We start from the raw sequence: 144179 nt of genomic DNA, 5'->3' as shown, positions 1-144179 counted from the left end.
TGACAGTCAGTTCTATGTCTTGTTTGCTGCCAAAATGTCTGGGATCATTCCACTAATTTGCTAGGGGGACAGGGAGACAGGCAGCAGCTATGGGCTGACTTACTGGACATTATGGAAATTCTGTACACTTGTGGGGTATGATTCTGCATATAGCCTACTACCACTCCCAGGATTCGAACCATGGCTGTGTGTACAAAAAATATAACAGTTCACGTTGCAGTTGAGTGTGCTGTTTGGATCTGGTTGGCTGTCTTTTCAGTGTTTTCTGTCTAAGTCTCTCTCAGTTGTATTATTTGATCTCTTGGGATTACAACAGTCATATACAGACATTCCTAAACAATTTATTTATGTAGTACAGTGTAGGTAACAGTGCTTACTGCAACAGTACTGTTAAGTGACTGCAACTCTACATTATCACATGATACCAGAGTGAACACATGCAGTCCAGCAGTTAGACCTTAATTGTCAGGCTATTATGCTTTTATTTACATACAACCTATATGAGACTCTTCCTGCCCTATTCTCTGGTGTAGGCAGTACATACCTTAAACAGTACAGGTTTTATACAGGCAATTAACCTACTACTACTTTTAGATTTATTTCCTGTGACAGTACATGCAAGAGTATTACTAACCTGCCTTGCGTTGCAACTGCTGCAGTCTACAGCCATGGGCGTTTTGGTTCATAGCCCGCTCACCTGCCGCTGTGAAAAACATAAGAGGAATATTTAGTCATACCTATCCATAATATACATTAGCTGGCAATTATTAGCACATAGGTTTGTACTAAGCTAACTGCTCTTGTGAGTCATTTTAAGCCTAGCCTAGCCAATTATCCAGAGAAACCCCTCCTTGTGTTTGTGTTTTTTGCAAGGAAAACACCTTAACCATTAAGCCACCCTCCGAACCCCATTAGACAGATAGTGGACTAATACTTACACACGGCTGGGACTTTCCCTCTCCTCCTAGCCTCTTGGATCCACTGATCCAAGAGATGTCCCTTTCTTCACTCCAGGTCAACATAGCAATAGCTGACCTGCTCACCAGTTTGGGGTATGCCAGTGACACTGGTGAGGTCACGGGCGAGACAGTCCCAGGCTTCCACTTTGTATTGGGAACCCTGGTACTGGGCCTGCAGCAGTCTCTGCTCATGGTCTTTCACAAGGAGTCCTGCCATGACTCTGGACTCCTGGATGCCCCAGTGCTGCGCCCAAAAGCACACACCATCTCCCATTTCAGACATAGTGCCTACAAGGGGAAGCTACAATCAGTTATGAGATGTATTCCCACCTGTTGGGTTTAAATAGGGCTGGTTTCCCACACTTTGCCATGACCTGTTGGTTTTGAAAAGGCTAAGCCATGGGCAGACTTGCTTACTTAAAGTTGGCATTGCTTAAAGGGTATACCAATGGGCAGACTGAGTTAGCTGGCCTACACATTGCTTACACCTAATAAGCTGGACTGTGCAATGCTTAGTGTTACTTAATATTTAGGTTGCATTATATTTGCATTGCGGCATTGATTTATTATTCATTACATGTTATATATGTGTTTGGTATCCATGATTCATGTGTACATACACTGTATGGGGTCCTTGTGTTTATTAGGGGATTTCAACACTTTATCACAATGACACCTCACATCTGGGCTTAATGTAGTACTCCAGTTCACATATTTATGTCCTGTAGTAGGTCATATGATATAAAACTGACTACAGATTCCTTTCACATGTTCAGTTTGTATTTCCTATAGTAAGGATCTGTTTGGTGATACCTCAATTGTATGTACTGCTGTGATGGCTTAGTGATTAACTACTGTATCTGTAGTGAATAGGATCCTTTGTTCAAGACCTGCAAAGGCTGTTCCTTTTGCTTCTGGCCAGAACAGCGACTGATGCATAGAGATTGATTAAGGCACTTTTAAGCAACTGAAAGCGGGTTTGCTCGAAGATAAGCATTGCTAACCTCCAGTTAAATATGCTTACAGAGTGTTAGCTTCAATATTGTTTAACCTGTGTGCACATTGCTTACCCCCACACAAACGGGCTTAAACCTGCTTATTACTGCTTAAATTTGCTTACTCTTGCTTACTAGTGCTAATGGTTCTTAGGAAGGTGGTGGATTTGGAAACGGTATGGATTTATCATTCATTACACATTTTACCTTCCATTTGTATCCCTGATTCCTGTGTACATATACTGTATGGGGCACTTGTGATTATCTGTGGACTTTGCAACAGTATGACAATGACACCTCACATCTGCATTTAATGCAGTACTCCAGTTCACAAATATATGTGATGTTGTAGGTTATGCAACAAAATAAATTGATCATAAAGTGATTTGACACGGAAACTGGATTGTATTTGAGTGGGACTCAAACCGGGAATAACTGCTCATAAGGTGAATGCTCTACTCACTACACTATTGCTGTACGGTTTTGTTTGCATATATCTTGCTTTTTATCCTCTTGTACCACTTAAACTGCAGTAACTGTAGCTAAGCGATGGGCAAACCTGTGCAACTACAGTTAAATTTAATTTGTTTTATAAAACAAAAATCTTTATCTTTACTGTTTTACATATTGCACTTGTAAACTTGGGGGGATGTTGCTGGGGCTATGCGAACACCTATGAGTGGTCTCGCTCATTCTTATTCATACACTGCTGTTCTTCATTGCAGGGGCGTGTATATTCTGAGACCTCTGCTCTCAGACACACCCTCTGCACTCATACACGTTCCGTGTCCATTTAGGAGCTCAGGCAGCGTGACTTCATAAATATGCATGATGCGCTGCCATCCTGCTCCTAAACAGCTGCTTCTGTGCAGGACTAAGCTAGTCCTGCATGGAAGGATAGTGAATCCAGGGAAAAGTGTAGTCTGGTTAGACCTCTGCAATAAGGACACTAACCTATTGTCTGTCCACATCTTGACACTCAGTCTTATTTTCACTGTTATGAGTGTTGCATAACAGTGGTTCTGCCTTTGCATTACTCGTACTCAGTTGGGCTTATAGCACTCATCTGCTTTTTTTCTCAATATTTCTTATAATAATGCTGTATTTTTGGTTAACCTAATTCATAAAAGCTAGATAAACTGAACAAACTGAACAAGATGTGTGCTGGGTCCTGCTTTAAATAGAATAGTTTTGGTTGGACACTGAATCTGTTAATTTCAATCCTTTTATATCATTTGCTGTACTTTCTTTCTTGCACTTATATGGCTCAAACTAGTTACTGCTGTTGTAGTGTTAATGATTTTACTGACTGGACCATCTTACCATATGAATTGATTGCTTTTTCTTTATACCATGCCTTGTTACATCACACCGATTGGGGGCATAGGCACCGGAACCATAGGGTAAGGGGGAGGGGGGTGCCCCCCCCCACTTTTACAGCTGCAGAGGGAGGAGGAACTAACAGAGGACTCATGCATGCTTTGCACGCTAACATGAAGAATTTGAAAACAAAAGTGCATGGAAATATGCTTTTAAACACAACTGCCAGAGTCAACCATGATAAGAAGATGTTTTTAGCTGCTCCATTCAGCTGCTTTTAGTTTTTATGGTGCTCCATTCAGCTGCTTTTAGTTCGTGTATGTGTAGTTGTTATGGTGCTAGCTTTTGTGTATGTAGTTATTATGGTGCTAGTGTGTGTTTGTAGTTATGGTGCTAGTGTGTGTGTGTGTGTATAGTTATTATGGTACTTGTGTGTGTTTAGTTATTATGGTGCTAGTGTGTGTTTAATTATTATGGTGCTAGTGTGTGTTTAGTTATTATGGTGCTAATGTGTGTGTGTGTGTGTGTGTGTGTGTGTGTGTGTGTGTGTGTGTGTGTGTGTGTGTGTGTGTGTGCATGTGTGCATATGTAGTTATTAGGGCTGGCTTTTGGTTAACTGGTGCCCTAGGCAAAACGTCTTCACAGCACCCCCTCAATATCACTTGGTGCCACCATCCTGGTATACCTGCACTATCCAGATTACTGAAAAAACACCCCTGCTAGAGTGGCACCCTAGGCAGCCGTCTATGCCTAAGGCAAGTTAGTTATTATGGTGCTAGTGTGTGCATGTATAGTTATTATGGTGCTAGTGTGTGTGTAGCTATTATGGTGCTTGTGTGTGTTTAGCTATTATGGTGCTAGTGTGTGTTTAATTATTATGGTGCTAGTGTGTGTTTAGTTATTATGGTGCTAATGTGTGTGTGTGTGTGTGTGTGTGTGTGTGTGTGTGTGTGTGTGTGTGTGTGTGTGTGTGTGTAAGGGCCCAGTTACTTATGGCTGGTGGTTAAAATTACCCAGGCTCAAACCTTGTACCTTAGCTACAAGTGCCTGCATTTTCTACCCATACCACCACTTGTGATTCAGGGACTTGACTTAATCCTCAACTGTCTATATTTTCACAGAATATTTGGCTCAAAATTTGTGGCTGTCTTGCAAATCAGTGAGAATGGAATTCACTAAATAATGATAGCCTTTTAAGCTTCAGTCTTCCTATCTTTTTAGGAAACACATGGTGACACAAAACACTATTTTAGCAACTTTCTAAGATTATACAAGCAATTTTTAAAATGTGTTCCTAGTTTTGAGCATTTAGGCCCCTCCCCCTTCAAATAAATTTTGGCTTTTTCCAGATTTCTTCTGCTGTGAAATTGAACAATTCAGTTGTCAAGTGGGTGGTGCAGTGGTAGCATTGTTGCCTCACAGCAAGAAGTTCTCTGGTCCAGTTGTCAGCTGCAGTGCCGTCTGTGTGAAGTTTGTATATCTTCCTTGTATTTGTATGGGTTTCTTCGTATATTGCAAAGGCATATGACTAATGCATTTCTCCCTGAGCCTCTGCTGAAAACTGGCTGCATTCCAAGTCAGACTTTCCTGGTAAACAAATGTAAAATAAATTACAAGAAGCTGAGTGCTTCAGGGGAAGAGAAGTTTAATGCTGCTTATTCCAAGAATGTTTGCATTGTTAGTATCACAACAGGAGGTAACCTTTCTTCTGATGCAGAAGGCTGTGGGTTCTATTCCTACAGTATAGACGTAGATTGCTGATACTGTACTGTGTTGTACTTTAAAGGGAGTGGATGCTGCAGCCCTGTGAATGTCCTCCTTTGGAGGAGTTACCGAGTAACTATGAACCTGTTATCAGTTTGCCATCCGTTCCCTATTGCAATATTACTAGCTTATCATTTTTTAATGTAACATAGGCAATTTATTCTTCAAGAGCAACAGACACTTTATTTATAGATGAAACAATGAAATATAAAGTTGTTTCCTAGCAGCATCCTCTTCATTAGTTAGAGATCCCTTTAATGTGGAATTATTTAGATGACTTACTTCTGCAGAGATTTTCTATATTTACTGATATTGGTGGATTGTAATGACAGAAGTTTGAATGGCCTTTTATGGTTGAAATTTTCTGAAATGCATAGTTTTGTCATTATTGGTTCATACAGTTTGTTTCATTGCTTGCTACAAGACTGTTCAAAACTACAAATGTAAAACACATTCTAAAAACTGATACTGTATTATACAAGGAATATAATTTAATGCAATCAGGAAGGTGAATCAAAGAATACATACATGTATGCATGGCCCTAAAAATGTGTTTGAAAACAGCCCACAGGAAAGTGTGAAAGGCTCAAAATCATGGGCAAATTTTAAGCTTTACTCTTGTTATTAAAACACCACGGTGGTGGTGCTGTGGTAGCATTGTCACTTCACAATAAGACGCTGTCCAGTTCGAATCTCAGCTAGAGCGTCTTCTGTGTGGAGACATGCGTGAATGGGCGTACCTTCATTGAAGGTTGTGCATCAGGGCTGGTAACTCAGCACGTAAAAATCAACTACCAATCATTAGCGGACCGGAGTTCTGCTGTGGCGACCCCTAACTGGGAAAAGCTGAAAGACACAACAACAACTCTTGTTACCAAAGCAATGGATGAAGGTAAAACAGCTCACACCACATTACCTTGACCTGGCCAAGCCTTTTGACACAATCCCGTACTCAGGTGTAGTACAAAAGATGAATAATGTAGGAACAAACACTTACATCACTAGCTGGATTGCCAGCTTGCTCACAGGATGCAGGAAATCAAAATAGGGGAAGAGACAAGTTACCAATGGAGTCACCCAGGGTTCAGTGCTGAGACATTTTTGTTTGGCATATACGTCTCAAAAGTAAAAGGAAATACCAAATGCCTTTGGTAGGCAACGTTTGAGATAACTGCAAGCTAGGAGCAGTTATTGAATCCCCAAATGAATTAACCAACATGCAGGAAGGTTTGTCCCAAATAATAACTGGTGTCAAAATCATGGCAATGCCCTCTGAGAACTAACCCATTTGTTTGGCATTTGGGAACTTGTGTGTACAGTGACCTACCTTTTGACCAACATGTGCCCAGAGTCATAAGAAAGTCTTTCTATATTGCACAGCTTATAAATAAACTGATTGTGACAAGATCTAGAGATGTTGTTGTCCCCCTTTGCAAAGCCCTCATTAGGTCAGTCATTTTGTATAGTGCCCGCTTTAGCATGTATTTGTCCAGCCCCCTGCAACAGTTGTAATACTTTCAGAGATACCTTACTAAAAGGATACAAGTCCTAAACAGGTCTATATCATATGAGTGAATCGCACAAATTGTGAACGCTCATAATATCGAACATACCAGACCTCAAACTTCCTGTTGTGGGGGGCTGTGCTCCCCACACCACCCGCTAAATATATATTCCAACTCTGAGATTACACTACAGTGAGGAAAGGGAAAATATCCCATTCCTGATTGTACCGTGATCTCAGAAAAAGCACTTCAAGGTCCGGTACGTTCAATATCATTAATGTTCTCAATTTGTGCGATTCGCTCATGTGATATAGATCCTCCTAAACAATAGGTCTTGCATGAACCATCTCAAAGGTTTATTACTACACTCAGTATCCTACAGAGTGCTAACAGGTGATGTGCCTGGCATACAAGGCATCCTTCGACCTAATACAGATGGACCTAATGAACATCAGCAAGTCAAATGGCATCAGAAATACTCAGTCAAGTTATCTAAACTAAATGTTGTGGAGAGATGGATATATATCACAGAGGCTACCACTGTTCCAGAACAGACTATCCATAAAAATAAAACAAATCTCATCCGCCCATATTCAAATACAACTTGGATCTAAGGATAGGTAATAGAAAATGTACTCCAGGATTGCCCCTCATGCCACTAATGGATAGAGGCAGTTCCTAAATGCTGCATCCCTTACATGGGTCACATCAAATTATCTATGGTATGATCACAGTTATTCTCACTAGGGCTAATATACAATTATCAGCCATGGGATATGTAAGAACAATCAGAAAATGTTAATTTGAGCACCAAAAGGAAATTGGATAAGCTGAAAATGTCCTCCAAGTGAACCTGTGTTGTGGTAATAAATAGTTATAAAAATTGCCATTTTTAGATCACTAAGTGCCCCTCTCACCCCCCCCCCCCCCACACACAATCTTCATCAGCTTCCGGCACCTATGATTGGGGGTCATAGTGTAGTGCTTATTATACTGAGGGAAATTAATACAGCTAGCTCTGAAGTGTTACCATAACACACCACACTGTTAAGCATATCTGCTCTCTCCTACTCCTCCCTACCTGTCCTAGGCCTGTGCACCATATACTCACGTACAACATCTTTGAAGCTTGTAGTGCTGTAAATGTGCAAGATGCAACCATTATGTACCTTGTTGCTAGATAAGTGGCCCCAATGACACAAGCAAGGGTTGCAGGTTGTTCTAATGGTTAAGGTCTTTACCTCACAGACAAGAGATACAGGGTTTGATACTCATTAAGAGAAATTTGGTTGGATTAAGGTAATCCACAATAACAGCTAGCCTAATACTTACCAACAAACTATAAGGCACTTCATTGCATGCATAGTTATGTGTCTGTTGGGCATGTTTTCTGTTGGACCATCCACTTCTGTTGCACTTTTTGTTATGGCCACTACAACAACAGGGTCTATATTAGAACAACGAAGTTTCAAAACTTCGAGTGTTCTAATATCAATCCCTAGTCATCGAAAATTTAAAACATCGAACATACAGAACAGTGAATTTTTTCCTAGGGAAAAAATTCGCTGTTCCAAAACACATACCCACAACACAAGCACACCAAACAAACAGCAATCCACACACATACACCTAAACTCTTACACCTAACCCTACACTAAACTATACATACGCCACTAACTATCCACTTACCTTAACCCATACCCTAACCCTAAGGTCCGTTACTATCGCATAGTCACCTCACCCGCGCCCTAACCCTAACTCATCTACCCGCCCTAACCCTCACTTCCACACAATCGCACACTTACCTGACCCGCGCCCTAACCCTAACTCACCTAACCCACCCTAACCCTCACATCCACACAATCGCACACTTACCTGAACCCGACCCGTAACTTTCCACCACAGCACAAAAATACTGAAGCATCAGAAATGGACAACCAAATTCTTTCCCTAGGAAAAAAATTTGTTTTTCTGTTTCTTTGATATTTTCATTCGCTGAAAATGGGTCGATATTAGAACACTCAAAATTTTGAAACTTCACTGTTCTAATATAGACCCTTACCAACACTATGTGGGCCCTAATTCATATCTAAGCAGCTCAGGGCCATGTAGCACTACATTCTCGAGCTGTAAGTCACCTGTCTATGGATCCCAAATGTGGTCTAAAATAAAACTATCGATCAGTTCTCCACAAGCTATAAAAATAGCTTTAATGCCTGTTAGCATTATTGTTACCTTAAGCCTGAAAACAATAAAATGTATGTGTATGCGAGTGTGTGTGTGTGTGTGTGTGTGTGTGTGTGTGTGTGTGTGTGTGTGTGTGTGTGTGTGTGTGTGTGAGTATGTGTATGTGTACGTGTATAAGTGATTTTTTTCATTCTGTTCAAATATTATTGCATACAAAAGGCATTAAAATAATTTTGAGGGTTACAATTCAAGATTCAGTTGTTTAGCCTCCTCTTTTTGTTTTGAAGCCAGGAACACAATTTCAGGAATGAATATAAATAATTTGGTGTGCTTCTTTCTGAAAACTTCATGAGAATTTATTCAGTCATTTTAAAGACACAATCCTTTATTAACACTGAGAAAACGTTTTTGGATTAGTGTCAGCCTTCTTGATAATGGTCTTTGATAAAGGTGTTTAAGATAAAGATAGATAAAATAGTGCCAACAGCTCAAGATATGGGTGAGGGGAGTAAGATGCAAGACGCAAATACTGGCTCTGATCTTGTTCTTTGCAGCCAAACTGCAAAGATGCAAGGTTAAGAGCAAGTAATCAGAAAATGAGTGAAAGAATCATGCTTTAGTCAATTCACAACTCACAGATCAGAAGTTGAAGTTAGAACTTACCTTCCTCACTCCAAATGCTAAACTGTATGTATTGTTTCATCCTAGTGATGAAGACACCCACTTTATATGCCATGCCTAGGTTTTATTTCCTCTGTAGAATTGATAGTTAAGTATACCCACCTCCACGAATCCTGTGTCTCATTTGTTTGTGTCTTGGCTTTTCCCGGTTAGGAGTCGCCACAGCGAAACTCCGGTCTGCTAATGATTGGCAGTTGATTTTTACGTACCGGCTTGCCAGGCCTGATGCACAACCTTCAACAAAGGTACACCCATTCATGCATTTCTCCACACAGAAGACACTCTAGCTGAGAATCGAACCAGACAGTGTCTTACTGTGAGGCGACAACACTACCGCAGCACCACCACCGCGGGTCACGAATCCTGTGTCTCATAGAAATAGAAAACTGGTTTTCTGCTGACTCCTAGTTTTCTTGCTTTCTCTGAGATACAACAGACTACTTCATTTAATACTTGTTTGTTGATTTAGTTACTCAGAACAGTCATGATCCCTCAGAGTTTACAGGTAACTTAAAATAATGTTGAATCAAGCTCTAGCTTTAGACAATGGATCTTTTTTTCTATTTCGTGTTTATAGCAGTGATGTGGAGATGGTCTGAACCATGGTTAGTAACTTATTCTGTGCCTGGCCATGCAGTAATCTTTATGCTCATCAACTGCAGAAACAGTTTAGGAGATGGCCTGCCCTAGTCCTGGGGCCAAAACCATGATATATAGCCCTCACTCCAATCACACACACCCCACAACACCTTGGAAGAAGATTAGTGGAGTGGCAGCCATGAGTTCAAAGCACATTAGTAACAATGTATACTTAATCAGAGGAATGATTGTGTGTGTGTGTGTGTGTGTGTGTTTGTGTGCGTGTGTGTGTGTGTGTGTGTGTGTGTGTGTGTGTGGGGGGGGTACAGTCATTACTTTCATTCTGAATGTTGCACATTCAGGTAAGTCATTGTGTGGTTACTGAAAATAGTTACTTGAGTCAAGTCACTCATTGTGTGGAGAATGAAAAAAAAGACAAAAGCTTGGAAGCAATTCGTTTGCATTCCCTTTGTGCTATGAGCTGCTTATCTACACCCTGCCTGGTTTCCATTGCAATTGCTTGATGAGTATTGAACTCCATTATTGCCTGCCGAATTGCCAATATTTCACATTCTGGGTAGGTTAGGGTCCTGCTATCTGGCTGCATTATCCAGAGGATGCAGAGTTGTATCTGCCTTCAGTGCATACAGCAGTAAAATAAAATTAAAATCTCCTTGATGACCTATCCATTACTGTTCTGTGAGTATCTGATTTTTTTATGCTGACATTTTTGTCTGTGTGTGTGGTGTGTGTGTGTGTGTGTGTGTGTGTGTGTGTGTGTGTGTGTGTGTGTGTGTGTGTGTGTGTGTGTGTGTATATATATATATATATATATATATATATACACACATCTCTCTCTCTCTCTCTGTATATATATATATATATATATATATATATATGTATATATAAAAATATACATAGATGGGTCTACTTCACATGACTGAAAACTCATTTGACAGAATTTCATTTCACCAAGACCACAATACCTAATTTTCAAAATATTGAAAACTCATTTGACTGAATCTCATTATACTGAATTTTAAGCCATAGACATGATGTGGGTTTCCCATCACCTGTGACTTGCTTGTGATGAAATGAATCACTGTAACTTAAAGTGCTGACTGTCAGAATACCAATAGTCATGTAGTAAGTAGTGTTGTAGTGTTTCTAAATGTGGGTGTGTCTCTTTATATTTTTATGGAAAGTATGTAAAGTAATATGGTGGATATTTTGTGTGTTCCCAGCAGTAATGGCAGCGTGAAGAGTACTGTAAGGCAAGTAAAAGGTATATACCTTTTTTACCCACTGTAGTGCAATCCTGGAGTTAGTTTATATAGTTAGTGGGGTTGGGGCACAGCCCCCACATTGGGGGGGGAGGTGTGGGGGATATAGTGGTCTCAGTGAAATGAAATTCTGTCAAATGAGTTTTCAGTCATGTGAAGTAGACCCATATAGGTCTACAATTAGATTTGCTAACTGCAGTCGATCGAGAAGTGACAAGGTCTACTTGCAGTTTTCCAAGAGGCAGTTTTGTGAACCCAAATACACTACATCGCATGTGAAGTGTAGTTTGAGTATTTGAGTTAGGAATTCTGATTGGAGATCGCAGTTCAGTGAGGAACAAGGATTTAACCCATTTCCTCACTGTAGTGCAATGTTGGAGTTGCTATATATAATTTGCAGGGGGTGTGGGGTGATTGTCCCCCTGTAAAATAGTAAAAGTAATGTGCCATTGACTCTAGGGTGTTACAGTACATTATGGTGCATACCTTAAGTGACTGACGTCACCTCCTGCTATGTCCAATACTTCAAACTACGGGAGTTGATGTATTCAGTTTCTTGCTTCCTGCTTGTTCGCTGTTGCAATTTTCAACATATTGATTTGATGTTAAGGCTGATCAATGGCTGCAGTTTCATGGTTTCAACAGTAAACCATAGATATGTATATATATATATATATATATATATATATATATATATATATATATATATATATATATATATATATATATATATATATATATCGATATGTATATATATATATATATGCATTCACATCCTCCACATTGGCTTGTTCCTCACTTGTTAATTATGAAATATTTCAGGCAGCAAGTGATTTACATAAGTACATTTTACACAACATTTTGTGTTACACATGCTTGGGTAATCAAATTTAAAACAAAGTTGCTAAGCTTTAATATTAAGGACTGCAAAGCAATCTGCTCTATTGGACTTATTTTTTTTCTTTTTCTAAGTTATAGATGCCCGTATTAAAATCAGTCACCAAATGTGTAATATACCCAATTTCAAAAGTAATGCAAAGTTCAGTTTCTATTCAGACTGACAGATGTAACTTGCCCTGATATTCTTAAATAGAACTTGTAGGGCTGTGTTATCCCTTCCTTATATATTTCACATTTGCCATGTTACTCTGGATCAATACTAGTCAAAAGTGGCAGCAGTTATTCCAGTTTGTTTGACACATTCCTCTCTTTGCTGCATTACATGCAAAATGTTAGGACCCACTTCAGCGAGTCATGTAATATGGAAACTGAATGGATAAAAAAACAGATTCACATGTACTAAGTCGAAGATGGCCACTGCTCAGAAAATTCTCTCTTGTCTGAGGTAGGGTGATCTCAGAGGTCGTATAAGTATGGGAGATGTAGGGGACTTGTACCTTGCAAAAAACAAGTTTATTAGCAAAAAGCAGTGTTCAAAATCCCTTCTACAATTCTTGGTTTTGTTATGTGTCTACTCTTGGCATTATGAGTGCTGACATTTGAACAGAGAACCAATTTCTTAGTTGAAAATGTTCAGATACTATGTGATTTACACCAGCGGCTAATCTAATTGTAGGCTTTAATCCAAGGATGATCTTAGCAACTCCCAGCCCAATCAGTTTGTGCTTCTGCAAGATCTGGTGCCTCTCAACTCTAAGTTAAGCAGCAAAGAAAAATAAAATTGTCTTCTACTTTTAAAAAACTACAGCAGTCTGTGATTTATACCACTTACTATAATGTGACTTAATGACTGTACTGTTACTACTGTTCTCAAAAAAAAAAAAAAAAAAAAAAAAAAATATGTACAAACATTGTCTTTTATAAGTATGTATATACATTTTAAAATATGTAATTACCCCATTCTCACATAATTGTACTGTAAAGAATTAATGCCTTTCTCAATACATAGATAGCACTATGTGTTTTTTATTACTTGATCTAGACTAATATGTATGCATTGTTGCTCACTGTCTGTGTCTCAGGCATTTATTGTAATTGTTTAATTTCTATAACCTTGTTTTAATCTGTGGAGCTTTTCTCCCCGGGCCTCCACTGAAAATGGAAATTATCCAGCTGGACTAGCCCGGTCAACAAATGTAAAATAAAATAAAATAAAATAAATAAAAATTTCAGCATTGGCATTCAGAAATGCTGGAGCAGAAATTAATGCTTCATTGCTCTAATACCTTATACCCAAGACGGCTTCCCTCCTTTGCCCTATCCTACCTTCTGCTTAGGGGTTATGAAGAGACAATCATGTCTGTCAACTTCTTTACTCGATAATTTTAGACATCAAAAATAATGACAGAACAAAATCTATCTAAATTCTTGCATATCTGCAGTCGTTTCTGACAACCAGATATTGCTTCCTCCTAGCTCTGTAGATAGACTAACAAGTAATTTTTGTAATATCATTAGGGAGCTAGAGTTCTGAAGTCCAGGTAATTTAACACAAAAGTCCTGCCACCGGCTCCTTTGTGTGCTATGAGAATAGATGGCAGGAATTTATCTGACACTAATTTTTCTCAAAGGCTCACAAGGACTGCTTAGGTTAATAAGGTATCTGCAAAGGTTGTAATGGGGTTTGTGCATATCTCTGAGCAGACTAAAACAGTTGCTATCACTGCAGAAGCCTTGCCCAGTGAAACAATGCCAGTGTAACGCAGAGCTGTTTCATGATATGTATGTCAGAGCAAAGTCAAAATGACTGACATCTTGAAATAGAACAAATAATGATGTGTAGTATGTTTAGGATCGGAAAGTTGAGCAGAGTTTTATTTAATACACAATACTTTAAAATGTGAATGATGAATTTACTTGAAAATATGCAGTCATGTCATGCAAATAAAATTACCTAGAAAAAAAAAAAACTCATGTTTGGACAGTTTTGTCTCCTACAGACTGATCTGACTCAACTCTAGGCCAATTAACCCAATCACTCCCTTTCACTAGGGTTAGAGTCATCCATAGATTTATAAGTGAATAATACGCTAACTTTCCAGAAGGACCATTTTGAGCCTAGCTAACCAATAACCCTAGATCAGAATCCTGCTCCATGTATCTATGAGGTGAAGACCTTAGCTATTATGACAAACCCTCCCCCAGGAGAATTTAAGGGACTCGCCAAGTTAGGTCCCCAACTTCCCTCAACATATGTTCAGTGAGCCTTCTCCTGAGAGGATGTAAAATGTGTTTTTGCACTGGTCTACTACTTACTTCTTGTAGAGACATTAACCTAGAAATTACTCCACCTCCTAGGAATGAACATGGCATACATTTTTTTTCCTCAGCTCCAGTGGAGGAAACAGTTTATTTTGTCTTCCCTGGACACATGCCCCACCCCTATTCCATGACAGACAAGCAGGTACAGCTCTACCACTCCTCCTCCTCCTCCCCCACCACGTCTGAGAGGTGCGTATGCTCCCAGTCAAATTCAGGATAGCTAGGCCATAGTCATGGCTTTACAGGGCTTTATTGATTTTTTGCTAACTGTACTGACAAGAAGGAAAGTATATTTCTTGCAAACATTCTTAAAGCTTGCGGAAAAAAGTAATCACTTGCACATGATGCTTTTAAGTATTTTTTTGTTGTTGTTTTTTCTTAATTTGTTTTGTATAACCTCTGACAAGTAACTTTAAATATGTCACTAGCTTACTTGACCTGCATTGATAAACTAGTCACATATGAAACAAAAGCTCTCTTTCAGTATAAAACCATCTGTTTTATCAGATTAAAGATACCTATTGTGTTTTAAAGACAAATCAGGCATTTGAACTCTAGGGTACCATATATGGCTGATATTGCATCTTTATATGACTATCCTTCTGAAGCTGAGCATGCAAAAGTCTTTCCAGTGTGTCATAATCCATTCAAACAGTTTCACATTTGCATTCATACTATCAAATTCTCTTGAAATGTTAAGTTCAATGTATAGGAATGGTTGCGTGCTGATATGCATGTATTGGGTTATTTAGAATGATTGTTATTAAGAAAGATTAATAATACAGCAATGCAAGAAGCAACATTCGTATGCTTGCTGTGTGTGACACAGCTCAGTGTGGATTATGTATGCATAATGGCAGCATTGCATAGTGTTGCAAGAAGTCAAGAAGGGCTGTAAAAGTTACAGCTGAACTACCAGCAGCAGCTAAGTTAAAGTGCAGACCATTCTATTGTGATCATGTATCTCAATGGGCATGCAATATGGAGGATGTGTACCCATTGCTATGTGCTTTTATACAAAAAAGTGGAATACTTCAGACATGCAGCATGTGCACTGCCTATAGGGCTAGAAGGGCACCACAACTCATTGCAATAAAGCACAGTATACGCATGATGGTGAAAGTGGAAAATAATACAGTCAGAAATGGGGAAGAACAAGGAGAGGAACACAGAGAAGGATAACATGAAGTTGGATAGGTTGAGGGGGATATTGTTTTGGAGAAAGGTGCCCATTCTCTCACTCTCTCTCTCCTTTTTTTTTTTTTTTTTTAAGGAAAGAAAGAGGGAGATGGTAATAAAGTTCAACAGCATGGAGAAAGGAGGGGGGGGGGGCACATAATCAAATACATATATGGACCAGCAAGGGAGGAGGTGAAACAAAGGGACTGAACAACAAGGTAGTGAAAAGCCTAGACAGACAGTTGACAGTCAGTGACAAGGACATTTTTAATAAATTATAACCCCCCCAATAAAACAATAAAGTAAAAAATAAATAAAAAAGAGAGAGAAAGGGTGGAGGGAGGCAAACATAAGATATTTAGAAATGTTGCTTGCCATAGGAATATGTACGTGGTCCGGGATTTTCAGTTTTGTTAATCTTGTCTTGATATTCTAGTCTTCGGTATTGTGAAATTATGGTATTTAGAAATAGACCCATTTAGATGCATAGCATGTCACAGTACTGTCAATAAACTTTATTTTACAATACATACACATTTATGATAATTTACTATTCATTGTACACCTTTGATACATGCATATATGAAGGAAAAGTATTTATGTATCATAAAATAAATCTCACTGCTATTATATTATAAAGAGCAGACTATATTTCTCTCCGATGGATAGGAGATATGCATCCAAATGTAATAATTGCAGCTACCATGATTTGATTCTTCCTGACATATTATGCTATTAATATTTTATAAACACTTATCCAGTAATAGAAAGTAATTGCTGCTTCTGGGTACTGAACCCACATACACATTTGCTGCTGTTTTCCTTACTTAATGCAAGCTGTAAGAGTTATTGGGGAAGACATGTATGCTTGATATGAAGGTTGAGGTATGCCTACTCAATATGCCATGGCTTGAAGAAATGAAAAGAAATTTCTGTCTTAAATTGGGACCTGAGTCATACTTACCCTGTTTCTCTCTGAGGTGAGTTAATATCTCCTTGTGCACCTAGTGGTTTGCAGCTCTCACCTGCAGCTGTTCAGTACAAAAAGAAAATAAATATATATGAAAGCCTAATGAGCACTTGCGTTGATTGGCTAGATCATTAATGTCATATCATAGGCAGGTTATCAGTCAATATACCTACATGGCTGAAGAGTGTTTAGGGTCTTAATTTCAGCCTCCCTTCTGCTTAGGATATCCTGTGTGCATTTCTTAAAGCCACTATAGTTGTGGGGGCATTGTTCCCCAGTGTGTGAAATACCGGTTGCACTGGAGATAGCTTTGGCTAAGCTATTCAAGCCTCAACCTTATACTGAGACCCAGTAAAATCCCCCTGCAGCAGCCTACCAAGGTTGTGCTTGCTGAGGAGTGCCATAAATATCCTGGACTCCTGAACACCCCACCTTTGTGCTTTAAATTCAATGCCATTCCCTACCTTGCCAGCCATGTCTGCAAAAAATCAGGCTAAAAAAATGTCTGAATTGACACTCATTTCAGAGCTCATGGGTAACTGGTTGTGAGGAAAGATGCACAATCTTGACAATTGCATTTGTGCAATTGAAAGAAGATGGACTCCTTGCCAGACACATTGTCACTAGTTATATCACGTAGCAGTAAAGGTGTGAAACATGGCATTGAGTTTTGTCACGTGTGTTGCTAAGTCTATGGTCACAGGTTGCAATGTTCAATAATGGAATGCTTTATGGCATGGCTTTTAATTCTTGCAGTCTGAAAGTTGAGAGAGGATGCATTGTGAAAAATGGTGATGTTAGAGGTTACACAATGTTAAAATACTGTTGTACTAGCTGGGAATCAAACTCATGGGATGAAAAATGCAAAAACTGAAAGTTAGCTTATTAATTGACATTGTTGCAGGAGTGGTATCTTTCAATCATGGAGTTTAGATATGTACTAATTTCTGAATGGAGATACACTTCAGAGAGGCCTGTATGTGTGTAGTGTTAATTAATCATGATAATGCATTCCTATGTAAATGTCTGTATTTCTGTTTGTAAATATAATTCAGATGGATACAGCTGAATGAGCTGAGTAATACAGGTTGGGGAATGTTACGTACATACTTCACAAGACATAACTGCCATAAACACATAGCTAGGATATGTTTTGAGTCATGATGATTATAACAAAATTATTGTACTGATTATACATATGTAAGTGCATTTTAAATTAAATATCATCATTATGTTTACTAAACTGGACACACATTAACTTGAGGTTATATGTGACCCACTAACGATATATACTTAATAGAAATGTTTACTTATGGATACATTGCATGCAAAAAGCATTTTTAACATTATCACTGTTTTTTTTTTTTTTACTTTTACAGTCCTAATTAAAATGTAAGAAATTAGATTCTTGTACCCTTTGTAAAAGTATCTTTTGGATGGATTTTTTTAATCTAAATTGACTGCACTTGCACCTTGTGCCACAAGATAGGTGTATTGACAGGTGTATTTTCTCTGCTCGGTACTGTCCAGAGTGTTGAGGAAAGTGTAATGTTGCCAGGTGTCTTTGTACTATATAGTATGAGGCAGCATAAACTAAAATGTCTACCTTTTTCCTTAGGTAGGGAACCATGTCTCCATGCTGCCATTTGTAAAAAAAGTACATATTGTGAAAAATTACAATGTGATTTCTGAACGGGATTCAATCAATGTTCCTTGTGCCTTACTTCTTTAAATTAACTACAGTTATAGCTTATGCCACAAAGAAAGTTACCTGACAGGTATATTTTCTTCATTGATTTCTGTCCAGAGTGCTGTCAGCTGTACAATGCTGCTACATGTGTTTGTCCTACATAAGAGAAACTAAACTAAATTTTTAACTTTTTTCCTTAGGCAGGGAACTGTGTTTGTATGTTGCCAAGAAAAGAGCAAATGGCCAGAAAAGTTTTTACAAACAACTGGAAACCGGGCTTAATTCCAAAATTTGAAGATTTTTTAAAATTTAACAAAAATACTATGTAAAATTGAAAAATAAGTTGTCAGAAGAAGATCTATAAATCATAGTAAGACCTTTAGTCATTAGGATAATGTTAAAATGCTCATAGGTTCATAGGTTCATACTTGCCTATCTGCCCTAGGGCATTTATAAGCCTAGCCAGAGTGTGCTTGGCTTTCGCCACCTATTTTAAATGAATTTTGCTATGCCCTTTTTCGAGGTTAGTATACTGTGCCTCTGTCTAACAGTGACACAGAAGTGATATCCGGGGTAAACCTACGATCTCCCATCCACTCATCAAGATTTCTCTTGAAGAGAGTCAATGAAGGACTCTGCCTAACCTGGACTGGGATTTTATTCCAGAGTGAAGGGAGCCTCTGGGTTATGAATCTGTCCCTCCAGCATGTCCTATTTATTTCAGTGCTGAGGTCCAAGTCCCTCGAGCGCATAGCTCAATGGGATTTGGATTTTCTGAGGTGCAGCATGTCCACTAATTCCGGGTTGGACATGGCTTTATACGTCAGGCACAGATCGCCTCTGAGCAGGCGGTATGCCACTGAGTAGAGCTGGAGTTTCTTTAACCGGGCTACATATGGCATCTGTTTGAGCCCTTTGATCCTCTTGGTGAGGTACTTTTGGGGTCTTTCCAGTTGCTGCAGGTGTCTGATAAGGTACATCCTAAAAGGGGCATTATACTCAATTATGGGCCTGATGAGGGATGAGTAAAGAGGCACGATGACCTCCCCTGATCTAGATGTGAATCCCTTCATGATTAGGTAGGCTATATAAAATGTTTTACTAACCACTTTGGCCACGTGGTTTTCCAATGAGAGATTGCTATCAACTTGGGTCCCCAGGTCCCTAATTACTTCTTCCATACTTAATGGATTACCACCTATGTGGTAATTTGTGGGCACTTTGTTTTTGTCGAAGGGGATGACTATGCACTTTTTGGTGTTTAGCTTGAGGCCATGGCTCTGGCACCAGTTGTCTGTTTCTATGAGGCCCTTTTGTAGGATGCTTGTGTTGGCTGGAGAATCGATTATGGTGCCTAGTTTGCAGTCATCTGCGAACTTGGTCAGCCACAGTCCTTCCGTGTTGGCCTGTATCTCCGAGACATATATACCGAACAAGAGAGGTCCCAGGACTGAGCCTTGTGGGACGCCATTTGTAACTGGTTTGGAGTCTGACATGGCTCCAGCAATTCTAACCATGTGGGTTCTGTCCTTGAGCCAGTTTTCAGCCCATCTAGTGACATAGGGGTTTATATCTAAGCTGGTGAGCTTATCTATAATGCCCGAGTGGGGTATTGTATCGAAGGCTTTTGCGAGGTCCAGGTAGGCTGTGTGGACCACCTTCCCCTCGTCAATGGCCTTGGTGACTGTTTCAAAGAAATCAACCAGGTTTAAGAGGCAGGATCTGCCCTTAACAAAGCCGAACTGGGTAGGATCCAGTGTCTGTAGGTCCCCAATATCTTTATTTATGAGGTCCATGATGATCCTTTCCATAGCTTTGCAGACCAAGCTAGTCAGGCTTATGGGGCGATAGTTTCCAGGATCCGTTGAGGTACCACCTTTGTGGAGAGGGACCACTGTTGCTGTACGCCACTCTTTGGGTACATATCCTGTAGTAAGGCTGAGATTGAACAGTAGTTTTATGTTTGGGTTTAGCTCTTCTTGGAGTTCATGTAGGATGCAGCCGGGGACACCGTCTGGTCTCATTGAGGCTGTGTTTTTTGCTTTGTAGCGGGCAGCTCTTACCTGAGCATCTGAGATGTCAGGGGGGCAGCACTCTGCTGGGATAGATATTTTCCCTTTTGGTGGGGGGGGGGGTTTGCACTGAACCTGTCAGCTAGGATGTTGGCAATGTCTGTGAGTTTGGTGTATTTTTTGTCATTTTGGACTAATTCTGAGCATATCTGGGAATTCCCAACCAGGTTCCTAACATAACTAAAGAAAGCCTTGTGATTATCCTTAGTGTCCTGTGCAATTTTTCTCTCGAAGCTGGCCTTAGATGATTTTATGAGTGCCCATAGTTTTTTGCTAATACTGATCAGAGATGCCTTTCCTTTTTGGGATTTTGCTCTATCATGTAGTAGCTTCCTCCTTCTATTGTATAGTTTGTTTATGGCTGGGGTCCACCAGACAGGACGCCTGCCTTTGGAGGATTGGGTCTTGGTTTTATTTGGGATTGCATGATCCATGCATTCCTGAAGGTGTTCATAGAATGCATTTATAAAGGATTCTGCGGTCTGGGCTGTATTTTCCACAGGCCCGGGGGCTATGAAGGATTCCACCTCGGTTTTGAGGAGTGTGAAATTTGCTTTAGAGAAGTTTTTCACTGTGGTTTTCTGGGCAGGGAGTGGGGTCGGGATGTGAATATCCAGTGAGATTAGTTTATGGTCTGATCTTACCAGTGAGGGATACACTTCTGGTCTGGAGCATAGAGCTCCCATGTTGGTGATGATCAGGTCCGGTATGTTTTCCCCTGGGAGTGGTAACAAGTTGTTCCATAGCATTTGAGTTTATAAATTCTAGGAACCTTTAGGCTAGGGTGTTGGAGCTAGAGTAATGCTCCCAGTCTATGTTTGGGTAGTTGAAGTCACCCAATATAATGGTGTTTGGAGAGACCTTCATATTTTCCAGTGTTCTCAGGAAGGTCGAGTGGGGTTCCTGGGTTTGGGAGGGTGGTCTGTAGCAGGCTAGAAACTGGAAGGCAGTTTTACCCACTGTTAGTTGCACATGGGTAGTCTCTGATGCTTTGTGCTGTGCCACCAACCTGGAGGTGTGGGTATCTTTGATGAATATTGATACTCCCCCTCCTTTTGTGGTTCGGCCCAAGTTTTGTGGCCAAAAAGTATGGTATGAGGTATAACCTGGTAGTGCTGGGGTGCTCTAGGGAGCCTTGAACCAGGTTTCTGTTACTGCATAGATATCGATTTTCTCCATGCTAAGGAGAGTTTTGAGTGCATGTATCTTGAGGTTTAGACTTCTGGCGTTGAGTAGCATTACCCTTAGTTTCTTATCCCTTGTGAGACCTATGGAGGTGGGTTTGTCTTTTGAGCCTTGCCTAAAAAAGGCACTATGGGGGTGGCAAGAGCCTTTGCCAATATCCAAAAGCCCAGGGGTGACAGGTGCAAGCCGTCCCTAGTGAAGCATCGTGGCTTGTCGAGCATGTCATCCCAGGCTGACAGGCATTGGATCCCCTTTGAATGACACCAATACTTAAGCCAATTGTTGAAATCTTGTCTTCATATTGTGGCATCATTCTTGGTGAGGGTAAGATGCTACTCAAGGTCAGGGTCATACCTGCCTGGGCTACATGCTCAGAGAGCTTCTCTGTGTCTCTTTTCATGTAGTCCAGGGAGGTACGTCTCAGGTCATTCACATCAGCATGGACAATGACTGAGTCATATTTGTACTTGCCTTGGAGTGACCTGAGTGCTTGTGTTATGTGGCGGATCCTAGCGCCCGACAGGCAGCTCACTGTGACCTTCTCCTTGTTCAGCCTGGTGAGCAGGACGTCAGTGTGCCTGATGATAGAGTCACCTATTACAAGTGTATCAGGTGTGTTGTTTAGCCTTAAGGGCTTTGACTGTTCGGCACACTGGCTTTATGAGCTATGTGTTGCACGTGTTTTATTTTGCGGTAGCGGTTGCTTGGGTGTCTGCTTTGGAGGTCTCTGCTGCTTAGGCAGATTTTTATTTAGAGCCTCCGTGTATGTTTTTGTGTGTTTATGTGTTTGGTTTGCTGTTGTGGTAGGTCTATGTGAGACTGGAATTTAGTGAGTGTGGTTTCCTTCTCCTCCTGACTGGTTACGCCAGTACTGAGTTGAGAGAGCTTAGCCTCCAGTTTGGCTATATGGTTGCATCTCTCACATGTGTTGGAATTTGTTGGGAGGAGTAGAGGGTTGTCTGTGTACATGAGGCAGTTGTAACATTGCCTCAAGATTCCTAGATTCACCAGCTGGACCGGAGAGGAGATTGACAACTGACCTTTGGACATGCTAGAATAGTATTGGGAATTCCTTTATAATTGAAAAAAAGGGCCAATGGGGAACAAGGTACTCAAGGGGAGTTTGTGAGGGTGTAGTGCTTTTAATTTTTTAGTGCTGACTTATATAATTGCTTTAGTGAGCAAGTGCCAGGCTTTAGAGTAGGAATAGGGGTTTTGCTATTGAAATACCAAAGATTCTTAGTGAGTTAATTGTCAACATTACTTTAATGATTTAATGCATTCCTAACATTGTTTAACAGTAAGTGAAGTTGAATTTCTTTCTTTCTTTGCATATATTGTAAGTATGTTAAATTAATACAATTTTTATTTAAAAAGAGAGAGAGAGAGAGCAAATGCAAAAAAAAAAAAAATACAATTTGTGAATAATTAAAATGTGATTTGTAAACAGGATTCAAACAATGTTTCTTGTGCCTTATCTCCCTTGACTTCAGCTACACTTTGTGCCACAGAGCATGTTACCTGACAAGTGTATTTTCTCATGTTTACTGTCCAGAGTGCTGTCTGCTGTGTAATTCTGCTAGGTGTGTTTGCCCTACATAAGGCAGCCTAAACAAACTTTTTCACTTTTTTCCTTAGCTAGGGTGCCATATTTGTGAACTGGCAAGTGGACAGCAAATGCAAATAAAATAAAATTAATATAAAAAAAATGATTACATATTGTGAATAATTACAATTTGATTTCTAAACAGTATTCAAACTATGCTTCATAGGTTCATAGGTTCATACCAGGCTATCTGCCCTGGGGCATTTATAAGCCTAGCCCGATTGTGTTTGGCTTACGCCACCCCTTGATTTGAGTATACTGTGTCCTTTTTAAAGTTTATTTTACTGTGCCTCTGTATAATAGTGACACAGAAGTAATCCCCGGGACAAACCTACGATCCCCCATCCACTCATCAAGATTCTTCTTGAAGAGAGTCAGTGAGGTGCTCTGCCTAACATGAATTGGAATTCTATTCCAGAGCGAAGGGAGCCTCTGGGTTATGAATCTGTCCCTCCAGCATGTTCTATTTATTTCTGTGCTGAGGTTCAAGTCCCTCGAGCGTGTGGCTCTAAGGGATTTAGATTTACTGAGGTGGAGCATGTCCATTAATTCTGGGTTGGACATAGCTTTATATGTCAGGCATAGATCGCCTCGAAGTAGGCGGTATGCAACTAAGTAGAGCTGGAGTTTTTTAAACCAAGCAGCATATGGCATCTGTTTGAGTCCCTTGATCCTCCTGGTGAGGTACTTTTGGGGTCTTTCTAATTGCTGCAGGTGTCGGGTAAGGTAAATCCCAAAGGGGGCATTGTATTCTATGATGGGCCTGATGAGGGATGAATAAAGGGGCACGATTACCTCTCTTTATCTAGATGTGAATCCTTTCATGATGAGGTGGGCTATGTAGAAAGTCTTTCTAACCACTTTGGCAATGTGGTTGTCAAAGGAGAGATTGCTATCAACTTGGGTCCCCAGATCCCTAATTACTTTCTCTGTACTTAATGGGTTACCACCTATGTGGTAATTTGTGGGCACATTGTTTTTGCCAAAGGGTATGACTATACACCTTTTGGCATTTAGCTTTAGACCATGGCTCTGGCACCAGTTATCCATCTCTGCGAGACCTTTTTGAAGGATGTTTGTGTCAACTGGAGAGTCGATTATGGCGCCCAGTTTGCAGTCATCTGTGAACTTGGTGAGCCATAGTCCTCCCACGTTGGCCTGTACCTCAGAAAAGTAAATACCGAACAAGAGAGGTCCCAGGACAGAACCTCGTGGGATGCCACTTGTGACCGGTTTTGAGTCTGACATGGCTCCAGCAACTCTGACTCTATGGGTTCTGTCTTTGAGCCAGTTTGTGACCCATCTTGTGACATAGGGGTTTATATTTAGGCTGGATAGCTTATCTATGATGCCCGAGTGGGGTATTGTGTCAAATGCCTTTGCGAGGTCCAGATAGGCTGTGTGGACTACCTTCCCTTCATCTATGGCCTTGGTGACTGTTTCAAAGAAATCGACCAGGTTCAAAAGGCAGGATCTGCACTTGAAAAAGCCAAATTGGGTAGGATCTAGTGTTTGTAGGTCCCCAATGTCTTTGTTTATGAGTTCCATGATGATCATCTCCATAGCCTTGCAGACTGGGCTGGTCAGGCTTATGGGGCGATAGTTTCCAGGGTCCGCAGAGGCGCCACCTTTGTGGAGTGGGACCACTGTTGCTGTATGCCATTCTTTGGGCACATATCCTGTAGTGAGGCTGAGATTGTACAGCAGTTTTACTTGAGGGATTAGTTCTTCTTGGAGTTCATGTAGGACGCAACCCAGGACATCATCTGGTCCCATGGAAGCAGTGTTTTTTGCTTTGGAGAGGGCAGCCTTCACCTGAGATTCAGAGATGTTTGGGAGGCTGCACTCTGCCGGGATGGATACTTGCTCTTTTGTGGGGGAGGGGGTGGAGATGTTTGCACTGAACCTGTCTGCCAGGATATTGGTGATGTCTGTGGGTTCAGTGTATTTTTTGTCATTTAGAATCAACTCAGAACAAGTCCGGGAGTTGCATCCCAGGTTCCTAACATAACTGAAAAAAGCCTTATGATTGTCTTTAGTGTCCTGTGCAATTTTTCTCTCGAAGCTGGCCTTGGAGGATTTTATAAGGGATCGTAATTTTTTGCTAGTACTGATCAGAGATGCCTTCCCTTTTAGGGATTTTGCTCTATCACGTAGTAGCTTCCTCCTTCTGTTGTACAGTTTATTTATGGCTGGGGTCCACCAGACTGGACACTTGCCTTTAGATGATTGGGTCTTGATTTTGTTTGGGATAGCATGATCCATGCATTCCTGGAGGTGTCCGTAGAATGCGTTTATATAGGATTCTGCAGTTTGGGCCATTGTTTCCACTGGCCTTGGGGCCTTGAAGGATTCCACTTCGGTTTTGAGAAGTGTGAAGTTCGCTTTTGAGAAGTTTTACACTGTGGTTTTCTGGGCTGGGGGTGGGGTCGGGATGTGGATATCCAGTGAAATTAATTTATGGTCTGATCTTACCAATGAGGGATATACTTCTGGTATGGAGCATAGAGTCTCCATGTTGGTAATGATCAGGTCTAGTATGTTTTCCCCTCTTGTGGGAGTGGTGACTAGTTGTTCCATAGAATTTCAGTTTATAAATTCCAGGAATCTTTGGGCTAAGGTGCTGGGGCTTGAGTAATGCTCCCAGTCTATGTTTGGGTAGTTGAAGTCGCCCAATATAATGGTGTTTGGAGAGATCTTTATGTTCTCCAATGTTTTCAGGAAAGCCAAGTGGGATTCCTGACTTTGAGAGGGTGGTCTGTAGGATGCTATAAACTGAAAAGCAGTCTTGCCTACTGTCAGTTGCACATGGATGGTCTCCGATACTCCGTGCAATGCCACTAACCTAGAGGTGTGGATATCCCTGATAAATATGGAAACTCCCCCTCCTTCTGTGGTTCCGTCCGGGTTTTGGGGCAGAAAAGCATGATATGAGGTATAACCTGGTAGTGCTGGGGTGCTCTCTGGAGCCTTGAACCAGGTTTCTGTCACTGCACAGATATCGATGTTCTCCATACTTAGCAGCATTACCCTTAGTTTCTTGTTCCTTGTGCTGTCTATGGAGGTGGGGTTGACTTTTAAGCCTTGCCTAAAAAAGGCACTATGGGAGTGGCAAGAGCCTTTGCCAATATCCGAAAGCCCAGGGGTGACAGGTGCAAGCCGTCCCCAGTGAAGCAACATGGCTTGTCGAGCATGTCATCCCAGGCTGATAGACACTGGATCCCCTTTGAATGACACCAAAATTTTAGCCAATTGTTAAAATCAATCATTTTGTCTTTATACTGTGGCATCATTCTAGGTGAGGGTAAGATGCTGCTTAAGGTCAGGGTCATACCAGCCTGGGCTACATGATCAGAGAGCTCTTCTATGTCTCTTTTCATGTAGTCGAGGGAGGTACGTCTCAGGTCATTCACGCCAGCATGTACAATGACTGAGTCATATTTGTATTTGCTTTGGAGTGAACTGAGTGCTTGCGTTATGTGGCGGATCCTAGCATTATTTCTCTCAATTCACTTCAATTTCACCATGAGGCATAGAGAAAGTTACTTGACAAGTGTATTTTCTCAAATGATTACTATCCAAAGTGCTGCCAGCTATGCAATGCAACCAGGAGTGTCTACCCTACATAAGGCAGCCTAAACTAAACTTTTCACTTTTTCCTTAGTTAAGGAACCATGTTTGAATGTTGCCAAGCAGACAGCAAATGCAAATAAAAATAAGTAAATAAAAAAAAATTCATATCACAAATAATTACAACGTGATCTTTAAACAGGATTCAAATAATGCTCCATGTGCCTTATTTCTCTCAGTTGACTTCAGTTATACATTGGGCCACAGAAGCAGACATCTATCAAGTACATTCTCTGCAGGAAGCACTATTCTTGATGCAGAGGACTGTACAATGATGCCAGGCATATTAGCTCTACTTAAGGCAAGCCTAAACTAAATTTTTAACTTTTTTCCTTATGCAGTGAACTGTGTTTGAGTGCTGCTGAGCAGAAAGTAAATGGCAATGGCATTAGAATAAATACATGATAGAGAAAAAAACTGAGTGTGAATTAAATGCAATCAGTGGGTATATGTAGCAATGAGCAGCACAAGAAGTTCATTCAAGTGACACATTCATCCTTCTCACATCTCAATGCAACATCAAAAATGTACTTTGTGGAGCACATTATCAGATTTGTGGTTAATGGTAATGTGAAAGCGGACACACAAACACTCATGCGTTGTTAGCAACAGTGACAAGATTTGATTTAAACAACACAATATCACAAAATGTGATTAAATATGCATTCAGACCAACCTCTGTAAAGTTATCATTTAATTGGAGTTGAACCTTGTATCAACTGTTCTTTTTCTCTAACCTAAAAGAGCACTTACACCTTGAGCCACCTAGAAAATTACCTGACAGGTGTATTTTTTCACTGATACTACCCATAATGCTGACACCTGTGCGTGCTGCTGGGCTGTTTTGCACTACATAAGGCAGCCTAAACTCATTTTTTTCACTATTTTCTTTAAACAGTGGAAGCTCATTTTGTACTGACATGCAGTGCACAAATGTAGAAGACTATATTTATCAGAGGTGTTCAAATAACTTTTTGGGATAACAACTTGAGGACACATGAAATGAATCACAGCATGTATCTAGCAATGAGAGCATCTACTACTGCATTTCACTGATGCACTCAACCTTCTCACATCTCCTTGCCACATCAGTACTGTCATGTATGTGTCGCAATATGATAGTACTGATGTGGCAAGGACATCAGTTCTATCATGTATGTGTCACAATATGATACTACTGATGTAGCAAGGACATCAGTACAATCATGTGTGTGTCACAATATGAAACTACTGATGTGGCAAGGACATCAGTACAATCGTATGTGTCACAATATGATGGTACTGATGTAGCTAGGACATCAGTACAATCATGTATGTGTCACAATATGATGGTACTGATGTAGCAAGGACATCAGTACAATCATGTATGTGTCACAATACGATAGTAATGATGTGGCAAGGACATCAGTACTATCGTATATGTGTCACAGTCTCAAGCCTTTAGTTAATGTCATAGGAATGGACAAGTGTTAAATAAAAACAAAGATCACAACACAGGAGGCTCAGATGCAAAAGTTTACTAGTGTACACCAGGAGGCAAAAAACGTACAAGTACAGAATTTTGTCTGACATGATACAGGAAGTATACAATTCTTATAGTTTCTACTTTCTAGTTTGTGCCCACCTTTCTGACGTGGTTAGTCACAGGGCACCTACATCACTATAGTTCACAATATCCTATTCATAAAGATTGCTGATGTTATATATTTTAAAAAGTTTTCCCATGGGAATAATACAGCCTTGCAAAGCACCTGGTCAGTTATAATGTCTTTCTGTAAATGTTACTTCTTCAAGGCTTCAGGCCTGCTTGAATACAATAGCTGGTTCAGTCTTGTAATATACCTCTTTGTTCTTCTTGCAACATTCTCCCAACAGCTGCGTCTTATCTCGATAACATTTACAAGGCCAATTGTCCCAAAGGAAGGAGAAGAAGATTTTCAATGCTTTATACATTTAGTTTCCTGACCCAGCAGATAATCATTAGTGAAAAACATAAGCTTGCTGAGCAGGCTACTGCCAGGGTCAGAGTTCAAATACACTGCAGTTCCAAAGCTTCAAGCAATTACATGTAAAATCATTCTTATTGCCATATTATTAATATAATAAAATGCATTATATACTATTTGCTTTTTAACTAGCACTTTATATATGTTCAAATACATATTTTTCTAACAACAAGCACATAGGAAACAGAAAAAATGTTTTAATTGTTCACAAAGCATGCACATTTACTACTGACATAATACTAAAGGGCTTATCTCTTACCTTTAGTCAATATCGACCTTACCTGAGTTTCCCAAATCAACAAATTCATGTGCCAAATGCTTGTCCAGATTTGATTTGACCTCTCTCATTAAAATGGGCTTTGAACAGGTTTGAAACCCTGCATTACTTGCACTGTTTCTGTAAGCTCAATACATTTCCCCATTATCACACAGAGATAGGACTGTAACAACTTCAGTTTCTTCACTCATTACTGTCCTGACTGCTGAGGAGAGCACAACAATGCCAGTCTTCATTGCACTGTTGATGTCAGTCCAAATAAAAAAAAAATTGTTTTTACTGTGGCAGTGAAATGCTGTTCACTGCTATCGACTGCTGCCAGCCAATGAAGCACCATGCCAAATGGCGTGCAAATGATAAAAGGAAAACAAATGATTATCCAATACTTTAAATGTACATTTCAGATGTTAAACAACCTTGTTATCTTACATCAGGAACTTATATGGATGTTAACACTCAAACAAAGGTAGTTAGTAAGGTAAGAACAATCATTTGCAGAGTATTTCCCATAGTTGTTACAGACAAAGCCATATATTAGCAAGGAGAAAAAAGTGTTTAGATATACTAAAAATGTGGCATTGTATCAAGTCACATTGAAAGTACAAAAAACATGATTTCCAAAAGTTGTCCTTTCTCATTTGTCAGTAAATGTCTGGATGATTGTGATATTATCAACAGCTGAAATACTCATGTACCCATGTACTCATACAATATTAAACAAAGAGTGCAGCAGTGAAGGTGTATCCCTGTCTTTCTTTATGGTGTCTCATTCCCTTATCTATGCTTTCTTAAGAGCAATTCTATCTCTGTTTTATTGCATATGTTATCTGTATCAATATTTAAAGTATTCCCTTGAATATGAAAAACATTTCTTACTAAGGGACAGTAATGGCGGTCATTAAAGCCAGTATTTGAATGCTAGGAATGTTGCTATCCTAAATCAGTCAAAGCACTTTCAGACTTTTTGGTAAGTTTCTTCTCCCTAACATACCCTCAATAGGTGTACATTAAAGACCACAAGGGCTTTTTTCATAGGTTCATACAAGCCTAGCCATAAAAATTCCCTGGATATTTCTTCCCACAATATTTACTTCCCTGGACCTCTGTCTAGCAGGGTGATTGATGTGATCCCCGGGGTGAATTGCCTATCTCCCATCCAATCATCAAGGTTCCATTTGAAAAGGGCCAAGGAGGCGCTCTGCTTGACATATATGGGCAATCTATTCCAGAGTATGGGGAGTCTCTGGATCAGGAATCTATCCCTACAACTTGTTTTGCTCATTGTGATGACAAGGTTTAGATCCCTGGAGTGTGTGGCTCTGAGGGATTGGGATTTCTTTAAGTGGAGCATGTCCAACAGCTCAGGGTTTGAGATGGCCTTGTATGTTAAGCAGAGATTGCCTCAGAGTAGACAATATGCCACAGAGTATAGCTGGAGTTTATTTAGACAGTCGGAAGAGTGCATCTGCTTTAGGCCTATGATTCTATTAGTGAGGTATTTCTGTGGCCTTTCCAGCTATTGCAGATGTCTTGTGAGGTACATACTAAATGGGGCGTTGTACTCTATAATGGGTCTAATGAGGGATGAGTACAGTGGGACAATGACTTCCTTTTTTCTGGATGTAAAGCCCTTAGTAATGAGGTGTGACACATAGAAGGATTTTCTGACTGTTGTGGCAATGTGGTTATCGAAGGTGAGACCACTGTCCACCTGTGTCCCTAAGTCTCTCATCACACTTTTTGGTGTTTAATGTACTGCCACCTATGTGGTAATCAATGGGTACATGTTTTTTCCCAAAGGGGATAACTATACATTTCTTGGCATTAAGTTTGACCCCATGGCTCTGGCACCAAGCATCTGTTTCTGTAAGGCCCTTTTGTAAAATATCCACATCATTTGGTGATTCAATAATGGCTCCCTGTTTGCATTCATCTGTGAACTTTGTTAGCCAGAGTCCCTTAGTGTTGGCCTGTACTTCAGAGAAGTAGATGCCAAACAAGAGCGGTTCCAGGACTGAACCCTGAGGTACTCCACTTGTCACTTGTTTGGAGCTGGATTTGGAGTCAGCTACTTTTACAGTCTGGGTTCTGTCAGTAAGCCAGTTGGCAACCCATCAAGTGACATAAGGATTTATGCCCAGCTTAGTAAGTTTATCTATGATTCCAGAGTGGGGGATGGTGTTGAAGGCCTTGGCGAGGTCCAGATAGGCTGTGTGGACCACCTTACCCTCATCCAGAGCTCTGGAGACTGATTTAAAGAAGTCAATCAGGTTCAGGAGACAAGATCGGCCCTTCACAAACCCAAGCTGGCTGAGGTCCAGTGTTTGAAGGTTGCCAGTGTCTTTGTTTTTAAGTTCCATGATAATGTGTTCCATGCCCTTACAAATCAGGCTCATCAGACTGATGGGACGGTAGCTCCCAGGATCCAAGGTGGATCGCCCCTTGTGGAGTGGGATAACTGTAGCTGTGCACCACTCAATAGGCACAAAGCCTGAGATGAGGCTATGATTAAACACGACACTTGGGTGAGGTGCCAGTTCATTTTGTAGTTCATGTAGTACACAGCCAGGGATGTCATCTGGTTCCATGGTTGCTGTATTCTTAACTTTGGAGAGTGCAGTTTCTACCTGTGTGGCCATGATTACCGGAATTTGGCAATCTTTTGGTATTGAGATGGGCCCTTTAGGGGGTGACACCGGGGTGAAGTTGGCACTAAATCGATCTGCCAGGATATTGGCAATATCCTTGGGATCAGTCTATTTAATGCCATTCTGTTGTAGCTAAGAGCAGATCTGAGCATTGCCATTTAGATTCCTGACATAACCATAGAATGCCTTGTGGTTGTCTTTGGAATCTTTGGCAATTTTATTTTCGTAACTAGCTTTGGAGGATTTTATGAGGGATCTCAGCTTCTTACTGAGGCTGGTAAGGAAATTTTTTGCATCCTGGGATTTTCCACTTTACTGCAACAGTTTCTTCCTTCTGTTGTGTAGTTTGTTTATGGCAGGGAAACACCAGATTGGCTTCATTTTTTTGGAGGAGAGCGTCTTGGTTCTATTTGGAATGGCACGATTCATGTACTAGTGGATGTGCTCATAAAGTGCCTTAGTGTAGGATTTAGCAGTCGAACTTTCAGCTCCCGTCTGCATGGGTGTCATGAAGTTTTTCACTTCTAACTTGAGTAGCATGATGTTGGCTTTGGAGAAGTTTTTTACGGTGGTTTCCTTACGGTGGAGTTGGGATGTGGATGTCAAGGGTGATTAGCTTATGGTCAGACCTGACCAATGGGGGTGACCACTGGTGTGGAGCATCTATCTCCCATGTTGCTAATGACCAGGTCTAAGATATTGGTGCCCCTGGTGGGACAATGGATTAGTTGAACCAGGGAGTTGGAATTTATGAATTCCAAAAACCGTTGGGAAAAGGTGTTGGTACCAGAGTAGTTTTCCCAGTTAATGGCAGGGTAGTTGAAATCACCCAGTATTAGGGTGTTTGCTTGGATCTTAATATTTTCCAGTATGTTTAGAAAGATGTAGTGAGAATGTTGGGATATGGTGGGGGATCTGTAGGGGTTCATATTATAACACCGAACTCTGAAAACAGCGAACGGTGTTTCATCGACACATATTCAGCGAATGCTGAAAATGTCGAAACCACAGAACAGTGTTTTCTTTCCTAGGGAAAGAAATAGATGTTCCAGCCCCCCCCCAAAAAAAAACATTAAACACTTCCAAACACAAACGCACATACCCTAACCATTAATTATACCCCCCCCAAAAAAGTAAGCAACTAAATACATATATGCACATAACCCAACCATACATCTAAAAAAAAAAAAAAAAAAAAACAGTAAACATTTTAAAACATATAAGTCAAAAAACGCTACCCAAATGTGAAATCTCCTGCATAAAAATATGAAAACAATAATACAATAAAACCAGGAGTACAAGGCAACAGAACAGTTTCCTCATAGACTAATCTCCGTACTGAACCAAAATGCACAGGAAGCAGTATACACTTCACCAGGCTGAACCAAAGCACAAAAAAGGCAGTTTTCACTTCACCGATTAAAAAATACAGTCTCATATAAATAGGCACCAGGTAATCCTCATACGATGCAAAAAATGTAGATTTATTCAACAGATGAATAAAATGGCAAGCACTTTCACTCGACTGGGCTTCTTCAAGCCAATATAAAACAACACTCTTGAAACAAACTATTTATGCTGTGAAAAGTTGACATCATTTCCTATTCCCAATGAATTAGTCAGCAATTAAAAATTAAAGAGCAAGTAGTTCTTATTCATTGCATACTCATTGTTAAACATCATAAACTTTATAAAACAAATCCAATATCTCTAAAAATATATTTAAAAACACAACTAAACTAAAAATACATAACAATATTATTAAAATACATAGATAATTCAAACCGACCAAAAATAAATAACATATTATATATAAAAACTAAATCCTAATTTGCCTGCCTTTTAGCATAGGTCTAACAGGCACTATATCGTTCAAGCTTGGCTCCTTATCTGCCCTTAACCTAACAATCCATTTAACCTCACACTGTTCAGTAAAATTGATCACATTACCCCTTCTTATTGAGGGTGAATTCACTTGTATAACAAGAAACTTAAAGACATGCTGTTCAGATGTCTCTATGACATGCTTAGAAAGGGCATTCTTATCAGATTTAATACAAATATTGTATACATGCTCTCTAACCCTGTGTCGAAGCCTTCTATCTGTCTTGTCCACATAAAAAGCTGGGCAAGTCGTACAGCGGGCTAAGTAAACTATATGCTCCGTGTTACAATTGGCCTCAGCATAGAAATGGTAACACTGTTGACTCACAGGATGTACAAAAGTTGCAGTGCTATATATAAAGCAACAAAAATTACGTTTCCTACAAGGTCTAGTAATGGATTTAAACCTGTATATATCATGATTATGTCCATTGGGGTAACATAAAATCCTATGCAGATTCATACAATTCCTGTAAACAAACCTGGGCGTATCACCCACAATGTCACGAATCACTGGATCAACAGTAAGAATGCCCCAATGCTTAAAATAGATGTTCCTAATTTCATTTACATCCTGTGTGTAATAAATAGAGACCCTAGTTTGTTTGTTTGTGTCTTTCGGCTTTTCCCGGTTAGGGGTCGCCACAGCGGAACTCCGATCTGTTAATGATTGGCAGTAGAGTTTTACGTGCTGGCTTGCCGGGCCTAACGCACAACCTTTAACGAAGGAACGCCTGTTCACACATGTTGCCACACAGAAGATGCTTTAGCTGAGTGTCGAATGGGCAACGTCTAACTTTGAGGCGACAACGCTACCGCAACACCACCACTGCAGTAAATACTGTCCTTAAATTTCATTGTCCTCTCTGCTACACTATCACTGTGTGTTATCATAACGTCCCTACTCATAAAATACAGTGCTGCCCTATCTGTCCTCAGTGCATCTACTCCACTGAAGCCCTCTCTAATCTCTTCTATACTATAGGCTCTATCAAGCAATTGGTCATGGAGATTAGTCAACTTATTTTGAAAACCAACTTCAGTAGGATTAAGGTGGGAAACCCGCATTGCCTGTCCTTTCACTATATTCCTAAATACAAAGTTAGGGTGCATACTGCCTCTGTGTAACAGAGAATTTCTATAGCATGACTTACGATAGACCCCCGTGTTCAAAAGTCCACATGGACGTCTCTCAATAAGTACATCCAGGAATGAAATTGATGCCAGTGAAGCACTCATGGTAAATTTAAGGTATGGCACCAAAGAATTAACCTGTCCTAAAGAAACATCCAGATCCTGTTTATTTGCCGTCCACACTATAAAGAGGTCATCTACAAACCATACATAAAACCTAACATGTTTCTTAAAACTCTCCATTTTAAATAAACTACACCTCTCCCAATCTGCCATCACCAGATTGGCGTAGCTGTTGGCACAAGAAGTGCCCATAGCTATGTCATCCTTCTGAATGTAGACCTTATTATTAAATGTAAAAATATTGTGGGTTAAAACTATATTCAAAAGCCCACACAGAGTGTCTATAGAAGATGCTAAAAAATTTGAATCTAATTCCAAACACCTGCATATACATTCAATGCCTTCATGATTGGGAATCATAGTAAACAATGATTGAATGTCCAGGGTAACTAACCAGTATGGTAGGTCTACAGGTAAAGTTGACATATTATCATATAGCATCAGAAGAAATTGTTTTGTATCTTTTAAAATGTGGCCATATGTATCAACAACTGGTCTAAGTCTACTTTCCAAATACAGGGAGATGGGCTCAGTAGCCCAACCTCTCCCTGCAACAATGGGTCTCATTGGTGGATTGGAGGGATGTTTATGGATTTTGGGCATACCCTGTATACTTGGAATTAATTGATTTTTAACCAGAAAGAATCCATATAACTGATCATTAATCATCCCATTGCTAACTAAACCCATTAGTGAGCTGGAGACTTCATTAATACACTTTTCTACATGGCTAGATGATATTTGATCATAGAAACGGAGATCTCTCAACATGTTCTCCATACTCTCAACATAGTCAGTATTGTTCATCACCACCACCAGTCCCCCTTTATCCACTGGTTTAATAATCACGTTACAGTCACATCTTAATGTCTTTAGAGCTGTTCTCAACTTTGGGTATAAATTACCATACCATTTCCTGTGTCTATTGTTAAAATTATTTTTGTGTAGGTCTTCCTCTACTAACTGGGAAAACACATCAATTAGCAGATGTAATCTAGGGACATATTCACTTGGTTTTCTCAAAGTCCGACTCTGATCTATATGTTCATTATTGCCAAAATCAAATTTCAGTTGGACATTGCGGGCAAAAAACTTCACATCCATAACTGAATCAGTGATATCACTTTTGACGGACGGAATAAACATCAGGCCCCTACCTAAAACTTCAATTTCATCCTTATTCAAGGGTCTATTAGAAATGTTCCAAACTAACGATTTGTGGTTTTCTCCCACATATTTTTCAAGGTTGGGCCCACATATTCCTCCTCCAACATCCTTCTCTTCTGTCTCCCCCAGTTCATGGATCTGTCCCTGCCTCCCCTCCTGAACTCTTGTATGGGGAAAGGGGCAGGTCCATCCAGTGCTGATGATTTCTGACCAGACAAACTACTGGTCTTCTTCCTAACCAAACCATCAAAAGTGACTACAGTACTGCCAAACAGGACTGGATATCTTTATCTACATCTAACTTCAACCGATCAGTGTCAGCATTATCACTAGAACATTCAACGACAGATGCTACAACCTGAGGTTGTGAAGTATCACTCATAGTACCCTCATTATGTACTAAAGCTGTGGTGACAACATTATTACAATGTGATAAAGCACTCTCTGTCACAGATGACGTGTCATTAACAACAGTCCCATTATTAATAACTTTAGTTACACTTTTTGTTTTCAACACATTCGAGACAGTTTTATCAAGTCCATTTCTTTCAAAGTCTGTCCTAAGCCAAGTAAAGACATGGCCTTCCCTGAAATCAGTACTGTCTCTACGAATCTTGCTCTGCTTCTGCTCGAGCAATTTCTTCTCAAACAAGTAGATGTTATCTAACAATTTATCAAAACCCTTGTCAACAACAGCAGATGGAAAAGTGTCATAAACAAATTGCTGCTGTTCTTTAATATGAGCTCGCAGAGCAGCTTCTTCTGGATGAAAAAAGTCATTCAGTAATGTCATGTATCGTAAACTAGTTTCAAGTGTTAATTTGTTGCCACTTATAGAGCAAATCAGGGAACAAAGTACCTGTGGTTGGCATCTTAAGTATCCGTAGTCCCCTAGGAAAGCTTTTACGACTAATACAAACTTCAAAATGCTGACGCTGAAGCTGCATCCTCTTCAATTTAAAAAAATCCACCTCTAGTTGATTCATTAAGGTGGATAAACCACTACAATTGGCTATTGATGCTGCATCATCCTTTGCACTGCGTATCACATCATAGGCTAATAACGGATTCTCTTCACCTGAGACACAGTTCACAGATCTATTCAGGTTCTGTGCACTGTTCATGAAGTTATCAGGGTTATAAGGTAACTCAACGCTCTGTGACATAGGTTCTGCCATCACTATTGGGTAGCAAGATAATAAAACATATGCACTTACCTTAACCCACACCGTAACCCTAAGGTCAGTAACTTTCGCACATTTACACAAACAGTTCCAAACACAAACACACTTACCTTAACCCTAAACCTACCCCCCAAAACAAAAGTAAACAGCTGAAAACACACACACATGTAACTCAACCATACATTTAACACAAAATAAAAAGCAGTAAACACTTTCATACATATGCACTTACCTTAACCCGCACCCTAACCCTAAGGTCAGTAACTGTTGCACAATTATGCTCGGGAGCTATACCGGACAAGGGATCACACTACACTCCAGAACAGGCAAAGCAATGAAGTGGTCAAGCGACTTCTTTCCCAGGGAAAGAATTCACTGAACAGCTGCTTTGCTGTTTTGCCTGTTCGCCCTACATGTGTTAACGAAAACACATTCGACAAAATGAGTTTTTGTCATTCTAATATGAACCCATCTGTAGCAAGCTACAATTTGGATTGCAGTCTTACCTAGTGCTAGTTGCACCTGGAGAATTTCAGATGCACTGTGTTGGGCAACTAGCCTGAAAGTGTGAATATCCTTGGTGAATATGGACACTCCTCCCCCTTTAGTGTTTCGATCTTGGTTTGGTGGCCGAAAAGTGTGGTAAGAGTTGTAGTATAATATTGCAGGGGTGCTCTCTGAAGCTTTGGACCAGGTCTCAGTTACTGCACAGAAATCGATGTTCTCCATTTTTAGGAGTACCTCGAGAGAGTGCATTTTGATGTTTACACTTCTAGCACCGAGTAGCATTACCTTCAGATTTTGCATGCTTGTATCTGTTACAGTGGTGGTTTTGTCCTTTGAACCTTGCTAAAAAAGGCACTATAGGGTTGGCAAGAGCTTTAGCCAGTAACCTGAATCTCAGGGGTGACAGGTGCAGACCATCTGTGGCAAAGCATCGTGGTTTATCGATCATGTCATCCCAAGCAGACATATACAGGATCCCATTTGAATGCCACAAGAAGCTTAGCCAATTGTTGAAGTAAATCATTTTGTCCTTATACTGTCATATCATTCTGGGCAAAGGCAGGATGCTACTCAGGGCTAAGGTTATACATGCCTGGGCCACATGATCTGAGAGCTCTTCCATGTCTCTTTTCATGTAGTCCAGGGAGGTGCATCTCAAGTCATTCACTCCAGCATGGACAATGACAGAGTTGTCTTTGTACTTGTTGTGGAGTGACTTGAGTGCATGCAATATGTGGTGGATCTTGGCACCTGACAGGCAGCTGACTGTAAGTTTCTCCTTGTTCAGCCTGGTGAGTGGGACATTCACTGGGAAAACTACTCGAGTACAAACTCCCAGGCCCAGCGCTTCCTAGAATTCATCAACTCAAATGCCCTGGATCAGCTGGTAAACTCCCCTACCAGAGGTGAAAACTTATTGGACCTGGTCATCACCAACATGGGTGACAGGTGTTCCACACCGGAGGTCAACCTGTCACTGGTTAGATCAGACCATAAACTAATCACTCTGGATGTTCACACCCCACCACCACAACCCAACTAAGGAAACCGCAGTAAAAAACTTTTCTAAAGCAAACTTCACCTTACTTAAGACAGAGGTGGTGAGTTTCACAGCCCCCATGCTAAAGGAAAATGCTGCCCAAGATTCAGAAATCTTTACAAATGCACTCTATGAGCACCTACAAGGATGCATGGATCATGCCATCCATAGCAAAACCAAGACTCACTCCTCTAAGAGAAGGAAACCAGTTTGGTGGACCTCTGCCATAAACAGGCTATACAAAAGAAGGAGGAAACTAGTTCAGAAAAAAAGCAAATCCCAAGAAGGAAAGACACCCCTGATCCATATCAGTAAGAAACTAAGGTCCCTCATGAAATCATCCAAGGCTAACTTTGAAAGAAAAATAGTCAAGGATTCAAAAGATAACCACAAAACCTTCTTTAGCTATGTTAAAAATCTAAGTGGCAACTCACAGATATGCATTGAACTACTGCAAAATAGCACAAAATATAGTGAACCTACTGATATTGCCAACATCCTGGCAGATAGATTCAGTGCAAACTTCACCCCCCTTTCACCTCTAAAAGGGCCCACAACAATACCAGAAAAGTGTAGTGTCCCAAAAATCACAGACGCACAGGTGAAAACAGCCCTTTCAAAAACCAAAAACACAGCATCAATGGGACCAGATGGTGTCCCAGGATGCATCTTGAACAAACTACAGAACAAACTAACCCCCACCTAAACATGCTGTTCAACCTCAGCCTCTCCACAGGCTACATGCCCATAGAATGTTGTACAGCAACGGTTATTCCACTCCACAAAGGAGGGGCCACAACTGACCCTGATAACTATCGCCCCATAAGCCTGACTAGCCTGGTCTGCAAGGCTATGGAGCGCATTATCATGGAACTCATTAACAAAATCATTGGGAACCTCCAAACACTTGACCCAACCTAGTTCAGCTTTGTTAAGGGCAGATCATGCCTACTAAACCTGGTTGACTTCTTCAAGACAGTCACCAAGGCCATAAATGAGGGAAAGGTGGTTCACACAGCCTACCTTGACCTCGCCAAGGCTTTTGACACCATTCCCCACTCTAGTATTACATAAAAACTCACCAGCCTGAACATAAACCCCTACGTCATGAGATGGGTTGACAACTGGCTTACAGACAGAATTCACACAGTAAGAATAGCGGGCTCCTGGTCTGACTCTAAACCAGTCACAAGTGGTGTCCCACAAGGCTTGGTCCTGGGACCCCTACTGTTCGGCATATACTTCTCAGAAGTACAGGCAAACACAGGAGGACTATGGCTAACCAAGTTCACCAATGACTGCAAACTGGGAGCCATAATTGACTCTTCAGCTGACATGGACATCCTCCAAAAGGGCCTTACTGAGACAGACACCTGGTGTCAAAGTCATGGCCTCAAGCTAAATGCCAAAAAATGCATAGTCATTCCATTTGGGAAAAACAAAACACCCACAAATTACTACATAGGTGGCAGCCCCCTTAATACAGAAGAGGTAAGACGAGATCTGGGGACCCAGGTAGATAGTAATCTCTCCTTTGGCAATCATATTGCCAGAGTAGTTCCTTCTATGTGGCCCATCTAATTACTAAAGGGTTCACATCTAGAAATAAAGAGGTTATAGTGCCCCTCTACTCGTCACTCATTAGACCCATCATAGAGTACAATGCCCCATTTGGGATGCACCTCACAAGGCACTTCCAACAGCTGGAAAGACCACAAAATACCTCACCAAGAGGATTACTGGCCTCAAACATATGTCCTATGCAGCCCAACTGAAAAAAACTCCGGCTGTACTCAGTGGCATATTGCTTACTCAGAGATGATCTCTGCCTGACTTACAAAGCCATGTCCAACTCAGAATTGATGGACATGCTCCACCTAAAGAAATCCAAATCACTGCAAGCCATGCGCTCTAGTGAGCTAAACCTTGCCACAACAATAATTAGAACATGCTGGAGGGATAGATTCCTGTCACAGAGACTCCCCATGTTTTGGAACAAAATTCCAAATTACATCAGGCAGAGCCCCTCACTAACACTCTTCAAGAGAAACCTTGACGAGTGGATGGGTAACAGAAAATACACCACTGCGATCACTTCATTGGCTCTGCTTGAAAGAGGAACAGTTAATTAATCAATGGGACAGTGAAAGCCGACACACTCTGGCTAGTCTTTTAAATGCCCTCACACAGATAGCCTAGTACCTATCTATGAACCTATGAATCAGTGTGCTTGACTATAGAGTCACCTGTGACTAAAGTGTTGGGTACATTGTCTTGCATTAGGGGCTGTTGTTGGGTGGCACACTAGTATTGTGACCTATGTGTCACTTTGGTTGTGACTATTGTTTGTGTTTCAGCTTCAGAGGTCATTGTTGCTTGGGCAGGTTGATGTTAAGTGCCTCTGCATATGTAGGTTTAGTGTTGCTATGTGTGGGTGTTGGTTTGGATTTTGAAGGGCTATGTGTTGCTTGAGGTGTAGTGCAGGTGTTAACCTTCTCCTCTTGACTGTCTAGCACAATCTTGGCTGGACAGAGCTTTGCTTTCAGTTTGGCTATGTAAGTGCATCTCTCGCAGGTTGTAGTGTTGGGTGGTAGGAGGAGAGGGTTGTCTGTGTACATGAGGCAGTTGCTGCATTGCCCCAGTATGCCCAGATTCACCAGGTGGATAGGAGAAATCACCGGAAGCTGACCCTTGGACATTCCTGTTTAGGTGCTATTTTTGTAAAGTACAAGAGCTGTTTTCCTTTACCTCTGCAAGGTACTTTGCAATTATAGGCTGTTTAGTTCAGGTTCTAGAGCAAGTGCTAGACACAGGGGTTCAGATTTTAGTGCTACTACTGAGAAACCAGCTAGTTCTAAGGAAAATTTTGAAGAGCAGATTTTCTGGCACCTAGAATAGTTTAACCATAGCCCTGCAGTGCTGCACAATGTGAAAAATGAGCAAACACACACGTTTTTAAGCCAGAAAGTTGAAAGGGATAACAATCAGCCCAAAATGGCTAATGAAATTATAATTTCAGAGGTGGAAACCACTCCTCTAGTGTTAGATAGACAGTACAATGCTCACCACTTCTACTGGTAAGCAGTAGGACTTCCCTCTACCACAGCAAGGTCTGGATAGCTCTAAACACAGAAAATAAAGTCCTGAAACCAGCAAAGCCTGGGATCTGGACTATACTAGCTAGGAAAGGCAGGAAATGAGTAAAAAAGATTGTCCCCCAGATTTACTATTCTTCCGTGCAGGACTAGCTTAGTCCTGCATGCAAGCGGCCGTTTACGAGCAGGATGGCAGCACACCATGCATATTAATGAAGGCATGCTGCCTGAGCTCCTATTCTGACAGGGAGCATGTAACAGTGCAGGGAGTGTGTCTGAGAGCAGAGCTCTCAGAATATACATGCTCCTGCAATGAAGAACAGCAGTAAGACCAAAGAAATGAGTGAGAATGCTCATAGGTGCCCACATATCCCCAGCAACATTCCTCCATGTGTACATCAGCAAGTAAATACAAATAAAATGAAGAAACACTTTTTTTAATAAAAAATCCGATTAAAGCTAACCGTAGGTGTCCATGTGTACCCATCGCTTAGGTACAGTTAATGCAGCTTGAATGGCTGAACAGGATAACAAGAAAGATATATGCAAATGAAGCAGTATAGCAATAGTGTAGTGGGCAGAGCATTTGCCTTACAAGCAGGCATTCCCAGTTTGAGTCCCTCTGCAGTACATTCCATTTTCCATAGCAAATCACGTTATGACAAATATTTTTGTTGCATAACCCACTAAATAACATATATTTGTGAACTGGAGTACTGCATTTAATGCACATGTGAGGTGTCAGTGTCATAATGTTGCAAAGTCCCAAGATAAGCACATGTGCCCCATACATAATATGTACACAGGAATCATGGATATAAATGAAAGGTCAAATGTGTAATGAATGACAACTCCATACAGCTTCCAAATCCCCCACCTTCCCAAGAACCATGAGATATAACTGTCCAAATCAGTGTAATTATAAGCGGGAGTAAGCACTAGTAAGCAAGTGTAAGCACCAATAAGCAGTAGTAAACATAGTTAAGCACTAGTAAGTGAGTTTAAGCCCGTCTGCACAGGAGTAAGCAATGCACACACAGGTTAAGCAAGTTTGAAGCTAACTCTCTGTAAGCATATGTAACCGAAGGTTAGCATTGCTTACCCTCACGCAAACCTGTGCAAACCCGCTTACAACTGCTCAAAAGTGCCTTAATCACTCTGTATCTAACGGCCCTTGTTCTCCCCAGCAAGAAAATAAACAGCTTTGCATAACTTGAACCCAGGACCCTATACACTATAGTAAACCACCAAGCCTTCACAGCAGTACAAAAGAATGAGGTATCACCAAACAAGTCCTCACTATAGTAAAATCAAACTGAACCTGTGAAAGGAATCAGTATACAGTCATATGTTCCATAACCCACTACATAACATAAATATGTGAACTGGAGTACAGCAGTAAGCCCAGAAGTGAGGTGTAATTGTAATAGAGTGTTGAAGTCCCCAAAATAAACACAAGGACCCCATACAGTGTACATACACAGGAATTATGGATACCAGACAGATATATAAGCTGTAATGAATAAGAAATCAATGCCAAAAAGAAAATATAATGCAAAGACTAATGTAAGCAATGCTAAGCATTGCATAGGCCAGCTTAGGAGGTGTAAGCAATGTGTAGGCCAGCTAACTCATTGTGTCCAGTGGCATACCCCTTTAAGCAATGCCATCCTTAGGTAAGCAGGTTTGCCCATAGCCTAGCCTTTTCAAAACTGGCGAATCACAGTAAAGTATGGGAAATCGGCCCTACTTAAACCCAACAGGTGGAAGTACATCTCATATCCGGTTGTAGCGTCCTTTTGCAGGCACCATGTCAGGAAGGGGAGAGGGAGTGCGCTTTCAGGCAAAGAACTGGTGCATCCATGAGTCCAGAGTCAAGGCAGGACTCCTTGTCAAAGACCATGAGCAGAGACTGCTACAGGGCCAGTACCAGGGTTCCCAATATAATGTGGAAGCCTGGGACCGTCTCGCCTGTGACCTCACCAGTGTCACTGGCATACCCCACACTGGTGAGCAGGTCAGGCATCACTACGCTGACCTGAAGCTGCATAAGGGGGATCTCTTAGAACATTGGATCCAAGAGGCTAGAGTGGCAGGGGATGTCCCAGATGTGTGTAAGTATCACTCCAGTACATGTGTAATAATAGCCAGCTCATGTATATTATGGATAGGTATGGCTAAATATTCCTCTTATGTCCTTTTCAGCTGCAAGTGAGTGGGCTGCAAACCAGGAGGCCCATGGAAGTCGCTTGGAGAGGTTGTGACATAAGGCAGGTCAGTAACACTCTTGCATGTACTGCCATAGGAAATAAATCTAAAAGTATTAGTACATTCATTGCCTGTATAAAACCTGTATTGTTTAATACAAGCACTGCATACACCAGAGAATATGGCAGGAAGAGTCTCATATAGTTTGTATGTAAATAAAAGTGTAATAGCCTGACAATAAAGGTCTAACTGCTGGACTGCAAGTGTATACTCTGGTATCATATGGTAATGTAGACTTACAATCACGTAATAGTTCTGTTGTATTAAGCACTGTTACCTACAATGTGCACCATAAATAGAATGTGTAGGAATGCCTGTATATGACTGCTGTAATCCCCAGAGGCCACATGCAACTGAGACGTGAACTGTTGTATTTTTCCCACACACAGCCATGGTTCGAATCCTGGCAGTGGTAGTAGTCTGCATGCAGACTCATACCCCACAACTGTACAGATATGTTCAGAATGTCCAGTAAAGTGTCCCATATATGTTGCCTGTCAACCTGAACCTCTGGGAAATCAGTGGGATGATCCCAGATGTATAAGCAGAAAACAGGAAATACAACTGATTGACACACATCAATGAGAACAAAGCTGGCACACTAACAACTCACCGAAACCTTATGAGAGTAAGAAGCCACGTATGTCCCATTTACACCCTCCACATTGCCAAGCTGTGGCCAGAGTGTGTACAGTAACAGATTGAGATGTATGTGCATAATAGTAATGTGGAATCTGGTACTGTGTGTGGTAACATTCAGGTAGTGCTAACAAACATTTCTCCCACAGGTCTGTCAGATACCAACACTGTGCCCAGAAATACAAGAATGATACCCTGTATTGGTACTGCTTACTTTGGTATTGTACGGCATTGTGACTGATGCAGTTGCTCTGAATAATAAGGTATTACTCATCACTTTCACCCACACTGCCCTACAAAATATAAATGTCTAGGAGATTCTGCATAAGAGTGTTGTAATACAAGGTCAGAATGCAAAACCACAGGAGAATTATAAGACAGAAAGCAGATAGAAGATATACAGGAATATCTATATAGCACACACAACTCTGATGGACAGTGTTTAAGTTGCAGCAGACACAGCCATGGTCTGAATCCTGAGAGTGGAATTGGGCTGCATACAAAATTATACCCCACAAGTGTACAGATAAGAGCAAAATGTCCAGTATATGAGCCCATATCTGCTGACTGTTACCCTGTACCCTTGGGAAGTCTGTGGGATGATCCCAGATGTTTATGCAGCAAACAGGGAATACAACTGATTATTGCACATCTATGAGAACAAACCTGCCACTCTAGCAACTCCCAAAACTGTTATGAGAGTAATAAGCCAAGTATGTGCTATCTACACCCCCATGTTGTTATGCTGTCACCAGAATGTGTACAGTAACAGAGTGAGATGTATGCGCATAATACAAATGTGTAATCTTGAACTTTGTGTGGCAACATTCAGGTAGTGCTAACAAACATTGCTCCTACAGGTATGTCAGATACGAACACTGTGCCGAGAAACAAAAACTTTGATAACCTGTATTGGTACTGTGAGTGTTGCAGTTGTGCTGAAAAATAAAGTATCTCTGATCACTGTCACCCACACTGTGCTACATAATATAACTGTATAGGAAAGCATGTATATGTGAGTGGTAAGTCACAAAGGTTGAAGAGGGCAATAGCCTAGATATGTCCCGGTACACATGCATGTGGTCAAGACATGGTCAGATTCTGTGCAGAAAGAGTTTGATAGCTATGTGCACAACATCAACCTGGAGTCTGGGAGTATGTGTAAAAACAGTTAGTAAGTGTTAACAAACATCCCCTCCACAGGTATACCAGGTAAGAGGTGTATACAGCAGGTAAAACCAGTTCATGTATAACGATGACGACAGCCATATCACTGTCCAAACTAAGGCTATAGGGTAGTGTAGTAATACTTATAAGGTACAGATAACAACACTGACTAGGAAAGTAATGTGGACTACAGGAATATACTAGTTAATTGACATCTTTCTCCCCCCCCCCCCCACAATATCTCCAACAGTAAACTACATACCCACCTCAACAGGTATGTAATGACTCCACTCTTCTGATTATGTTCTAGTGGTTGAGATATATTTAAATTTGTTTCCATGCATGTGCTATATTGAATTATTCTAACATTGGTGGCATGGTGCTATCAATATACCTGCATGCTGTTGTTATTACCACTGTGGTCCCATATATGCATGTGTACTGTTTGCTATGCAACTGTTCCATATCTGGTGTCTGGGTTAATGGGAATATCTATGCATGCTGTTACACCTAACCCTGGAATGTGTTGACTATTACTAACCCACATATGATGATAAAATCTAAACACTATAGCATGTTTGGGAAAGCCATTCCTAGTGGACCCACCTGAACCATTTAGAGGGGCACTCTAATACTTTTAGAGGTGACCAACCTCTTCGTAGAAGTAATAGGAACAGAAATAGGGAGCAGAAGAACGGGGGTCAGAACGATACACCTACTTCAGGTTTTTCTACTGATGCTAATACTGACCTAAATAGGGATAATGATTTTTTAGGGAACAGGAACAACCCAAGACAACGGAGGGGGAACAGGAACTGGAACCACTGAGTAGTGATGCCTGTGATGGAAATGTTGATTTCCCAAAGATTATTTTAAATAAAAAGGGTGATTTTACAATTTATAACTTTTCATCCCTTTTTTTGGAACCTGAACTCGTTGAGCTTTTAGCTTTGGGTAACACTTTTGTTCCATCCAGGAAATGTGACGTTGCTAGGGTCTTACTTGACCTTAAATGTTATGTGAGAAAGTTGAATTTGAAACTTTTATTTAATGACATGTCAAGGCCCACTGATCTCAAATTAAAGCTCTCGAGTGTGTTTAATCCACCCCTCCATGTTACTTTAAAAATTTTTGAGAGTGCATGCGAACTGGATATCAGACATATGGTGAATTCTTGTAGGACCAGTTCTAACCAGTTTAACATTTCAAAAGAGCAACTTTCTGCCCTTAATGCTTTGCATTTTTCAGGGGTTAGAATCATTAAACCATACAAGGGTGGGGGCCTAGCCATCTTTGAGCAAAGCGATTATGTTGAAAGAATGCACAGGGTCTTGGATTCTAATTCCTATAGCATTTCTTCCATTAATGAGATGAATACATGTTTAAACAGAACTAGGGGTTACTTCAGGGACCTTTTTATTAGTGGCAGAATAGATGAGGACACCCTTAAGTACATAGATATCTTGTATGCTAGGACCCCTGTGATGTTTGGTATACCCAAGGTTCACAAAAACCTTGGGGATCCACCAATGAGAGCCCTTATCGATGGCAGGTCGTCCATCACCTACCCCTGTTCTAAATATGTTGATTCGCTGCTCAGGAAATATGTGGAACTTATACCCAGTATATGTAGAGATTCATGGTCCTTTTTGTCTGATTTAAATGAAATAGCAATGGGGGAGGGCACCAATTTTTTGACCATCGACGTGGTGGATTTGTATACATCCATTCCACATCAAGAGGCCCTTGAATGGATTGAATTACTCTTGAATGAGCTTGGGGCCCCTAGAAATGAAATTAATAACATTACTGAACTACTTGATATCATCTTGACCTCTAATTTTTTTACGTTTGAGAGGGACATATACATCCAGAGACAAGGTGTGGCCATGGGCTCCCCTTGTGGAGCGGCCGTGGCCAACTTGTTTATGTCATACTGGGAAAGGAAGTTTGTTCTTACTAATCTGGAGTGGAAAGATAAACTGGTATTTTATACCCGCTTTTTGGATGACATCTTCATCCTTTTTAAAGGTGACGCTGGTGCAGCAGATTTGTTTGTCAACTTTTTGAACTCTACAACTGCTTTTCTGAGATTTACTTACCGTTTTGACTTAGAAGTGATGAACTATCTGGATGTCAAACTATCTAGGGCTAGATCATCGGGTTTACTTAAATCTGTTATTTTCAGAAAAGACACTTATGTAAATTCGTTTCTCCATTACACTAGCTCACACCCCTCTAAGCATAAAAAAGCTATAGTAAAGGGTCAGCTCGTGAGGGCAGTACGTATGTGTAGTGAAGTTGAAGACTTCATACTAGAGTGTGAGACTTTGAGAGACCTATTTACTAACCGTGGTTACCCGCAGCGCTTGGTAGATGACCTGACAGTTGAGGTGACACACAAAAGAACTAGTGGTTTTTATAAACCACTCCTTTCCACTACGTCTATAACGCCCTTTAGACAGGGGTTACAAGTTGACATTGCTGCAAACTTAAGTGTTTCAGATGTACTTCCAGTAGCCATCCCAACCAATGAGTTCCCATGCAGTTTTATCTCGACATACAACTTGAACTCTCCTGCCATTCAGGACATTTTGTTTAAGAACTGGTCTTTTATTTCCAGTAATGTGTCGATGCTTAATAAACTAGGAGATAAACCAGTTATGGTTTTTAGGAGAGGGAGAAATATTAAGGATCTTCTGCAAATGGGCTCATTTGATGACCATTGTTCTAGAATAAAGGGGTCTTTCGCTTGTGGGTCATGTAAGTTCTGTACTTATATTAAAACGGGTAGTACTTTTTATCTAACAGGTAGAAAATACTTTATTGGCCATAGAGTAAATTGTGACACTAAGTCAATTATTTACATTGCATTCTGCTCATGCTGTCCTGCCTTTTATGTCGGGAAGACCGATAGAAGGTTTAAAGATAGGATTTACCAGCATGTTTATGCTATTAAGAATAAGAAGTGCGAAAACGCATTGGCTAAACATATTGATTCCTATCCTGAGCATGCCTTTCTGTTCATGGGGATTGACCATTTACCAGTTCCTTTTAGGGGTGGTCCCACATCCATCCTACTGGAAACTCGAGAGTTAATATGGCAGCTCAAGCTGGATGCTTTTAATGCACCTGGCTTGAATGAAAGCTGCAATATAGCCCCTTACCTGAAGCTTAAGTCCTATATGAGGTGATGCCCTAGTTGTTTATTATTGAGGTTTCTGGTAAAGGGCACTTGAGTAAAGGTCCTGTGAAGTTTAAATGGTAGGACGTTAATAGGGTACTTATTGTACAGCCCTATCATTAATGTTTTATATTTTAACATTTTACACTTTAGTATTATTGGCTTTGTTATCAGCTACTTTTGTCTACAAAGCTACTTTTAATAATTTTTAATAATACTTTTTTGATATAAAAGGTTTTCTATTTAGATGTTGTATTTGCCTTTTATTCTTGTTTTCACAACTTTCCCACTTAAAATATTATATCCAAATTAAATAGTACTTAAGGTAGGCAGTTTTTATAGTATTTCGCCCCTATTTAACATTGTATATATGTTTCAAAGTTCATTATATGATGTTTATGTATGTTTATTGTTCTTTCCGCTTCCCTGACTTGTTTGTTATGTATTGCAAGTGATGACAAGTATTTAAATTGTGCTTGGTTATAATTATATTGTTTTAAAGCTTTATTCTATGTTATGTAATTAATTGACATATGTAGAAAATATATGGAGGCACAGCCTCATTTGCAAGAGGGAGTGGTATTTAAAAAGCGCTGTTTTCGCGCTTTTTTTAACCTCTGATGAAGCTACCTACTGAGAGTGGTGAAAACGCTGTTTGTATTTGTGAATAAACTTTTGCGTTAAGGTTTGATCTGGGAGCAGTTCTTTCTTTGCACTACGGAACCTTTGTTTTGCTAACCCACATATGATGATAAAATCTAAACATAATAGCATGTTTGGTAAGGCCAGTCCCAGCAGACCACCTGTCCCACCTCAGCTGGCCACGGCACTGGGCACCAGCATGTCTGGGCCCCAACCCGGGACCTCCTCGTCCATTGGTTCTACACCACCTTCGGGTGGAACCGCCTCAGGGAACGGAGCTTGCCCCCCCCCGTGAGTGGGCGCGGACAGGAAACTGTCACCTGTCACCAGGTCTGGGTCGTGGTGTGTAGCGAGTTCTGCAGGGAGGTCGGAGATCTGCTATGTCAGCTCAAGGGCCGTGTGTCGCAACAAGAGGGTCAGCCTGGCTCTGCGACTCAGCCCCCAGCACAGCCACCTTCGGGGCTGTGAAGCTGCAGTGGTGACTGCCCATGTGTGGAGTTCTCAGTCCCACTATTTCCACTAGGGGGCTCATGGGCTTCCAATTTCCCAACACTCCTCCCCATCAAGGTGTTTACCCCCACATGTGTCATATACTGTCCCTGTATGCTTCATATTTTTCTTGTCTGTAAACCTATCCAACCTACCTCCCCAAATATACCTACTATCCCTCCCCAACATCCCACTCTCACCTGAAAAAAAGGGGCAATCTGTTCCACCCCATACATAGCTGTCCATTTCACACACATGTCCACTGGACACATGTAATCTGGTCTAATTGGCATTGCAACATATTATTGTTGTCCTCACCCCTCTCTCAGGGGTTTGAGTGTCCAAATCTACCTACAAATTCAGTGTATATGTACAGCTGTTGCCACAGAAGAAATCGGCAGCTATGGATCTTCCCTACACCCTCCCTGCACATCCCTAGCTGTTTTCCCTACTGTCTTTCCCTCTTTGTACCATTTTTCACCACTATTCTTATCAACCCTATTTTCTTATCTTTTAAAGAAATTAGTGTGGGGGTAAGCTGGAGTAAACACTTTTAAGCAGCAGTAAGCAGTTTTAAGCTTGTTTGCATAGGGGTAAGCAATGCCTACACAGATTAAGCAATTTAGAAGCTAATTGAGTATAAGAAACTGTAACCAGAAGTTAGCAGTGCTTACCTCTGCGCAAACCCACACAAATCCACTTAAAGTTATTTACAACTGCCTTAACCACTCTGTATTCAACAGTCTTTGTTCTACACAGCAACAAAATGAACAGCCCTTGAACCCAGGACCCTGTACACTAAAGTCACAACACTAAACCACTACGCCATGACCACTGTGAAGACAGCTGTTGTTTCACAAATATAGCTGTCAGTACACATATTGAGTAGTATTGAGCAATTGCCTTTAGTTCCTAAATTGTGTAGTCCTTGTTATTAATATGACTGTTGCATCACATATGTTGTTTTATCATAATGTACACATAGCAGATACATACTGTGAAATACATCTGGGAGGGTATACACAACCGTAAGGTTTACACATGGCAGGGATATGGTTATATACATATAATAGGTCTATATATTTCTACATGTACATACACACGTATACTCATACATATGTCTGTATACACATCTGCATAGTGCAACATATATATAGCTATATGTACATCTCTTTGTATGTACGTATATATTTAGATATATATATATATATATATATATATATATATATATATATATATATATATATATATATATATATAGATAGATATGTGTGTATATGTATGATTCTCTATAGCTTGCACGGCATGCAAGATCATGCAAGATCAGTGCAGGAGCTCAAGCAGGCAATATGTCTGCTGTGTGATCCAGTAACAGCCTACAGGGGTGTGCACAAGCTCTCCTGCACTAATCCTGCACAGACTAAACCCTTGTATGCAAATCACCCCATTTGCAGGAGAAATCTTTGCAAATGAGGTGATTTTGAAGTCCAGGATGCTTGCAAACCTCTGTGTATGACTAGTGATATCTGCAGAAATGTACTCAGTTAGTAACTGAGTAAATTTCTGCAAAATCAAAAATGCAGCTGTGACAGCTCCAAATAAAGGCTGCATATGATGTGGTAAGCATGCCAATGGCCAAGTATAAGGCCACTGGCATTGCAAACAGTAAGAAAAATACAAAAATCAACTTTTTTTTTTTTTTTTTGCCGATCTCAGCTGTTTAAGCCTAGGGCAGTAGCGCGCAAACGGGATTGTGGGGAAAAATAACAAAATTAATGTAAATTAAGCATTCTAACTAAAATCAGTATTCAGCCATGCAAGTCAATGGCAGGCAGAAGACAACATGGCCAGTGAGTAGTGGTTGCTAAGGGGGAGGCTCAGTGTGAGACATGTAACTATGTATTAGCAGGCAATCATATGCAAATGAGAGGAAGGATAGTGAATCCCAATTTTCCCCAGCATGTAAGTCAGGTCCCAATAGTGTAAGAGTAAGAATAGCTTGGTGCAAGCCTAGGAGTTAGGTGACATCATGGGGGGGGTGTGTCAGGCATACATTAAGTGGATTATAGCCCTGTGGCTCGGGTTTGCTCCTAGCTTAGCACAGCTAAGCTAGGGGGTGTGTCTAAACCTGCCTAACACTGTTTACAATGCCTAAGCTGGCGTTCGCGCTGTGCACCGTGTTTTACAGGAATAAAAAACAGAAGTTAAACCAGGAAATAGCAGCATTGTGCACATTTCAGAACTCTGTTTGTGTGGTGCGCACTCAGGCTTAAACAGGAAGGCAATAGGAATGGAAAACAGCAGTAGGAAGGTAATAAAAGAGAACTAGCTTAGCTGGCAGGTGAAATGTATCAGATTAAGCCAATTACACAGGCAGCAGACGAGCTCAGCCCAGAACACAACTATAAACTATGCAAACATGTCCCCCTCTGTTTTTTCCCACACTCTACACCACCGGTGTATACAAGTGGGGAAATTTTAACAAATAAACCTACAAAATGAGAAGGGCTGCAGCAGGCAACATAGAACAACATGTGCAAGAGGCTGAAGGTGGTGAGGAGGTGAATGCTGTCAATCAACCCACAATGAGGAGACAGAGAAGAGTGAACAGACCCAGGGTAACCTTCCAGGGTCTACATGAGCTGGAGATAGTGGAGCGCTATAGGGTGGACAGAGACTTCCTACAGCAAATTGTTGAGCTGAGCCGGCCATACCTGACACTCCAACCTGACCGAGGGAAACCCATCCCAGTGGATACCAAGGTATGTGTAGGCCTAGGAATACTAGGCGCAGGTACCTCCCAAAGCTCAACTGAGAATATTATGGGGATCTCACAGGCATCAGCATCCAGAGTATTCCACCTGTTCCTGGATGCCATGTCAGTGAGCATATATACTTCCTCAACACCCATGAGGTGTTGGCCAGCAATATGTGTCTCTTCCACCAAATAGCAGCATACCCTGAGGTAGTAGGTGCTATAGACTGCATTCACATATGCATCAAAACACCACCTGTTGATCAGAGTATAGCCTACATCAACTGCAGGGGAATCCCATCCATCAACTGCCAGGTCGTATGTGATACCCAGGGCATTATAATGAATGTGTTTGCTGGCTGCCCTGGAAGCTATGACAATTCCCACATATGGCATCTGATGCAGCTGTACCAGAGTTTTGCCAATGGGGACATCCCTTATGGTCACCTAGTGGAGGATGCTGTTTACACACTGGAGCCCTGGCTGATGCCACCCATCAGAAATGCACACACACCTGAACAAGAATGCCATAATGAGACACACGCACAGATCAGACTTATAATAGAGCATTTGTTTGGGATGCTCAGGTCACTGTTACAGTGTCTGGACACATTGGGTGGAGCCTTGCTGTACTCACCAGCTACATGTACCAAAATTGTTATGGTGTGTGCCATGCTACACAATATGATCCTGTGGAAACAGCTGCAGCAGGAACAGCATGGGGCAGGGCCACACAGCCCCCCATCAATGCCAAGGCCTGCACAGGCACAGAGTGACTCACAGGAGGAATGACCTGAGCCTCCCCCAGTAGGCAGATGGAGGCATCATCATTATGCCAAGGCTGCGGCAAAGAGACAATGCATAGCACATACACTGAAATAGTAGGGACCCAGGGAATGACACCTCTCTCTGAATTGCACATACTGTAAAAGGGATGCCAAACATGACACTACCTGTGCCCAACCATGTATAGGGAGTGCACTATGTGCATCCAACATAGGCAGCCCTCCAACACCATCCGCAAGTCTGGCACACCCTCAAGTTAAGTCAATCAACCTACCAATTGCCAAATGGAGTAGAATCTATGGTATAGATGTGAACATGCAAGGGAATTGGGTGGCTGAATGTTATGGCAGCAGAAAGTAGATACCCATAGTGGCACCATGACATCTGTAATACATACTGGAGTCACCATAGTAGCCAGTACTACACAGGGTGACAAAACCCACTGCAGGAAATGTGCTGAACAACATGTGTGTCCATATGACTCACACATGCCAGTCAAGGCAGTTCACATACCCAACAGTCTCAGCCAGCAGGACAGGTGTAAACAAACCCAAACAGAGCCTGTGCTATGGCCCCTGAATGATATCTATGGTTAACCTCCCCCCCAGCCTACACAGACAGACTAAAGCAGGTCAGGCAGTGGGATTTTAGTTCTGAAGGGTAGGAAGTTAGTCATTAATGTGTAGGCCAATCAAATCTATGATCTGTAGTACACTGGTATGCCTCTAGTCAGCATGATAGGTAAGAATGCAGAATGAAATGGAGTACCTGACATACCAGTACAGTCATAGCAAATGTGTACAAGTGACAGGTGTGCCCCCCATCCTATGTAGTAATGTAATAACAGTCAGGTGTGCCCCCCCATTCCTGTGTAGAAATGTAGAAATAGATAGGTGTGCCTACCCCATCCTACGTAGTCATGTAATAACAGTCACATGTGCCCCCCCAATCCTGAGTAGAAAGGTAGAAATAGTCAGGTGTACACCCCCCATCCTACATAGTAATGTAATAACAGTCAGGTGTGCCCCCCAGTCCTGTGTAGAAATGTAGAAATAGTCAGGTGTGCCTTCTCCCATCCTATGTAGTAATGTAAAAACAGTCAGGTGTGCCCCCCACAATCCTGTGTAGAAATGTAGAAATAGACAGGTGTGCCTCCCCCCATCCTACGTAGTAATGTAATAACAGTCAGGTGTGCCCCCCCCCAATCCTGGGCAGAAATGTAGAAATAGTCAGGTGTGCCTCCCCCCATCCTATCTAGTAATGTAAAAACAGTCAGGTGTGCCCCCCACAATCCTGTGTAGAAATGTAGAAATAGACAAGTGTGCCTCCCCCATCCTATGTAGTAATGTAATAACAATCAGGTGTGCCCCCCCAATCCTGTGTAGAAATGTAGAAATAGTCAGGTGTGCCCTCCCATCCTACGAAGAAATGTAGTAACAGTCAGATGTGGCCAATCCTGTGTAGAAATGTAGAAATAGTCAGGTGATCCCTCCATCCTATGCAGAAACATAGGGAGAGTCAAAATGCTTGATGGATACCCTGCAGAAACAGCATTCTACCTGTCTGTGTACAACACAAAGGTTAGCACTGCAGTACAAACAACTTGGACTCGATCTACGTATTAAATACAGATGGATATACTGGGCATGCTCACACACACAGAGAAATGAAGGCAATGTCAGTCAACAACATACTGAAAGGTCATACTGGGCATGCATACACACTTAAACACATGAAGGCCACGTCTGCAAACACCAGTGGACCAGACATATCTGGCAGTCACAGTTGTTAGTGCAGACACTCGTCACTATGCACCACTCATGCCTTGCATACACAATGAATAGGAATACATACATATATCCAAGGACAACACACTATAATAAGCCAAAAGTAGATGTACATAGATGTGTGGAAGAGAGTGACTGTGACAAGGAGTCATCCATCATGAGGCCTGTCCCAACCAGCACACAGCCAAATAGCTACAACCACATGAGGTCTAAATGTCACTCACTGTAGACAATAGCCACCAGTATCTGTCAGCATTACAGAGTATGTGGTGTAAGTGCTAGCTGTTTAACATGACTGTACAAGGAAGTAGTCTTCTAGCAGCTGTATACACGTACCTGCAGAATATACCCCTGCATATGCCCACATGTGGTATGTCAACCTCTAGATGAATGGGTTATGGCCTATACACACACATTGCCCTCTGCATAGCCCTACTATGACAAGCTTGCTGAGGTCATCCACTGTGAAATACACCTTTGGGAGAGTTATAGCCCAGCAATCTCTGTGACGTGTTCCATAACTGTGTATTGCTGTAGTGTGATAAACTAGTTAGATAGGAGGTCTAATCCCAGACTTGATAACTCTGTGTGTGTGTGTGTGTATGTGTGTGTGTGTGTGTGTGTGTGTGTGTGTGTGTGTGTGTGTGTGTGTGTGTGTGTGTGTGTGTGTGTGTGTGTGTGTGTGTGTGTGTGTGTGTGTGTGTGTCTCTCTCTCTGTGTAGAGAGCAATGCTTTTTAGGGTAATCACACTCCCTACAATTCAAATGCTCAACTTTGGCAAGGCTGCTGCTGTCATCCACCTAGAAATACACCGTTGAAGTCCAGTAATCTTTGTAGCGTGTGCCAAAACTGTGTACTGCTGTAGTGTGATTTAGGACCCTGGTAGGGTTCTATTCCCACCCATGGCAGTTCTGGATGTTTTGTGTGTGTTTGAATGCCTTTGTAGGGAGCAATGCATTATAAACTATTCACACTCAGTACATTTCAAATGCCCTACTTTGGCAATCTTGCTCATGTCATTCATTGTGAAGTACACCTTTAGGGAAGAAATTCTCCAGTAATCTCTGTGCTGCGTCCTATAACAGTGCCTTACTGTTGTGTGATATAGATCTCTGTTAGGGGTTCCATACCCATACATGTTGGTTGTGGATGTTTTGTGTGTGTTTCAATGACTGTGTAGGGAGCAATACATTTTAGGCTAGTCACACTCAGTACATTTCAAATGCCTTACTTTAGCAATCCTGCTGATGTCATTCATTGTGAAATACACCTTTGAGGAATGAGCTTTCCAGTAGTCCCTGTGGTGCGTCCTATAACAGATCCATACAGGATCTTTAGTATCCCTCATCCTGCCCTGGCTGCTTTGTGTCCCTGGTCCCAGCGGATCAATGCAATCTCTCAACCTCCTCTCTGCCTTAAGAACTTGGGAATCTACCTGCCTGGTCACTAAAGACTTCCATCTCATCTGCATCCCTAAGAATCCTTTGTCCTGTGCTCTAAATCCCTCCCTACTAAGGAGTAAAATAAACTCTCAACCTGCTTTCTGCCTTAAGAACTTGGGAATCTACCTGCCTGCTCACTAAAGACTTCCATCTCATATGCATCCCTAAGAATCCTTTGTCCTGTGCTCTAAATCCCTCCCTACTAAGGAGTAAAAGAAACTCTCAACCTCCTCTCTGCCTTAAGAACTTGGGAATCTACCTGTCTGGTCACTAAAGACTTCCATCCCATCTGCATCCCTAAGAATCCTTTGTCCTGTGCTCTAAATCCCTCCCTACTAAGGAGTAAAAGAAACTCTCAACCTCCTCTCTGCCTTAAGAACTTGGGAATCTACCTGCCTGGTCACTAAAGACTTCCATCTCATCTGCATCCCTAAGAATCCTTTGTCCTGTGCTCTAAATCCCTCCCTACTAAGGAATAAAAGAAAGTACGTTGACCCCCTGATAAAACTGTGTACAGAATTGTTCTTTATGATATAAAAACAAGTAGCATATGTTATAAGTCTCCCTCCTGAGCCAGGTCCCCAGCAGCCAGTTCTAAATCTCACCTTACTTTTAACCCATCTAGCCTTGGTTCTATTAATTGACCTACTTTTTCGTCTTTATTTCTACTTTGCCAACTAGCTGTAATTCAAGCTGTTGTCCACCAGGTGGCACCCTTAACTAGGCTTCTTAAAATCCCTTTTCTCTTCACTAGTATTATATCCCTCATTACTTCTTATTTTCTCTTCATTTTTCCCCTTTTTTCTATTACTACCCCCTCTGTTAGCTATATTCCCTTTCCCCTCTCTACTATCCCCTATTAACTAATTATTGTACTAATACTTCCCACTCACCTGGAATTACCTAGAGCTCCTCTACAATCGGTAGCTTTCTGATTGTCTCTGGGATCTCATCTTTTACTTGCTCTAACCTGCTCCGTTCGCCCTGCGGTCTCCCTCCGCTCACCTGCCCTACCCCCAAATTCCACCCACCCCAAGAGGTCCTAACCTTATACCTATCAAACCACACCCCTTCTCCATTTCACCTATCACAGTCACAGTTCCATTACATAATCTTCTCTATTTTCCCACCTTTTTTTTTCCTGACCCCACCAACTTTACCACTGCACCTATAGTTATAATTTATATCTACCATGTCTATAAATAAACCCTCCACCATAATCCACTTACAAATGTTACTCATACTTACACTTCTACCTCCATTAACTCTTGCCTACCTGTTAACCTCCTATGAGCACCCAGTATATACAAACTTGCTATACCCTACTAAACAATGTACCTCTTCTTCACTAGCCTCTCACACTGAACATTTCAACATTACATCCATATCCAACTATCTATTACCTAAATACCATAGGACAGCACACATTAGATATAACTTCCCTAATTCCAGAAGGTATCCATTTCTTCTCAGTAAATACACTAATAATCGATATCCAACACTACTCCACTCCCTAAAGGATGGAGACATTCATCCAAACCCAGGCCCAAACACCTCCATTACCACTCAACTCGTTAACCCAAACCCCTCTACCATTCACCCACTTAAAAAAACTCCAAACTCACTCTTAATAGCTCACCTCAACACACGTAGCATTAATAATAAAATAACACAACTCCATACTCTCTTGTAACTCTACTCATTTGATATTATTTGTCTAACAGAAACTTGGTTAAAGCCAGTAACAAAAGACAATGAAATTTTACCACCTGGTTACAACATCATACATCTTGACCGTGTAACCAAGAAAGGTGGTGGAGAAGCTGTTCTATTCAAATCTGATTTTCAAATAACCATCTTTAACCAAAAACCTCCTCAAGACTCAAATGCTGCGATACTTATTACCAAGTTTCAGCTAAATCCAATGAAATCTATCTATATTATTTGCATCTATGTTCCTCCAGGTAATAACATCACTATAATCGAAAACATCCTTTGTTGGTTATCTCTAAACCTTCCCCAAGAAACCATAATCCTAGGCGATTTTAACATTGATTGGAATGTTTGCAATAACAACTGCCCCGCTAACCATATTAATCTCTATGGGTTTACCCAAACTATTACCTCCCCTACTAGAATAAACAAGAATAATAAGAAAGAAAGCACCTTAGATTGGATACTTATTAATAATCAACCGCAGACTTATGAAGCTGGAACCCTCCCTGATGACATAAGCGACCACTCACTAACCTACATTATCAGGCTCAAAACCAATCCACCCATTCAACCCATATTTAGGGCAATTAGAACCAAGAAAAAATTCAACTTAGATCTATTCCAAAGTGAACTTAAAGCATGTAATTGGTCCCCCTTAAAACACCTTTCTCTTGATGAAGCTGTTGATTACTTTAATACTCATTTTCTAAACATACTCAACCACCATGCTCCTACCGGCTCTATCAGGATAAGAACTAAATCTGCTCCATGGCTTACTAAGGAAACTAAGCAAAAAATCCATCTCAGAAATAAATACTGGAATAAATCACGCTTAACTAAAAACCATGCTGACCTCCAAAACTACAAACAACTGAGAAATGAAAGAAAAAAAGCTATATTGTTTGATAAAAAACTATTACCTACAATTTCAGCAGACCCACCAGAATAAACCTCAAAAGTTTTGGTCAAGTATTAATCAATTATTACATCCAAGTCAATCTATTACACCTAACCCTCAAGGCACTGACAAAGACAATCCTAAACAAACTGCTAATGCCTTTAACACCTTTTTCACCAAAGCTATTCAAACTCTTGCCTGTCAGCTCTCTCCTCAAAACATAACAACATCTAATTCTGACTCTAACCCACCTCCTCCAATTCTCTTCCAACCTGTCCCCACAGCATTTATTCTCACCCTTATCCAAAAACTGAAATCATGCACTCCTTCTGCTGACCTACTACCCTCAGAATACCTACAGATAGCAGCCAAATCTATTGCTTACCCCATCTCCATTCTCATCAATAGAACCATCACTGAAGGATATATCCCCAAACTTTGGAAAGTCTCTCATATTATTCCCCTTCATAAAGGGGGAGACTCCACTGAACTCTCCAACTATCGTCCAATAGCCCTACTCTCTCCTTTATCTAAGATCATGGAAAGATGTATCCAAAGGCAATTTCTTGACCACCTTCTCCATAATAACCTGCTTTCCAACTCCCAACATGGGTTTTGACCTTCCCATAGCACAACTACTGCCCTCCTTTCCTTTATTGACACTATCAATAACAATCGTAATCTTAACAAGCTCTCCTCTGCACTTTTCATAGACCTGTCCAAGGCTTTTGACATGGTAAATCACACTATACTCATAAACATTCTCAAATATCTGTCACTCGACCCACTAGCTATAAAATGGTTCCATTCCTACTTAAATAACAGACATCAAGCTGTGCTCTGGAGCAACGTTCTTTCTACCCATCTACCGGTTAATATTGGTGTTCCTCAAGGCTCCATACTGGGCCCTCTCCTGTTTTCTATATTCATCAATGACCTTCACCAAGTAGTTCCCCAAGCTACATATATACAATACACAGATGACTCCACACTTATATGCTCAGCCACATCTGTATCAGAACTTCACTCCCTTTCTCAAGACATATTTAACTCTGTAGAACTATGGTTTACAAAATTCTGTCTCCTATTAAACCCTAAAAAAACTAAACTTCTCCTTTTTACACCTACCAGTAAATCTCCCCCAATAGACTTCACTGTATTATCCAATGATGATACATTCATATCCCAAGATCTAACTACCAAACTACTAGGTATCACCATAGACAATAATCTAAACTTTGATGCCCATATCAACAACATTCTGAAAACTACTAATAAAAAATAGGCTCTCTTTATAGGATCAAATCCTTCCTCACTCCTGCAACTAGAATAACTATTGCCCACACCCATCTAATCTCCACCCTTCTTTATGCCTCACCCATGTTTACCAATCTGTCAAAAAATAACCTTAAGAAACTAGAAAACTCCTGTAATAGCATAGCCAGATTTGCCACAGGTAACCCATACAGAACACACCACTGTATTAATCTAAAGCATCTAGGGTGGCTTGAACTACAGCAGCAGCTGAAATTTAATCAACTGGCCATCATCCACAAAATACTTTATAAACCTGACAAAACAACCATGCTATCTAACTTTATTCACCCCTATGATAACCTGAAATCGCTAAGATCTTCACAAAAATTTCTTGTATATGTCAATAAATCAAACAATAGAGCTTGAGACTCTCTTTTTTCTAATTCTATTGGAAAAACCTGGAACCTACTTCCTTCTGAACTTACCACAGTTCCCTCTATTACTCTGTTTAAAAATAATTTAAACTCTTCCTGAAAACACATTGGATGTGCCCCTGTTCTAAACCTGACTGACCAACCTATCCCTTATTACTTGAATCAACCTACCTTCTCATCTCTAAAACTATTTAATCTTAACTACTATGCTTCTTATCTCTGAAACTATTTCATCTAACTACTATTATGCTTCCTCTCTATCATAGTCTTACTTATTACGTGATTCGCTAATAAATGTCACATGTTACTTCTAGATGTATTACTTAACTGCTTCTCCATTTCACTTTCCTTTATCTTCCTTTCTTATCTACATCTATACTATATTTTCTTTTCTTTTCTCATTTATTATTCTTTATCAACAATTAAATGTAACTTCATTTAATTATACTAAGTCTAGTCAAATATGTATAGCCTTCTTTATATGTACTTTATAAATTTGCAACCTCATATTATTTCTCTTTTCTTTACAGAAAATGCATTTACATTCTAAATATGTATTTCTGTAGATGTGAACTTTATTTGAAATGTGTGGAGCTTTTCTCCCCAGGCCTCTACTTAAAATGGACATATATCCAGCTAGACTAGCCCGGTCAACAAATGTAAAATCAAATAAATAAAATAAAATAAAATACTATAGTGTGATATAGACCTCTGTTATGGGTTGTGGATGTTTAGTGTGTGTTTCAATGTCTGTGTAGGGAGCAATGCATTATAGGCTAGTCACACTCAGTACATTTCAAATTCCCTGCTTTGGGAATCCTGCTGTCATTCATTGTGAAATACACCTTTGGGGAAAGAGCTCTCCGGTAGTCCCCATGGTGTGTCCTATAACAGATCCATGTTGTAATGTGATATAGACCTCGGTTAGGGGTACTATACCCACCCATGTGGGTTGTGGATGTTTTGTGTGTGTTTCAATGTCTCTGTAGGGAGCAATGCATTATAGGCTAGTCACACTCAGTACATTTCAAATGCCTTACTTTGGCAATCCTGATGATGCCATTTGTTGTGAAATATGCCTTTGGGGAATGAGCTCGCCAGTAATCCCCTTGGTGCATCCTATAACAGCTCCATGCTGTAGTATGATATAGACCTATGTTAAGGGTTCTATATCCACACATGTTGGCTTTGGATGTTTTGTGTGTGAGTGTGTGTGTGTGTGTGTGTGTGTGTGTGTGTGTGTGTGTGTGTGTGTGTGTGTGTGTGTGTGTGTCACTGTCTGTGCAGGGAGCAATGCATTATAGGCTAGTCACAATCACTACAATTCGAATGTCCTACATTGGCAATCCTGCTGATGTCATTCAATATGATATACACTTTTGGGAAAGGAGTACTCCAGTAATCTCTGTGGCTCATACTATAACTGCATAGTGCTGTAGTGTAATAAACTAGTTAGGTACGGGTTCTACTCCCAGATATGACAGGTGTGTGTTTGAAACTCGTACCCTGTGTGGAGGTGTGAGTGTGTGACACCTGGACCCAATGTGGAGTGGGTTTTGCAAATTTCTTATATGGTAGCCCTAGTATATATCACAATGTCCACCGTACAGGGATAACAGATGTGAAACATCTGCAAGGCTGGGGTGCAAATCCATACCCACATGTGACATCATGGCCAGGCAATCACAGTTAGCAACCCCAGTATTACCCAGAGCACACTGTCAACCCATGTCTCATACACACACACACACACACACACACACACACACACACACACACACACACACACACACACACACATGCCTAGGCAACAGCCAATATGTGGGTAGTACACTGCATATTGGCCACTGATAGTAACTATGGAGTGATTGCAGTGGGCTACAGAGGGCATGGCACCCTGTCCATTTGTCCAATAAGCATGTACATGCAGACAGTGCACCTTCCCCATGCTCCCCAATGGATATCTGCAACACCTGTGGTGCCATCACATGTGATCTACAAAGGACATACTATGCCTGAAAACAAGTCCTGTAAGGACAGATCCCACTGACACCAAGGAATGCAGTTAGCATGCTATCAATGTAGGTGCAGGGTAAACCTGCTGTCTATTACCAGTTCCCGACACAGGTGGCCAAGACTGGCACATCTGATGATAATCTGTGTACACAACATGGGCCAGACACTCCAGGTACAGTTCCACATGTCACTGTACATGCATGTGGAAGGTGTGCATATACCAGACACCATCCATGTCATGGACTAAGGAACACATACATGACAAGCGTTGGCCAAACACAGTCATACAGGTGACTGGACGGGGGGTTACAATACCCACCTGTGTGGGCAAATGCAGAAACTACAGGTCTGAGCCACAATGCAGACCATTGTCATGTGGCCTGATGCCAAGGTATACCCATCACCTAGCCTTGTATAGCCATTTGGCACAGTCAGCCACCACACACCCTGCAAAAATGCACCCATGCATGACAGTACTGGCACCCTGTGTGTTTGTGTGTGTGTGTTTTGTATGATGCGTATGATCAGATCCACACTCATTACAACTCCCATTCACATACTGAAGCATGCTATCTGATGTCAGACACCTTCCCCATACCCTTTACCCATATTACCTCCATATGACCCATGTGGTGTATGCGATACCTGCACAGTAATGTGTTGTGGCAATCTCACTAGTGATGAGTTGTAATCCTGGCCCTGCCAAGTGTGTTAGTGTGTGTGTGTGTCCCTGTGTGAGTGTGGCTGTGTTGACAGTGGTACCTGCTCATGCAGACAGGAACGTGTATGTCACCTACTATATAGCTAACATATCCCTATTGCAGATGTCACTCACCATCACTTGTTCTGAGGGCTCCACAACAGGTAACCTATGTGGCGCATCCAGTAACTGCATAGAACTGTGATAGCACTACATAGTTGTCAGGGGTTTGATACCATCTGCTGGTAAGTGTATGATACAAACATGCTTAAGTTTTACTGTCCCTCCCCTCCCTGACTTGTCTTTGCCTCTGTCTGCCTCTCTCACTCCCTCTCTGGTGGATGTGAAGACCTACACTTGCTTTGCTTAGGCAGCCGCATGTGTATTTTAAGTGATGCTCATGATCAGCTGATGGCTTCTGCATGAATTTCAGCCCTCCCCTAGCTGATTGCATGTGGAACAGCTGTGGTAACATTTCCATAGCCAATTGCATGGAAACACACTCCAATATCTAGGAACATCATGTTGGTGTTGGCCCTTTTTATTCACTGTGAGCAGGAACTAGAGCTGTTCTTTGGAAAACAGCATCTCAGATGGATTGGTGATTTACCTTTAAAAGCATACACTGTGGAAACAGGGCAACACACAGGAGGGGGATGTGCCTGACCTAACAGCAGACTTTAAGTGTTGCTATACTGCATTTGGAGTAATGTTGGTTTAACAGTGTGTGTGTGTGTGTGTGCATGTGTGTGTGTGTGTGGATATGGCTGTCCTACATGTTTTAATCCCTGCCATATCAGTTCTATGTTTATGAGGAATCCCGATCTGTAGGGTCATCTGCAGACTGGGCAGTGTGTTGTGCCTTTGGTTTCATGTATTACCCGCAGTGCATCTATCTGTGAACTGCAGAAGGTAGTGTGAGGATTGCAGTCTGTAGATGGTGAAAGCCGTGACAGTTACTGACTTCATATCCCTCATAGGACATATGTTGCAACAACCCCTGTAACAACAGTAAATGTATGGGGTTATCACAGCATGTCAATATTGGCCCTGGGTATGTGCTTCCAGCCACAACTCTGTCAACCTTTGTACATATGCCGTGCATTAAGAGGTGCATATGTGCTGTACACCATAATTAGTGTCATCATATCTGATAACAAGCCAGTGAGATATCAGACTGCTACACATGTTATGTACAGTAGGGGTTATATTTGTTGACATAACCTGGACATTATGTAGATATTTGTACAGTACTGAGGTCTATGTACTTGTGGTGAATGTCAACAGTGTGTGTATTGTTAATATGTACTTTAGCCTGTGTACAAACTGTGGTAAATGTCATTGTTTTAGGTCCTGTCCTATCTGTTGTTGCATGCTGCTCCACTGTATGTTACCTTATTGGCTTACATGTTTGTAGGGCCATACACACATGTCCCATACCACAAACAGCCATCAGACCAAACTGTGTAGCAGCCCAGTATATGTAGGGTTAGTCTGTGAGTGGCATATATGAGGATGGTGTCGAACAGATAGTTCATATACTGTAATATTATGCTAGCTTATCAATTGTGGCTGTGGCTGTGTTCACATTGGTTGTGGGTGTGCACTTTCACACAGGTGTATCTTACCCTGTGCTGTGACATGCCTGTAGAGCCTGCTATATATGCAGATACATGTGCATTCCCCCATAGGAGATGTAGGCCAGTGTTGAGGCAGTCTGCCTGTGGCCTGCACAGTGCATTGGTACATGCCTAGCAGCTTAATATACTTACCCAGTGAGATGTCATGAGCAGATACTTGCTAGATGTACTGCTGCTGGGCCTCCCTTAACAGTCATGTATGTCAGACAGAGCAGTGGGTGCTGTACAGATGTATGCCAATATCTAATGGGTAGTATGTGGCTATGGTGCCCCTGTACCAGTGGTTATGTGTCAGGCCAGACGGGTGTGTGAATGCATAACCTATGGTGGCAAATGTATACCAGTCGTTATGTGTTATACCCATCTACATGGCTGTCAACATCCATGTTGTCAGGCATGGTAAACATGTTTTGCACTAAGGGTGTTCTGTGTACACCTCTTGACTGTACAGAGTGTGTCAGAATTTCCATATATAATGGCCAATATCTCTGCTGCTGTTCACAGGAGCATTATGTGCTAGCAACGATACCTTACTATGACGTTTTTAGGATGTCTGTCAGTAGCCAATGGCACACATGTGAAAAGCTGATGTGAACTCCCACACACACCATGTCTGTGAAGACAATCCCAATTACAGTAGCAATAGTCTACTAATATACCTGCTATACATACCTGACATCCCCTTGCACTATGAAGTTTGGAATATAGGGGCTGGGGTAGGGATACACTCCTTGTCCAGGACATATGGTGAAAGTATATGTACATATAATTATCCAGATATCTATATATATATTACACATATACGTATCGACATATATAGATGGGTATGTATATGTACATAGATATAAATATACACACACAGATATATACATATACAGTGCAATATATGTCTACACATATACAGATAGTGATACATATGCACATATAAGTATGGATATCTGCAGATACATTGACAGTAGTAGGTATATCAAAATAGATATGTACGCACATATAGTTATTGATATATATATATATATATATATATATATATATATATATATATATATATATATATATACCAACATAACTAGGCATATCTGTACACATATGATGTGCATACATATATAGCTATATACACAAATATCTATATGTACATATACGCATACCTATATATACACATATGTATATATACATATGTACATACCAAGAGATGTACACATGGCCATATATTTGTAGCATTATACAGATGTGTATACAGACATATGTATGAGTATACATGTGTATTTACATGTAGACATATAACCACCTATGATATGAATACAACTCTAATCCTATCATGAGTAAATGTCACGGTTGTGTATACCCTCCCATATGTATCTCACTGTATGTATCTGCTATGTGCACATAATGATAAAACAACATATGTGATGCAACAGTCATATTAATAACAAGGACTACACAAATTAGGAACTAAAGGCAATTGTACAATACTATTCAATATGTGTATTGATAGCTAGATTGGTAAAACAACAGCTGTCTCCACAGTGGGCATGGCATAGTGGTTAAGTGCTATGACTTCTGTGTAAAGGGTACTGGGTTCCATTCCTGCATTGGCTGTTCATTTTATTGCTGGGCAGAACAAGGTCCATCAGATACAGAGTGGTTAAGGCAGTTTTGAGCAGCTTTAAGCATGTTTTCATGGGTTTGCATGAAGCTAAGTATTGCTAAGCTATGGGTAAATGTACGGGCACTTACACAGTGTAGGCAGCACTTACCAGTGTGCAGATCAGCTTAGCTGTTATACTGCAGCAATGTTAATACTTGCTAAGCATAGCTTAGCCCTGGTAACCAGGACACACAACCCAGTCTGATAACCTGTAATAAGTGCATGTAATGCCATCTACAATACATGCACCTATGTGCTGTCATTACAGTAGCAAGGGGTGTGAGTGTCATGTGTGGGACACAGACATATATGAGGCCTGTACAGCACTGTTATTCATGTGAATGTGTGATATACAGGAGTAGTAGCCTAGGGTACGTGCTGTCACACTGCCATGTAGTGTATCATGGCAGTACTACTCCTGACAGTGCTAACCCAGGCAAGACCAGAGTGCTTAATATAGTACCAACAAAAGGCACATCTGCGAGCATGGCTGGTCACCAACGGCTCCCTGTTGTATCCCTAGTGTGTGAGCTGTGTTACAGTATATACCCCTTACTGGTCTGTCAACACACTCATGCTACTGCATAGCTACCTGCCAAGGTGATGAATGTCAGTCCCTGTACAGGTGTGCAGATGGCAGGTATCCATCTGGGATATGTACAGGCAACCTACACTTGATTGACAGCCTACTATGCATGTGGCTTGTGCAAGAGATGGATATTCCTGTATCCCTGTAGTACCAATGTTGGGGTATACTATGGGTTGTATTGCAGTTGTGGCCAATGTGTGATGGTGGGTATGGCAGATTGTCATCATGGGTTTCAAGGAGTACAATATCCAGTGGGGGGATGTGGGTGCTGTGTACACTGTTATTACATGAAGGTACACCAGGTATATGTCCCATGTACCACGTTATGGTTACCACTGTCACCATCAATCATACAGGTAGCTGTTACCACAATCCAAGCCAGATATGCTTGTGATGTGTGGAGCCTACCTGTAACACATTGGAGACACAGTCAAGGTAGTTAGCAGTGATAGGCCCTGGTATCTCAGATGTGTGTCTGGCTGTTATATGTCTGTAAATGTTTGTATAAGGGTATGCCACACTATGTATCATTTAAATACACCCATTACATCCTCCATTAGCATGCTGTACATGCCGTTGGATGTTCTGCATGTACCATGTAACCTGGGACAAACGTTGTGCTGTGTGTGCAATGTAAGCCACACATGTCAGTATCATGACATAGCTAAGTAGGGGGTCTAGTACAAGTCTTGGTAAGTAACAGTGTGCGTGTATCTGGATCAGTCTACATCAGGTTGCAGGCTATACACGTCTCATCAGGTCACCTGTCCATGTGGCACAGGCAATAACCGGTATAGTAACCTGTGAAATGTGTTTGACTGTACCCCAGATATGTCACAGCCATGGTGTCAGCACAGTGACATACCCCATTGTGCAATATGACTGCAGACTATCCTCAAGCTGACACATGTACACCTACAACACACATGGATAACATTTTAGAGACCACAACCAACCAGTGTTACTAACAGCTATAAGGCATCATTGCTAGATGGCTATACTACCTGCCAAATATTCCTCACACTGTACTCCCTACAACATTTTATACTACAGGACTGTGGTACACTGTCGTACAGTCACTGTGTGCATCAGAACCATATCAGCCTGTCCCTGCATCGATAGTATGGATAACAGGGATGGGGCACAGGTATCATCATATGCACAGGGCATCCTAGTGCTGTCACATGTAGACCTACAACACAATTGGATAACATTTTAGAGACCACAACCTACCAGTGTTACTAACAGCTATTAGGCATTATTGCTGGACGGCCACACTACCTGCCAAATATGCCTCACACTGTACTCCCTGCAACATGTTACACTGCAGGGCTGTGATACACTGTTGTACAATCACCGTGTGCATCAGAACCATATCAGCCTGTCACTGCATCGATGGTATGGATGACAGGGATGGGGCACAGGTATCATCATATGCACAGGGTGTGTTGTTGGTTTTCCAGAGGCCGAGGGTGGGCCATACATTTTACACCATGCGTGTGGGTGAGGGGTGTACTCTGGGAAGCTGGCCAAGGTGATGTGATGTGTGTAGGTATGGGGTTGCCCTAGGTGTGTTTGTATAGTGTGTGGGTATGCATGCACACAGTTCTGCCATGTGGATGCCCTACACAGGTGTTTATGGACAGCTGCACACCATACCTGGCAGGGTGTGTAGTTCCCTACCTCTGATCATGGACACATGGACTGTGCCTGCCAGGGGTTTTACCAGCACATCCAGGTACAGGCATCAATGTGCTACTCTCACCTGCTGAAGACATTTGTCCGCTGGTACCAGATCCTTCCTGGGACTGGCCAGGACCACATGCATGTGGCTTGATGTAGTGTGGTGTGGACAGCACACTCCCCGCACTGCCAGGGCTGCTACTGCCACTATGGGAGCCTCTTGGAGTCCTAGCATGTCCACGTTGACTGCCAGCTGTTGGTGTTGCTGATCTACATCCACGTGGGCATCACCGCATACTCACCACATGCTGAAGCACAGACACACCACAGCTGATGAGGGCCATCATCTCATCATGCCTTCTATCCACTTGCTCGGTAGAAGCATGGATGGCAACCGACAGTTCACGGAGTTTGTTGCTTACAGATGCAAGAGTAGCCCTCTGCAGCCTATGGCCCTGTCTGGTGTAATGCTCAATATGTGCCTGTACCACCATTACAGCCTGAAACATGCTTCTGCTGGTAGCAGCTATGTCGCCTCTACCAGGGTCATGATGTCCCATGGCCCTACCATGAGCATCCTGGGACATCTACCTATGTGGCAGTCTGCTGGACATCTGGCTATGCTTGCTGTGACTGGACACAGTAGGCATGGTTACCATACTTTCCTGTGCACTGCCACTAAACGTCAGCTGTCCCTCTGCTATGGCCACTGGTGATGGGGTGCGTATAGGCACTGAAACTGTGTGAGGTGTTGGGGTGGCTAAAAGGGGGATGTCAAATGTTGGTGCAGTGTTGGCCCCTGATAACTCCACCTGTGCCTCAACATTATTATTATCATCATCATCATCAGTGTCTGTATGGACACCTACATCAGATTGCATGCAGAAGGGACCCTGACCCACCTTACCACCTATGGGGGAAACAATAAACACACTTTAAAACCTGTACAGCATTGCCTAACAGTACACTCACACACACACACACACACACACACACACACACACACACACACACACACACACACACACACACACACACAACACACACACCTCCATAATAGCTACCTGTCCATGGCTTTACAGACAGTCCCACATATATGTCCATGTGTTACCCCATCCTGCATCACACTTGTTAACATACACACATTGATACCACTCATAAACATTACAGTCCTCTAAATGCCCACACAAACAGCCACAACACAAGGCCTGTTGCTACTTTACCTGCCTGACCTGTGTGTAGTGGATTTACATGGCCTCACTGCTGTCATTCAGTATGCACTCTGTGTATGTCCGGAAATGATGTTCATGGCTCCTATATGTGTGGGCTACTATGTTGTATTCATAATACCTTCCACTGGTGTGTCATGTGTATGTAATGTGCAGTACATGCCAGATATGCTGCTCCGTCAGCCCATCATGTGACACCTGTAATATCTGGATACACTCCCTGGTGTTGACTATTACTTCCCCAATGCATCTGTAGAGCTGCATATGTGGATTGTAGGTGACCTCTCTGCTGGCTGCGATATTAAGTGTGTACCTGGAGTCTACCTTCCTTCTGGATGCCTGTTCCATGCTACAGACCATATTATACTATTTGCTGTCCTGTGATTACACACATGACAGGTATTCCCGATGTGTAATGTGGCAGTCCATGTCCATGCACTGCATGGTAACAAAGGGGGGTACAGCCATATAAACACCCCACAATCACACATGTGCATACATGGCCACACACACAAACACACACATGCTTCATATATTAATCCTAGAACTAAATACTACCACAAACTCTTAATAAACCTCCAGAAACTTGCTATTAGGCTCCTACCTAACCTCATAGTGGATGGTGACATCCACCCTAACCCAGGCCCAACCCCACCTGTTACTATCATCCCCACAAATAACACCCATACTAGCCTACGAAACTCAAATAATGCCCCCAACTCACTCCTAATGTGTCACCTAAACATTAGAAGTATAAACAAGAAAATTCACTACTTACATGCCCTCCTGGATGTCCACTTCCCTGATATACTATGCCTTACTGAGACCTGGCTCAAGCCAACTACCATTGATAATGAGATTATACCCTCAGGGTACAGTAAATTAAGACTTGATCACATCTCTAAGAAAGGAAGGGGGTAGCCATCTTGTATAAATCCACTCTGGAAGTATCCAAAACTAGTACCCCAAATGCCTTGTTTGCTAACAAGGCAGGAATACTCATCACAAAGGTCCAACTCAACAAACGCAAATATATAAGCATTGCATGTATCTATATTCCCCCAGGTGACAACACAAATACCTTGGAGGGTATCCTTCAATGGCTCTCCACTAACTACCTCCAGGAAACTGTTATTCTCGGGGATGTTACTGACTGGAATACTTACTCTTCAGACTCCCCCCCCCACCCAAATAAATTTGCATGGCTTCTCCCAGATGGGGTCTATATCATTTCATTGAAAACTCATTTCACTGAAGCTTAAATCATTGACACATATTCACTGAAAGCTCACTTCACTGAAAACCCAATTCACTGAAAGCTCACTTCACTGAAAACCCATTTCACTGAAACTCATTTCGTTGAAAGGTATATATGGCCTTTTCCCCACTGTTGTGCGATCCTGGAGTTAGTATATAAAGTAAGGGGGGTGTGGGGGGCGTAGTCCCCCACATATTGTAAATATTTTAAAGCATATAGATGGATACTTACAAGTGTAATGAAATAATTCATCCAGAAGACAACATATAACCAATTTATATGGGGACTTGCCCCCCCCCATCCCCCTTACTTTATATACTAACTCCAGGATCACACAACAGTGGGGAATAGGCTATATATACCTTTCAACGAAATGAGTTTCAATTAAATGGGTTTTCAGTCAAGTGAGCTTTCAGTGAATTGGGTTTTCAGTGAAGTGAGCTTTCAGTGAATACGTGTCAATGAATTAAGCTTCAATGAAATGAGTTTTCAACAAAATGATATAGTCCCCTCCCAGATGATATCCTCCCCAACCAGAATCAATAAGCCTAAGAAAAAGGAAAGTATCTTAGACTGGATATTAATAAACAACCTACCCCAGATGTATAAAACAGGCACTCTACCTGAGGACTTGAGTGATCACTTCCTGACCATTATAATCAGAAAAAGAAATGACATCCCTCAACAATCTTCCTTTAAAACCATTAGAAGTTGTAAGAACTTTATTCAGACTAAATTTCAGAATGAACTTAACACATGTGACTGGCCCAACCTATGGCTACTTCCAGTAGGTGAAGCAGTCTCATACTTTAACTCTATATTTATTGCTATCCTGAATAACCATGCTCTCCCACGCACTATCAGAACCAATAACAAAGTAGCACCATGGCTGTCCAATGATACAAGACAAAAAGTTATTAGCAGAAACAAAGCGTGGACCTCCTGGAGAACCACTAAATCTCCAAAAGACCACCTTATATATAAACAGCTGAGAAATGATACAAATAAGTCTATTATGCTAGACACAAAAAAATACTATTGTAATCTGCAACAAAAGCACCAAAATCAACCACAAAAATTCTTGTCAGGCATAAAGAAACTTCTCCACCCAGGCCAATCAACTACCCCTACCCCCTTAACTACCCTCCAACAACCTCCTAAAATTTTTGCTAATACCTTTAACACTTTCTTTACAGAAACCTTGTAATCCCTAGCCAGTAAGCTATCTCGCTATACCCCAAGTACCATGAACCCCACACCTGATAATAAGATCCCCTTTAAGCTTGATCCAGTATCAACATTTTTTATTAAGTCCCTACTTAAAAAACTGAAACCCACCACCCTTTCAGCAGACCTACTACCTGCAGAATATATCCAAAAAGCCGATAATGAAATAGCATACCCCATATCAATTTTAATCTATAGAACTATCCACAAAGCCTATATCCCCCACATCTGGAAAATCTCCCACATTGTTCCTCTTCATAAAGGGGGAGATTCCACCGAACTTTCAGATTATAGGCCTATAGCCATTCTGTCTCCCTTGGCTAAAATAATGGAAAAATGTATCCACAAGCAATTTCTTGCCTATCTGAATCAAAACACTGTCCTAGCCCCCTCCCAGCGTGGATTTAGACCTTGCCATAGTACAACCTCAGTCCTTCTCTCCTTCTCCCATACAATAAACCAAAACTGCAATGACAACAAGTTCTCCTCAGCCCTCTTCCTTGACTTATCCAAGGCATTTGATGTGGTAAATCACCAGCTACTCTTAAACACATTAAAATCACTCTCCATAGATAACCTAGCAATTACTGGTTTCATTCTTACCTAAGTGACAGACAACAAGCTGTACTATGGAAGAATAACCTAGCGTCCCTTTTACCAGTCACCCTTGGAATCCCACAGGGATCTATATTATGTCCCCTCCTATTCTCCATATTCATTAATGACCTGTACAAAGTCATCCCTGATGCAACTTGTATTCAGTATGCAGATGACCCAACCCTAATTAGCTCTGCCACCTCCCCCACAGATTTACAATCCTTGTCCCAAATCACTTTTAACAAAGTAGAGAACTGGCTCACTGGTCGCCGACTACTATTAAACCCAAATAAAACCAAACTATTACTCTTCTCCCCCACTCTCAAGGTCCCCTCACCACCTCTCACCATAATATCTAACAATGGTACCATAATTTCCCCAGAACCTAGAACTAAACTACTAGGAGTGATCATCAATAATAACCTCAAGTTTTATGCTTACATAGACAAAACTACTAAAACAGTTAATAAAAAAAGTAGGCTATTTATACAGGATTAAACATTCCTAACCCCATCTGCTAAACTGTTATTGCTCGTACACATCTGCTATTGACCCTTCTTTATGCCTCACCCATCTTCATAAACCTAAGGAAATCAAACCTGAATAAATTTACTAGGTGCTGCAATAACATTGCCAGATTTGCCACAGGATCAGCTTATAGAACCCATCACTGCCTTAACCTTCAGTCGTTATACTGGCTTGAATTACCCTATCAATTGCAATATAACCAACTAATAGTTGTTCAAAAAATCCTCTACCAACCAGACAGTGCACCCATACTGAAAAATATTATTACCCCCTACAGTAACCTAAAATCCCTTCGCTCTTTCAAAAAATTGCTAGTGCAAACTGTTAAAACCAACAATTCAGCTGGTGAATCACTACTGTCCAACTCTGCTGGTAAAAACTGGAACCTACTTCCTGCTGAACTCACTTAGGAAATACCTAAAAATGCAGCGGCTTTATCCCTGTACAAACCCTGACTAACCTCCACTCAAACATAATTCATAAATGAGAACCTCATTACAAAAATAAAATTCTGACTCTCTGTTTAAAATTCTGTGTATCACCCACCTACTGGAAAGATTTAAAGTTAACACTACACCATGTATGATAACCACCTTAATATATGTGTTTTCCTTTTTCAGATGAAATTTTTAACTATTTCTTTCTCAGCTACTTGCTTCCAATCTTTGCTGTGTGTATGTGAGAAAAATATATACCTGTGTGTACATATTGTTAAACAAATCTCAGTTTTGTGATAACTCACTGTAATAATTTCACTGTATTTACACTTGTTTTTGTACATTTGGAGATTTTTTCTCCCTGGGCTTCCACTGAAAATGGACCTGTATCCAGTCGGACTTTCCCGGTTAACAAATGTAAAATAAAATAAAAATAAATAAATAAATCAACCTCCCACCCCTTCACTAGAGTGACCCTGCAGGCAAACTAACTAACCACCAGGATGCACACACACACACACATACAGGAGAGGTTGCACAATGATCATACACACAGTCCTCCTATTACCCATCTGCCAACATGCAGAACATATGGTACAGAACAGCATGCAGTTCAGCTATAGTCAATCTATGCTAGCAACAGTATACATGTGTGTGATGCATGTGCTGTGTCACTAGGTGATGTCCCTTCCCCTGGATACCACTGCACCCATGTACACAGTATTGCTGTGCACCTGTTCTGCACCCCGGCATGTACTGTGCACCACAATTCACAGGTATACAACCCATCGCGGAATGTGAAGCACTGTGTCAGTTATGTCAGCTTTACTTCTCACAGCCCCTATGTTTTTCAGCAACACATACCTGGGATGATATGTGGACTGTTGTCATTGGTGAATGCCTGATGCCTGATTTACAGCTGTCAACATCAATAGACCATGTATGACTGCTGCAGAAATGCTTACACTGACAACCAGCAGAGCATACCATGGCTATGGGGGGTGTACACACTTTTATTGATTTTTACACACACATCCTTGATGTGTCATGGGACCACATCACCGCATATCTTAGTAGTACACAAGCTCGGTATGTGACATATGTCCTGTACTTTCACATGCAGTGTCTACAGATTGTGTTAGGTGTGCGGCTGCTGATGGCCTCTGCACCAATCAGTGTCCTACACTTACTAACTGCATCCATCTTGCTGTGTAGTACTTCCAATTACCACTGTCATGGCAACCACCTACTATAAATCCCTACATCATGTGGGTGTGGTCCCGTTACCTTTCCTGTGTGATAGATATCGTTCCTGTGTGTGGGCATCAGTGTTACAGACAGCAGGTAGCAATACCTCTTACAGGAGAACCAGCACACTCAGGACAGCTACATATGTGTAGGAGGTTCCAGAACTACAGACAGAGTGTGAGTAGAGTTGTGTTATGCTTTGTAAAGTACTGGTGTTACAGGGTGTGTGTGTACATACTAGTTTACCTTGGAATGCAGTCTGTCTACATAGCTCTGAACTGTGAGCCTGTCCTCTTGGTGGTCATGGGTGTGCCTATCATGTTTTGTCTGTCCACCACACAGGTCCTGTGTCAGATATTTCACTGGCAGTGTGTGTGTTGAGTGTTATCAGTACATGCCTACATCTATTTATATTTCTAACCTCAATTCCCTGACTAAGGGTATGTTGCAGACTATCCTGTAACACCAGCGACTTGCTTAGTGTATGGCAACAGTTTTCCACATGTGGGCCTGTGTTCCCACCTCTGTCCTCCACCTACATACTAAGCTTTGCACATATGACATGCTATCAGGGGTTGTTCTATAGTGGGCTGTGAGTATATCAGACTGCCATTGCTACCATCAGTCCATTGCTGCTGTATCCCCCACACATATGGTGGGGCTGGGGCCATATATGTGTGGGCTTTACCTACACAATACATGTGTGCCCTTATGTACTCCAGAGGCCAGTGTATGTAACAGTGGTATATGGCCCTGTATTATTGAGTCTAAGGGAAGGGATGCATCATAAATGACCTAGCCTGTTACAAAATGTGGGGGTATCAGGGATGAGCTGCCTTAAGGTATCTGGATGTACAGTACCGTATACTTCACCTATATTTACATGACTTACATAAATTGGGTAAATGCAGGCCTACTACATCCTGCCATACAGACTGTTTTGTTTGTTAGTGTGCTTGTGATGGTGTCAGTTATGCCTTGTTATGTAACAGTTACATCCCGTTTGGTCAAATGAAGTCTGCCACCTGCTGAACTATATACCTGCATTACTTACTGTTGATTGTTTGGTATCTTGTGGCCCAGTCTATCTTTACTATTGTACATTTTGAAGGGCTTGGCCTGGACAGCAACAGTTGTGAATCTTTCCAGACTACTGTATTAGTATAACTGTTTCAAAGTCGCATTACTCTGTTTATATGGATGCCAGTGTCTGAACAGCTATATGACATGGCATATAGAACTGTAATAGTACACAAATAAAGGTTTTCCATTTCTGCAAACCTGTGTTTGGTGTTTTTTCCTCTGACATCACTGTGGGGATATGTTGCAGGCAATGATTGCCATTTGTATGGGTGGCCCATACAGTGTCCAGTTGTTCAGGTGTTAACTGTAGGCATAGTGGCTGTTCCATATTGTGTGCCCCTTCTACATATGTATCTTACTGTACATATCTTGGCATGTGTATGTGTAGTTACATCTGCATGTATGTGTCTGTGTATATGTATCCTGGGGATGTTGATAGCTTCCACATTTTATATTTCCTATGGGAGGCAGACTGTACTGCATGATATGTTATGAATACCAGCCTGACGTCATACAGGTGGGATGTAGTACTGTTAACATCTTGTGCCCATGTCATGTCAGGTCCTGGTTATGGGATCTGCAACACTTGGTAGTGTATTGCAGGGCAGACATGTTTGGCTGTGGGGGGTATGCCTATTCGTACAAACGTATATTGTTTGGGGCCTCTCAACCCTATTAATGGTGCATGTGAACATATTTGTTTTTGTTAATCTACCATTATCTACAGATGTGTGGCACTATATATATATATATGTATATATATATATATATATATATATATATATATACATATCTGCATATCTGCTTACATATATAAATATATATATATATATATATATATATATATATATATATATATATATATAAAACTATGTCCGTATTTACCTACATAGATATATATATCAGTATACATATATGTAACTTTCTGTGTATATGTAGACAACTATGTGGAGACATATATATGTGTAGATGTAGGCATTTGCATGTATATATGTTCATGTATATTTATATATATTTCTAAACAGATATATATATATATATATATATATATATATATATATCTACATATATATATATATATATATATATATATATATATATATATATATATATATCTACATATATAGTTGTATCTGTTTAGATATAATATATTTACACACACACATACATCTAAATGTTGGTATGCATTCTCTGTACTGTTTCATCACTGGGCTGGATGATATGTTTCTGAAAACACCAGTGTTATGTATAGCTGGCATGGCTTAGTGGTAAATCAATTTGTTTATGATGTGCAGGGTCCTGGGTTTGATCCTTGCAGAGTCTATTAATTTTATTGCTGGGCAGAACATGGGTCATTGGATACAGAGTGATTAAGGCACTTTAAAGCAGTTGAAAGTGGATTTGCATGTGTTTCGCAGAAGTAAGCACTGCTAACTTCCGGTTACAGTTTCTTATACTCAGTTTCTAAATTGCACAATCTGTGTAGGCAGTGCTTACCCCCACGCAAACAGGCTTAGACCCACTTACTGCTGCTTAAAAGTGCTTACTCCCGCTTACCCCCATGCTAATTTCTTTAAAAGAAAAGAAAAAAAGGGTTGATAGGAAAGTGGTGAAAAGGGGGCACAAAGAGGGAAAGACAGTATGGAAAATAGCTAGGAATGTGCAGGAAGGGAGTAGGGAAGGTCCATAGCTGCCCATTTCTTCTACAGTAACAGGTGTGCATATACACTGATTTTTGAGGTACATTTGAACTCTCACACCCCTGGGAGAGGGGTGAAGACAACAATAATAAGTTGTGATGTCAATTAGACTGGATTAAATATGTCCAGTGGATATGTTGTGAGAAATGGACAGCTATGTATGGGGAGAGATTTTTTTGTGGGAGCAGACTGCTCTTTTTTTATTTTTTCAGGTAAAGCTCAGATGTTGGGGAGGGGTAGTAGGTATATTTGGGGAGGTAGGTTGGGGAGGTTAACAGACAAGACACATGAGACACATTCAGGGGCAGTATATGACACATGTGGGTGGTAAACACCTTGATAGGGAGGAGCGTTGTGATATCGGAAGCCCACAAGCCCCCTTAGTGGTAACAGTGGTTGTGCTGGGGGCTGAGCTGCGGAGCCAGGCTGACTCTCTAATCATGACCCGTGGCCCTCGAGCTGGCATAGAAGATCACCAAACTGCTCGCTGATCGCTCTACGCACCATGACCCTGACCTGGCAATAGGTGACAGGTGCCTGTCCACTCCCATTCCCGGGGGGAGCAAGCCCCATCTTCTGAGGTGGTTCCACCTGAAGGTGGTGCAGGACCACCAAACAGGTAGGTCCAAGGTTGGGCCCCAGACATGCTGGAGCCTGGTGCCTCTGCCAGCTGAGGTGGGACAGGTGGGTCCACTGGGACTGGCCTTACCAAGGTTGCTATTGTGTTTAGATTTCATCATATATGGGTTAGTAATAGTCAACACATAAAAACAAAAATCAGAAGTATACATTCCAGGGTCAGGTATAACAGCAGGCATAGATATTCCCATTAACCCAGACACCAGATATGGAACAGTTCCATAGCAAACAAAACACATGCATGTATGTGACCACAGTGGCAATAAGAACAGCATGCAGGTATGTTGATGCGACCATGCCAACAATGTTGGAATAATTCAATATGGCACATGCATGGGAACCATTAAAATATTTATAAAACAATTGGACATTATCAGAGTCAGTACATACCAGTTGGGGTGGGTATGTTGATTATTGTTGAAGATAAGGTAGGGGAGAGAAAGATGTCAATTAACAAGTAGTATATTCCTGTAGTCCACATTACTTTCCTAGTTAGTGCTGTTATCTGTACCTTACAAGTCTTACTACACTGCCCTATAGCCTTATTTTGGACAGTGATATGGCTGTTGTCATCATTACACATAAACCGGTTTTACCTGCAGTATACACCTCTTACCTGGTATACCTGTGGAGGGAATGTTTCTTAACACTGACTAACTGTTTGTACACATACGCCCTGATTCTGGGTTGATGCTTTGCATTATGTTATCCAACACTTTCTGCACAGACTCTGGCCATGTGTTGACCATATGCTGGTGTGCCTTGACATATACAAGCTTTCCTACACAGTTATATTATGTAGCACAGTGTGGGCAACAGTGACCAGTGATACTTTATTATTCAAAGAAACTGCAACACTCATAATCCCCTACAATACCAGGGTGGACAGTTCCAGTGCAGGTTATATTGGTCTGTATTTCCCAGCACAGTGTTCATATCCAATGTACCTGTGGGATCAATGTTTGTTAGCATTACCTGACTGTTGCCACACAAAGTTCCAGATTACACATTAGTATTATGCACATACATCTCACTCTGCTACTGTACACACTCTGGTCACAGCTTGATAACATGGGAGTGTAGATAGGACATACTTGAAATATTATTCTCCTAACAGTTTTGGGGGTTGCTACAGTGACAGGTGTGTTCTCATGATGGATGACAATCACTCGTATTCCCTGTTTGCTGGCTATACATCTGGGATCATCCCACAGACTTACCAGGGGGACAGGGAAAAGGCAGCAGATATGGGCACATATACTGGACATTCTGACCTCATGTGTACAGTTGTGTGGTATGAATCTGTATACAGTCTAATTCCACTCCCAGGATTCAGATCATGGCTGTGTCTGCTACAACTTAAACACTGTCCATCACAGTTGTGTCTGCTATATTGATATTCTTTATATCTCCAATCTGCTTTCTGTCTTATTAATCTCCTGTGCTTATGCATTCTGACCTTGTATAACAACACTCTTATACAGATTTCCTAGACAGTTATATGTTGTAGGACAGTGTGGGTGACAGTGACGTGTAATACCTCATTATTCAGAGCAACTGCATATCATTCTTGTATTTCTGGGCACAGTGTTGGTATCTGACAGACCTGTGGGAGGAATGTTTATTAGCACTTCCTGAATGTTCCCACACACAGTACCAGGTTACACATTACTATTATGCACATACATCTCACTCTGGTACTGTACACACTCTGACCACAGCTTAACAAGTTGGGGTGTAAATGGGACATATGTGGTGTCTTAGTCACATAAGGTATTGGAAGTTGCTAGTGAGCCATATTTGTTGTCATAGATATGTGTCAATCAGTTGTACTTCCTGTTTGCTGCCTACATCTGGGATCATCCCACTGATTTCCCAAGGGGACAGGTTGATAGGCAATAGATATGGGCCACTTTAATAGACATTCTGGACATATCAGTACAGTTGTGTGGTATGATTCTGTATGCAGACTACTACCACTGGCAGGATTCGAACTGTGGCTGTGTGTGCTAAAAATCAACAGTTCACATCTCGGTTGCATGTGCTATTTGTTTTTTTTTTTTTTGTCTGCATCTTCCCTGTTTACTGTCTATGTGTCTCTCAGTTGTATTAAATGGCCTTTGGAGATTACACCTGTCATATACAGGCATTCCTACACATTCAATTTATGGGGCATGGTGTGGGTAACGGTGCTTAATACAACAGTACTATTACATGATTGTAAATCTACATTATCATATGATACCAGAATATACACATGCAGTCCAGCAGTTCGACCTGTTTTGTCAGGATGTTACAATTTTATTGACATACAAACAATATGAGACTCTTCCTGCCATATTCTCGAGTGTATGCAGTACTTGCCTTGAACAATACAGGTTTTATTCTTCTTCTTCTTCTTTCGGCTTTTCCCGGTTAGGGGTCGCCACAGCGGATCACCTTGTCCGCACAATAATTAGCAGTGGAGTTTTACGGTGTCGAGTTGCCAGCCCGGCGCCCAACCTTCCACAGAAGGCACACTCACACGCACACCTAGGGCCAATTTAGAGTGTCCAATCCACCTGCAGCATGTCTTTGGGATGTGGGAGGAAACCGGAGCACCCGGAGGAAACCCACGCGACCACAGGGAGGACATGCAGACTCCGCACAGAAGGCACCCCAGCTGAGGATCGAACCGGAGAACCTCTTGCTGTGAGGCGGCAATGCTAACCACTGCACCACCGTGGCCGCCCAACAATACAGGTTTTATTATAGTAATTAATTTACTACTACTTTTATTTTTATTTCCTATGACAGTAAAAGCATGAGTATTACTGACCTGCCTCATGTCGCAACCTCGACAGGCAGCAGATGTGGGCCTCCTGGTTCACGGCCCACTCTGTTGCACCTGTGGTGGACATAAGAGGAATATTTAGCTATACCTATCCATGATATACCTGAGCTGACAAGTATTACACACATACTGGGTTGATACTTACACACATCTGGAACATCCCCTGATGCTCTAGCCTCTTGGAGCCACTCCTCCAACAGGTTCCCCTTCCACCGCTTCAGGTTGACATAGTGGTGCCTGACCTGCTCCCCAGTTTGGGGTATGCCAGTGGCACTGGTGAGGTCACGGGTGCAATGGTCCCAGGCCTCTGCCTTATATTGAGAGCCCTGGTACTGGCTCTACAGCAGACTCTGTGCATGGTCTTTAACTAGGAGTCCTACCATGATGTTGGACTCCTGGATGTACCAGCGCTGTGCCTGAAGTGCACTCCTCCCCTTACTGCCATAGTGCCTGCAAGGGGAAGCTACAACCAGTTATGAGATGTATTCCCACCTCTTGGGTTTAAGTAGGGCCGATTTCCTGCACTTTTCCGTGATTGGCCAGTTTTCAAAAGGCTAAGCTATGGGCAAACCTGCTTACCTAGGTTTGGCATTGTTTAAAGGGGTATACCACTGGGCACAATGAGTTAGCTGGTCTACACATTGCTCACACCTCCTAAGCTGGCCTGTGCAATGCTTAGTGTTGCTTACATTAGACCTTCATTATAATGCCTTTTGGGCATTGTGTTATTATTCATTACACCTTATATGTATGCCTGGCATCCCTGATTGATGTGTAAGTACACTCTGTGGAGTCCTTGTGTTTTATTGGGGGCTTCAACATTCTATTACAATTACAACTCACTTCTGGGCTTACTGCTGTACTCCAGTTCATATATTTATGTTATGTAGTGGGTTATGGCACAAATGACTATATACTGATGCCTTTCACATATTCAGTTTGGTTATACTATGGTGAGGTTTTGTTTGTTACTACTGCATTCCTCTGTAGTTCTGTGATGGCTTGGTGGATAACAACTGTGACTATGGTGTATGGGGTCCTGGGTTTGAGACCTGCATGGCTGTTTATTTTGTTGTTGGGCAGAACAAGGGCCTTTGGATACAGAGTGATTAAGGCAGTTTTGAGCATTTGTAAGAGTGTTTGCGTGGGTTTGTGTGACGGTAAGCACTGCTAACCTGTGGTTACATCTGCTTACAGAGAGTTAGCTTTAGAATTGCTTAGCCAGTGTAGCATTGCTTACTGCTGTGCAAATGGGCTTAAGCCCGCTTACTAGTGCTTAAATATGCTTACTACTACTTATTTTTGCTTAGACCGGCTTACTAGTGCTTTATTCATTATGATACTGACACTTCACATGTGCATTTACTGCAGTACTCCAGTTCATAAATATATGTTATGTAGTGGGTTATGCAACAAAAATATTGGTCATAATGTGCTTTGTCATGTAAAATGGAATGTGCTGCAGTGGGACTTGAACCGGGAATGCTTGTTGGTGAGGCAAATGCTCTGTCCACTACACTATTGCTATGCTGCTTCCTTTGCATATATCTTCCTTGTTATCCTCTTCAGCCATTTAAGCTACATGAACCATAGCTAAGCGATGGGCACACCTGCACACCTACAGTTAGCTTTAATTGGATTTAAAATAAAAAAGGGTTTCTTCATTTTATTTATATGTACTGTTGCTGTTGTACACATGGGGGACTGTTAGTGGGGATATGCAGACACCTATGAGCGTTCTCACTCACTTTTTACCCCTTTCTCCTATTCTACATTGTGGGGGCGTGTTTATTCTGAGAGCTGTGCTCTCAGACACACCCCCTGCACTCTTAAACGCTCCATGTAACCTAGGAGCTCGGGCAGCATGCATCATTAATATGCATGGCGCACTGCCGTACTGCTCCTAAACAGTTGCTTCCATGCAGGACTAAGCTAGTCCAGCACGGAAGTTTAGTAACTTTGGGGGATAGATATATGTATATATATATATATATATATATATATATATATATATATATATATATATATGTATATATATATATATATATATATATATATATATATATATATATATATATATATATATCAAATGTCTATATAGCTATATATATATATATATATATATATGTATGCACGTTCTATGTGTAAAGATATGTCTAGTTATGTTGGTATATATGTAGATATCTATAACTATATGTGCATACATATCTATTCTGATGGATTCACTATAGAAGCTCAAAATACTGAAATCTTGAATTTCAGTATCTCGAGCCCAAGAAGTGGAATCCACAAAACAACGAAAACTAAAAACCATGAAATTCAAAAACTTGGATACCAGAAGTTTTGAATTTTGTGGTTTTACTATACACACACACACACACACACACACACACACACACACACACACACACACACACACACACACACACACCATCCACCACACAAACACACACAATCATTCTACTATATGTGCATACATATCTATTCTGATGGATTCAAATTCGAGATTTCAGTATTTCAAGCTTCTGAATGGAACCCATTCTGATATGCCTACTACTGTCAATATATATGTAGATATCCACATGTATATGTGCATTTGTATCTCTATCTGTATATGTGTCGACATATTTTGCTCTGTATATGTATATATCTGAGTGTTTATATGTATATCTATGTACATATATATATATATATATCCATCTATGTATGTCGATATGTATATGTGTATATATATCTATATAGGTATCTGGATAATAATATATACATATATGTTCAACATATGTCCTGAACATGGAGTGGAGCCCTACCTCAGCCCCTATAGCTCCAATGTCGTAGTGCAAGGGGATGTCAAGTATGCATTACAGGTATATTTGTAGACTATTGCTACTGTAATAGGGATTATCTTCCCAGACATGGCGTGTGTGGGAGGTCACATCTGCTTTTAACAAGTGCGCCACTGGCTACTGACAGACATCCTAAGGACATCATAGTACAGTACCACTGCTAGCACAGTAATGCTCCTGTGGACTGCAGCAGAGATATTGGCCAATATATGTGGACAGTCTGACCCACTCTGGACAGTCCAGAGGTATATACAGAACCCCTTAGTGCAAGATATGTGGACCAAGCCTGGCAATGTGGATGTTAACAGCCATGTAGATGGGTATAACATGTACTTACTGGTATACATTTGCCCCCATAGAGTATGCATTCACACACCCCTGTCTGTCCTGACACATAACTGCTGGTACTGAGGTGCCATGGCCACATACTACCCACCAGTTAGTGACATACATCGGTACTGCATCCCACTGCTTTGTTTGACATACATGACTGTTATGGTGGCCAGGCACAAGTACATCTGGCAAGTATCTGGACATGACATCTGACTGGGTAAGTACACTAAGCTGCTAGGCATGTAACAAAGCACTGTGCAGGCTACAGGCATACTGGCTCAACACAGACCAACATTTCCTATGGGGGAATACACATGTACCTGCATATAGAGCAGGCTTTAAAGGCATGTCTGATGTATTTTACTAACTAATTACTTTCTTTATGTAAAAGACTTTGTTTGTATTAACTTCAACGTGGAGCTTTTCTCCCCGGGCCTCTGCTGAAAATGGAAATGTATCCAGTTGGACTAGCCTGGTAAACAAATGTAAAATAAAAATAAATAAATGTCACAGCACAGAGTAATAGCCACCTGTGTGAAAGTGCATAACCACAACCAATGTGAACACAGCCACAGCCACATATGGTAAGCTAGCGTAATATTACAGTATATGGACTATCTGTTCAACACCATCCTCATATGTGCCACTCACACACTAACCCTACATATACTGGTTCGCTACACAGTGTGGTCCGATGCCTCTCATGCATGTGTTTGGCCCTACAAACATGTAATCTGATAGGATAATATACAGTGGAGCAGCATGTAACATCAGATAGACCAGGACCAAGAACAATGACATCTACCACAGTCTGTACCCAGGCCAAGTTACATATTAACAGCACACATACTGTCGACAATCACCATAAGTACACAGGCCTCAGTACTGTACACACAACCACAGAATGTCCAGATTATGTCATCAAATATAACCCCTACTATACATAACACGTGTAGCAGTCTATCTTACTGGCTTGATATCAGATATGATGTCACTTATTATGGTGTACAGCACATATGCACCTCTTACTGCATGACATATGTACAAAGGTTGACAGAGCTGTAGCTGGAGGCACATACACAGGGCCAGTATTGACATGTTGTAGTGATAACTGCATACATTTTCTGTTGTAACAGAGTTTGATGCACCATATGTCCTATGAGGGATATGAAGTCAGTAACTCTCACGGCTGTCACCATCTACAGACTGCAATCCTCACACTACCTTCTGAAGTTCACAGATAGGTGCTATGTGGGTAACACATGAAACAAAAGGCACCACACACAATGCCCTATCTGCAGATGACCCTACAGATGGGGGTTTCCTCATAAACATAGCACTGACATGGCAGGTTTTAAAACATGTAGGACAGCCATATCAACACACATCCTGTTAAACCAACATTACTCCAAATGCAGTATAGCAGCATTTACAATCATTAGTCAGATCAGGCACATCCCTCTCTTATGTGTTGGCCTTTTTCCACAGTGTATGTTGCTAGAGGTAATTCCCCACTCCATCTGAGATGCTATTTGCCAAACAACAGATCGGGTTCCTGCTCACAGTGAATGAAAAGGCCCAACACCAACATGATGTTCCTAGATATTGGAGTGTGTTTCCATGCAATTGCTATGGGAATGTTACCAGAGCTGTTCCACATGCAATTAGCTAGAGGAGGGCTGCAATTCGTGCAGAAACCATCATCTGATCATGAGCATCACTTAAAATACACATGCTGCTGCCTAAGCAAAGCAGGTGTAAGTCCCCACATCCACCAGAGAGGGAGTGAGAGAGGTAGACAGAGGTAAAGAAAAATCAGGGAGGGGTGGGAGAGTAAAACCTAAGCATGTTTGTGTTACACACCTACCAGTACAGGATATCAAACCACTGACAACTATGTAGTGCTATCACATGTCTATGCAGTTATTAGATGTGCCACATAGGATACATGGTGAGGAGCTCTCAGAATGTATATGTGATGGTGAGTGACATCTGCAACAGGGATATGGTAGCTATATGGTAGGTGTAGTACATGTGCCTGTCTGCATGAACAGGTGTCAGCATCAACACAACCATACTCTCACAGGGACGCACACACATTGACACACTTGGCAGGGCCAGGAATACAACTCGTCACTAGTGAGATTGCCACTACACAGTACTGTGCAGGTATCACATGCATCACAGGGGTCATATGGAGATTATATGGGCAAAGGGTATGTCGAGGTGTCTGACATCAGACAGCATGCTTCAGTATGCCAATGGGGGTTGTAGTGAGTGTGAATGTGGTCATACGGTTCACTAACACACACATGCAGACACAGGGTGCCAGCATGCTGACATGCATGGGTGCATTGCTTCACGGGTGTATAGTGGTTGAGTGTGCCAGATGACTATACAAGACTAGGTGCTGGGTATACCTTGGCATCAGATCACATGACAATCATCTGCATTGTGGCTTAGGGGTGTAGTGTCTGGATTTTCCCACACAGGTGAGTATTGTATTCACCATCCAGTCACCTGCATGACTATTGCATGTGGCCAATGCTGTGCATTGCTTGCCATGAATGTGTTCCTTAGTCCATGACATGGATGGTGTCTGGGATGTGCACACCTCCCACATGCATGTGCAGTGACATCTGGAACTATACCTGGGGTGTCTGACCCATGTTGTGCACACAGATTATCATCAGATGTGCCAGTCCTGGCCTCATGTGGCAGGAACCGTTAATGGACAGCAGGTTGACCCTGCACCTACACTGATAGCATGATACCAGTATTCTCTGGTGTCACTGGCATCTGTCCATACAGGGCATGTTTTTCAGGCATGGTATGTCCTTTGTGGGTCACATTTGATGGCACCACAGGTGTTGTTGATGTCCAGTTGGGTACATGCACTGTTGGCATGTACTGATGAACATTGGACTGATGAACAGGGTGCCATGCCCTCTGTACAATCACACCATGGTTACTATCAGTGGCAATATGCAGGGTACTACCAACATAGCGGCTGTTGCCTAGGCAAGTGTGTATGTTTATGAGACATGAGTTGAGAGTGTTCTCTTGGTAATATAAGGGTTGCTAACATTGTTCGGCTGGCCTTGATGTCATCTGTAGCCATATGGATTGGCACCCCAGTGTCTCAGCTATTTCACATCTGTTATCCCTGTATGGTGGACATTGTGATATATACTAGGGCCACCATATAAGAATTTTTCAAAACCCACTGGACATTGAGTTCAGTTGTGATGCACATCCACCTTCACACATGATACGAATGGCAAACACAGACACACACACACACACACACACACACACACACACACACACACACACACACACACACACACACACACTTGTTATGTCTGGGATTAGAAGTCCTACTTAACTAGTATATTACACTACAGCACTACGCAGTTATAGGACACACCACATAGATTATTGTAGTTCTCCTTCCCCAAAGGTGTATTTCATAGTGAATGGCATCAGCAGGATTGCTAAAGTAGGGCATTTGAATTGTAGTGAGTGTGACTAGACTAAAAATGCATAGCTCTCTACACAGACAGAGACACACATTTGCCATGCCAGGGATTAGAACTCCTACCTAACTAGTTTCTCACACTACAGCAGTACGCAGTTATAGGACTCATCATGTAGATTACTGGCCTACAGCTGTCCAAAATGTGTATTTCACAGTGACTGACACCAGGAGGATTGCCAAAGTAGGGCATTTGGATTGTAATGTGTGACTAGCCTAAAATGCATTGTTTCCCTACACAGACATAGAAACATACACAAAACATCCACAACTGCCATGTGTGGGAATAGAACCACTACCAGAGTTTTATATCACACTACAGCATGAAACTGTTATAGGACACACCATGGAAATTGCTGGAGTACTCTTTCCCCAAAGGTGTATTTCACAGTGAATGACATCAGCAGCCATGCCAAAGTAGGGCATTTGAATTGTAGTGAGTGTAACTAGTCTAAAAATGCATTGCTCTCTACACAGACAGAGACACACACTTGCCATGTCAGAGATTAGAACTCCTACCTAACTAGTTTATCACACTATAGAAGTACACAGTTATAGGATACGCCATGTAGATTACTGGGCTACCGCTGTCCAAAAGGTGTATTGCACAGTGACTGACATCAGCAGCCTTGCCAAACTAGGGCATTTGAATTGCACTGAGTGTGACTAGCCTAAAAAGCATTGCTCTCTTCCCAGTCCAAGACATGCACACAGTTGTCATGTCTGGGATTAGAATTCCTACCTAACAAATGTATCACACTACAGCAGTAATCAGTTACAGGACGCACCATGGAGATTATTGTGCTATACCTGTCCAGAAGGTGTATTTGACAGTAAATGACATTAGCAGCCTTGCCAAAGTAGGGCATTTGAATTATACTGAGTGTGACTAGCCTAAAAAGCATTGCTCTTTACACAGGCACACACACACACACACACACACACACACACACACAAACACAGTTGCTATGTCTGGGATTAGAACTCCTACCTAACTATTGTATCACACGGCAACAGTACACAGTTATAGGATGCACCATGGAGGTTACTAGGCTGCAGCTTTCTAAAAGGTGTATTTCACAGTGAATGACATCAGCAGCCTTGCCAAAGTAGGACATTTGAATTGTATTGAGTGTGACTAGCCTAAAAAGCATTGCTCTCTACACAGACAGAGATACACACACAGTTGCCATGTCTGGGATTAGAACTCCTACCTAACTAGTTTATCATACTACAGCAATATGCAGTTATATGTAGCACCACAGAAACTACCAGGCTATAATTTTCCCAAAGGTGTATTTCAAAGTGAATGACCTCAGCAGGCTTATCCTAGTAGGGCTATGGGGAGGGCAGTGTGTGTTCATGGGCCATAACCCATTCTTCTAGAGGTTGACATACCACATGTGGAAACGCACAGGGTTATATTCCACAGGTACATGTATACAACTGCTAGATGACTACTTCCTTGTACAGTCATGTTGCACAGCTAGCACTTGCACCACATAGTCCGTAATGCTGACAGATACCGGTGTCTAATGTCTACAGTGAGTGACATCTGAACCACATGTGGTTGTAGCTATTTGGCTATGTGCTGGGTGGGACAGGCCTCATAATGGATGGCTCCTTGTCACAGTCACTCTTCCACACACCTATGTACTTCTACTTTTGGCTTATTATAGTGTGTTGCCCTTGGATATATATGCCTGTATTCCTATCCACTGTGTGTGCAAAGCATGAGTGGTGCATACTGAGAAGTATCTGCACTAATATCTGCAACTGCCAGATATGCCTGGTCCACTGCTGTTTGCAGACATGGGCTTTAAGTGTGTGAGTATGCCCAGTATGATCTTTCAGTATGTTGTCTGAAATTGCTTTCATTTCTCTAAGTGTGTGAGCATGGCCAGTATGCCCCTCTGTATTTAATGTGTGGATCCATTCCAGGTATTTTGTACTCCACTGCAGACCTTTGTGTTGTACACTACATGTAGCAAACTGTTTATGCAGGGTATCCATTGATCACTTGGCAATATGGGGACAAACTGTGCAGGGGTTAGTGTGTATTGTAGGTGATTGCTTCAGCTGCATGGTACTGCTGTTAGCAGAGATATTCAGACGTGTACTGTTATACACAGTGATATTTTCTGTCCTCATGTACAGTCAGGTGGACATTCTTGCTCACAGTGATGTCTTGTGGGACAAGGGTGACAGCAGCTGTGTCTGGTATTGTGGGAAGACACCTATGTATTCATGGTAAGTTATACCATTCTGGAGGGGGAGCTGCAGACACTTGCTGCTGGATCTGTATATCCAGTTCAGCACCTTGGTACAGTGCTGGCAGAGGATCCCATACTTGTACACCCATCAACATGACAGTATGGGCTTATCTTGCTGTGGCAATGCCTCACAGCTGTACAGATTCACACAGGTTACCCAGAGGCAGGGGCCATGGGTCAGGACCTTACCCCTATTGTGGTGTATGGGCAGGTGTATAACCACCCATTTATGTGTTTGCAGCCAGGGATAGCGTGTTCACATAGCTTGGTGTCAGAACCTGCACATTCCATGCTGCCCATACTCCCATCCCCCTCTGTTATTATAACCTCTTCCATACATTATGCATACATTCTCTGATACTTTCCCTAGGGTATCACCCCATCACAGGTGTGTGTTAGTGTTGGTTCACAGTTCATGCAGTGAGACATGGTGGACATGTTACTTTGGTTTGTCCACATGGCCTTGCATATGGCTTATGTGGAGTGTGTTATGTTGTTATTTGGGTTTCCATGACATAACATGCATTGGCAGTATGTGTGAGACACAGGGCTTTGGCAGAGGCCTGTGGGGCATTAGGTGTTGCTGCAGGACAGATGTGGCAGGCCGTTGCATTCTGTCAGTCCTCCAGTCTCAGACCACCATACAGTATATTCCCCTGGGGTGACAGGGCCGGTGTGATAGGTGTTCATGCCAATACCTTCTATCAATCTTGATCAGATGGTGTGGATGCTTACAGGCTGCTACCTACAGCTAGGGACACACCTGCATGGGACACCTGCACTGCATGCTGCATTATTTTGCTATTGCCATATACAGGTGGGGTCATACTGCACCCATTCTCCACAGCAGGGATATGACCAGAGAGGTACCTGTGGGTAGTGTTTGCATGAGCTGGGTGCATGTGTGCTATGGACACTACTTGCATCTGACACACGGATATGCATGGGGCATTCCAGTTATGCTGGCATGTGCAGGTACATCAGCTGTTTCCCAATACATCAGTCGTACCTCCTTTGTGATCTGTAAGTGTTCAGGCAGACATCACCGGTATCCCCTACTACAGGACCAGATGAATAAATCACACAGGCTGGAATAACCAAATAAAATCCAAAGTTTTATTCCAGATATAATGAATAGTAAGTGTTTTCGTTTGGGGAATATCACCAAACTTCTTCAGACAAAGTAAAAAGTAAGTGCAAGCATATTTATGCATCACACTGTACCTGAATCAATTAATACCAATTAGTACCTACCTATAAAACAAGGACAATAAAAATTATAGAAATATCTGCTGATAAATAGTTAACTATGTGTAATACATATTATAAAAATACATATATGTTTAATCTAAAATGATCATTTGATCCAAACCTGCATAACACAAAAAATATTTAAATATGGAATATAAAACAAAAAAAATTGGGGATTCTAGCCTGTGTGATTTATTCATCTGGTATTGCTGTTTTTTTCAGTTTGTTTGTTTTTTTTAAGTTTTTCTACTACATAACCAGTTACTGTGATGCATACCTGTATGTACAATTCCAAGGGTGTCTCCATTTCACAGTGACAAAATATATACTGTATGTCTGTAGTACTTTCTCTGTGTCCTGCTTGTATGACAGCCATGCTATGTCAGTCTTTCAGATGGTGACACATATTACCACCATACATTTACAATGGCTTACTGCTATCATGTGTTATACTGGTGGGGATTGTCTTTGGCACTGCTGTTGTGAGGGCTTGTCCCTATCATCCACAGTAGTGGACAATAGCCACCAGGTCTTACCTCAACATGCATACATACTGACCACTCTCACACAATATGAAACACATGCCATCCTAACACACACAGACCTGCATATTGTGCGATGCTACAACCTATCCAGCTACCTTGGCCACCAATGGGCATCTGTGCTCCACTCGTATTATACCTGCTCATACATGTTACTACTTTTCTACACAGGCTTGGGGGGAACACCTGGCTGTTACTACATTTCTCCACTGGATTGGGGAAAGGGGCACACCTGACTATTTCTACATGTCTACATAGGAGTGGGGGGCACACCTGACTGTTACTACATTTCTACATAGGATTGTGGGGGGACACACCTGACTGTTTCTACATTTCTACACAGGATTGGGGGGGCACACCTGACTGTTACTACATTTCTATGCTAGAGTGGGTGTAGGGGCACACCTGACTTTTTCTACATGTCTACATGGGAGTGGTGGGGCTCACCTGACTGTTACTACATTTCTACATAGGGTTGTGGGGGGACACACCTGACAGTTTTTACATTTCTATACAGGATTGGGGTGGGCACACATGACTGTTACTACATTTCTACACAGGATTGGGGGACGCACTTGACTTTTACTACATTTCTGCACAGGATGGGGGAGACACACCTGACTGTTTCTTAATTTCTACACATGATTGGGGGGCTCACCTTACTGTTTCTACATGCCTACATAGGATGGGGTTGGCACACCTGGCAATTGTACACATTTGCTATGACTGTACTGGTATATCAGGTACTCCATTTCATTCTGTATTTGAACCTATCATGCTGACTAGAGGCATATCAGTGTACTACAGGTCTTAGCTTTGGTTGACCTACATATTAGTGTCTGACTTCCTACCCTTCAAAACTAACATCCCACTGCCTGGCCTGCTGTAATCTGTCTGTGTAGGGCCTGGGGGGAAGTTACCCACAGGCATCATTCAGAGGCCATAGCACAGGCTCTGTTTGTGTTTGTCAATATCTGTCCTGCTGACTAAGACTGTTGTTGGGTATGTGAACCTCCCTGACTGGCATGTGTGAGTCATATGGACACACATGTCAACCAGCACATTTCCTGTAGTGGGTTTTGTTGTCCTGTGTAGCACTGGCTACTATGGTGACTCCAGTATTTGTTACAGATGTGGTGGTGCCACTATGGGTGTCTACTATCTCCTGGCATACCATTCAGCCACCTGATTCCCTTGCATGCTCACATACAGACCATAGATACAGGTAACGACACATTCTACTCCATTCGGCAATTGGTAGGTAGATTGACTTACCTTGTGGGTGTGCCAGTATTGAGGATGGTGCTGGAGGGCTGCCTATGTTGAATGCACATAGTACACTCCCTATACATGGTTGAGCGCAGGTAGTGTCATATTTGGCATCTCTTTTACTGTATGTGCGAGTCAGAGGGAAGTGTCATTCCACGGGTCCCCACTGTGTCAGTGTATGTGCTATGCATTGCCTCTTTGCCAAGGCCGGGGCATACTGGGCATGCCTCCATCTGTCTACTGGGGCAGGCTCAGGTTGTTCCTCCTATGAGTCGCTCTGTGCCTGTTCAGGCCTTGGCATTGGTGAGGTGCTGTGTGGCCCTGCCCCATGCTGTTCCTGCTGCAGCTGTTTCCGCAGGATCATATTATGTAGCATGGCACATACCTTAACAATTTGAGTACATGTAGCTGGTGAGTACTGCAAGGCTCCACCGGATGTGTCCAGGCACCGGAACTGTGACTTGAGCATCCCAAACACATGCTCTATTATAAGTCTGTTCTGTGTACGTGCCTCATTATTTTATTCTATTTCGGGTGTGTGTACATTTCTGATGGGTGTCATCAGCCACGGCTCCAGTGTGTGTAACCATCCCCCACTAGGTGACCGTAAGGGATGTCTCCATTGGCAAATCTCTGGTACAACTGCGTTATATGCCAGATGTGGGAATCATGATAGCTTCCAGGGCAGCCAGCAGACACATTCATTATAATGCCCTGGACATCGCACACGACCTGGCAGTTGATGGAGGGGAGGCCCTTGCAGTTGATGTAGTACCTACCCTGATAACCAGGTGGTGCTTTGATGCATATGTGTGTGCAGTCTGTAGCACCTACTAACTCAGGGTATTCTGCTATTTGGTGGAAGAGACACATATTGTTGGCCAACACCTCACGTGTGTTGAGGAAATATACATGCTCACCGTCATCTGACATGGCATCCAGGAACTGGTGGAATACTCTAGATGCTGATGACTGTGAGATCCCCATGATATCCCCAGTTGAGCTTTGGAAAGTACCAGTGGCTATTATTCCTAGGCCTACACATACCTTGGTATCCAATGGGGATGGGTTCCCCTCTGTCACTTCAGTGTGTCAGGCGTGGCCAGTACAGCTCAACAATTTGCTGTAGAAGGTCATTGTCCACCCTATAGTGCTGCACTATCTCCAGCTCATGTAGCCCCTGGTAGGTTACCCTGAGTCTGTACACTCTTCTCCATTTCCTCACCGTGGGTTGGTCGACAGCATTCACATCCTCACCACCCTCAGCCTCTTCCACATGTTGTTGTATGATGCTTGCTGTAACCCCTATCATTTTCTTGTTTTGTTTGTTAAAGGTTCCCTGCTTGTATGCACTGGTGGTGTAGAGTATTGGAAAAAACAGATGGGAAGGTGTTTCATAGTTTATAGTTGTGTTCTGGGCTGGGCTGGTCTACTGCCTGTGTAATTGGCTGATTCTGATACATTTCACCTGCCAGTTATGCTAGTTCTCCTAGATTACCTTCCTACTGCTGTTTTCCCTTCCCATTGCCTTCCTGTTTAAGCCCGTGGGCCCGCTGCACAAACACATGTGCACAGAGCTGCTATTTCCTGGTTTACTTTTTTTTTTCCTTTAAAATCTGGTGCGCGGCGTGCACACCCTCTTAGGCAATGTAAAGAGTGTTAGGCGGCCTCAGACACACACCCTTGCCTAGCTGTGCTAAGCTAGGAGCAAACCTGAGCCACAGGGCACCAATCTGCTTACAATATGCCTGACACACACCCCTATGATGTCAGCTAACTTCTAGGCTTACACCAAGCTATTCCTGCTCTTACACTGTTGGGAGCTGACTAGCATGCATGGGAAATCTCGGATTCACTATCATTCCCCTCATTTGCATAGGATTGCCTGCTAATGCATAGTTACATGTCTCACACTGAGCCCCCCAGCAACCACTATTCACTGGCCATGTTGTCTTCTGCCTGCCATTGACTATAATGGCAGAATAGTAATTTTAGTTAGAATGCTTATTTTAGGTTGATTTTCTTATTTTCCCCCGATTCCATTTGCGCACCGCTGCCTTATGCTTAAACAGCTGAGACTGGCTAAAAAAAAAGGTTTTTTTTTTTCAACTGTTTTCCATGCCAATGGCCCTATACTTGGCCATTGGCATGCTTTCTAAATGATATGCACCCTATATTTGGAGCTGTCATGGCTCGAGTTTTGGAATTTGCAGAAATGTACTCTGTTACTGGTGGAGTACATTTCTATAGATTACACTAGTCCTGCACAGCCGGTCTCCAGCTTCCTGGATCACAAATTCACCTCATTTGCATGTTTTTCTCCTGCAAATGGGATAATTTGCATACAGGGGCTGAGTTCATGCAGGACTAGTGCAGAAGTGCTCATGCACATCCCTACAGATTATTCCTGGATTGCTCGGCAGACATATTGCCTGCTGGAGCTCCTGCACTAATCCTGCATGCCGTGCAAGGCTTGCAGAATCTGGGGGAGTATTTTTTTTGGGGGGGGTTGGTTAAAACAGGCTAAACAATGCAATAATACTGTAAATAAACACAGAAAAGTCTAATGCACTTGATTGTGTAGTCCTACACAGTAAATGCAATTAAAACTCTACAAAATTAGCTATTTAAAACTTTTTAAATGAAGCAAGGCAGGTGCACAACTGAAAAACAATTTAAGAGACAGTAATACAGTAAAATAAGTAGCTAGTCTACATATACAGAAAAGCAGATAAAACAACACTAAAACAATTCAGATGCAGTGCAACCTAGAGCACTTGAGTTGTAGCAATATTAAGGCAAATACAGTTTTAATAAATGCACTAAAATATACTCTATATTTCAAGATGTTTGAGAAGTACAGTCAGAACACAAGGAGATTCAGGCAATTTTTTATAAGAAAGGGAGAAAGGAGGAACAGACGTAAAGAAACTAAGTGGGTTGGCCTTCTCAGATGTTCTCTCTGTAATAGGTAGAAGGAGCTAAAAGATCAAGTTTAGAGTAGGGGCGGGCAACTGCAAGGCCTAGCCATGCATCCAAAATCTCTGACAAGTTCTGGTACCTTTGATAAGTGTAAGCTGGGACATGGGAGGTGAAACATGTACAAGCAGCGGCTTGGGAGATGATCACTTTACATGCTATCTGTGTCCATTAGAGACATAGGTGCCAAACCAAGGATACATTTCCTGTTCCCGTCCAATTGTCCAAGTTACACTTGAATTGGGTTAGGAAGGAAATATAAAACACCACTAAAACTAAACTAAAAATGACTAGAAACTACAAAAACAAGAGTTAGGAAGGAACTCTGTTTCACATGGATGGTGAGCCTGTTTCAGAGAAGAGGCAGTCCTAGATGCCATACTTTTGTCTATAAGTTGCACAATGTAAAATGATTTCCTCACTACTGAAGACATGCGATGGTTAAAGGCTAGATTTCTGTCTATGTGTGTCACCAAGGCCCTGACTACTGGGTAAACTCTTAGGGGTGTGTTGTCAATATGATAGTTACCAAGGGTGGATGACTTCCTAAAAGATACTGTTATGCATTTCTTGGCATTTAGTTTTAGTGCATGGCTCTGACGCCAGTTGTTTGTCTGTGACAGCCCCTCCTGTGGAAGAACATTTGTGTCAGTGTAAAATTTAGTGACAGCTCCTAGTCTGCAATCATCTGCCAATTTAGTCAGCTAAGGCATTGCCATTGGCCTTGCCTTCAGTGAAGTAAATGCCAAAAAGGAGCAGTCCCAGGGCTGATCCCTGAGGGATTCTGCTTGTGAGTGCCCAATTTATAGAGGTGGATTCCCCAGTTCGAACTTCCTGGGTCCTGTTTGTGAGCCTGCTGGCTATTCAATGGAAGACATAATAGTTTATCATAGCTGACTGGAAAACAGAAACCATAATCCCCATACACAAAAGTGGTCCCTCAACCAACCCCAGGAACTATAGACCCATAAGCCTAACCAGTCTTATCTACAAGGCCATGGAGAGAATCATCATGGAGCTTATCAACAAGGATACATGTGATCTTCTAACTCTTGGCTTGACCCAGTTTGGCTTTGTTAAGTGCAAATCTTGCCTGCTAAACCTGGTAGACTTCTTCCAGAATGTCACTAAGGCTCTAGATGAAAGAAAAAAGTTCACCCTGCCTATCTTAACCCAGACAAGGCCAAAACTCACCCAGCTGAGTATTAATGCTTATGTCACAAGATTAGTTGCCAAATGGCTCACAAGCAGAACACACAGAGTCAAAAATCGGAGATGCCACCTCTATGACCAGACCTGTTACCAGTGGTGTTCCACATGAATCTGTGCTAGGCCCCCTACTGTTTGGTATCTATCTTTTCAGAAGTCCAGGTGAAAATAGATGGTCTATGGCTTACCAGGTTTGCTGATGACTGCAAGCTAGGTGCAATCATTGAATGCACCAAAGATATCAACATACTACAAAAATGGGTTTACACAGACAAATGATTGCTGTCAAATCCATGGACTTAAACTAAATCAAAAAATGCATTATCAGCCCCTTCTGCATAGGAGAAACCCCTCTAATAATTACAACATTAATAATACCCCCTCATTCAAACCCAGCAATGAGGGATTTAGGAACACAAGTTGATAGCAGCCTTAACTTTGATCATCAGGTGCCCACAGTAGTAAAGAAGATCGTCTGCATTGCACACCTCATAAACAGGGGTATAGCATCCAAAGCCAAGGAGGTTATAACTCCCCTATACTTGGCTCTCATCAGACCAATAATGGTATGCAATGCTCCTTTCTGTATGTATCTCACCAGACATCTGCAGCAACTGGAGAAACCTCAGATATTTCTCGCTGAGAACATTCAGGGCCTACAACATGATCTACATGGACAGATTGAACACCCTATCACTTTACTCAGTATCATATAGACTGTTTAGAGGCAACTTGGGCCTGGCCTACAGAGGAGTCTCAGACCCTGTCTTGGTGAAGCTGCTGCATATCTGTAAATCCAGTTGGACAAGATTCACTCACTCTTGGAACCTTAACTTAGTCTGAGATATTAAAACAACATGCTGGAGAGACAGATATGTCTCCTGGATGTAAACTAATTCATGTAAAACAAAGCTCTTTAATGACCCTATTTAAATGTAACCTGGACAATTAGATGGGAAACCACAAATTTACACTGGGGGTTTCACCTATGTCACTCTTAGACAGGGGGCAGCCGGTGCTGATCTTAGATTCACATGCAAACATAGACTATATACCTTGGTCCATAAGAGAACAAGGGTTTAACATACTAGATTTGTAGAGGCCTTAGGGCCAATATCCTAGTAACCTCCTATAATCCTATGATACTTTTAAGTTTGTCAATATTTTCTGAGTAGGGTATTGTTGCAAATGCCTTAGCCAGGTCAAGGTAGGCAGTGTGAACCACGTTGTCCTCATGCTTTGCTTTGTTGACCTTCACAAAGAAGTACACCAGGTTGAATAGGCATGACCTACTCTTGATGAAATCAAACTGGGTTAGGTTCAGTGTCTAGAGCTTTCCTATGTCATTACTGGTCATTTCCATGATCATTCTTTTCATGGCTTTGCATATGAGACTAGTGAAACTTATGGGTCTGTAGTTTCCATGGTCTGTAGATGGACTACCTTTTTGCAGAGGGATGACTGTTGCTGTTCTCCATTCACTGGGCAAGTGATATAATAACATCTCCCTCCATATTGCTGCTGCAATTACCCTTGAACAGCTGGAACGGGATAGTCCTGCTACCAAACCACCACTAACCGAAACAGAGGAGTTCCTGTCCACTGTCAGAGATCCAGATAGCACAGCAGAGGGTTCCCACAGAATCCTGGATGTTGGTGCAGATGTGGACAATAGACCCAGAGTGTCATAAGCAAACCTTCCAGGTATGGAAAAGGCAAGTGTGATTGTTATAGCTTTATGTATGTATGTTTTAGATATCTGATGTATATAGAGCCAGCTATGATTGTGAGTCAGACGGCACAATCACAGAGAACTAGAGGAATGTGTTTTGCAGGGGATCAAAATGTTCACTAAATATTTGTATGAGAACATTTTTATTTTGCACTTATGAAGGGGAATGTTCTCCTTTTCTTGTTCACTTTGCATTGTTATCCTTATCAGCCTTCTTTCATTTCCCTTTCTCACATACACGCACATCAGGATCACAGGCTGCCAGCCCACCTGCACATGGTAAGTACACATTTAATATTATTGTCTATAAGGTCGACTCAGGTCTGCATGAGATTAAAATTTATGTTCCTTTAGCATCTGTTAAATTTTAACATACCTTTCATATAAGGAAAATATGTAATATGTTCCATTCCCTGTTTTTCTGTTTGTTGTACTCATTGCTTGTTATCATTGGTGATCATGACAGTGGCACTGTGGAACTCCTACCACCTGATGTCAGAATATCGGTAGCCTCTGATAATGATGGCCATAGTGAAGATGCACTGGGGGTGCAGAGGGTCAGTCTGACATTGAAGTTGTAGTTCCCACATTCCCTGCCCATATTTCAGACACAGTAGGTATTCATATACATACCCATGACATGGAAACTGCTGACATATGATAGGTTGAGGGTGACAACCATTGATCAGGGTGGTGTGGTTATTCTGGTTGCAGAGCTGGTTGCTTCTCCCATTAGCCATTGTGAGGGTAGGTGCCCCTCAGGATGGCTGGCAGGGGTGCTCAGAGGAGCCCTGCTGTCCACCCTCTTCCTGATGTTAATGTGTCATTAGGTTCCACCAGACATATGTGTAGAGCCATAGTGGAAGCACACATATGTTCCAACAGGGCCTCAGAAGAGATAGTGTGACTACAAAACATCAGGCATTCTGACATGAGTGACTCCCTGAACCATGTGGATAACTCCTTGGACAGGATGAATGACACACCGGATTGGGCAGTGTGATGTCTGTGATGGAACATCAATTAGGGGTGGGTGGGCATTCACATAGCTGTAGAACTGCTACATCTTCTGATGTAAGCAGACATGACCATGCAAGATCTTGCTCCCATAATCACACTACATCCACTGCTCTATCAATAATTGTGGTGTCCAGACCCAGAAGTGGAAGGACATGGGGGTGGTGGTCCTGGATGTTGTTGTGAGGAGAGCTCATCAGCAGGCATTGGTCATATTCAGGTAGCACTCTGACTACTAGTCAGGGCCATGAAAGTAACAGAGCAGCTCCTGGCAGACGGGGTTCTTGTGATCGGGGGTAATGACACTAAATTGACTAATCTACAATGTTTGGCTCACACCTGTCTGAGCTGCTAAGACATAGTGCTTGTATAGTGCTTGATTGTGTTTGTGCAGACACACACACACTGAAAAAATACTTCATACACATACAATCTCTCTAAACAGTACTATTAAGTGCTAAACATCCGTTGTTACTGGCCCTGAACACTGCATACTCTAAAAGATATATGTTTCTTACTTGCACACACTCACTCCATTGGTGTCTGCCTTGCCCTTTTACCACCCCATCCCTACTCTGTGCTAGTGATGATGACTGTGCCCTGCCCTTTGCCCATGTCTTTGTGACTTAGGGTTGCATATATGCCTGATACACACAGAGGATACCTAATGCTTGCTTATTCACATGCTTGCACTTATCAATAAGTATTGCAGAATAAATGTTGTTGATTTCTTGCTCCTATTCATTTCTGAATGACTGCTTTTATAATTGCTTCACTTCATTGTATTTCAAATAGTATTTCCATTGTAGTATTGTAAGCATTAGGCACTTCAGTCTTGCTTCCTGGTACATTGTGCAAATGTGTGTATAATTGACTTGTTCCATGTTTTATATATGGTGGTCAACTGAAGTGCTTAATGCACACTATTGTTTCTAATATGTAATTATATATTGCAAGAATCTGACAGTGGATTCTATTACTGCCATAACTGTACATCTCAGACAAATGTTCTGCTTAGACGCATATGAGAGTAATCGGTTATCTGCTTTTTTTCCTTTACATATTCCAGACTTTTCTTGTCATTACTGTAGGTACAAATTGTGTCCTTGGGGGTTTTCTGCATCTGATGCTATCAGAACACAGCCAATACATGGTTTAGTAAAGGTTGTAGAGTCTGACAGGATCTAGCATGGGATCCTAGGCTTTGACTTAGGTAGTGATTGTGTGTGCTGTCCTTTGCCTGTTAACCAGAGTTAGGGCATACAGTGCGCACCTATGTCTGCATGCAGCATCTGCATCTTGTTGTTCTCCCTCAGACTCCTCATCTGTACCTGCTGCTGCTGCCCCTGCCTGTCGTCCTTCTGAATGACTGACCCAGGCAAGCTCTTTGATACCATTCTCAGAAATGAACCCTACATCCCTTCTCCTGATGGGTCACTTTAGAGTCCACCACGGAGCCTAATAAGTCACTCTGCAGAGGTTGACAATGCTCACGCTGCAGTGGTTTTGAGTAATGGGGCAGATGCAGCTGCAGTGTGTAAAGGCCATTGCTTCCACTCTGCATGCACCCCAGCTGACCCTGTAGAAAATGAAAATAAAGGGAAAGAAGACTAAAAAGAATTAAAATAAAAAACAGAAAAAAGATCAATCAGATCTGAAGCACAAGGTAATGCCAAATTACACTATCAACCATTGATATCCTGCAAAATGCCTGAATAGCCTGGCCTGTGTCACTGGTAGCCAATGAATTAACCACAATCTTGTGTAGTGCTGCAAGACAGAAACAAAGCAGAAACACATTTGCATATTCAGAGGCTACACAAGTGAAAAACAAATGCATCCACAAAGCCTCTATAATAATATGAATGCAACACAAATCAAATGACAAAAAAATAAATAAATAAATGTGGATCTCCCTCCCTTAGGTCTTCTTTACATTGGTGTAGAAGATCTATATGGTGCTTCTGCATGGCACTGTACTTATGGTGGCATTAATCACCAGCATGAGGAATACCAGTGGCACCAGTATAGAAAGTTTGGGAAAATCCTGCATTCTTTCTTGAACCAAGCTGAATGCCTTCCTAAGTCAGTGCTTGATGAAGCCATGGCCACTTAATATGCATTAAGGAGAAAAATCAATGCAATATACGGCTGCATGTCATGAGCACTACAAGATGTGCACTGATAGTATAGCAGCACAGTGTACAATGCCAATATCATGATGGGAATGTCCACTACTGGGGGCAAATGTGACATGTGCAGAATAATAAGGAGCACCTGTATGGCCACCACATATGGTAGAGTGGCACTAATCACCAACTACCTTACATATCAGTATGCCAGTAACTCACTGCAGCAAGATTGCTAAAACTATCAACCTGCTGTGATGGGCCAATAACAGGTTCTGCTTATAGCTTAGCATTGATGATGACATGTACATGGCCATTGCCATACACGTGCAGTCATAAGAACAGACATACCCATGCATGCGCAGGCAGCCCTGTAATGAAAATAAGACAGATTTCACATCTCATTATAAGCACAGTAGAGAAACTTTTGTATAATACTGGAACTATGGGGCTTTTGTTAGCACAAAAAAAAATATATAAATAAAATAAATAAATAAATAAATAAATGAAAGAGGGGGATGCCATAGTGTGGCTGACCATATTACAGAGAGCAGTCTAATTACATTTGCTCTATACTCATTCTTCTGAAGTTGTAGCTGAGGCACATTATTTAACATGTTTTTTCCTATATTTTTGAGCCACGAAAGACCCACTCCTATTTGACAACATTTTTCTTTCCCAAATCACTGGCTCTATGTCATAGCAAAAATAAACTTTAAAAATGATCAATACACGGTAGGTTCAGGTTAAGGCACTTTAATCTTGCAGCAAGGAGACAAAAACGTGCTAATACAGAGTTTGTCTAACTAGAATCAGGAAATACCAGCATTTTTATACATTTTCTAATAAGACATTGCCTACCAAGCTGACGTAGCAGATCACAAGTTTTAACATCATCATTACATAGCAGTTGTTTTCATACTTTTCTGCTTGTACTATAAATTTTTGTGAGAAACTTCCTAAGAAAAACAATGTGGCCTTGGCTACCACCAGTTAGATATATGCAATGTTACCATTCAAGGTACTATGACTAATTTGATCACAAAGCAAGTATAGATTGCAGTTCATTTCTTCAACAGTTCTTTGTCTGTCTTTATCTCTTCCTTCTGCAGCTGTGCATGTTCTCATACCACGAGCAGAGCTAATTGTTCAAAATCATAACATTATAGAATATAGCACTGTTTCATTCATTGCTTCCTAACCTAGCAGATAATCACCTGTTTTTCAAGTACAGTTCCAAAAGGCATAAACATGAATTTTGCTGTAGTAGCAGTTACTAGGTCAGAGGGCATCTTGCAAGTTTCAGAATGCACACTGCAGTTTCAAAAACATCTTTTAGTCTCATATAAAACTATGCTGTATATAAAATAGAATGAAAAACATGTTAACTCTTTTAGCTTCTAATTAGCATTAAGCACACATAAATACATATTTTTCTAACATTTCCCCCCTGTTAATACTTTTTAATTCTATTTTCAAAAACATAAATGGTTTGCTTCTTCTCTTAACCTCTTCCATTCAGGATTTGCAGTTAAGAGCGTCATTCAGTTTAGACTTATGAAAGTGTTTCACTTTTCAACAACTCTTCAATTTCAGTACTCTGATACAAAGTCTCAGAAACTGACATGTCTATAAAATCTTTGATTAACTTTTTCATGCAGGGAATACTACAAAAAATACATGCTCCTAATAGGAGTAATCCCACACAAATGGCAATCAAGATGTTCATTAGGATGGAACCCCACCCCCCAAACAAATTCTGGAAAAAGTCCATCAGAGGGTTTGGGCCTGGTTTGGTCATGGTCAACACTTGCTGGATCACCTCAAGATGGTCATTTATTTCATGCTGGTTGTCAGGAATATACGAACAGCATTCTTCTTTTATTAAAGTGCACGTACCACCTCTTGCTGCTAGGGTGAAGTCAAGAGCTATGTGGTTTTGAAGTACCACAGTTCTCATAGCATTTAGTTTATCAGTCACTAATTCGAGAGCAGAAAAAGTTGCATTGCTCATAACTTTGAGAAGTTTAGACAGTTTTCTCAGCTCCCAAATTGATTTCACAGCGCCATATGCATGGGCTATGCCTGCCCATGATATAATGGTGCCACTCAAGTCCATATGTGTCAATTTATCTTTGTTTTTTATGGAGTTATGGTTTCTCCACCCTGCTTCGATTCATCCCACTGGATTCTCGGGTCTCTTGATTGGACTTCTAGGTTTACTGCTAACCTCTCTGACATTTTGAATTTTTCCCTGAGGCAAAGCTGCAGTGTGTCGTATGGCCGGAACCAGGAAACCAAAAAACAACTGCCAGACCAATTCTCAGGTAACCATTTATATGCTTTCTTCCCACAAACAAAAATAACAATTCTCTACTTTAGTATTGATATAAGCTTGCCCTGCATGAAACATTTTCTTATCAATGATAGAAAGCTGCTTTAAAAGAACAGGATTATGTTGTGCTTCACTAACACTTCTATGCATCTTTTCAAAATATGCATCATAGTTTGTATCACAAATATTTTTTTCCTTACTGGCCTTACTATAACATTTATAAGAAACAGTCACATTACAATTGCTCCAACCTACCTGAATAGTGTCATTTTTATAAAAACATACAATCCCTTTTTGTGTGACAGGTAGGTACAATGCTATTTTGTCTTGTGATTTCACAGGTGTAGTATCAAAAATCAAGTTTTCCCAGGTCTCATTGACCCCTAGGGGGACTGCAGTCATCAGTAATCCCTCGTATGCTGTTGGTATAGCTGTGCAAATCCAGCAGGTCGAAACATTAAAAGTCTCAGCATACACATATTTAATTGCTTGGTAAGTGTTAAAGTTTGGATGACAGTCTATGAGTAATGCATCACGTTTGTTCAGTTCAACTCGTGTGGCTGGGAAAAGGAAAGGCCACAGCAAAAAAATCATTGTTATCAGTATAGCTATCAGGATAATCATGCAAATTTTCTGAGGTTGTCCTGCATCCCTGTTTACTCTATACCTGGTCATTTTGTTCACGTTGTACAACAGTAACAAGGGTTTTGTCCAGTTCAAATTTCTTAACCAATTTACAGTGTGTCAGATGAATCCAGGACGCTCGCTCTGCGATCTTGACTGCAGTGGGTGTTGACAGTAGCACCTGATATGGTCCTTCCCACTTCAGAGAACTCCAATTCTTTTTCTTCACGACCTTCACCCAGACCCACGTGCCTGGGACTATTGCTGCTTCCGATGGTCTGGTTTGTTCTTTATCTGAAACAGAATTTAACTGCAAAAGTTTGTTATTCAAAAATTGCCTCATATACTCTGCAAGTGAACTGTCAGCCTCCTGGTCTGCAGGCATGAGAGGTTTCCACTGAGGTGTATAATACGCTCTCCCAAACAGAATTTCAAAAGGAGTTAATCCTTTAACATTTGGAACAGTTCTCATACTCAACAGTGCCAGAGGTACACAGTGCACCCAGTTCTTTTGTGTCTCACTAATCAATTTCCTAAGCTTATTTTTCAAAACTCCATTGTGCCTCTCTACTAATCCTGCAGATTGGGGGTGGTATGCACAATGTTCTTTAAGAGAAATCCCAAAGTAATGGCTCAATTGTTGTATAGTTTGATTTACAAAGTGTGTGCCATTGTCACTATAAATATTTTCCGGTATGCCGAATCTAGGAATAATTTCTTTAATGAGGACTTTTGCAACAGTAGCTGCATCTGGACTTTTATTCGGAAAAGCTTCTACTCATTTAGAAAACATATCTATAATGACAAGACAGTACTTTTTATTTTCACATTTGTTTAGCTCTATAAAATCCATACAGATAGTATGGAATGGATACGGTGGTGTAGGGAAACTCCCTTGCTTAGGCTTCAGTGCCCCCTGTGCATGATGCCTGTTACAAATATGGCATGCTGCACAAAATTTTTTTGTATAGTTTGTAAATCCATACGTTGTAAACACTCGATTCACTAACTGTACCATCCCCCCTGTTGAGACATGGCACTGCCCATGGCTCAACAAAGCTGTATATCTAAACAAGTTAGATGGTAAAATTGGTTTTCTCTCTTTGGAGGTGTACAGCCCTTTCTCAAGAATTGCTCCTCATCTTATCCATTTTTGTTTTTCTACATTTGTAGTAAGTATCTGCATTGTTTTTAACATTTCTAAGTCTAAAATCTCAGATGGTTGTAATTCCTCACTCAAAAGAAATACTTCTGAAGCTGAAGCTGCTTGCTTTGCAGCTGTATCAGCCCTCGCATTACCTTTTGAAATTATATCCTGTTGTTTGGTATGAGCTACGCATTTGCAAATAGCTAATTTCTGAGGTAACTGGGTAGAATCTAACAAATCTAAAATAAATTGTGCATGATTAATTGGTTTACCAGTAGATGTTATCATTCCTCTATTTTTCCACTGCTGCGCAAAAACATGTACAGTAGAAAAAGCGTACTGACTTTCAGTAAAAATGTTCACTCGTTTATCTTTTGCCAAGGTACATGCCCTTGTTAAAGCAATCAATTCTGCTGCTTGTGCAAATAAGTTGTGTGGTAAAGACTTTGCTTCTAAAATCTCAGTATCAGAAACTACTGCATACCCCACTAGATTCTGTCCTGTAGGACCCCTCCTAAACGAGCCGTCCACATAGGATGTCACCTCGGCATCATCCAAGGGAACATCCGTGAGATCTTTTCTAGGTAGTGTCTTTTGCTCAATCTCCTGCAGGCAGCAGTGTGGTTTGCCATCTGCAGGGGTTGGGAGCAAGGTTGACGGATTCAGAGTTGTGCATCATTCAATTGTCATATGAGGTTGGTGCAACAGTATAGTCATACAGGAAAGATGTCTAGCAGGAGAAAGATATGCTTCTTTTTCTTGCAGTAAAATAATCGCGACTGCATGAGGCACTCTCAATGTGAGAGGGTGGAATAACACTACTGAGGCCGAAGCCTGCACTGCCATTGCAGCTGCGACTACTGCTTGTACACAGTGGGGCAGGGATCACACCAATAGGTCTAGCTGTGATGAATAGTAAGCTATGGGGCGCTGTTTGTCCCCATGCTGTTGTGTTAACACTGATGTCATATAACCCTGCTTACAATTTACAGTTTGGAAAAATCGTTTATGATAGTTCAGTAATCCTAAAACTAATGAGGATGCTATCAGTTGTTTCAGCTTGCAGAAAGCTGATTCTGCTTCTGGTGTCCATTATAATAAATCTTGTGCTGCCATAGGCTTCTTGAATATTAAGTTGGTCAGTGGAGCAGATTCCAAGGCATAGTTTGGAATCTAACTCCGACAAAAATTAGTCGTACCTAGGAAGGACATCATTTCCTTCTTGGTAGTCGGTTTGGGTGCTTGTAATATTGCTGTTTTTCTGTCTTCATCTAATATTCTGCCTTCTTTGGATATTACATATCCCAGGTATTTAACCTGCTTCTTCCAAAGTTGCAGTTTGCTTTTGTTCACTTTGTGCCCTTGAGTAGCTAGAAATTGTAGTAATGCTATGGTATCTTCTCTGCATTATTGCTGGGTGGGGGCTGCCAGCAGAATGTCGTCTACATAAAGTAAAATCTGGCTGCCTTTTGGTGGGATAAATCCCACCAGGTTACTTGCCATTTCTTGTGCGAATATTGTTGGACTCTCACAATATCCCTGTGGTAATCGCGTGTATGTATACCTTTTCCCCTGAAATGTAAATGCAAACCAATGTTGGCTGTTAGGGTGTATCTGTATTGAGAAAAACGCATTGCTAATATCTACCACAGAAAAATACTTTTGTTGAGGATTCAAATCATTTAATAAAGTGTGTGGATCTGGCACTGTAGGTGCTCTAGGTATAACTGAGTCATTTACAGCTTGTAAATCTTGGACCATACGCCATTCTCCATTTGCTTTCCTAACAGGAAATAAGGGTGTATTACATGGTGAATCGGGAGATTCTATCAATACTCCTTCCTTAAGTAAGGCTGCTATTATAGGTTTGATTCCTACTTCTGCATCCTTTCTTAAGGGATACTGTCTCTTTTGAGGTCTAAATGCTGACTTTGGCGTGATAATGACTGGTCCTGCTGTACGAATAAGTCCTACATCTGATTTTCCTGTTGACCAGAGAGTCTCTGGTATATCTCGTAAGGCTTTTTCCTCTTCTTCTAGTAAGAGTGCTACTCAGCTGTCCTCACTTGCCTGCAAGTGTACTGCTGGGTGTGTCTGTGTTATCCAATTTAACTTCTGCTTTTGTACTCCCTGTTCGGAAAGTTCTATCTCTGTCTTTTTTTCCCACCTTGTGACTTTTTCTCCTAGGTTTGCCCACTTCACATTTTTATCTTTAGTCAAAAACACATGTGGTAATCGATTAGATTTTTAAAGTGTTAGAAATTCCTGTGGCAATGAACAGCTCACTACACTGTTTCCTTCTGTGTCCCAGTACAGATTTCGTAATACCAATCTGTTAGCATGGTTTCTAAACAGTTCTTGCTCATATTCTTTATCAGGTCCTGGTTTGCTACAGTAATATAGAGTGCAATGCAACAAATGCTGTTTGGCAGTGTCAAGGGAGGGGGATTTACCAATGACTACATTCATCAGTTCTTTGGTTACTGCCCCTGGACCAGTCGTAACAAGTCCTGGCTGAACCAATAAAATGTTTCACCCTCTGGTCGCACTACAAAAGTATCCATTTGTCGCTGTGCTTCCATACACTGCATAGTTGGAACTACTGGTATGCCAAATATCTGCATTAGGTCTCTGCCCTAAAGATTTACTGGGCATTTTGCAGAAACAACAATTTTGCTTTTCTGGGTCATCCCTGAAACAGGGTCAGTTATTGCTATGTTGTGGGAGAGTGGCTCCCGATACAGCTGTCCATTAGCTGTTTTCACTAATATGTAGTCAAGTGATTCTGAATTTTCTGGTAGTTTGGAAGGATGTATCAGGGTCTGTGAAGCCCCTGAGTCACACAGGAATTTGACTTCCCTCCCCTCTACCAGAAGGGTAACTTCCGGTTTTGTGTCTGCTAAGTAGAGCTCTAGGCTCAATAATGCCAAATCTAAAATTTCATTTTCTTCATTTTCTGTGATTTCATGCACATCCTCTATTTCTTCTATCACATCCTCTACTCCTTCTATCACATTTGCACTTGTCTTTTCTTGTTTATTCCTTTCCAGTGATTCTTGACCATCATATAGTCAGTCCTCACCCTCCTTGTCTTCTGTGGTTACCTTTTTATTTTGCTTGCAATCCCTTGCTAAATGTCCCTTTTCTCCACATTTAAAACATTCACCCCTTTTCTTTCCCTCTTCAAAGTATTCTGATCGTTTATCAGATTGCTTGTTTGCCTGGGCATTTTTCTAACCCTTCTTCCCAGTCTGTACTACAAAGACTTCTGATCCGTCTTCCACTGCAAATACTTGAGTTTTCTTTTTCTTTTTGCTATTAAAATGCCTTTCAGCTTGTCTTGCATATTCAAGTAATGACTGTAATCTACTTGTACGATGATCTACCATGTGCTTTGTAATAAAGCTGCTAATGGGTGCAATACTGCCTTTCAAAAATGCATTCTTTAGCTGCTGCTCATATGGGGAATCATGTGTTTGGTCTTCAGGTACCTGCATTCCACAATGGTTATTAAAACACTCTAATAATCTGGCATAATATCTATCAACAGTTTCACCTTCTTGTTGTAGGCATTGATTAATACATGTCCAGTCAGCCCTAGGCTTCCATTTCTCGGAGATTCGGTCTGTCAGACCTTTCACTCTGTTATCCAGTTCTGCGTTACTATGTGGGAGTGGCCTATGTTCTGCGTCATGGGGATTCTAGTTGCCACTGATCATGTGCCAATCTGGACTCACAATTTGTCTGACTACTTTCTCTACTTCTTCTCCATTTAAATGGCAACTTAACCTCATGCCCTGTAAGTCTTCTAAGAATTTTCTAAAATTAACTTTCAGATGGGGAATTCCCTCTGTGGCTTTCCGGATGTCTTCCGGTGTCCACAGTCTATATACTAGGAGAGTTGGGTCCTGTCATGCCTGTCCTGTCTGTGGATTTGGTACTTCTATGAGCGGACATATCTCTTCTTCACTCATAGCTCGTGAATTTCTATTTATTTCATACAATTCAATATCCCCTCTTAAATTACGTGTTCGAGACCTAGTCTTGACAGGATCTCTGACAAACGGTTTTGATTTTGCAGGGACAGCTGGATATAGCGGGGGTGGATCAGCTTGTCCACTCGCTTCATATTTTGGTAAGGGAAGTGGAGGGGGCGGAGGGGCTGTTGCTATTACCAAGTTATTATCTTCTTTATCTAAAAACATTGCCTTTGAATTTTTATTCTTTTGTTCCCTGTGGTTTGCTTCCTCAAGCCACCTGTGTGCCTGGGGAACTCCTAATTGATGTTAATTTTTTATCTGACCTTTTGTGTCTGTTTTAAGTTGTTTGACAAGTTTGATAAGTGAAGGCTTGTCTAATTTGCCATCAAATTTGTATTTATTAACCCATTTGTATTATAATACCTAACATTGTCGGCACGCTGCAATTGCATATATTTTGCTTCTTCGGTTAAAGGCGGATCTCGGGAACCTTTTGTGCACTTATTTCCCATGTTGTCTTAGCTAAGTTTAGAAATTGTTACGTAACCCTTTTTATCATGTGATACCACAACTTCCACTTATTCACAGTTTATCTAGAATAATTGCCTACCTATCCTGTTTCCCTGATCTATGACAAGACAGCAATCTTTTTTGTCCCTGATTTACATAAAATCTTCCGGACAAAAACAAATACTGTAACAAGTCCCTGATCTGAAACAAAGAAAAGGTAAAATCCTCCTTACCTGAGCCTCCATGATTGATCTCACCAGAACTGTTGACTCATCCTCCAATCACAGATCAGAAACAGTGGCTGGCCTCTTTTGAACGACAATTCAGTCGGAGGTCTTTCAGAGCAGAAGAACCAATGTGATCTCTTCCCCGTACGGTTTTATGCCACCGGGCCCATCTGACCTGAGCTAGAGCGAGAGATATTTTCCGGTCCGAAGGACCAAACTGTCATAGGAAAAATAAACTTTAAAAATAATCAGTACATGGTAGGTTCAGGTTAAGGCACTTTAATCTTGCAGCAAGGAGACAAAAATGTGCTAATACAGAGTTTGTCTAACTAGAATCAGGAAATACCAGCATTTTTATACATTTTCTAATAAGACATTGCCTACCAAGCTGACGTAGCAGATCGCAAGTTTTAACATCATCATTACATAGCAGTTGTTTTCATACTTTTCTGCTTGCACTATACATTTTTGTGAGAAACTTCCTAAGAAAAACAACGTGGCCTTGGCTACCACCGGTTAGATATATGCAATGTTACCATTCAAGGTACTACGGCTAATTTGAGCACAAAGCAAGTATAGATTGCAGTTCATTTCTTCAACAGTTCTTTGTCTGTCTTTATCTCTTCCTTCTGCAGCTGTGCATGTTCTCATACCACGAACAGAGCTAATTGTTCAAAATCATAACATTATAGAATATAGCATTGTTTCATTCATTGCTTGCTGACCTAGCAGATAATCACCTGTTTTTCAAGTACATTTCCAAAAGGCATAAACATGAATTTTGCTGTGCTAGCAGTTACTAGGTCAGAGGGCATCTTGCAAGTTTCAGAAAGCACACTGCAGTTTCAAAAACATCTTTTAGTCTCATATAAAACTAGGTTGTATATAAAATAGAATGAAAAACGTGTTAACTCTTTTAGCTTCTAATTAGCATTAAGCACACATAAATACATATTTTTCTAATACTCTACAAACACCCATACTAGGGACCTAAGTTTTCACTGAAAAATAAATAAGTCTCATGAGAGGAATAGGTCCCGAACTCAACATATTCCCAACCCACGAAATAAGTTGCCACTACAATGCAAGCAAAGTGCTCTGTTGTCTGCCTTTAAGGCTTGGCTTGATGAATAGATAGCGAGACAAAAATTTGCAACAGAGTTATCATGTACAGCCTTCCTTGATTTTGAGGTAGCATTATTGAGTACTCAGAGAAGGTGGCAAAAATTTTCAGTGTGTTGACTTAAAGGTGAATAAAGCTTGGCCTCTTATGGTTCTTGCGATCACTTGCCTATTATTTTTCTACTTTCATATTGTCCCGTGTTCTTAACTGTGAAATATTATTCCCATTCTCATATTGTCCTATGTTCTTATCTGTGAAACATTGTTCCTATTCTCATATTGTCCTGGGTGATTAACTGTGAAACAAAACACTGTAATACTTCAGCATTAGTTCTAGAACACTGGTCAGGAAATGGATAAACCATTGATGATAAACGTATCAGCTAGGGACTGTTGTACCCTCATGTAGTGAACTATTTAAGCATGCAGGCTATATAATCTGAAGTGGTTTTAAAACTAATAAGCACTTTATGAATTTATATTTCATTATGATGACATTAATTCTACTTGTATTAGCTTGGCAAAAATTTAGTCATTAGCACAATTTAAGCTACAATTATATTCTGTCAGCTTACATTTAGATGATATGGGTTCAACATCCAAGCAAACTTTATGATATACATTATACATAACGCACTCCTTTTTGTAATATTAAGAATTTGTAATGATTTAGTCTACACACTTATCCTAAAATGCTGATTAGGAATTATTGTAACATTATGATATTCTAAATTTTATATAGCACATTCTTTGATATCACGTAATCTTTAAATTCCTCCCTTGACTGTTATAAGGATGTTGTCAAGCTATTTTTCTGGAGATGTTTTCTTGTTTATGGAGAGATATATTATAAGCTTTATTTTGTGGCAGTGGACATGGTTTTGTGGTATACATATCTCATATTATTATTTATGTACTTTCTAGTCATGTTTTCAACATTTTTATACAGCATTTAGTCATGCTTAGATATCAATGACTCGTTACTCATGCAAATATACATTTTCATGTGTCATGCATTGCCACTTTCATCATTATATAGTGTAATCATTTTTAAACTATATATCTTACTATTAACTATTTATCTAATAATTATATTACTTGTTCTATTATAAATTCTGTAATTAATGTATGTCAACTGAGTCTAATTATTATAACTTATAATCTGTGACTCTGCAATTAAATATTCTTTGACTTAGTTATGTTTTGAATATTATTAATAATAGCTAAATATAAATTATAGATTTTAATCATTATTTTAAACACAATCTGTAGTAGCTTTGCTTCTTCATTACTGATTAAAATCTATTTGGACAGAGATTATTTAGTGAGTTGTTGTGTCTTTCGGTTTAATTAACCAGGTTTGACATTGGAACATTTTGTATCCATAGGTAACTCTTGTACATAAGTTCATATACAGACACACACACACACACACACACACACACACACACACACACACACACACACACACACACACACACACACATATATATATATATATATATATATATATATATATATATATATACATATATATATGGATCCCTATCATATGATAGAAATCTCATTTGACTGAAATGATTTTGACTAAAACCATAAGACTGAAATCCATAATACTGAATTTCAACATACTAAATTTTAAACTGGACCATATAAAACCAGACTAGGTGCCCCCACCCACACCGCTCTAACTATATATACTAACTCCAGGATTGCACTACAGTGGGGAAAAGGGCATATACTTTTCATGTACCTTAGAGTAGTCCACATGCTGCCACTACTATGCCCTTTTCCCCTGCTGTAGTGTGATGCTGGAGTTAGTGTATATAGTTGAGGAGGTGTGGGGGGCCCCACCTAGTATGGTTTTATATGGTCCAGTTTAAAATTTTGTATGTTGAAATTAAGTATTATGGGTTTCAGTCAAGTGACTTTTCAATCTTTTGAAATTTTTTGAAATTTCAGTGTTATGATCTCAGTCAAATGAGTTTCAGCCAAATGAGGTTTTTATCATATGATAGGGATCCATACACACACACACACACACACACACACACACACACACACACACACACACACACACACACACACACACACACTCACACACACACACATGCACAGGTGCAGACAAACACACACACACACACACACACACACACACACACATGCACACATACACACACACACACACACACACACACACACACACACACACACACACACATATATATATATATATATATATATATACACACATAGGCACACACACACATATATAACTAGATTATGAGTAACAGTCATTGAACTAACTATTTTTCACTTAATAATCTACAACACCAGGAGGTGGCTTGTAGCAAAGGAAAGACTTCACCGGGCCCAGAAGATAAAAAAATATATATTTAATAAGATGAAATACAAAGTATAAAACAAAGACTCATGCTAAGTGCTTTCATTTATACAAGACTTCATCAGAGCATGCATTAGGAATAGAAAAGTCCCAATTTAAATATATGAACCAACCAATCACAAAATCGACACAATTGAATAATTATGTAATTATACAATTCTCAAGATCCATGAAACATAATTCTGGTGTCGCTTCTAGGAAAGAATGTTACATCTTTGTGGATCTCAATTTCAAAGCACTGTTTAAAAGGGTCTACTTCAAAATCCTGATGCCCAGAATATCGATATTTAAAATCCCAAGACGAAAATCATGAAACCATGGAAACTTGAATGTCAGATTTTTACAAGTGTCAGTATACACTTGGCCAAATGATAGTGAAACTGGTGCTGAGGTAACTAAACCTACCTAGAAGGAGGGCTATGCCCACCACACTCCCCAATGTGGGGTCTGCATCTTTCACCCCTAACTATATATACTAAGCCCAGGATTGCACTATAGTAGTGAAAAGAGCATGCTGGCCAAGTGTATACTTACCCTCATAAAAATGTTATGTCCGGGTTTCTGCAATTTTGTGATTTTCATCATGGGATTTTAAACATCAATATTCTGGGTGTCATGATTTCAAAGTAATCTTATTTAAAGATATATAATTCATTTAAGCCTGGATTTGTGGTGGCATTTAATCGAATTTGCCAGATTAACTGTTTCACTTCTGGGGTAGTGTTCATAAGTGTGTGCCAGGACTTTGGTGGCTTTTATGTAGGGAGGACTGATTGCTCTTTAAAGAAAAAAATTATGAGCTTTTGCATGACATTTTAAAGAAAAAGAAAAATAACATGCTCTTTAAACCACTAGAAACTGTCCTCGCTCATCTACTATAAAGTTAAATTTGGTGTAATTGATAAGGTGACTGTTGACCCCAGACCATGGCAAGAGCTGATGTTGCAGGTTTTAATACTCTCCTCCAGGGAGGGGATCCAGCTGCTGAGCGGCCTTTCCTACCAATTTAGAGCTGGTCACAGCACACCACCATAGAGGAAGTGTGCCCAAAAGTAGCTGGCATGCTCATGGCAAGGCCCCCACCCAGAGGTGGAGGTTGATCTGCCTTCCCAGGCAGCCAATGCAGTCACCGAGTTGAATCCTCCAGGTGGACAGTGTGGACCCCACCCATTTACCTGACTATTTTATCAATAGCTTATACCGAGGCCATTTATACAAGTAATCAATATGATCAAATGTTACACCTTAAAGAAACAATGTTGATTGGTTAAGCTTCATGAAAAAATCACAAATTGCTTTCACCTTATACTCTAACTATTTAGAATCTTAGGGCCAGATGTATTAATCCTTACATTGAGTGTACACTAAGTGTACATGATCTGTATTCAAGAACATCCCTACCACATGTTTGTGTTCTCTAGTCACTCAGAAAGATTACAGTACGTGTACAAGTAGTCTCCACTTTGTGGTAACCATTGTGAATCACCTTCAGCATTTAAGGTTGCAAGAAAATCAGTAGGAAAACTAAAATTAGGAAAAGGAAGAAGATATGAGTTATGGTTCTGTTGTTTGTTCACTCAGAACAATGTACATTTACTGTACACTTTGCATAGGTGTTAATGAATCACATGGTTAGTTTTAAATTTGAAAAAAAAAATGATTAAAGAGTCTCAATTGAGAACTATTCTCTGTGATTAGATTATTTGTTTTTAGTTATTTGTGGTAAATAAAGTTTGGCAACAAACTAAGTTCTTCCGGGAAATCTTCATGGGGGGGTTAGGTTGATGTTAGGGGCAGTTAAGTGGGTTGGGGAGGTGAAAGGGTTAAGTGGAGGCAGGGATGGTTGAAAGGAAATGAGATAAGAATGGGGAGGGGCTTAAGAGGTTTAGTCTAGTGTAGATGGGTTAAGCAATCACAGTTTGGCATAAACTTGATACAGGGCACATTTAGGTCCAGGGCAACCTTTGGTGTGGTTTGGATGGTAGGCCTTTGAGTGGTGCTGGTATGTATGGAGGGATGATGTATAGGCTATAGAATCCTGTTTGGTGCGGTAAGGGAGCAAGTCTTTGGGTTTTGGGGCTGGTTGGATTTTATACAAGGTAAGGGTTTTTGGTATGTGGAGGTGTATGGCTGGTTTGTTGGCTGGATGACTGGGTTGCAGTGGGAGGCTGCTGTGTCATTTGGTGAAGGGTTTTTCTGGCTGCAGCGGTTGGGGATGTTTGTCTCTTATATGGTGGTTTTATGTTCCCGTAGTTGGATAGCTTTGTTGGTTGCTTTGCATGCGAGGTGGAGTGCTTGCTGCTGGGATGGGTGAGGGAAATGGGAGGGGATGTAGGAATTGTGGATCGGTTGTCTGTTTATTTTTGTCCATTTGGCTGTGTGATGTTTGTGGTGGTGCAGCAGGTTTTGGGATTAGTAGAATTTTTTAAAAAAAAGGAAAAAGGGGGTATGGTCGCTTTCTGCTCACTGAGGATCATGCGACTGGGTTCATGCTGTTCGGTTTGGTGGCCAGGGCATGCTCTCCTTTGTATCTCCTATATTTTGGAAGTGTTGGTGTTTCATGTGGGGTCATGGCTGCTTTTTCTTGTTTCTCACAGCTGGGGCTGTGAGAAGCTTTTGTGGATCTTTGACCAGGGGGAGCACTGGTCATCGCCATGCATGCACTGTGCTCCTTCTCTTGTCTGGTTTGTTATCCCACTCTGTACACTATGTACCCACTGCATAAAATTACAGAAGAGAGACCACTCATTGATAAGGGGACTGGGGCAAATTTGAGTTCTTATGTATAAAAAGCATAAACTAAATTTTGGAAGATGGCTATCATATCAGCTATTGTATTCATAAAATACTGTTGAATCTTTGCATAAACTCATATTTTGAGTCAAAGCTGAAAAACTTAGCATGATGTACACATTTAATGATAGAGAAGGTATTTATACAATTCAGAAATGGGATGCATTTTTTTGGCTTATTAGTCTATAGGCATGCAAAAGATTGATTAGCTTGAAGAAATAATGCTAAAACAATGAAATCGGTATACTCTGGCGAATTCAGCAAAACCTTTGTTAAGTGCAGTGGTGGCTTGTGATATCGGACTGTAGGACTACAGCTCCCCCAGCTGTGAACCACAATGGTACAATCCAATAACTTCACATAGAAAGTGAATATGTGAATCTGGACTGCTGCCTTACCAGTCCAGATTCAGGAAGAAGGCAGCAGACTGCTGATGCCCAAGAAGTCTATGTGGTGCTAACTGCATAAACTGGAAGGGGATATGACTGTGCAAGGTCAGCAGTCTTGGAACATTTGCAAACAGGAAACCAGAAGTGTGCATTCCGGCACACACACAAATGAAGCTGTTTGGATTTATTTTGCAGAGTGTACATTATCAAGGCTATTGGATTTATATTGCAGAGCATACATTAGTGAGGATGAAGCTCCTGTTTGTATTGTATTAACATTGCAGGTACTCACACAGCTTTGGTGTGTGTATGTGTGTGTAATACCCCCAGTTGATTTATATTGGTGGTTATAGAGAGAACTCAGGATACCTGATGATGATGGTTAGAGAATACCTCAGGCTTGAACCCTGTACCCTGGGTTCAGGTAACAAGACCCTGATTTCCCTACCCACCACCATCTGTGAAACTTTTGTAGATTTTTGCCTCATATTTTGTTCTGTTCTGTTCATCATAAAATCTGTGGTTTCTGAATTTTTAATTCCTTAGATACTTGATGGTGTAGTTGCAGTGGTGCAGTGGTAGCGTTATTGCCTCCCAGCTAGAAGTTTTCTGGTTGGATTCTTGGCTGGGGTGCCTTCTGTGTGGAGTCCACATGTCCTCGCTGCGTTTGTGTGTGGGTTTGCTCTGGTGTCCTCCCATGTTACAAAGACATGTATCTGCAGTATTTCTCCCTGGGCTTCTGCTGAAAATTGGCTTTTGTTTCAAGTCAGACTTTCTTGGTTAACAAATGTTAAATAAATAAAACTGACAGGCATTTGAACTTCAGAAAGTACATAGTAACACAAAACCTTTTATTCTAGCAATTTTCTAAGTTTATACAATGAATATTTGAAATGTGTCCCTATTTTTGGGACTGTATCCCCCCATTATTGGCTTCGTCCAGGCTTTTTGTGCTAAGGTTGAGAGCTATGGTGAGAACTGAATTCTCTGAATATGTTTGAGGGCTATATTCCCCCATTACTGGCTTTATCCAGGTGTTTTGTGCTAAGAGGTTGACAGCTATAGTCAGAACTGAATTCACTAAATGGTAGCCATTTAAGTTTCAGTCTTCCTCTTTTTCATAAAACATCTGATTTGGCATAGTGGTATGTTGCGCTGACTGTTTTGCACAGGGTCCTGGGATCAAGACTTGGCAGTAAAATGTATGGTGGTAAGACAGCATTTTATATTAGCAACTTTCCAAGATTATGCAAGCAATATTTAAAATGTGTCCCTGGTTTTTGGGTTTTTGTCCCCCCAATAAATTTTGTTTTTTTCCAGATTTTTTGTGCTGCAAAATACAGTTGAGTGTCGAGTAGATTTTACAACATGCTGAGAGCTGCAGGAGAAGAGAAATTTAGTGCTGCTTATGCTAAGCCTGATTGCATTGTTAATAGCACAACAGGTAGTGTACTTACATTTGATGCAGAAGGCTGTGGATGCTGCCGTACTAAACGTGTCCTCTGTGGCGAAGATGCAGGCAGTTTACTTGTAGATGAAACAATGAAATATAAAGTTGTTTGCTACCAGCAACCTCTTCATTAGTTACAGGTCTCTTTAATGTGGAATTTTATAGATGGCTTTTACTTCTGCAGAGATTGTGCATATTTACTGATATTGGTGGATTGTAGAAGTTTGAGTAGACTTTTATGATGGAAATGTTCTCAACTGGGCAGTTTTGTCATTATTGGTGCATGCATTTTGTTTCATTGTTTACTGGAAAAAATGTTCAAAACAATAAATTTAAAACACCCTCTAACAACTGTACTGTATTATACAAGGAATATAATTTAATACAGTCAGGAAGGTGTATCACACAACACATGTATGTCTTGTGTGTAAGGGGCCTATCATTTGAAAACAGCCCAAAGTTAATCTTTATACTAGCCAAATGTATTTTCTTTGAATGTCGATTTCAATGCTGTTTCAATGAATGTGAGTTTCAAGGGCAGAGAAATTTTAATGTTAAGTCTATTTTCATTGTGAGACTGCACTGCATTGTTTAGCAAATGTCGTGTTTCTGCTGTAGAATGCAAAATAAAACTTTCAAATGAAATCCAAACCATTGTAGAAGTAAGGCAATATGCACATTACAGTGTTTATGGCAAATGGGCAAAATAGCCAAGTAATGGGACATTGGAATGGCTGCAGGGGGGAGGCTCCATTTGACCATGATTTTGTGAGGAGGAAGGGCAGCAAACTCAAAGACAGCCCCGGCTGAACTATACCTCTCAACTGTACAGATTTTCACAGAATGAATAGATTTTTGCTTGCTTCTTATTTTCGGTTTGTTCCTCATAAAATTTGTGGTTTTCTGGCAAATAATTTAGGAATTAACTCACGAAATAATGCCAGACATTGAGTTTCAGACTTCATAACCTTTAGACAAATGAATGCTAATGCAAGACCTGTTATGCTATCAACTAAGTTTATACAAGAGCAATATTTAGTACTGTTTGCATGTTCCCCCAATATATTTGGCCTTGTCCAGATTTTCTGCGTTAACAGGTTGAGAGGTACATGCAAGTAAATTGCTTTATAGAATTAGGCATATCCAAACCTCTCAACTGTCCCTGATTTTGGCTCACAATATTGCCCTCCCTCTAATAATCCCTCCACAAAAGGTCAGTTTTGGAAGAAAACATGGAGGGTTTGCAATTAATAAGTAACTGTAATAATCAGAGTTATAGATTACTTTTATTTCAGAAATGCATGTAGATTCAATTATTTTGTCAGCTACTCAAGTTAACAGTACTAATATTTAAAAAGTGTCCTTTCTTTGACAGGTTCTCAGCTGTATTGTGTGGCTACTTTATATTTTTGCATCACATTTTAGGTCCATTTTCATAAAATTGTGTTTTTCTGGCAAATTAGAGGCAAATCATTAAAGACTGAAGTTAGAAAATAATGACAGACACTTGAGTTTCAGATTTCATACCCTTAAGAAAATTCATACCAATATAAGACCTACTATTCTATTAGAAAGTTTATAAAAGCAATATTTAAATATTGCCCTTATTTTGGGCCTTTGTCCCACTTCTGTGTATGGCTTTGTCCAGATTTCTTGCTCTGAGCTGAGAAGTATGACAAATGTGTCAGGGCCATCACAGTCAGCCAGAGACATTTCAAATTATGACATACTTATTGCACCCCACTCCCCCATGTAGTGACTCAGGATGTGTCCAAGCAAGACAAGGAGCAGTTATACAGTGTAAGTGTGCAGAGTATCCCGCCATCCAAGGTAGACACAAGTACTACAGTGGCTTTTCATCTGTTCGTGCTTGATTTTACAGAATGTTCTGGTTTTCTGTCATATTTTTATACTGTTGCTTTATGCTTCTTATTATTCAGAAAGTGCCCATTGCTCTGTGTTTAAGTGGCAATGCTTTCATGACCATCAGGTAAGCTTGTCTGAGATTGTAAGATGCCGGTAAGCTTTAATAAGTATACTGTTAAAGAATTACCAACATTAAAAGCCTTTTTGCTGTTGCCATGCAGAGAATACTTACATAACTAGATAACGTATAAGCCTTGGGGATTGAAATGTATATGACAGTATTTGTAATAAAGGACAGGATTACAATATTTAAGAAGCTCATTACCTTTGTTGGAGACTTGCAGTCATCTCTGCAGGCTTTACTCATAAACTAAACAGAATGCCAATCTATCATGCGTGGTCCATAACCTATGCAGTAATCCTTTAAGCAATTTTGTCTTGAGCTTATTTCTTGTTTGCTGTTAATTTTTACTTTGATCATGTTTTCCCCATGAAACAAGTAGATAGTTGTTGTCAGGCAGCAGGTCTTTTTTGGATAAGGAACATTTTTACAAGTGGGGTTATCACACATATTGCTACTTTCAGTATGTTACTTGGTACTTTAATAAAGCTGAATATAAATTATAATTAGAACTGCAGTGCAAGGAGAAGTTGTTTGAGTTGAGTGATGCTTGTTTTTCTTATACCTGACTTTGGCTGGCATTCTAGTAATGTATTTAAAAAGTAATTTTTTTTTATGTCTTGCAACCTTTTTGTTTCCATCTAGATATTAAGTTAGCTGTCATGCAGACAATGCATTGAAATATTTTCTTTCTTCAACACTTCATTTTGTCTTGATTGGACTCTCATAATGACAGTTTGGCACCCAGGGCAGCATATTTAATTAAAGCTTCAGTTTCTGTGGTTTAGAGTATAGTTCGTCCCCTTTCTAGGTGGCCGCACCCCTTCCCATTGGCCCCACTTATTCAGCTGTCTCCTGCAGCCCCCCTTTGATTTGAAGTCACCAGCTGCCACTGGTTAAGTGAAACCAAGCGGCAAACTTTCCATCAATAGAAAGTGCATTCAGCTCGTCTACAAGCCCTAAACTAAATCTAACAGTTCCTGAAGGGTTAACAACCATAATTTGCATATTTACTTTAAGAAGATAAGTAGGACTGTGTACCTATGGAACTTCCTTATGATCCTTTCACAATTCAATACTTTGATTTTATGAAGCTAAGATTTCAATGATTGCATATCGATAGATCTAAAATGAACCTGCAATGTAAAAAAATCGGTCTTCTGGTAAAGTAAGAAGACAGCTTAGATATGAACCAGGGACCTGCACTTGGCTCTGACAAGTTGTGATGATGCAGAAGTGTGCAGTCATGTGCTGGAAGGAGGAGCCATAGCAGAGCCTTCATATTGTCAGTCAGCATATCATCTGGTATGTGTGGGGTGTGGCTTAGGTCCTTAAAGCATAAAAACCTGACGGGTGCCTGGATTATGGACTCTTGCTATCAACTCTTACTGTAAGGGAAGGGGATGAATGTGGTGAATGGCTGGTGGAAAGTTGATGATTGGCAGGCAGTTAGGATGAAAAGAATAAAAAAAAAATTAAAAACAACACTCCATGACAACCACTGTATTCATAAAAATAATATCCATCTTTCTATTTATCCACTCTGTCAAAGAGTGAAGGCAACAGATGCTGTTTCTTATGCTGTGGCTACACTAAGAAAAGGAAACTTTAAGACACTGTAGGCTGCACAGTACACTGCAGGGAATATTTTTCTCCAGAAGTGATTCATTGACCTATAATCCATTTTCCAGAAGACATTCCCCAAACTGCTGAATATTTTAGCCTGCTTTCATTCCCAGTATATGAAGCCCACATCCTCAAAAACTGCTTGATATTTTCACATTAAATCTTCAGAGGAGAAGTGAGACACAGATATCCCTCTCACAAGGTTGGACTAGGAGAAAGTCACAGTCAGCTGCCAGTCTGGTGCCAGGATTCATCATATCATGCATGCACTCAGGTCTCTCAGCAGCAAGTACCATTATGACTCTGTCATAGCTCATGTTGGAGTGAATGACCTGAGATGTCCCTCACTGACTATACATAGAGAGGCATGATTGATCTCTCTGAATATGTGTCTCAGGCAGGTATGTCCCTAGCCTTGAGCAGCATACTACTCTCACCTACAATGATGCCACAGTATAAACAAAAATGATTGATTTCAATAATTGGCTTAGGTTCTGGTATCATTCAAAGGGGATCCAGTTTCTGATAGTCTGGGAGGCCATGGTCGACAAACCTTGCTGTTTTGCCAGAGATGGTTTGCAGCTAGCACCATTAGCCTTTTGGCTGCTGGCAAAGGCTCTTTCCTCCCCCATAGTGCCATTTTTAGGCAAAGTCTTGAAAACAAACTTACTGACGTGAAATTTGCCAGTCATAACAAAATAGGTGTCATGCTGCTAAATGCTAGGAACTTAAATAAATAACTGCACACACTGGATGCACTTCTATCACTGGAAGATGTAGATGTCTGTGCAGTCACAGAAACCTGGTTTAGGGGCCTCAGAGTACCCCAGCCTTGCAAGGCGATAATACCTTCCACCTTCATCGTAACCTGTTCTATCAACCCTTTAAGTTTGTAAGATGAATATTTAAAATACTACCTGATCATATTTTATAAGCCGCTAGTCAGCTATTATTAGGTTTGCTGCATTGTGTCCATTGGTCCCATATTATTTTGGTTAGTGTGCCTCATTTGGAGATGGAAGGTTAAGAACTAGGCAGATGATTTTACAGTATAAGTTAGCTTGGCTTATACAGGGTGCTAATTAATGTGGTCTGGAATTGCAAGGTTACCCGGATTGTGGATATTGATAGGTCCCTTCAAGTGTGGGGTTTAGTTTTAACATACTTGATGGGTAGTTAAACTTATCTTGGGTATTTGATAGGGTCATTGGAAGTATGGCTACAGTTATGGCTGCTTTGTCATAGATGTGTGCAGCGGTTGTACATTCCTTCCCGGGTTGGCGGGATAGGTTGTCCTTGAAGATGTCTTGGAATGTGTGTGTTATTCATTTTGGATGATTTACACGTCTTTTCTTTCTTGCAGATGGGATCTTGGAATGCTGTGGCTGTAATTTGGAATAGGTGGGTATAAGGTGGAGCCTTCTCTTTACATATTAGAGGGTTTACTTTTGTCCTTTTCCTTGTAGATGGTGGATGTTCCGAGTATGGTGATGCACAGTGAATTTGCAGATGATGGAAGCAGCGGTGAGCGAGGATGTTACACATGGGGAACACAAGTGGGCAGCGGTTAATGACGGACGTAAGTGGATTTCAAAGTTGAGTTTTGGTAGAGGATTTATACTGCTAGTCAAAGAAGGATAGGCACTTGAGTTTGTGATCTCAGGGTTAATTGGCTGCACAATTTGTTATATTAACCATTCAGTATGTTAGATTAATGATGAAAGTTGTTTCTGCTTTTGTGCATTTGCATTCAATAGTAAAAGGGAGCAACAGCCATTGGCCATAGGTGAGAATTTGGGTTCCTGCAGTGGGCTTAAGGAGGTTACAAGTAATACATTTTATTTAGTGCTCATTAAGGCATGTCAATGTGGACGGGGTTCAGGTAGGTGGAGTGGAGTCACAGCACTCTTAGAATCATAGGAAGTTATTAGGCTACTGGTTTGGGGACTCTTGTTCTGCGGGTAGCACTTATCACTCTTGTCCAAGGGGGATATGAGTCATAGTATATATATATATATATATATATATATATATATATATATATATATATATATATATATATATATATAAAAGGGGGGGGCTGGTGCCATACTTTGGTGCAGAGTTTGGCAAACACTTGAGGGGGTGGCAGGGTCCTCATCAGTGCCTCCATGTTAAGTAATTATTGGCATGTGTGCACATAGAATTAATTGTTTTTTCTTTTCTTTGCAGACTGCTGAAGTCAGAAGGCATCATGCGGTGGCTTGAAAAGGGGATTTGAAAGGTGATGTTTTGATAGGATGGATGTTCTTGCCACTGGAACAGGGAGGTTCTGAGTAATCACCTTAGTAAGGCATGTTAGTGCTCTGTGCTTAATTAGTGGGAGCTGATTGTTGCGTTGGCATAGGGGCAAATAAGGAAGAGTTAGGTAGGGGGGCCAAGGGAAAATTTTTTGGGAATGGTTAATGGGGAGTGTGGGGATCACTCTGGATGAGTAGAGTCAAAACATTCTTAGGAGCACAAGAACTTATTAGGCTACAGCCCTATGGTGCTTGCAAACTGGTGAAGTTCAATCCTTGCTTTCTTGGAACCTCGGGGTGGTTATATTCCCTCATCCAGTTGTTTGAACTGTATGCGGGGGAAGAGTCAATGAGGTGTTTGACAGGATGCTGGAGTTTGTTCCTAATGGGCGGTATCTTTGGCATGACAAATTTGTCCCTTGAGTAGGTAGTGTTAATGTCACATACCAGATTAAGGTTTTACAGAATAGCTGGGGTAGTTTTAGAAACTGGGTGTGTTGTTACAGGGGAGTTAGAAGGTTTAATGGAAGCTCGGTTGCAGGATAAGGCAGCTGTAGGACAGGTCTTAATTACCTACTAGTGGTATAGGTAACATAAGAAAAGAGCTTTCAAGGGGAAAGGTCAGGGTCAAACAGGGGTTAAGAATGGTTTGGTAATGAGTGAATTGAGTTGTTTTATGGTTAGACACGTAGAGTACTTCAATGCAGAGCATAGGCGAGTTTTCAGGAACTAGGTCAAGGGGTGCTGGTTTTCTGCCATCTAAGATTAGGACATTAAAGTTTTGAAGTTAGATTATTTCCTACGGTAATTGAATCATTGCACAGCTTGAACTGGGTAGTTGGTCAGCTAAGATGATAGGCTACAGTTGACAGGGTCCTGGGTGTGAGACTTGATACTAGTTGTTGACTGGATGTCGATTTGAGTTCAAGGGATTATAGTTTGTGGATTTGTTGTGGTTATAGGTTGTCAATTAATTCAGGTTGAAGCATGATTTTAGCTTTAAAGGAAGCGGGCTAAAAGGGTATGCATTCTTTTGGTGTGGATGTTTTGATGGTACAGGGGGGTCATGGTAATCCTACTTTAATTAGTTTCATTAGGGTGTGTTTCAGTGATGATATGGCAAGGTGGGTTTATGACAGGATTCTAAGATGCTTTACAGATGATGGGTACACTGAATTATGTTTGGCTTGACCCTTCCCTTTATGGGAAGTAGTGGGTTGAACAATTTTGGGTAGAAGAAAGGGGGGATAACCTGGTCAGGCTGGTTGGTGGAGAAGAGGCTTGCCCTCTTCTGTTCCCCCTCTGGTGTCTGGATGTCAATTTCAAGGATCTTGGGGCAGGAAAAGGAGCAGGTGGATGAAGCTTGCCGAATAGATAAGTAAGCTGAGGTAAGGATGCTGCTTATTTGGTGGAAGGTAATTCAATGAATGGTGTGTGAAGTGAGATGGGATGCTGCTTCATAAGTAAAGTAAGGGAGCAGAGGTATGGACTCTGCTTACTGGGGGGCAGGGTGAGTAGGTATGCTGCCCTGATTATCATTGCAAGGATGTTATGCTGTGTTTAGAATCAATTATATTATGAATGGTTGTAATTAATGCATTTGGTGAACAAAGCTGTTGTGAAATTTAATAAAGGTAGTCAAATGCCATTTGGTGTGATGTGTTTATTGAAGGGGGACCAGGACAATGAAGACCTAACACTGTCTTATCTAAAATAAATAAATTACTATTAGATTTAAATATTAAGATTAATGACAAATATTAGATGTTTCTTTTAAATAACTCGATAAATATAAATAATCAAAGTTCAAATGATATAAATGCAACATCTGTTACTTCTACTTCATCAAGCATATATTGGAAGATTTTTACTTAGAAATATTTAAACAGAATTTTTTTACTCTGTACAAAATGAATAACGTTTAAAAATAATTTTTCTTGCTAGAGATGTAAAAAAATAAAGGCAGATTTTTGTCACGTTTTTACTGTTGTGATAAGAACAGAAAGTTTTAGTATGGTTTTCAAAAATTTTTAAAATTAGATGTGTGGCATCTGAATCCTTAATATTGGTAAATAGATTGTACAGTGGTGCAGCAGTAGCATTGTCACCACATAACTAGAGGCTCTCTGGTTCAGTTTTCAGCTGGAGTGCCTTCTGTGCGGAGTCTGTATGTTCTCCCTGCATTTGTGTGGGTTTCCTCTGGGTGCTCTGGTTTTTCTCCCATGTTACAAAGATGTGTCTGGAGCATTTCTCACTGGGCCTCCGCTGAAAATTGGCTTTGTTTTAAGTCAGACTTTCCTGGTTGACAAATAATAAATAAATACATTAAAGTTCCTATCCCAGAATGTATACATTTTCATGATTTTCCTTAGTTTAGACTTTTTTAGGTGTGGCAAGAAAAGTTATTAACTTAAACTGGAAAAAGGAGTCAACCGTGAACTTTAAGGAATTTCTTAGTATAAGAAGACTTTAACTATATGGCTAAACTTGGATCAGTTTATGAAGACTTATAATTATTAGTCAATTCTGATTTTAATTTGATTAATTTTTAGAACTTATATTTATTATCAAATATTAGTTGAAATTCTGTAAATATGTACATATGTTAGCTATATTCTGGTATTATTTTTAAAATAAAAGTGTCTTAAAAAGAAAGAAAGAAAAATTGCAGGAAAAATGGTTTGCATCCACATTTCTAAAAACTGTTACTTGGTCTATCAGATGCACAGGAGACAGCAGCCAAAAACAGCCCACATACCACAAGATAAGTAATTATTAAACTAATAAATTAACTCATTCCCTCTAACGGACCTCTGGAAGTTTGTATTGTAACTTCCAATGGGTGGAGCCTAAGCTTTTTTTATGGAATGAAATTATGTCCTCATATTTCAAACAAATGTTCATATCTCTGGAACAATATGTGTTACTAAAGAAGCATAAATGGCAAATTCTTCACCACAAACTATTTTATACTGGGAGTATTCTTTGGGCTATTGGCTTTAAACTGGATTTTATACGTTTACACTAAACATACTGATATATTTGTAATATTTTGTAAACAGCTTACAATATCTGAGCAATCACTGAAGTTAGTAGTATTTTCTTCAACCAGATGAGAACTTTCATATGAGGCTAAACAGTTCTGTCTGTATAACTTGGTTGTTGAGATATTTAGAAAGTCATGACATTTCTGACATTATAAATAAACATTATATGAACAACTCTTGATATTGCTCTACCTCCACTAAACAGAGGTCAAATATCAGCACAATTGTGTTTGCCAATGTGTAAGCTTTAAGATGAAGTATTTTAATACTTTGCATATAGCATGGTTTCAAAATTATTAATGCAAATGTGAACAAGCAACATTTGATGCCTAGAGGCGTCAGTAGGATGTAATTATAAAACCACCTACAGGCATCAAGTGGCTGTAATGAGCTAAGATCTGTTATTGCTCAATCTCATGTGGCTGAAAGCCCCTTGTCCCTCTATGAAAGTATTTTGGCATGTATTACACTGTAAAACATAAGCAAGCACAGTCTGTATAACATTGTCCACTTTTCCTTCATTTATTTTAGCTGATTGTCTTGGCTGCTAGGTAAGCTTGTCTTTTCAACAGTCCACTACAAGGAATAGTTAAACAAAACACAAAATTGGTAGTCCTTGATGATGTCATTTTTTATTAATTTCATCTTGAGAATCTTTCATGAGAAAGTGCTTTAGTAAACTTTAGAACATGAGTCTTGTCAAAAGCTTTCCAGGATGATTTGTTTAACAGTAATACATACTTTTGACAGAACAAATAACATGCTGTATGTGAGCATCCTATGCACATTATGGCTAGATGTTTTCAAAAAAACTGTGTTATACTGGTCTTGGTGGTGAAGTATTTTTAATAAGTGAGATAATTCATAATTCATTTCTATCTATTTATAGCATGTTAAAAACAAGACAATGTGTGACATTAGAAGATATCAGAGGGTACATCAAAAGGACTTTAAATATTAACAAAAAAACACATCATTAACTATCTAGTCATACACCTGAGTTATGCCCTGATTCTGCATCTGCAATATTAGCTCCTGAACATGCATTTGAATAGATAAGCTGGAAAATTGCTTGCAGTCATTTTCTTTTCAAAGGCAGGGGTAAACATATTGCTGTATAACTGTAATACCAGATGACAGACATAACAATGCATGGGGTCTATATTATTTCATCGAACGAGATCTCCATCAACATCAAACCATTGAAATTCACTTCTGCAATTCACAGACTTTTAACCAGGGCAATGAAACAATTGTCCCATAGCACAACTGAACACATGATGCACTAAATCAAACCCACCCAAATGGGGCCCTTTGCCCCCCACACCGCCCAGTGTGGGGGACTGCAACCCCACACCCCCGAACTATATATACCAACTCTCAGATCACACTAGAGTGGAGATAAGGGAAAAGTTGTGGAGTTGGCCAACTACTTCCTTAACATAGTAAAAATTCCATGAATTGCAGAAAAAGTATTTCAACGGTTTGGTGTTGATGGAGATGCCTTTCGATGAACTAATGTAGACCTCAATATATGTAGTTCTGATAACTATACACAACAAGGCATGATATGTATGCTTGAGTTGAATGGTGTAGAAAACATAAGGTATAAAGTGTAAGCACACCAATACCTTGTGGCACACAGGGCAACTAGTATGTGCAGTGGCAAGCACTGCCTCCAGGGTTTCAAACCAATGCCTGACTTTACTTTGTGTTCTCACCTCAACTGTCTAATCAAAATAATGGATGGTTGCCATGGATATAATCTTTCCCAGTATCTCCTCCATCTTAGTGGATATGGCCATCCTGAGGGAATATAGAAATTGCCTCATGACTCCTGATAACCAGATGATTCTTAAACAAACTGGTAAGGTATGCAAGGCTTGTATTTACCCAATGTCACCAGAGGCAAAGTTCTCACATAAAAGCACCCCTAATGATAATCAAGTTGCCAATAGTGCACACGCTGCACCCATTACACACAGCATGAAGCACACAAATAGACAGCATATGGTGAGAAACATAAATGCAACCTTCCTAAACATTAATGACCTCCTAAATGTAGCACACATAACAAATGCCCTCAACAGCCCCAAATGTACTATGTCAAAACAACACCCACATCAACACACAGCCAAATCACATGGAGCCTCTACTTCTAAGCCTATAAGGCAAGCCGTTGCACAACACGGGATTCTTGTAATTGATGACTCCATTGTGACTCACCAGGCTGAGTAAGGAAAAGATCATGGTCAGTTGCTTGTCAGGGGCCAGAATCTGCTATATGACACACGCACATAGGTCACTGGACCACAAGTACCAGTAAAACTCTGTCATAGTCCATGTGGGTGTAAATGACCTGAGATGTACCGCCCTAGACTATATAAAGAGATACATTGTGGAGTTTTCAAAATATCTGACCCAGTCTGGTATGAGCCTAGTATTGAGCAGCATTCTACCTTCTCCGAAGATGATACCACAAATATGAACAGAAGACGATTGACTTTAATAATTGGATTAGCTTCTGATGTCATTCTATGGGGGTGCAGTATTTACCTAACTTCCAACATAGCAAATCGGTACCAAGAAAATCTGAAGGTGTTACAGCTCAGTGATATGTGCCTAAACATAAGGCTCCACTCCCTACAAGTTCTCCAATCTCTACAGAATGCCAATATCTGTTCTGTCACTGAGATATGGTTTCACAATGCAGAACTCCTTGACCGTGCAAGGCTATAATGACTTCCAAACATTTAGACCAGCTACTACTCAGACAGAGACTAAAGGTGGAGATGCCTCGATTTACATGAAAAATAAATATACCTCAAAGCTGCTCAAACAGGATGATGCATTTGACCGTTTCCACATTCAAATCACCATAAGAAAAATCCCATACCACTTCCTTGCAAATATAGCTTCCACTTTATGACCCAGAAAACCCATAACATGTATTTAAGCTTATTGGAGAAACTCACCATCCAACCCAATTTCATATTCATGAGAGACTTTAACTACACCACTATTAACTGGGAATCATATATGACACCAAACATGTATACACAGAGATTCCTGGATTTTGTAAACACAAACTCCGTGGACCAGATTATCAATACACCAACTAGAGGTGCAAGCATACTGGATCTGGTCTTCCCTAATAAGGGAGAATGCTGCACACCCCCTTGTGTAATGCCTTCTCTGGTAAGGTCAGACTGCAAAATGGTGTCCTTTGAAGTAAAAATAAAACCCAGAATACCAATTAGTATGTTCAGGAACAAAGCTAAGCTAACTTTCTACTGTTAAGTGATAAATTTCAAGCCCCCTTAAAGCCTGAGATCACTGCTACTTACCCAGAACTATTCACAGAAACTCTATACAAGAATGTTAATAGCTGCATAAAGGCAACAGTACCCACCAGGAATAAGTACAGAACTAACTCAAAAAAAAGCCACCCTGGTGGAATCACAACATCAATAGAATGTATAATTGAAGGAAGAAAATCAAAAACTAGGAGATGGAGCATCCAGCAGGATAAAAGTGCACTCATCAAACTAAACAAACAACTCAGAGGACAAATAAAGTCTACCAAACTAAAATGTGAGATAAATTTATCCACCCAGACCAAAGGCAACCACAAGGCATTTTTTAAATATGTCTGCGACCTCAAAGGCAATACACAATTGTGTGTAGAGCTCATTGTTAAATAAGTTACCTATACTGATCCAGAAGATATAGCAAACTGACTGGCAGACAAATTCAGATCTAAATGTACCCCTATAGCATAAAATATAACTTCCTCTATTATCACTAGGGAACAAGTCCTCAATGTTCTCTCTAAGGCTAAGAAGCCAGGACAATGTCCCAGTTTGCCTTCTAAATAGCATGAAACATGACCTATCATGTCCTTTGGAATCAGTATTTAACAACTACATCCAGTCAGGTTTCATGCCTCATAAATGGAGAACAGCAATTGTAATCCCGCTGTGCAAATACAGGCCACCTGCAGACCCTGGAAACTACAGACCCATAAGTATCACTAGTCTCACATGTAAAACCATGGAAAGAATTATCATGGAAATTATAAATAATGACAAAGGAATGTTCCAGACACTGGACCAGACCCTGTTTGGTTCCCTTTATTGCAGGTCATGCCTACTCAACATGGTGGACTTCTTTGAGACGGTTAACAAAGCAATAGATGAGGGCAAAATGGATCACAGTGCCTCTCTTGAAACTGTCAAGGTATTTGACACAATAACTCACTCAGGCATTGTTGCCAAACTCAAGAATTTAGACATAAACTTTTATGTTACCCTGTGGATAGCCAGCCAGCTCACAGATAGGACCAAGAAAGTTAGAATTGTGGAGTTTACCTATATAAAGAGGACAGGCAGTACTGGAGTCCTTCAGGGTTCATTCTTGAGACCACTCCTTTTTGGCATGTACTTCTCTGAAATCTAAGTCAACATCAAGAGCCTCTGGCTGGCCAAATTTGCAGTTAATTGCAAATTAGGAACAGCCATAGAAAGGCCCATGGACACTAAAGTTCTCCAAGAAGGGCTGACACACACAAATAACTGGTGTAAGAGGCACAGACTAAAACTACAAGATAATCCAAGTGTTGAAAGTACACCATAAAACAAGCAAAAAGGCGAATGCTGACACCACACTATGTAGCTTGAGAAACTGAAAACAATGAAGCAAACTCGTGCAAACCAGCAGGTCAAAGTAAAACCACTTTTAATAACAGTTGAGCGCTTTCACCTGTTACAATACAGGCTTCCTCAGAACGGTTCTGAGGAAGCCTGTATTGTAACAGGTGAAAGCGCTCAACTGTTATTAAAAGTGGTTTTACTTTGTCCTGCTGGTTTGCACGAGTTTGCTTCATTGTTTTCAGTTTCTCAAGCTACATAGTGTGGTGTCAACAGACTAAAACTAAATGCCAAGAAATGCATAATAGTATCCTTTGTGAAGTCAGCTACCCCTGATAACATTAATATTGACAACACACCCCTAACATTTGACCCAGTAGTCAGGAACTTGGGAAGACACATAGGCAAAAATCTATGCTTTGAATATCTCATGTCTGTGGTAGTGAGAAAATCATCCTATGCTGTGCAACTTATAAACAAAGGTATGGCATCTAGGTCCAGGAAGGTTATTGTTCCACTGTATCTGGCATTCATCAAACCTTTCATTGAGTCCAATGCCCCCTTTGATATGTGCCTAACCAGGCACATCCAACAACTGGAACATCCACAGAAGATCCTCATTAAAAGAATGCAGGGCATAGATAACACATCCACAGAGTGTTCTCACTAAACTCACTAAAAGAATACAGGGCATAAATAACATGTCCTGTGTAGACCACCTCAAAGCCATATCCCTGTACTTTGTTTCCTTCAGACTGCTTAGGGGAGATCTATGTCTGGCGTAGAATACATTTTTGGGCCCCACTCTAATGGACCTCCTGCATATCACAAAACAAACAAAACCAGAGTTACCCATTCTAAATACTTAAACCTTGTCTGTTATACACAAGATGTGCTGAGGAAATAGGGATGTATCTCAGAGATTACACCTTCTTTCAAACAGGCTCCCCATCCGCATGAAGTAGAGTTCCTCCCTAACCCAATTCAAGTGTAACTTGGACTATTGGGTGGGGAATAGGAAATGTATCCCTGGTGTCACTTTTGTGTTAGGGCACCAATAAACAAGTCTTTGTGAGTTTGTTTTAAGCAGCTTTATTACACACAAATACATTACAACTGTTGACTATAGACTGTAACTGAAGTAACTTATATACAATTAATGACTATGATCATGTATCCTCCCTATTTGATAAATAGACCATACAATTCTTATGAGACTGTTTGGCATGCAGAAATCAAGGGTAATCTATAGACATGCATTATACAATATTAAACATATAGGTATGTACAATCAAGTCCGTATTGCTGCGTATCTCACACTTGGTTTAGACACCTGTCCATATCATGTGACATAATACTGGGAGTTAAATTTAGCAACTTGTGCAGTTTCTGCAAAATGGTTGACCTGTGGAATGTTCAAATCACTTTCTGGTACAGAATCAGATTTTTGAATACATTCTGATCTGGAAACAGTGTTTGACTTATTCTTTGGTTTAGAGTCTGCATTACAGATACAACGTTATGATTGCAATGATGATAATGGCTCTGGCACAGAAAGAAGATGTTTGCGATTCCTCTTATACTCTACTCCTTCAGAATTTACCAAGTAAGATCTTGGCTCTAGATAGATGCCTGTAATCTGTCCTATTCAATCAAAACCTTTTGTTGTCTAGATTCGTACCATCTGTCCTTCCCTCAATGGACAAAGTAATCTGCTCAATCTGTCATAACTAGATTTCTGGTTATTACACTTCTTAAACAACTGAGCCTTGATAGTTTTAGTGTTCTTAGATTTAGGCTGCAACAAACTTGAAAAAATAGGTAGCATAGTTGTAGTACCAAGAATATTATCATGGGGTATGTTTCTGAGATTAAGCAAATTCAAGAATACATCGGTATTGTCACTCTTTCACTTTTCAAACAATTACTTTGCACTCTGTATTGCTCATTCAGCTAGACCATCGGACTGAGGATATTCAGGGCTACTAGTGATATGTACAAAGTCCCTTTCTTTTGCAAATTTCTGAAACAATTGGCTAGTAAATTGAATACCATTGTTAGAAAAAAGTTTGTGTGGATGACCATGAACTGAGAAATGACATTTCAGCTTAGTAATAACAGCAATTGCAGTTAAGTTTGGTAGTAGATCAATCTCAAACCAATTTGAATAAGAATCTACCAAAACTAAGTAGAGTTGATTGTTCCACTCAAAGATATCAGTTGCTACAGTAGACCAAGGTAATTCAGGAAATGGACTTTGCTGAAGCAGTTATCTTTGCTAACGTGGTCTAGTACTATTGTATACTGAACAAGAAAAAAAGAACTCTATCAATGTCTTTTGATAATGAAGGCAAAAATGCAAATTCTCTTGCTCTTCTCTTAGTTTTTAGAGGAGCCTGGGTGACCACGATGCAAAATCTGAATATATTCTTGTTGTAAGGAAGCAGGAACAACAGTTTCAGGACCTTTGAAAATAATGCCATTTTCCGTCAACAATTCATCTCTGTAAGGAAATATGCTTGCACTTCAGTTGATACACTAGAGTGCTTTGATGACCATGAGACATTGATATAATTATTGAGCATTTTGGATCAGTCTGAGTGTGATCTCTTAACTCATCAAGTCTAATACAATAACCATGATAAACCAGGCCTCCACCAGAGCTGCTATTCTTAAAATTTTATAACAAAAGCAAAGGATAAATGCTTTCACACATAGTGTGCTTCATCAGATCCACAAACTTAAAATAAATCAAAACCATTAAATAGTAAAAACATGCAATAGGCAGCCAATTATCAAAAATCATTCATTTACTGATGTATACTACGTCTCTTAAGTATGGGTTTTAAAGGTACAGATGCATTGATACCAGGCAGCTTGTCTGCCTGCAGCTTAATTATCCATTTGGTCTCTGCAGTTTCAAGTTTATTGTTGTAATCACCCCCCCCCCCATATTCATATGTACAAGTTGTAAAACAATATATTCAAAGCTATGTTCAGGTAATGCAGAGACATGCTTAGCCAAGTCATTAAGTAAATTTTTATGTCTAATGTCACCTAGATGCTGTAAAATCCTTACTTTCAACATTCTAACTGTTTTTCCCACACAAAATGAGGTACAGTTTATACACTTAGCTAAATAAATCAAGACCTGAGATCTACAGTCTACATAAAACCTGGGTGCAAAGAAAAAATTATTAGTAGGATGTTGAAAAACAGCTGTAGTCAAAATATGACAGCAGACTTTGCAAGATCTAAAAGGAAAAGTACCTTTACAATCAGATGCTAAAAAAGATGTAGTCGTAGATTTATAACAGAGCTGTCGCTTGAGTGATAAGTTATTTTTGAAAATATATCTAGGTTTATTTCCCACAATGGCCTTGATCTTATCATCTGAAAGAAGTATCGGTCAAAATTTATTAACTACATTGCAAAACCTGCTGCATATTTTTCCCATAGGTTAAAGACAATCTAACCATACTGCCAGTTATATTAACATTAGACTTAGATACATACGAACAATTAAAAAATGGCTTACCTTATTAAGCCTCAAAGAGGCAACATCACTGCAGGTATCATTCAAAACATGTTCCTTATAGCCCCTAGCCGAAAAAATCATTACTCAGATTGGACATAGCTTCAATGCATGCATCATCACTAGTGTGCAGACGAGACATTCTAAGGTACTGGCTCTTACTAATATTCTTAAAAACATGCCTAGAATGCATGCTATTATAATGCAAAAAAGCATTCTTTCTGCATGATTTTCTATATAAAGAGCTGCTAATAATACCATCAGACAGCACAATCCTTGTATCCAGAAAATCTTTGGTGGTAAGTGAATTGTTCAAAACAAATTTAAAACAATCACTAGAAGATTCCAAATATTGTACAAACATCAAAAGATCTGCTTCTAGTCCCTCCCATAAAATAAAAATGTCAGCCACAAATCGTTTATAATACAATAATTGTATGGAGTACATGTGGTCAGAAAGGACTACTTCAAGCTCCCAGTCTGCCAAAACAAGGTTGGCATAACGGTTAGCGCATGGAGTCTCCATTGCATCACCCACTTTGTACCTATATAAAATATCATCAAATAAAAAAACATTATTAGACAAAATAATGTCCATTAATATACCAACACATTCAATCAACTCATGTGAATAGTCAGTAAAAGTCATCAAAAATCTCTTCAAAGATGTAACACCAATGTCAGAAAAGGCACTATGTATTCTAGTATAATCACCCAGGGTGCACAAAAAATGCTCAGTATCTTTCAAAACTGCACTGGCCATTTCCAAAGGTTTTTTTCAAATGATGTTCAACAAAAATAGAAATGAACTCAGTGGCCCATCCTCTACTTGAAATTATGGGGCGAAGAGATGGGTTGAGTAAAGATTTGTGCACTTTGGGCAAACCATGAATTACAGGTATCAAAGGATCTGCTACAAACATAAAATCATATACACCTTTGTCAATCACTTGTTCCAGTAGTAATTCATATAACTGTTCATGAATAACTTTAATAATCATATTCAAGGCATTTCTAGTTAGACATTTATATGTATCAACATCACTTAGCATTTGAATCATAGCTGTATTATAATATGTAGTGTCCAAAACCTTCCAATAGACCCCCCCCCCCTTTATCAGCTGCCGAAAAGTCAGTTCATTCATGGCTTTTAATTCATATAAAGCCAAACATTCATCATGAGTTAAATTATAAAAACAACTCCTTGTCAAATCAGCTTTGAAAAGCTCTTTCTCAATCATTTTAACAAATGTCTCAAGTACTGGATGCAACTGTGGTACATACAGACTAGTATGTTTTAATGAAACAGGTGCTGCTGATTGCTCACCAAACGCCAACTTAAGAGCACCATGTCGTACAAAAAGTTTAATGTCAATTATAATATCTTCGAATTGCACTGGTCGTGATGGTACAAAACTCAAGCCTCTATCTAAAAGACTTACTTTGCTGCTGTAAGCGAACAGGAAGAAAGATTAAAAACTAACGAGGAGTTCTCTTTCGATTGTTGTCTGCCGCATAAATCATTCTCCTATCAGGATTTCCACCTCTTGCATGCAGAGCTGAGGTTCTGCCCCCTGTTCAATGCTGATGGAAGTCTAAAAGAGGCTGGAAAATTTGAAAAACATTGTCTAGGGCCGTGGAGCTATTGATATCCTTAGGTCAAGCTCCACTTGATGAAGAAAATACACCAGAAGTTCCTTCCCATAGACAAAGAATTAGTAGATTAAATACTTTGATTATTAATATTAGGTACCTCACATGGAATAATACATGGAATAACACTATTCAATGTATTAGAGGTACAGGCAGTAGCATCTGATGATTGTTGTACTGAAGATGAAGGTTGTAATTGTTGAATAACAGCTGAGTGAACTTGGCCCAATGAAGTATCAGTTGTCCGTTCGGATCCACATGGCCATACAAAGATATGCCCTTGATGAAAATCGGCCATATCTCTAGCTAATTTCCTTTTTTTAATCATTTGCCACCTGCCATCATATGTCAGGACCTTCAAAAGAATGTTATCAATTTCTGCCTGATAGATATGTTCATTAAATCTGGAATATAAATCAACTTGCAATTTTTCCAGTTTGATACATAATTCCTGCTCTTGTGGAGCAAAAAAACTCATTAAGTAACCACATATAATTAAAACTCAGCTCAATGTTCAACATTTGCCAATGTTTCAACAGCTCAGGGTATGTATTACCATAAGTGGGCATGTGGCGCACACACATGCCCCTGGGTATCACTCTATGATGTATGCAAACCTCCACATGGAGGCGTTACCACTGCATTCTTTTCAGTTTGTATAAATCATTTTCAAAGTCTCTCAATAAGTGTTTAAACATACCCCAGTCACAAGGTTCCTCAGAAGAAACATCACTATTAAAGACATATCGAGAAGTGGATTAGATTCTAGATTCAATCGCTGTTTAAAACACTGCTGATTCAAGAAATCCTTATTAGGACGATATCCCAGTTCAATTTCAGCCTGCTCTGTCATGTGCTGTTCGGATACACAAAAACTAGTAATCAAAAGGAGAAAAATGTATCCAGAACAAACAAAAGTTGCCCAGTAAAAAATATAATACAATAACGACGATAAACCAGGCATCCACCATTCTTAAAATTTTATAACAAAAGCAAAGGATAAACGCTTTCACACATAGTGTGCTTCATCTGATCCACAAACTTAAAATAAATCAAAACCATTAAATAGTAAAACCATGCAATAGGCAGCCAATTTTCAAAACCATTCAATTACTGATGAATACTACGTCTCTTAAGGATGGGTTTTAAAGATACAGATGCAATGCACACTATGTGTGGAAGCGCTTATCCTTGGCTTTTGTAATAAAGTTTTAAGAATAGCAGCTCTGGAGGATGCCTGGTTTATCACGGTTATTGTATTATATTTTTTATTGGGCAACTTTGGCTTGTCCTGGATACATTTTTCTCCTTTTGAACTCATCAAGTCTAGTGGTAGAAAAAGTCAGCACTGACATCACATCAAAGTCAAAAGTCTCTGCATCAAGCTGTTCTGTTGTATTTCTAGGAGCTCTGGATATAGTATCAGCCAGATAGAGCAATTTGCCTCTAGTGTAACCAATTTGAAATTGTACTTTTGCAATTTGAGCATCATTCTTTGCAATCTCACTGGAACAGAATGCATAAGCTTCTTTAAATAGTAACTAGGGGGTGATGATCAGTTTCAAATACTATAGCAAAAAGCTCTTTATCAATTTAGCATACTGCATCTCAGTTTGGGTTAGTGTTATAGATGCATAGGCTACTGGTCTGCCCTCTGGAGTATAACTGTGCCAATGACAAATGTTGAAGCATCTCAGGAAAGAATAACTGGTTTGTTCACATCATAGTATCTTAACGTAGGTGGGGTGGCAATTTTCTGCTTAAGGTCTTCAAATGCCTTCTGATAATGTTCCTACCATGACTATGCAACGTTTTTGCATGTTAGCTCTCTTAAAGGTGCTGTTAACTCACTGATGTCTGGTATAAATTTGCCTAAATAGTTGACCATGCACAGAATATGCTGTAGACTTTTTACATTGTCTGGTGCTGACATTTCTAGAATAGCTTCTTCCTTGGTCAGGTCTGGTCTCAAGCTTATACTTGTAAACAAATGTCCTATGTACATAACGTCTGGAAGTCTGAATTTGCACTTCAGAGGATTAAGCTTTAAGTTCACTTCATGTGCTCTGTCTAGAACATTCTTGAGATTTCTGTCATGCTCTGCTTCACCATTGCCTCCAACCAACAGATCGTCTACTGTTATGGCACAAGAATAACCCAAAAAAAATGTGTTACATTGCACACTGAAAAACTTCACTTGCAAAATTTATTCCATATGGCATGCTTAGGAATCTGCATCTGCCAAATGGTGTACCAAAAGTAGCTAGAAATGAGGATTTCCGATCCAGCATCATAGGTTCATAGGTTCATAGGATGGTACTAGGCCATCAGCCCTAGGGCCTATGCAAGACTAGCCATAACAATTCCCTGGATATTTCTTCCCACAATATTTACTTCTCTGGACCCCTGTCTAGCAGGGCGACTGACATGCTCCCCGGGGTGAATTTCCTATCTCCCATCCAATCATCAGGGTTCCTTTTGAAGAGAGCCAATGTGGCGCTCTGCTTGACATGTATGGGCAGTCTATTCCAGAGTATGGGGAGTCTCATGGTCAGGAACCTATCCCTCCAGCATGTTTTGTTCATTGTGATGACAAGGTTTAGATCCCTGGAGCGTGTGGCTCTGAGGGATTGGGATTTCTTTATGTGGAGCATGTCCAACAGCTCAGGGTTTGACATGGCCTTGTATGTTAAGCAGAGATCGCCTCTGAGTAGACGATATGCCACAGAGTATAGCTGGAGTTTTTTTAGATGGTCAGCATATGGCATCTGCTTTAGGCCTGTGATTCTTTTAGTGAGGTATTTCTGTGGCCTTTCCAGCTGCTGCAGATGTCTTGTGAGGTATATACCAAATGGGGTATTATACTCTATAATGGGTCTAATGAGGGATGAGTGCAGTGGGACAATGACCTCCTTTTTTCTTAAGCCCTTAGTGATGAGGTGTGCCACATAGAAGGATTTCCGGATTGTTGTAGCGATGTGGTTATTGAAAGTGAGACCACTGTCCACCTGTGTCCCTAAGTCTCTCATCACACTTTCCATGTGTCCTGCCACCTATGTGGTAATTCATGGGTACATATTTTTTTCCAAAGGGGATAACTATACATTTCTTGGCATTAAGCTTGAGCCCATGGCTCTGGCACTAGGCATCTGTTTCTGTAAGGCCCTTTTGTAGAATATCCACATCATTTGCAGATTCGATAATGGCTCCCAGTTTGCAGTCATTTGCGAACTTTGTTAGCCAGAGTCCCTTAGTGTTGGCCTGTACTTCAGAGAAGTAGATGCCAAACAAGAGTGATCCCAGGACTGAACCCTGAGGTACTCCACTTGTCACTTGTCTGGAGCTGGATTTGGAGTCGGCTCCTTTTACAGTCTGGGTTCTGTCAGTAAGCCAGTTGGCAACCCATCGAGTGACGTAGGGATTTATGCCCAGCTTATGATTCCAGAGTGGGGTATGGCATCGAAGGCCTTGGCGAGGTCCAGATAGGCTGTGTGGGCCGCCTTACCCTCGTCCACAGCTCTGGAGACTGATTCGAAGAAGTCAATCAGATTCTGGAGACAAGATCGGCACTTCACAAACCCAAACTGGGTGGGGTACAGTGTTTGAAGGTTGCCAATGTCTTTGTTTATAAGTTCCATGATAATGCGTTCCATGCCCTTGCAGATCAGGCTTGTCAGACTGATGGGGCAGTAGTTCCTGGGATCCAAGGCAAATCCTCCCTTGTGGAGCGGGATAACTGTAGCTGTGCGCCACTCAGTGGGCACGAAGCCTGAGATGAGGCTATGATTAAAGATGACACTTAGGTGTGGTGCCAGTTCATTTTGTAGTTCATGTAGTACACAGCCTGGGATGTCATCTGGTCCCAAGGATGCTGTATTCTTAGCTTTGGAGAGTGCTGTTTCTACCTGTGTGGCTGTGATTATCGGAATTTGGCAATCTTTTGGTATTGAGATGGGCCCTTTAGGGGGTGAGAGGGGGGTGAAGTTGGCACTAAATCGATCTGCCAGGATATTGGCAATATCCTTGGGATCAGTATATTTAATGCCATTCTTTTGTTGCTCAGAGCAGATCTGAGTATTGCCATATAGATTCTTGACATAACTATAGAATGCTTTGTGGTTGTCTTTGGAATCTTTGGCAATTTTATTTTCATAACTAGCTTTTGAGAATTTTATCACTTGCCAAAATGAACTCCTTGCATCCAAAACAGAAAATACAGTGGCATTCAGTATTAGAGCTGCAACTTCTTCAACTGTGCGCATAGGATGATATGTTTTTTTTTAATACTTTGTTCAAATCTCTTGGGTTAATGCATGTTCTGATTTCATCTGAGCCTTTTTTGTGAGTGGCTACCATGGACAACACCCATTCAGTTGGTTCTGTGACTGTACAAATCACATCTTGCTGCACCATTTTATTCAACTGAGCTTTAACTTTATCTTGCATAACTATTGGAGCTCTTCTTGCTGATCTGACTACAGGAGGGATCTCTGGGTCTAACTTCATGGAATATGCAACTAGAAGTTTGCCTAATGTGTCGTTGAAAACATCAGCATACTCTGAGAAAATGGCTTTCAAGAAATTGTAACTCAAAACTGTACTCACATGATGAACTTCTTTAGCAAATGAAAGCAGATCCAGTCTTAAAATATCTTTGAGACCCAATAAATATTGCACTAGTCTTTGGACTATGTAGAATAACAAGTTGTAACAATTCTCTGCCAAATAACATGAAAGTATCACTGAACCTTTGGTTTGTATTTCTTCACCTCCATAAGCAACAAGTCTCGCACTACTGGTTACATTGAGTTGCTCATTAGTTCTCACTCTTGCAAATGTGTCTGCTGATATAAAATTACACTTTGACTCAGTATCTACCTTGAGCTCTGTAGATTTTCCA

This window comes from Protopterus annectens, chromosome 12.part0 (assembly GCF_019279795.1).
Source record: "Protopterus annectens isolate FY-2018-M chromosome 12.part0, PAN1.0, whole genome shotgun sequence".
NCBI lineage: Eukaryota > Metazoa > Chordata > Ceratodontiformes > Protopteridae > Protopterus > Protopterus annectens.
This window is presented reverse-complemented; position numbering follows the sequence as displayed.